Here is a 111,910-nt window from a genome sequence, read left to right as displayed (position 1 = left end):
GCAGCGCTCTAGGAAATGTCTCTTACTGTGGATTTGGAACCAGAAGTTCTTATGTTCTTATTTCCAGAACGGAACTGGTTTAGCAGTTAGGTGCTAATCTTAAGGTGGAGACGATGCCATGCTAACAGGAGTGGCATTTACTGTATAAATATAAGTCAATTTACAATAGTTAAAGAAAGTACTTTAGCACTTAAGTGTTATGGGTGGAAATGGTGCTGTAATCACAGGAGTTGCATTTACTGTAAAAACATTAGGCTAATCAACATCTGGAGCATGTTTGTTCACTGACAGTTTAAACAGGAAATAAAGCTTTCTTTGTGGATCAATGTTTACTCCTGCTATATCAGAAAGACATCCCTACAAGGAAAAGAAGGTGTTGGCTTAAAAGCAAGTATTAATACTCTGATTAAAGTCCTTATGCAAAGTGGATAATGTCTCCGAAACCAAGAAAAACAGTTAGAAATGCTCTCAGCCAATTTGAAGGTCTGATGGAATTAATACAAAGTCACTAAGAAATTTAAAAATTGCAGTTATTTATTTAGGCTTGACTTGAATGCTATACCACATATTGCCCTGCAAGTAACTGTTCAACAGATGGTCCCTGGCTGTATTCTGATCATGACAAACAGTGACAGAGCCAGGGCAAAACCTCCTATGCAATGCTCTCCCAGTTATGGAAAGAGAACCAGCACACTGCTGTGGAAGAGTGACTTGAGAGCTTCCACCTGCTGACTATTCAGTTATGTCTAGGGTGTGCTCAATTCGTGTGCTTTCACAACATGGTTTCACATGATTTAAGAGTAATTCTCAGTGTTATTTGTGGTCATGATCTTTTTAAAATTCTACTGTTATTTTATTCTGATTGTATTGATATAGGTTGGTACTGTTCATTCTGCACTCTGAGATACATTAGTGGGAAAACCATAGTTTGCAAGAGTTGTAAAATCCAAAAACAAAGGCAGCCCACTTAACTATGCATCAGTGATTTCTTCCAGGTCCATTTGGCTCCCCTATAATACTCACACATGGGCTGGGAGCAAAACACTAGATTTTTTAAAATAGTCTGCATAGGAGTTTAGCCTTGGTCAGCTCTTAGACAGCAAGAAGTCTCATCCCATCACAGGATCTTTTCTGCTACCTACCTTCTAAAGAAATGTTGCATTCTGATTTGAAGGTTGAGAAAACAAGGTGTTGAGCACTGGTGAAGTTTTAGGCAACGGTATTTACGGTTTGAAAAACCACAAGAGAAGAAAATGCAGTTGTGTTGATCAGCATGTATACACAATACTGCCCAAACAGACTGGAGGTGGAGAGCTGCATGATTCCTTCCAGAAACTGCTGAAGAAACCCTGATGAATAAACTATATACAAGTGAAATGTGAAGTATGTCTGCAAATGTGGACACTAGTGGTCAGACAGATACCATAATCTTAGAGGTAATAAAAAAATCCATTTCTGAATAGCAATTCCTAAAACAAATCACCTTTTATGATTACACTAACATTCTAAAATAATGTCTACTTACATATGCATATATAGTATAGTAAAATATTAAAGGCTCACACTTGGATGAGGTATATCACAAAACTGGTAAGTCTGGAAGGGAACACTGGTGGGCTCATCTGGTCCAACCTCCCTGCTCAAGCAGGGAGCACATGACACGTGAATGCATCTAGGTGGTTCTCGAGTATCTCCAGTGAAGGAGACCCCCCAGTCTCCCTGTTCAATCTGTTAAGGGTTCACCTGCACAATAAAGAAGTTCTTCTGTATAGAATCAGAATCACAAAATGGCTTGGGTTGGAAGGGACCTTAAAGATCATCTACTTCCAAGCCCCCTGCCATGGGCAGGGACACCTTTCAGGGACCAAGCTGCTCATATTCAAGTGGAACTTGTTGTGAATCAGTTTCTGCCTGTTGCCCTGTGTCCTATTGCTTGACACCACTGAGAAGAGCCTGGATCCATCATCTTGGCACCCTCCCTCCAGATTCTTACAGACACTGATGAGGACCTCTCTGAGTCTTCTCGAGACTGAACAAGCCCAGCTACTTCAGCCTTTCCCCCTCCTAAGAGTGATGCTTCAGACCTTTGACCAACTTAACAGCTCTCCACTGGACCTGCTCCAGGAGCTCCATGTCCCTCTTGTGCTGAGGAGCCCGGAATTGGACACAGCACTCCAAATGTGCCTCAGCAGGGCTGAATAGAGGGAGAGGATCACATCCCTTGACCTGCTGGCAATGCTCCTCCTAATGCAATATATCAGACAATAACCAACTTTTACATATTTCACAGAGGCTGTTGTCAAAAGCATAGGTCACATCAGCTCTTTGCAAAGCTGTTTCACTGGATGTAAGTCCATCCAGTGCTGCCCACACATTTTGCATCTTTAACTTCTTAACCTCCTCAAACTATTAAAGAGGGAGATGAAAGATTTTTCTTTAAACATAGGAAGGAAATATATATTCACTTGTACAAAGATCTGGGGAATGAAGTCTTTACCTATGAATTCTCTGTAAGGTAATGTGCAAGTTCTGCAGGGCTATTAAGGGGTAGGTTCCAATTCCACTTTCCTGAAATCTTTCAAGATTGGATTGATTTTGATATGCAAAATCATATGCAAAAGTTTCTGAACTTTAAAAGCACATTTCTGTGGGAGCCCTTAGTGAAATTCAGGTCAATATGAATTGCTGCTATTTCTTAATCTTCACCCAATCTGAATTCAAAAACTCTTCTCATGACAGTGCTCCTGCAACCTCTCTCTATGGAGTAACAGGGCTGGATATGGAGCTAAGGCTGTGCTATTGCTAAATTTTAAATTCAGCTCAGAGAATGAAGGCAGAATTGAGCTAAAAGTTCATGAGCTATATTTCCCCAAAAAGAAGACCTACTCAATCTCTGAAAGAACCACCAGGATTTAGTATCCTTGAGCTGATTTTGATGCTGAATACTTCTGTCAAAGAGCTACTCTATAAAATGACAATAATAAATTTGGATTTAATGTCTAGCAGGAGCAACAAACCCAAAATATCCACTGATTTTGGGCTTAGCTTCAAGGAGGAAAATTACATTAAAATTGAGTTATTTGTTAAAATAAAAATACTAGAATCTTTACAGCCAGCACAGGGACTAGTTAAAGAAACTGTTTCAGATTTTGATATGAAGGTTGGGAAAAAAATAGTCTTTGAGCACAGATGAAGTTTTAGGCAAAGGTACATGCACATAATACCGCTGAAGAAGGACTCTCAGCCAGAGCAAACTGTACACACAGACACGCTAACCAGACCAACTTAGGGAAATCCTTTCAATTCTACATAGGGCCACTTTTATAGAAAATAATTTTCTGCTGAGTTAGCTTTTGCAAAGCAAATTATCTAGTACCAATCAATCCCAAACATATAGGAAGAGTCCCAATGTGTATAATTTAAAATTACTGAGGAGGCACATGGTACCATACAGTTTCAATCTCCACTAAAATCTGAGCAACTGATCATATTAGGAACAAGACAAGATTTCTTCTTATGTTATATTCCAAAGAAATGTGCAAATTTTCAGCGGAAAAATCAGCATTTCAAAGAAAAAGTATTTAATTACAATACTAAAAAATTATTTTGCCTGATACTTTTTACTACATTGTTTCACCAAACAACAGAGATAAATCAAGCTGTTTCAACAGAGATAAATCAAGCTTTAGATGTTCAAAAATACTGGGTATTAGAAAAAATATTTTGAGTAGCTTCTAGACATCAATTCTAACATAAGAAGAATGTTTAATTCAGACTTGACTACAGATTAGAGACAAAGTATACTCTAATACTTTGGTTTAATGATTAAAGACTGACCATCTACTTGTACATGACTTGGTATACAAGCCCAGAAATGCCTTGGCTATAAATATCACCTTTAAGATGCATGTCCTCTTATTTCTAGGAAGAAAAAAAATATTAATGAAGCATTCTCTAGAATCCACCTACTGTTGTCACTTACAATAAAATGAATGAGAAATGAGGGAAGAAATTCCTTTTATACTGGAGTTGCTCCTTTGGTAAGCATTCTGATCAAATTGTGATGACATCTTATGCTCATCTACAGATCTGTTCTTTTGGTTTTTTTCCTTGCAAAATATCCAGAGCACTAAAATTCAGGCAGTCATACAAGCTGTTCACAGTTTTGCTCCTTTTTTCTTTTTTTTGAGAAAAAAACCCATCTTCAATGTAGATTATGCTGCCTCCGTAGAAAAGGCTCCTCACTGTTCTGCCAGCATAGTTTCCAAAGTCTATTTCTCACATAAACCATTCTTCTTTTGACACTATTCTAGTAAGCAAGAATCTCAGAATGCCTTTTAAACAAATTAAACATTTTGTTCAAGTTCCTCTCAAGTATCTCTCAATACTGGAAGTAGGGCTATGAAACAATCTCTAAAGGCTTTTAACCATAAATTCCTTATTCACTGATTTCCTGTTGGAGGTGCTACTTTTCCTCTGTTACCAGGTTTGTGAAGTGGAAAAGATAACTATCAAAAGCTGCCTGAGATTAACAAAATTATCATGTAGATACTTCACCTGTAATGCAGCTTGCATTGCAGATATGCTCATTTACATAAAAAATAAAATATAAGAAGTTCTGTATAACGTCCATAGCGGAGAAAGATAGGAATAGAGGTGATATTTCTCAGAACCTGTTTTCTGTCTTTTGCAAAAGCTTTTAATAAATTCTTTAATATCTAGACTGATACGCATGTCCAGCACGACAATCTGGCCCAACTGTTTAAAGAAGCCACAGAAACATCAGTGTAAATGCTGATAAAACCCCTGAGTGATGAGAATACCATTTGTTTTCTGACATATTGCTGAATGTTTAACTCAGACTTCTTTTCATGTCCCACAATACTGAGGATTAGAGCTCTCTTCCCAATTATATTGCAAGTATTAAATCTGCTGAGTTTGCTCTTCAGACAGAGAAGCTCACTCCGTGTGCCATCTGTGTTCAGAATGAAGTGGTCTGCTTTGGCCAGCAGTGAGAGGTGATGCTTGGTGGCCCTTTTCAGGTAATACAGTGATGTTGTGAGAAGCTGAACAGAGGTCATTGAGGTAACAGAATACACTCAAGGCTGTGTTGGACAACAGAAGGGTGTCTCTGACAAACTTCAAAGTAGCTGAGGGAGATTTCAAAGATTGAGGGAGGCACTGGCTAGTGAAGAGAAAACAGCAAGGGGCAGTGCAGGTGCTAGAACTCTGGCTTAAAACTCCTGCAGAGCTCCCAGGGCTCACTGTATAAAGTGAAATAAAATATAATTTTAACAGTGCCAGAGGTAGAGAAAAAATTCATAATGCACAGTTTTTAAAATAATTTATTCTCATGCTCTATATTTCACCAGAAAATGCTTATCATGTTCCAAGCTGGCATTTCATGCTGTAAAAGCCGTGATGAATGACCACTAGAGGTCATTCAATGAATAAGAAATAATTCAGGCTTTCTGTCGAGTGATGTTCTTACTTGGGGTTTATTTTATTTTGTTCTTTGTCACTAACAACATAAAGAATTAACTTTACAAGAGAGCTAAGTACTAAATTTCTGAAGATAAATTACACTCCCTGTGCTCTGTAGGTACACAAGGATTTTAGGTAGCCCTATGTCACTGCTTACACTTTCACAAGTGCTATTGAATTTGAGAACTAGACATACACTTAGAAACCTGAATACTTTGCTGTGTGTCCTCTGTGTATTTAGGTTATTAACACCCCAAAACTCCTAATTCCAGTGTTCAAAACTTCAAAAATATTTGTCTGTATGACAGATATCTTTTTTCCACGTGACTTGGTCTATTTTGAATTTAGGTGCCATGTAGTCACCCTGTCTTTGTCAGATACAAGAAAGGACATGTGTATTGTTTATTTAAGCAGGAGTAAAACTGATAAACTCTAGACAGAGGGACCTCTAGTGAAGCAGAACTAAAGACAGTATAACTTTGAAGGTGTTTTCTCTCCCTATTCCTATTAAAGCCTTTGTTCAACATTGGAAAAAAACTACTTCTTTTCCTTTCTTTTTCCACATCTCTGCACATGACATTAGGTGGGAGTAAAAAAGTCTTGTGGCAAATCTGTAAATAAGCTAAACCTGGTGGGATCTCTGAAGCTGGAGTGGAACAGAAGAAGGTTATCAGGCAGGAAGATCAGAAGTTGCTTAGGGAAGTCAACAAAGAGAGGAATGAGCAGTTAAAGCTCCTGTCAGATGAGCAAAAGATGAAGAAATTACATGTTGCAGTTCTTATCCTAAAGCCAAAGAAGGAACAGACTTTTTAGCTATTCTCCTTGTAGGAGACTCAAGCTGAGAATGAAAGTGAATGTGAGCTATCAGTTTGTTTTCTTAGGAATGAAATATACAGAAGACTTTCATGCCTGTCAACAATGTCAGGACACAATGTCCCCAGGGCTGTTTTTGCCAAATCACAAATGTTGAAAAGAAAGTTCCTTCCAAGAGTAGATGGTTTTCAATTTAAGTAAATGTATTGTATATAAATATTTGCAAAGTAATTTCTAATGTCTATTATTGAATTGCTTTCTCGCCAGCTAAAAGTTTCTACCACTTTGTTTGCTACTCACTTCATACATCATTTAACTAAAATACCATTTTTGTCATAAAAATTCAAACAAATTTTCTTTAATGAGGAAGACCCCTTTCTCAGAAGTATCTGTAGTACAATTTCAAATTTTTTTTATTTGTTACAAATGGGAAGTCTACTATTAGAGTTCTTTTCAATAATTTATTCTTCTCAACATGCAAATTCACCTTCTAAGAATAACATGTTTGGGACAAAAAATATATATCTCATCTTGAAAAGACCTTTGGACTGCTGACTAGAGGATTGTATCATGTGAACCTGTTGGAAAGAGCTGTAGGAGCCACACTATCTGATTGCCAATGCAACTGTGGCATATGTTGAGAATCCAACTGATATTTACCCAAGGAATTATTTATTCTAAAGAAATTTTCAGAAAGGTTGTTTTAGTTGGCTTTAGCAGTTTTGAAAAAAAATACATGTAATTTAAAATTCTACTTTTTTTCTACATGGAGTTAGTAAGTTCCGAGATAATTTTTAAGTAGAATGTTGCCCACAACAACTTCAAAAGATGGGAAAAACATTCTGCAGGAAAGTGTTAAAAGTGTTGTGCTGGTGGATACTGTAAGATAGATGGTGAGTTGCTGCAGAACCATTAACTTTGAAATGTAGCTTTGCATGAATCACCACTGAAAAAGTGAAATGTTGAAGGTGTCCAGAAAAGAATAGTCTGCTTGTTGGAAAAGAGGACTAGGAGCATGAAATGTGTACTGGAAGGGAGAAAAGTAATTTATACATTATACTTCCACTATTTGTTCTTCAGTATCAGACTTGTTGAAATAAGTTTTGGTGGACTACACAGAACTACTGAAGCCATGTAGATGCCAACATCCTTGAAAAATGAATGCTTTAATGAATATTAATATGATATGATATGATATGAAAAATGATATGAAAAATTACTACATGACTTATTTTTTAATAAGTTTTTTGGCTTGTCATTCTGTGTTTCAATTTGTCCTTCTGTAACATATGAATAATCATTCTTTTTACCATAGCTGCTTAATTTGAGTAAAATGCCTTGAAACCAAAGACTCATTATGCACCCAAAATATCATTATGTCATATACATTCAATAAAGTTATTCTACCATGGTGGCATTTACTAGTACAGAATTATAAAATGTATTTTGGTGGAGAACACCCAAAGGCCAAAGTTACCAGAGACTCTAAACACATTTCTAATTCAGTTAAAAAGGTGCTTCAATACAACAACTCAAGAGCAGGGAAAACCCTTTTCTAATCTAAAATATTTAATTAAACTACAGACATTTTCCTAAAAGCTAAAAATATTGAATTATTTGTCAGATGTGCAACTCTGAAACAACTTTAACTGAAATACTTTCTTTGAGTCATCTCTAAGGAACTCAGAATTCATGTTTTCCCAGAATAACTGCTTCAATCCCCAGTGGGATACAAAACCAACCAGAGTTTAGAGCAGAGCTGCTGCATGTTGTCTTGGTGACACCTTGACCCTAGATCTGGTCACTTCCTGTCCCCTCTTCAGGTTGAAGGTGGCAGCAGCAGCAATCAGTTGGCTGGTTTGTTAACTAAGAGCTGACTTGGTTCCCAAGGAGCAGTTTCTCACCTTGGTGCCTTGGGCAGGTGCTGGTCTCAGCCTGACTTAACTGTGGCTTTGTGGTCAGAGTGACACAGGGAACAGCTTGTGAAGTGCTTGTACTTGGATCTCACACTGACTCAAGCTGAACAGATGATTAGTGCACTTAATCAAATCAAAAGGAGCTGAAGGTTTTAGCCCTTTCAAAGAGGCTTTCAGCCCAGTAGCTAACAGGAGATGACTCTCTAAATGCTACAGTAATAATTTATTTCCTTTTATTCCTTTTGATGTCCAAGAACAAAACTATATGCTATGCTGACCTGAAAAATTGAAATAGAAGAAAAACAACAAAAAAAGAGCTGACAGTTTAACTGTTCTTTCCATAGGCACAGTCAATTTTGGTTAGACCCATTTGTCTGGTGACCTTGACTCCTCTCTAACTCCTTAAAAATTCTCTCTTGTGACTATAGACAATGTAAAAAATGGAGAAATCGTTTATAAAGGTCTTGGAAACAGAGACTTTTCAAACTTTTTCAACTTTAAAAACTCATGGGAGTAATCTTTTGAGTCACATAGTTAGTATTCCCTAACTGTAGAGCTAAATGAGATGTCAAGGGACACCCATGGAACAAGATCAGGGATTATTCTGAAAAAGACTGAAAAATTTTGGGCAAACACTTCAACAAGTAGACCAGATGGGCTTGCATCCAGAATCTGACATTTCATTCATCAACACCAGCTAATGGTTCCAGGCTAGTACCTGGCTGTTCAGAAAAGCTTAAATTTTGAACTGAGGGAAGAAATGCTGAAAAAAAATATAATACCAAGAATGATGCCTTGGAGGCATTCAGGATATACTGGGGCAGGAGAAGAATAAAAAGAGGTCCTTTCATTATCATATGAAGAATGGAAAGAAAAGGAGGCAAAAAACTAGGAGAGAAGACATATACCTTCAGGAAAGTTACTCTGAAATTTCTATCTGTAAAATGTCTCAGTAAAAATGAATCATTACTTCATGAGCACTGTAATCATGTGTCCTTATCATGAATCTTTCTTTTTTGTAATATCTTTCTGTCCTAAATAGTTCTAATCATATCAAGCTTCCTCCCAATATAAAATGGTTCATTTGATATAGAATCCAATCAGATAAGCTGGATGACTGTTATAAATTGTTATAAATATACTGAATATTGTATGTCTATGTGGAAACATTTGTACTCATGTACCTGTTATAATGGATTAGAGTAACCTCATTATGATTTGTGTTATCTCAAACTTTAAACATTGATTGGAAGCCCATATGCCATTTTCATACCTGCATTTTGAAGCAGAATTCCAAGGCAAGCTGGTCTAGGATTGTAACATTTTGCGTATTATCTTTTATACAAGGAGATACTTTTTTTACAGAGCACCCTTTCTGGTCTGCAGCAGGAGAAAAGGATGGGTAAAGAAAAATTACCTGGTTGCCTAAGGTGATAACTAAGATAAAGAAGTCTTTTGGAAGAGGGGCTGAGAACTTAAAGAATATTAAGAGCTAACCTACATGGGCATTTTCACCCAAAGCAGGTAGAGAAAATGCAGGAAGAAGTCCTGTCACATTGGACAGATTTCTAATAATTTGAAATTTAAAAGTGAATTGCATTTAGATACTGATTTTTAACCAGTAAATCTGCTACCTTGTAAATAAAGAGAGTTCATATTTTAGTTCTTTTGCAGCTCACCAAGTCTTTTCCTTCATATCTATGTATGCCCCAAGAACTGAAACATAGCCCCAAATGTCAAATTCTTCTTGAAAGTGCACTTAAACAACAATAAAAAAAAGCCTGAAGAGTCAACAATAGGCATGGGAGTCAGACTGTTGAACTGTATGTTCAGTTTCAGAAGGGAGCACTAAAGTTTGTACCCCACAATAAAAACCCAAATGAAGCACCTGGACTCTCTTCAGACTCCAGAAGCTCAACACATACCAGGCCCAGTGGCAGTGGACAGGGAGCAAACAGATAATCTGGTAGGTGTCCAAGGGACAGACTGACCTGGTTTGTGGCAGCATGAACTCCTGTGTTACATTGTGTTTCATTTGGTCATGACAGGTGAGCCTGCAGTTGGTTCAACATTTCTAAATCTTTATAAAGATTATGTCTGTATATGGCCTTTGAAATCCATGGTTTAATATGTATTCCCTTGCAAGCTAATTCCCACAAAGGACTCTGGTAATGTTCAACAGAATGCCTAATAGTAATTAGAGAAATCTTATGAGAGTTATTTATTGTGGTGAATAATTTATCATATTAACATTATTGCCCAGAGTTGGCTTCAATGATAAAAAATACAGTCATGCAGGAAAAAGAACATTTCAGTAGTGTGCTTTTGTTCTCAGTTTAGAAAACTGTGCTGCAGAACAATTTTTCAAGATGTTATAGGAGAAGGAAAAATAAAGCTCACAGTAATTTGGAAAAAAAAGAGAACATTTGAATAGGAGGAATATTTGAATAGGAAGCAAAGTGGAAGAAGTTAAATAAGTAGAAAACAAAAAAAGTTTTGAATTTGTAAAGCAAGATGTACCTTTTGCAGAATCACATCTGTATTCCTATCCAAATTTTCCTTTATACAAAGCCTCCCATCTTGTTAGTCTCTAAATAAAAGCAGATGATCAATATTAAATTGATATCAATGTTACTTGAAATAAAAGCATTCATATACAGAATCATCTTTCAAGAAAATTGTTCTTCCTGAGCTAATTTTAGAGACAAACATCACTGCTCCACAAACATCATCTCAACACTTCCAGTATTTACACATTCACTGATGATTAAATACCACAGGTGTTTTGACTAGGAAAAATGGCTACACCGAGGTTTAGCTTGCCACATGTAAATATCACCTATATATCTCAATTGGCAGTTAATAGAGTGCTACCTAAATTCAATCTACTGTACAGAGTAAATAATAATCTACTGTACAGAGTGGCAGAAGCATGATTAGTTGGTTAGGTTCTAAGCCAAAGGCTTCTATGTAGAGTTTTAATTTCAATAACTTACCTGAATAATTACACCTTGAGATAAGGCAGCTTTAAAATCTTTCTCTGTAGGAACTGGCTAGCAGAGCATAGTGGAGAGCATGATCTTTCCTAGAACAAGGTAGAGTATTGCCACAGGATTGTTTAATGCATATTTCAACTAACTTTTTTTCTTTTTTTTTCTTTTTTTTTTTTTAGTTAGTGAGGGTGAAGATTTGAAGAATTTTTTCATAGAAAGGTAACCCGCAATGATCAGAGGAAAGGATTGTGACAGGAAATACACATTGCTTGTTTATGTTATTGTTTATGTTTTCAATCTCCTCCAACTAACCAAAAATAAAAAATATAGCTTGGACAGAGATAAAGGTCATTCTAACTGAATCATTCTAATTTTGCTTAAAAAGCTTTTCTTTATCCTCTAGAGCATCTTTACTGCTTTATTAAAATTCTTTTATTTAAGAATAGTATCTTCCCAGCAAACTCATTAGACTTAGTTTTAGCTCACATTGATTTGAGTTGCTTAGCTTGGTAAAGTTCTTACTTGACTTCATCCAGAACATGATTTCAAAGCCAGCTACCTACTGTGGGGCAGGCTCCATTTGATCCTTAGCCTTTATGCTTAGTCCCTTTGATCTGGTTAAACTGACCTGTCCCATAAAATTATTGATTTCTTGCTGCTACTCAACGTTCACCTTGCCTAATGTGCTGGTAACCATCTCATTTCCACTGCATTCTAAATATTTGTCTACACATATGGCTTTTCAATAGAGTTAGAGTGACCAGTCCCCATTGTGGGGAGACAGGATTTACCAGCAGAAGTTCTTGTTTCTCAGTCTGGTTTACATACCAGCTGTTCTGTCCTGAATTTTTTTTTCTTTTTTGAATTGGTAGAGCTAAAAATGAATGAGGGGGCCTTTGTGGAACCTGTCATTATGGCACTCAGTGAAAATTGCACCAGATGAAAGCCTAGAGCAACTATTACGAGAAACCACATAAGAACTACTGTGTATATTTACACAGCAGCCTATAAAATTTTATTCAGATCTGAAATCTGAGTATGACCTTCATAATCTTCCTGTATAATTTGAAAGCATAGAAGTACAGTTTAATGCATCTTTTTTAGCTCAGAAAACACATTCTTCTCAGAGAATTTTTTGGGTTTCTTGGGAAATTTCCCGAAGTTGTAACTAATGAGGTATGGGTTAACCTGTCAAAAACAGATGAGAAGAAAGGAAAAAGCAAAGATAAGCAACTTACACATCTGTCTTTAAACAATCCCTGTGTCTGTGTATATCAGGGAAGTGTAGAACCTGAACTTTGCATTAAACCAAACTATAAAGCCAGTCATTTCTTTTTACAGACACTGTGTCATGAGAGGGCTCAAACCACAAGGCTTGCTGACAAATCTTTCGTAAAGAAGAATAATCTGTTCGACATGTAGAACACAACTTCTCACAGACTTTCCCCTGCACTTTAAACAGTGCAAGCTTTTCAGGTTATTTACTCTGAAAAAATGTAGCTGAGCTCCAGCAGGTGGTTTTTATGGCCTCACACCACATAAGAATCATAGCACAAGGAACAAAAAGAGCAAGCATCTTGTACCAAGATGACACGGTGATGTATCTTCTGACTGAAGTAAAACATGAGATCGACAGTCTCCATACAATGTAACTCATGCCCTCCTCCACAATCCATGCTCCTCAGAGTCTATAGAGTTTGGCAGATTGGGATAATGTCCTCTACTCCCCACTCCAGCCTCACCCTTTCCATCTAAGACTATAATTTTCAGGCCACTGGCTTGAAGGGCTCTTTTGTAGACCTAACATTTATAGCAACTCGCGTGATATATCTGTAAAAGCCAGTCCTCTCTTCAGAATCTGTAATCTCTCACTTCAGAGCTCATATTTGAAGCCTTTGATTCACTGTGATTTAAAATGAGACTTTGAAGCAAACTGCATTCTTTGGCAATGAGGAAACCCACAGGCTTTGGGCCCTTTTGATCCATTTGTCTGGTGCCTAGCAAAGCAGAGGCCTTCTTCTATCTTAATAGCTATGTCCCTGAAATAGCAGACATGGTACACACTGACCTCCTATTTACATTTCAGGACATTAACCAAAGAAACCAGCCATCAGGAGACGTGGTGTTCAAAGATGTAAAATAAGCTACTGCATCTCCTTGAATACCACTGTTGAGAAAGGCAGGCATCAGACCAGGAGAGCTTCCTTTTCATATTCTCTGGCTTCAGGAGAGACAGCTCCAGATTTGTGGTTAAGGCTTTGTCTTACTGTTAACAGAGTAAGACAGACAAATATGTGAGAGAGTCAGAACCTAGTAGAAAATATTAAGGCCTTCCATATTACCAGATAGTGGTCAAAATTTAAATGCATGATTTTTAGAAATTCTAACTTGATATGCTTTCTTTACTAACCAAAAATCAGATTTCTCTGGAGTTATCACTGGGAATGCTAAGTGGCATCATTTACAGTAGGTATCTCAAAGAAAAATACAGTTATCTATGCAAGAAGCTCAGATTCCTTCTTGAAAATTTTGCAATTATCCTTTTTCATTCCTTTTTACAGCATAAGACAAACAATGAAATTATTGTTTTATCCTAGAATAACATGTTTATATAATTTTGAGATATATGTTGTAAGAATCTAAATGAAAAGTTTTACTGTTCACATTAAAAGATATAAGGATGGCAGTTTCAGATGTCTGGGCTCTGCAGCGGTCTGTCAACACAGATAAATTTAATTTTAAATATTTGCTATGGAATAAGATTTGTACCATATGTACTACAGCTGATGAAAATACCCTAAGCTTCATTTTCACTTGTGCTCCTTGGAAATTCCAAGGAGATTCTCCAGAATGCTGGCCAGTCAGAACACTGCACATCTTTCCCGTTTTGGTGTAGATACAGGAGAAAATATCACATGTTAATTACAAAATATATTTGAGAAGGTTAAGATAATATAAACAACTGAAAAAAGTATTACTTTTTAAGAACGTAGCATATGAAAGTGAAGAACGATTCAGACCAAACTGATTAGTCATTCTTATGGTAAATCACAGTGACTTCCAGTAACAAAGATTAGGAAAACCAGGCATTTCAACAATTAACTTAAGTGAGATACAGTTACAGGAGGCTCCTCCTTCTATTCCCCCGTTTAGATACAACCCCTGTGAATTTGCTGACCATCTGGCACACAGCCAAGTGAGTTCTGTATAGTTGTTGTTTCAGGAACACAATTCTGCTCCCAATAGCACATTACTCCTCACAAAGCTTATTTTTGTAATGACAAAATTTTGTAAAAATCTGTTCCTTTGCCTGAAATGGTGAACTGAACAGCAGAGGGTTAGCTAAGTGGATGAGGCAAGTATTGCATCATGTTACTGAAGATGAGCAAATGGAGTATGGAAGAGCAGAGGAAGTAACTAATTAAACTACGACCCTCTTAAGATGACTTTAATATTATGAAAGGTTTAAAAACACACAGCATGGGACAGAACAATTAACACATCCATGTAAATGGAAATTTGAAACAGTGAAGGATAAAAAATCCTTTTATGTCAAAGAGACTATGAGAGATCTACCTAGTGGCCTTCTACCAGATAAAAACAATTTTCCTTTTTTTTCAGTTTACCTTATTAAACCATTTATACATTAGCCCATCAAAAGTTAGCCCACAATAGGAGGAAGGCTTCACTGTGAGAGAAAATAATAATTTAGAGGAATGAAATTAACTGAAATCAGATCAAAATTACAAAGAAAACCACAAATTCCTTGGTGTTGGAGTGACCCTACTGCCTTCACAAATACAAACAGATTTCAATACAATCTATTGCATTGAAAGGGGAAGTGTATGTTTGGAGTAGTTACCAGCAGAATTTTCTAGGATTAGCTTGGAGACTAAAAATAGCAGATAGTATCATGGCTAATTTTGGTACAGCGTAAGCGTGTGCTTATGACATTTTCTGATGACAAAGTCTGGAGGCAGTGTCAAACTAGAAAAGGCTTGGAATATCATACAGGTCATTGAACTCCAGTTACTGAAAGGGGATGAGGTTAGAGTGTACAAAGGGCATGGCTGCAGCCTTGGAATTAATAACAGGAATTTTCTATTACCAGATGATAGTTCATAGTTTAGAAAAGATAATAAGGCAAAAAAACTAGTATATACATCTGTTGCAGCAAAACTACATACTATGAGGGAGATGAAGCTATGAAATCCTCCCCTAAAAAGGATTTTTCTTATTTAGTTTATTACCTTATTTCATTTAGCTTGTTACCTTCATTTCATTACATTATTGAGGCTAATTAATTAAAATCTGTTAAAATGTTCGTTTATTATTTCTCTTCAGTTATACCGGGGATAAAGAAGGACAAGAGAAACATGAAAAAGAAAGATACTTGAAGTAGAACTTTGTCACAACATGAAACCATCTGAGAAAATTGCCATGAAAATTCATCACAGAGATTCAAAAAGTTTCCAGTTGTTGGGGACATACAGTGCTGCAACAGCTTCCTAATGGGAGTATGGGGGCAAAAACCCCAAACCTGTTTTAAGATGAAAGCTTGGTAAATTTACAAATGGGGTTGTATGGCCTGTGTAACTGCTGCAGGGAAGGAGCTAGGCTCCATCATCCATGAAATATTTTCTGATCCTGTGTTCTGTTTAGAAATAAAGCAGATGAGAAGGCTTCAGCAATGGAGGAAGCACAATGCAAAATGGACATTTCAGTCCAAACATAAAGGAAAAAAATTTAAATGAAAAGTAGCTGTGATCTGATCACCTTGACCAAGGTTAGCTGGCAAAAAGGCAAACTCTCTTACTTGGAATTTTGGAAAATGTTCCTATCCTGTTTCCTTCACAGCATACTGTGCTGCTTTTCCAACTACAGCTCTGGGATGTTCCCAAAGCTGCTAAGGGAGATAAATTTTTGCCTTAGCAATTCTACTTTTGTTTCAGTTATAGTGTTTTCTTTACATGGATAGTCCAGAGCCAAAACCTCTCTCAGTAAGTCTCCTGTATACCTCAAACTCCCCCAGTTTGCTCCCCAGGCATATTCCCTCTGTAGCAACAGTTTTCAAGTCCTAGCCCAAGCGTGTTTGGCAACAGGGAGAGGAGATCCTGTAATTTATGTACCCATGACACCTTTCCACAGCTGCACAAGTCTGAAGGTTTTGTTTGCCCCAAAGCTCAGCTGTTTTTGCCAAGAAGTGCAGTTAGTCCAATAAAAAGCAATTCTCTTTATAAACGTTGCCTTGAGCATTGAGTAAACAACAGGGCAAAGTCGAGACCTAAAAGCAGTTCTCAAATACCTTTTTTTTAGCAACAGAAGCAATTCTCAGGTAACTCCTGGCCAAATTTTCACCCTCGGCCTTGGGCTCTGCATTTTGGTGCCCTTATCCTCTGAGTGCTCGTCGCTGGCTTGGCCAGCTGGCACAGTTGCGCTGCCAGTTGCACTGGATTCATCCCCTTGCAACAGCCATGCCCTCACAGGAGTGACTTCCCCTCGGACAGCCCTTCCTCCCGTCTCTCCAGTCCAGAATACGCCCAACTCCTTGGGGTCGGTGCCTGGCTCGGGCAGCGGCTCGGAGGGTGCAACTCTGGCCGAGCTCCGGGCTCGGCGGCGTCGCTTGGCCCCGCTGCCGGCCCGACCCCGCTGTTTCCGGCCGGCCTTGGGCGGCCCCGCGGCGGCTGCTGGGGCACGGCCGGGCACAGGGGCCGAGGCACGGCCGGGGCCGCAGCCCTGTCCAGCCCGGGCCGGGGCACCGCCGGGGCCGCAGCTCTGCCCTTCCCAGCCCTGCCCGGCCCGGCCCGGCCCAGGACACCGCCGGGGCCGCAGCCCTGCCCAGCCCTGCCCGGGGCACCGCCGGGGCCGCAGCCCTGCCCAGCCCTGCCCGGCCCGGCCCGGGGCACGGCCTGCGCCGCTGAGAGAGAGTGAGTGGCGATCGCAGCGCCTCAGGAATGAGAACCTCACCCCTTCCTTCTTATCGCTAGTTAAACCCTCCAACTCAAAGCCGAGTTATTCGTTCTCCCCTCAAAACATCGGCTGGTTTATCCACGACTGCTCTCTGTGTGTTCGTGCAACTTGTGCTTCTCCGCAGAACTATTTCTCTGCAAGGTCACGGCTTGTAAACTCTTCGGGTGGTCTCCTCAGGCAGCCAAATGTGCAGGCTGCACATTTATTTTAAGGAGAAATGGGAAAAGCATTTGATTACAAAGGATGCTCAAGCTGGCCTCTTTAATTTTGATTCCTTCCCACTTGAAGCTATAAATACAGCTGAAGATTACAAAGGGTTGTAAAGTAAATACCAAAAGACAACATTTACAATTTTCCACACAGCTACACCCTAAACCCATAATATAAGGGAATCTATCCAAAACTTTGAAGTGCTCTTATACTTTATTTTATGACAAAACACTGGGATTTCTATGTATTTATTTAGCCACCTGCCACTCCCTCACCAAGTTTTCAAATCCATTTGTTTGCTATATAGCTAAACAGTATTAAGGGGAATTGTATTTTCAAGTTATTTGGATTACAAAAGCAGTAACCAAAAGCAAATTCATGCTAATGAGTATTTCTGACTTGTACTTTGTGACTTGTACTTGGGTGATAAAATACATTTTTAATCTAATTTTTTTTGGTGGGGAGAAAGAAACCTTCAATCTGATACACCTATTTTCTCCTTTTTTCCTCACACTGGATATTATTCCTATGACTCCACCAAAAACTTTTAAATTTTAAAAGTAATTTTTACCTCAGTTCCCATTATTAAAAAAATCAAAACACAAAAAAGACAGACTAGTAGTACTTCTGCTCGTTTGGGAGCACATTGAAGGCAGCAGTTGCTACAGATGATCTAATTTTACCAAATGATATAATAAAGCAAAACTGAGAATTAGGAAGATTTCCTTTCCTTTCCCTGTTTAAATTTGCTATGATCCAGACTGTAGCATGTCATGTCTTCCAAAACCAGACTCTAATATTGCAGCAGATAGAATTATATTTGCAGACCAGATTTCTGTTGTTGCTGTGTTAAAAAATCATCAGGTTACCTACTTTGTGTTTTCTAGTTTTTACCACAGTGTATCTCATTTGCAGTTCTCTGTGATGTTCCCAACTTAAGCAAAGTTGCACACTTTGATAAACTTCCTACATTGTGATTTCACTTTAGAATATTATCAGCATATTTACCTCAATATGAGGTAAATCTCAGAGCTCTTCCAGTATACTTTGGTCTACTGAAGTTTATGGACACACTTTAATGGATCTGAATTATCTCAGCAGGGAGCTGGCTGAAGGATGCTATCTCCCATACAAATTTTTCCATTAGGAGAGGACTTGATATTTACTGTGTGACACAACTTTTCTTCTTTGCTACATTTATAAGAAGGCTTTTTGATTTATAATGGAAAGCTTGAGTAGAATCCACTGAAGTCATATGAAGCTTGGCTGCTAAGGATATGAGGAAAGCTAACAGAAAACGTTTGGCTTAAACACTGGATTGCAGTGGTGTGTTCTTGGAACAAGAACAAAAATATTTAGCTATTAAATGAAAATATTTTTAATTACAGAAGAAACCACGCTGAGTTTGTGATGCCTGTTTGAAGCCTTGTGTCTACAGAAATGCACTAACAGTAAATTTCAAATGTTTCCATCAGAAGGTTACTATGGGTTTAAAGGAATTCTTAGTGCAAATAATTCTACTGTATTATACGAATTCTTCCTAGTAGGAGCTGTGTGGCTGCATTTCAAGCAGTTCTGACAATTACTCTCTTGTCTCTGCAGGTAAAATTTGTACTATGAATCTAAAAATTACTTAAATCTTAGTGCAATGTGCATAGGTATGTGCCAGCATTGATAGACATGTTGTGCAGACATACCCCTATGTTATGGTATTTTTTAAAAAGGAGGTATTTATAGGCAAGCTAACCTGAAGTTTAATGTCTGCAATGGAAAGTTGCAGCTGGCAAAAAGCACACAAATTGTCTCTTCTGCAATTTTAGAAAAGAAGGGAGTAACACTAAACCAGTTTAAACTACGAAACCAACTGCAATTACTCAAATAATTTACTGAGATTATTCAGGAGCACAAGTGTGGGTGCTTGTGAATGTGCCCTAGGATTTATCATACCTCTCAGGAGTTCTAAGCTCTCAGTTGCCAAGGAAGAGAGTAGAATTTTTCAATAGTGTGGCTCTCCCTAAAGCATGTATATATTATGTATATATTATTAATATATAATTAAACTCAACACTGAATTAATGGAATTGTGGCATGCTACTAATACTGCATATCAGATCACCATCTAAGATTATTGAGAATATTTGAGCTTTAATAAATGTAGCTATGAAGATGGAACAAAGATGACCCTCTATGGAGCTCAAAGAAAGACTTCAGGAACAATACTTTCCTTATGTCTTTCAATGTTGCTTATTAGCTGCCTGAATAAGGTATTTTTTGGAATGTAATTCTCCTCCAAATATTGATCCTGCCTAAAAGCTTCTCAACTTGGTAATTGGTGCAGCCAAAACATTATTCATGTGCACACTGAACCACTTTAAAAACAATCAAGAGAAATGTTTTGTGTTGAAGAACACCAGTGACAGCAATCCAGATCGTAAGAGTCCCCTCTCAGTACCAAAAATTGAGTGGGTGCTACAGACTGTGAGGAAAAAATAAGGCTCAATTCAAAGTGAGAGACTGTTTGCTACTGTTCACTAATTTCAGTGCCAGATTATTTTAAATTAAAGCTGTACCTCATTGCCTCTTTCAGGACAAAGAAAATAAACTGCTTTTGACATGTTCTTCAGAAAACCCAGATCTGTCTGATAGGGTAAGTTTCATCTCATTTAACTTTGCTTGGGAACATATCAGAACTAAGCTAGTTGCTTGCTCTTCTGCTATAGTTACAAGGAAGAGAACAGAAAATATTTATCAAAGCTGGTTTTGAATGGCATGTGTTAATTTCAGTCTTTTTACATTGGGTAGAGAAAGCCTTACAGTAAATACCAACATTTTCAAAAGCCAGACCAGGCAAGGTGAATTTCATAGTCTGCAACTTGGCTGCATCTCTTTCATATGAAGAGTAACAATTTTGGAGCGCAGCTTTAATCCTTCAAGAGCTAGCTGCATGAATGTCTGTCTGTATATATATACAAATATTTAACAATAAATAAATTAAATTAAATAAATATTTAATATATACATGTTTAGGAGTTTATAGTGAAGAATATGTAGAACCAGGCAATACAAGGGAAGTTTACAATAGGGCATTTAAGTCAAATTATAAACCATAATAATTTGAACAAGGTTGATCTATTTTTATCTTGATAAATGTGATCTATCTAAAGGCAAGTTACATAAGAGTTTATGAAGTAACTGAAAAATGGGGGGCTTTGTATTGTAGTAATTAACATTAGTTTTGTTCATCTCTTCCCTCCTTGCAGGTCTTTCCAGACATGCTTCACTAAAATGGAGGGTGAGTAAAAACAGCTGGGTTTGGTACAGAGTAGTGAACAGATACTCTTTGTCCAGCATCTCATCCATTCAACAGTTCAACAGTGCAGCTTTAACTGTAGTAACATGAATTGTATAATGTTAAAGCAGTAGAGGGGGTTATGTTAGATCTGGAGCAATACATACCAGGAAAGTAAAAAAAACAACAAACCACCAACAAAAGGGAACAGTACAGACTATGCTTGCAGATTCTAAACACTAAAAGACTCTCTGTAGCACAAATTGAAATCCTGAGAAGTTAATGGTGTTAAGACATCTTGACAAACACCTTTAAATTCAGCTTGTTTTATAGCTTTACCATTGTCACAGAGTAATAACGTTTTGTATGTAAAATTTTGTGATATATTTAACGTAATCCTAATCCAGTGTTTTACATGCTGTAGAAAGTGAACAGAAAAAATTGCATATTGGTGAGTAAGGTCACAAACCTTGTAGAGATATGGAGAGATAGCTGCAGAGTTTTAAAGTGAAACTCAAACTAGCTTCAAAGGAACTAGCTCAGCTACTGGAAACAGCGTAGCCATGGCAGCAAGCAGTTCATGTCAGCTGTAAAAGCTGCCTGTAAAGGTAGGTAAATATTTGGACAACTTGCTGGCACAGAGCTCTTGTGCTACAACAGCTACATTACTTCAGCCACTCAGGATGACCTCAGCCTAAGGAGATGGCATAGTTATACCTGCTGGCAGCTCAATGCCTTGCACAATAGGCTTGGAAGCACTCATGAAAAGAAAAACAAATTTAAAACTCTACCAGTTCTTTATGAGTATCTGTGTAGAAATCTCTTGGTCAAGAGAAATTAATAGATGCTTATTCCTGGTCTCGAGTTGTCAGTGCCTTTTCCCTCCCCAGTACTCAAATATCTGCCATTACAGAGTAAGTGATAACAATTATCAGTGTATTCAAATAATATTACCACTTCTTGTATGTATATGTTTCCCATAAACAATTTATTTTACATATTCATCTCATCATTCAGATGAGCACTCCACAAACTTGGTTTTGTTTCTGCACTGTTAAACTGAGGAGCCCAAGAAGACTGTTGACTTTGGCCAGTACTGTTTCAGAGTGCCCACTGAAACAGTGGATCCCACGGATTCCATTTCTTTAAAAAATTGCAAACATGAATAATTTCTTCAAGTTGTTCAATAGTACAGCCCCTGTTCAGAGGAACAGATGTGATAAGATACCCTTCAATGTGTTGAAGGGTGTTAATCTCAAGGCTTTAGGACTGGTCATTTATTATCCACATTGGTTTTGTTTCCTCCCCTGAAAGAACATAACAGGCTAGTTCTTCTGAGATAAAGGGATAGACCATTAAGGTTCCTTCTGAGGCCTCTCATCTAAACTTACTTTGCACTACTGCCTTTATATTCAGTGGCTGAGGGTGGTTTTTACCCTCAGTATCTAATACTCTCAGTATCACTCTCAGTGACTGGGATACTACTAGCAACCGAATGATTGTTAGAAATCACTATAGCTAAGCCAGCTGACCTCACAATTCTACTGCCCTTAAAATAGATTTCACTAAAGGTATTTTTCTAGAGTTGAATTTGGTTTAGACATGAATAATTTAAAGAGGTCTTTTACAAGACACCACAAAAGATCAATTCAGATATAAACATACCCACTGCTGTATATGCCAGCTACTGCAAAATGCCCTAAGTGTTCCTTTTGCAGGACAAACTCCAAACATATGTACCAATTCAATACAGATTGTTTTCTTTAAATCATACAAGCTATCCATTAATTAAATAGTTAATAGTGATTTTTTTTTAAATTTTATTTTTCTTCTAGTTACAGAGTTAGATACAAGTAGAAAAGATTAAGCTGCTATTCAGTGCTCTGCTTAGGGGACAATAATGGCTATTCGTTTTTCAGGGTTTATTTCTATTTTAAGTTTCTATAAATATGCTAATAGTTAAAAACTGTATATTTGTAATGAGAGTAGCAAGATTTTTCATACATACTTTGTCATATTTATGCTTTTATGTAGTTATGCACAAGAGAAAACTGGACATGAGGAAATGCGGTTATTTAGACGGCCTACACTTATTTGGCTCAAATGGCTTACTTGGTTACAACCAGGCAGCAAAATGCATAGGAAGGCCTTTGTCTGTGAATATTCATGTTCTACAAAGTACATAGATTAGTCTTTATACTGTTATGATTAGACTTCTAAAATTAATATTGATATGAAAGATGATAGATGGCTCTGTCTAGAATTATTTGGATCTGAAGTTCTACCTATGAGATTTAAGTTTTATAACTGAAGCAACTCACCTAAACAGAATCCAGGAGAATCTAGAATACAGTGATGCCCTAGTATTTAACCTGAAAATTTAATTGACATTAATATCTAACTGGAATCTAACTTACTGATCTTTAAAAACGGGCAGAAACAAGTGTAAGTGGTTAGTTGCAGCTAACAGCAACATCTTAAGATAGAGTATATTTACCACACACATTCATGTTTTTTACTGTGAAACCTCATAACCAATTTCTAGAACACATATATGCAGTTTACCACCCATCACTACAAAATAATGTCATAGTAAAGATTTGCCTTGTTCTAAAAAGAGTGTGAAATATACATTTTTAACATGTTTTAAAGTTCAGATAAAATAAATATAAGACTAGCCCAGTTTTGACAATGGGTTGGATTGCATGACCTCCAGAGATGCCTTCTAACCTCTGCTATGATTTAAAGAGAACTCTGTGGCCTAAATTACCTTATGTTTCAGTCACAGGGAAAGATAGAAACACCTTAGACCAGAAAATTTATAAGAGAAAATGGATATTCCATACAAATTTATGTTTTTGTTTCCATGCATACTATTTTAAAACCTGGTTTCCAGACTGACTGATTTAAAATATATTCTCTGATGTGTCTGTAGCTGAGCTGCTCTGTATTAATTCTAAAAAAAGCATTTCTCATGGAAAGCTTGACCCAGAGTTAATTTTAGAGGTGCTAGCAAATGCTGCTGTTCTAAAGCCTCTTTTCCTGTTTATGGTAAGAATGATCTCCTCTTTTTCTCGTACTTATTATCTTGCCAAAAACAGAGGTCATTAGCAAGGTGAATCTCTGTTTTTTCAGTGCTGCTGTCAATGTAAGTTTAGGAAATATCCACAACTGCTGTACAAGTTTTCAGATGGAAAGCAATGTTATTTGAATCCACGTTTTTTTATTCCATTGCTGATATTGATGTTTGTACTTAGTATAAGGGATGTAAAGGTGTTTTTTAAATTTTTATTTATTTATTTATAAACCATACAGGAGATACTGTTTAAACATAGAGGTTCCTGCATTTCCCCTTATAACAGTGAATTTCTGTAAACTGAGAAGGGGTTTTTTAAAAGCTGTCATGATTGCAACTAATACAAGTGTCCATCCATTCAGGCTTAGGATGATATGGCCCATGTCTTAGCTGAGCTAACATTAGCAGTACTTACAATACATGCAATATACTTGCATATTAAAAAAACAACCAACCTCTTTAGTATATACTTATGAAATAGCCTGGGAAGTCAAAAAAATGTATAAACTTTATCCTCCTAGTCAGAAATACAAGTACAGACATACAGTCATTTTTTCCAGATCTTCCCTTTTAGGTGACATTTCAAAAGTATTTTAAAAAATGGACAGATCAATGGGAAGAAAAATTAGGGGATGGCTCCCCCCTCCCCCCCCAAAAATACGTATTAACTTATTTAACAGTTTCAAAATACAGTCACAAGCCATCTAAATCTTTGATAGAGGAGGCTGGTTGCAGTCCCTGGTAACTGGGCTGTCAAAAACCAGTGAAAATATATGTAAACTATAATTAGAAGCAACTTGCCAGACATTGCAAAGCAGACATAGAAATAGAATTCCAGTCTTATATTTGAAAATCCTAAGACAAATACTAGATTTGCACTGTTCCCTATCTTTTATGAAGTTTGGGATTTCAGTGTTTGGCAGGCTAAAAAAGTTTAGCATAACACTGTGGGCATCTGTGGCCTTCTTTTCTGCTGTAATATTCTTGGAATAATATTATAATATAGTCATGTTAAAAGGATTACTCCAGCACTTTGTGATTCTGAAGTTTCTTCTCGTACTGCAAATACCAGAGGCGTGATCTGTCTCACAGTGCAAGCACACACACAGACACTCCCCCTGTCTCAATATGTTTTAATTCTGAGCTTATTTCAAAATTTCAAGATTTATTATTCTAGATGCACTAGATTTTCCACTGATAAAAAATTGTGTCATGTTTGCTTGTGGTATATAGATAATTGAGCTGCAGTCAGAAAACCTCATCCTCTTTCTGATATGCAGTTGAATGTTGGAGAAGTCAATACTGTACAATCCCATTTTTATCTAGTAACTAGGAAAAACATACATACTTTCCTTTCTACAAAAGCCTGGATGCCTGAAGATAAAAAAACTGAATATTTTATTGCTAATAAGAAATTATTAGAAAAATCAACTGAATATTCATTACATATCAGTATTTGAAGAAAGATTGAAAACATTAAAACTATGTGAGACTTAGGTTAGCACTTAAAGAAGACACCCTTACAATATGTAAAAAAAAATAACCATATCTTAATTTTCTTACTGACTTAACTGTTTAAGTTATTCAACAAAATCTTAATTTTTTGTCACCCTGAGAGCTGTGTAAAGAAAAGAAGGCAGGTCATACAAACTTTGAATGTAAGCGAGAATATACACAGAGCACCTCAGCCATTCAAAAATCTGCAGAGCACAGGGAAGGAATAGCAGAGGAGGATGATGAAAATAATAATGAACAGGGAAAATTATAGTAAATTTAAGCGGAGGAGAAGCAGTCACAATGTATATCCTTCAAGGCTTTGAGCCTGTGCATTAATGACTGCCTTGGATTCTACCATCAGACTTAAAGTTTTTTGTAATTGAACAGTCAATGTGAAAATGAAGTATTTATAACTATTATTCTCATACTACAGCTTCTATTCTTGATTAAGAAAATTTTAGTAGTCATTTTAAATTCTGCAGAAGAGAAATTGTTGTTCTCAACCTTTTTCACATTATCCCAGAATACAGAAAGAGATATATGGGGCTTTCTTCCATTTTATTTTGGAAACTCCCCCTAGATCAACAAAGAGCTGGCGATTATGACCCACCACTTACTTGGTTGTTAAGGACTGAGATAAAATATGATTCTGTATTTCTCTTTAAAATGTTGGATTTCTCCTAAAAAATTTTAAGTACATAAACATATTTCTGAATATTTTATAATATATAAATTTTGTAAGATTTCGAGAATATTATCAGTAATCTGCAGAACTTTATGGAGTTGCACGGAATTTTTTATCCAGTACCTCCCTAAACAGTTTACTGATTTAGCAGATATTCAGTTAAAGTAGATAATGAGTTTGTCAGAAGAGAAGCCCTAGTGAAGGCCTAGAGCAGCCTTCCAATGCTCAGGAGAAAGTTACCAACCAAAAGTCTGATGCCAGGCTCTACAGAGGGACAAGAAAAGAGAATGAGAAACAGCAATCAGAAATCAAGAAAGGGAGTTCCACCTAGATACAAGGAAAATGTATTGGAGCAGGTTTCCCAGAGAGACTGAGGTCTCAGGGGTTTTCAAGACCCAACTGGACAAAGCTCTTCTGGGCAGTCTTGTCTCAACTGTGTTGACTCAATTTTGAGGAGGAAGTTGAAAGGGTAGAAAGCGAGATGTAGCTCTGTTAGTCTCAAGGAAAATTTAGCTAAGTAGAACAAATGTACTTCCTTCAAGCTTCATTGGGCAGTCACAGTCAGCAGTATTTGCATTCATCCCTTCTGTGCCCTAGCCTGCTTGGCATTTTTTAAAGGATAGTGGCATAAAACCTTCACCGTCTATGAAAATTATTGCCACAAATCCATTATAAGATGTAAAATGTAATTGTACAAATGACCAGTAAATAATGCAACTGTTTTAAGACAAATATACAGGAAACAAAAATTATCCCAGGAGCTGATGTCTGTATAAAGGACTGCATGACCATAAACCTGTAAGCATCAGGATGTGGACTGCTGTGATGTATAGGAAAAGAGTGGAATATAAGTGGTTGACACTGGCCACTGGTGGGCTCCAGTTTTTCTGTTCCCAGGATGACCACTGTAAGTTAGATCATGACCTCTTAGCCAAGAGCTCTCTGGTTCAAAGGCTGTTAATCCCCAGATGATTCCAGAGATATGAGGAATATAAGACACTTGTATTCCACCTTACATGCCAGATTTAATATTTTATGCTGCTGGAGATGTCCTGTGCCTAATTTAAAAATCTGTTTTCCCTCTCTTTCTGTCTATAACCGGAGTCAGAATCACAAATAAGAATACCCATATATATATATATAAGGGACTGTTTCTAGTTTGTCTTTCTACTTGTCTCCAAATGACAGCAAAATAATAATGCCTTAAGATGTAAACTAAGGCATTTCAAATAGGTTTTAAAAAGAGAATTTAAAAAAATCTCAGTACCTCTAAATACAATGTTTAATCAACTTGCATAATCACTGCAGCATGAAATTTTCAGGAATCATTACACAGACGCCACTTAAAACTCTTGGGTGATGTGAAAATACTTTTCCAGTGCTGAGGATTGTGCCATTCCCAGCTGACATGTTCCAGGCCCCGGCAGAAAGGTAAAGAAACAGGTCCTAACTAGCTGGGATCCCAGTGACCACAGTACTGTGTTTAGCCATGACTGCCTACTGTGGCATAGTTCTCTGTTGCAATATTTTTCTGGTATTCTCACTAGCCAACATTTTTGTGAAGAAATTAACAAAGTTATAAAATAATATTTAGAAAATACAAGTATCAAGCAGAGTTGAAATAAGATATATGAGTGAGAGGTGCATACTGGATATTTGCAGAGGGGTTTTTTTCTTGGTTTTGGTTTGTTGGTTTGCTGGGTTTTTTTGCCTTAGAAGAGACCACAGGTACTGCAGGTTTTCCTGATGGGCTAGAAAAATGCTTGCCTGGAGTTATTTCTATAAGGTGATCGACAAAGGCTGCTTTTGGTTCAGGCAAACATGTTTAAAAACTTCTTCTTTTCATTAAGTACATTTGGTCAGTAACTTTCTAGGGATGTTATTGTGAGGGCAGTGGCTGCCACCATTTTCTCATTGTTAATTAATCAGAAAGAAGTACTACTGTCCAGTCAGAGTGTAATTCATGCTTTGCTTTTCTTCATACTCTGAAAGGAAGCTAAGGATCCTCATATTTCTGGTTTCAGTATAGTTCCTTCTTCAAAGCCTATTACACTGTGGATTTTTAATGCTTTCATACTTTTTATGTCTATCCCTGAACTAGCACAATGCTAAATCAGCTTGGTGCATAATTAATCAGTATCAATTATATTCATACTAGGTACAAGATTCCCATCAACATCAGATTGCTGAATATACTTCCATTTCCATCATACTCTCTATTGCCTTTCCTAATGTGTACAAACTTGGAGACATCTATATTTACAACTCCTTGTGATTTATTTATAAGTGCAGAACAAGAATCTAGACTCTTAACAATGAAGACATCTCAGAGGTCTGCCCATGTATAAACTTGAGCACCTAAAAGTCAAGACAGTGCTATTGTGTCTTCCATTGAGATACTTCATGGAAAACAATCAGCCTCCTCACCTGTTCTGAGGTCTGCTCCTCTTCTCAAGCTAGACACTTGAGAAGATGCTTCATCCTTTGTCTTATCAGATAGGAAGAACCCCTCTCCCTGTATTATAACTCACTCCTTCTGCATCCTACTCCAAGTCAATTTAAAAACATGAATCAAAGGAAAAGACACTTGAGAACATGTTTTTACAACAGTAATGCACATTTGGCAGGATATAACAATACCTGGATCCCTTGGCTTCATGCCTTCAGAAGCCATCTAATCATACCTATCTGATGATACATAGAAACTGGCAGAAAGACTTAATGCTTTTCAGTCTAAAAAAATCATCCATTAAACAACATTTTCTTGACCTTGGCCTTTGTGCTAATCTCATGGCCACAACTTTACTAAGTGACACTAGGGCATTTTGCTTCCAAGTAAGAATAAGCACCAAATTACTTCTGAACACATTTCAAATACAGTGGAACAAAAGTCTACATATGCCTTTTTACCAAACTCATTTATCTTTTGGGTCCTGTGGAAAAGAAGACATGTTAATGTCTAATGTGCTAATACAGAGCATGTCAAAAAAGCATGTCATATTTAAAATTCAGAATTGATATATGAGTCAGTTCTGTCTTTTCCTTCTTTACCTTTGAGGTTCATGACTCACTTACTTGAAGGATATCTGTCAGAATGTCTTTAGGCATTATTTCAGAGTCAAACTTTATTCTACCATCTAGTGCAAAATAATAACAAAATTTCTTTTGACACTATTTTGTACACCTTCTGGTATTTTTCCTCAAACTTTTTAAACCCTTATACAAATAGGCATGGGATTGTATTAAGGTCTTACATAATTGAGGAGTATCACAACTTATCCACCAGAAAAATGCACCAAAAGCAGCAATCTTCTGGTGTTAAGTGCATACTTCAATAAAATTTACTTGTTGGTTGCTGGTCTTTTTATTTAAAAGTAGAAAATGCATTTCCTGTTATGCTAGGCAGAAAGTAAGCAAAAGGAAATGTCCTCAAGTTGCACCAGAGGACGTTTAGCTTAGATATTAGGAAAAGATTTTTCATGGAAAGGGTTGTAAACCATTGAAATAGACTTCCCAGGAACGTAGTGGAGGCACCATCCCTGGAAGTGTTCCAAAAATGCGTGGATGTGGTTCTTGAGGACATGGTTTAATGGTGAACATGGTGGTGGTGCTAGGTGGATGGTTGGACTTGATGATCTTAGAGGTCTTTTCCAACTTTAATGGTTCTATTCTCCTTTGGAAGGGTAAGTAGATAAGCACCTAGGACAGAAGGATGCTTTATGCCTTTCTGTCCTTTTCCGAGCTTTTACTGATTTTGCCCCTCTTGGAGCTTCTTGCATTGCCTGCTATCAGAGCCAGGACAGCAGATTAGACAGGAGGTTACCCTAGTACATTAGAGCTCTCCATGTGGTTCATACTGAATTTACATTCAGATGATAACAGCAGTCACTTTTTTTTAAAGTAGGCCACCTGTCCCTCATGCAATTGTGTTAGCTGCTTAGGTTTAAAAATAATTTTTGCGTAAAAAAATTCCTCACACTAATAGAATCCTCAAATGTAAGATAATGATACAAAAATTATATTGCTCCTAAGCTTCAGTGGGGAGGGGTAAGTCTTAGCAGTTTTGTATTGCTCATTCATGTTCCAGTCTTACTTCCTTTTCCCTCTATTTTTTTCTTCTTTTCCAGCTGAATCAGATAAAATTTTCTGTCATAGAAAAAGCACGCACAGAGAGACAAATAGAGATCATCTATTGATCTGCTCAGCTACTGTTCAGTTTATATTAAAATTAATGGGTTTCTGTTTTGCATTACTGGGGAAAAGCCCTATAACCTTTTGGTTGAAGAGGATGTTGTCTAGTAGTCAGAGGTTTAGCCCAACTATTCTGTTTCAGAATATGGGTCTGCTGCAAAAAAAAAATCCCAATGGTGAGAAATTAAAAGAAAGTTACATAGGAAGATGGGATCAGAGGAGTTAGAGAGGATGAAGAGAAGATACAGTAGATAGGCTGAGTAGCAAAGAAAATGGGCTAATTCACCTGTCAGTTGATTTTGTGACAATTGTTACAGTGCAGCAGTCTTATCTTTTTTTTCATGCATTTAATATCATATCCAGAAATCCTTATGATGTTACAGAAAAGCTTTAATAAGTCTTTTTAGCTGCCTAGCAGCATTCTTCTGATCTTCTACTTGTTGCCAAAAGTGTTACCTTTTTTCTGAAGGAGACTGAGAATGTTTTCCATACTTCTGTTTGATGCAGCTTCATGGAATCGTAGAATAGTTTGGCTTGTAAGGGGATCTTGAAGATCCCTATGGGCAGGAACACTTTCAATTAGACCAGGTTGCTCAGAGCCCCATCCACCCTGGTCTTGAACACCTCCAGGGATGGGGCATCCACAGCTTCCCTGGGCAGCCTGTTCCAGTGCTCTACCACCCTCACAGTAAAGATGTTTTTTCCTAATATCTAAACTAAATGTACTCTATTTCAATTTAAACCCATTCACCCTTGTCCTTTCATTACATAAATAATCTTGCCTCTTCTTTTCTGTGAGTTTCTTTCAAGTACTGGAAGGCAACAATTAGGCCACCCTGAAGCCTTCTCTTTTCCAGGCTGAAGAATCCCAGTTCTCTCAACCTTTCCCCACTGCAGATGTACTCCATTTCTCTGATGACTTGGGGGCCTTCTTGACTTGCTTCAACAGGTCCTTGTCCTTCCTGTGCTGGGCACCCCAGAGCTGATGCAGCCCTGCAGGTGGGGTCTCACCAGAGCAGAGCAGAGCAGAGGGGCAGAATCCCCTCTCTGCCCTGCTGCCCACGCTGCTCTGGATGCAGCCCAGGACAGGTTTGGCTCTCTGGGCTGTGAGTGCTCATGGCTGGGTCATTTCCACCAGTACCCCAAGCCCATCTCAGCAGGGCTGCTCTGATCTGTTCCTCCCCCAGCCTGTGCTGGTACTGGGGGTTGCCCCGACCCAGGTGCAGCGCCTTGCTCTTGGCCTTGTTACACCTCATGAGATTCCCATGGACCCACTTTCTGGAGCCTGTCTAGGTTCCTCTGGTTGGTATCCTGTCCTTCAGGTGTGTCAGCAGCATCACCAACTTGGTGTCATCTGCATCTAGTTTCCTAGAATCACCTTGCACACATATAGAGGTGATAAATTAGAATTTATTTTCATTGTTCCCCCTCTCCCATTTCCTCCCTACAGCCTCTGTCAAGTATTTCTGCCAAAGCCTTGCTTTATACAAGAAAAGCATTTATTGTATGCCACTGTTGTGTATAGAAAGCTCTCTGAAACTAGATACAGAGATTTTGGATGCACATATTTTTAGATAGAAGATCAATTTTTGGCTTCAGTTTTTAAGAAAACTGGTTGAAAGACACTGAACCAAGATCTCTTTATTTCACAGCTTCTAAGGCATGTCTGATTTCATATAGTTTGAATACTTAAAGAATGACCAAAATCAAACAAGAAAACACACACTCCCCTACCCTTTCCTATATATATTAGGAAAAAAATTCTTCCCTGTGAGGGCGGTAAAGCACTGGAACAGATTGCCCAGGGAAGTTGTGGGTGCCCCATCTCTGGATAGGGCTTTGAGCAACATGGTCTCGTGGAAGGTGTCCCTGCCCACAGCAGGGGTGTTGGACCTTAACCTTCAAGATCCCCTTCCAACCCAAAACCATTCTATGATTGTATGATTCTATGATCCCATAATATATCCAAAGGAAAAAAAATAGGATGAATTTGAGGTACAGCTTTTTCTGCTTCTGAAAGTGAAATAGTGACGGAAAAGTAAAAAGCTTGTTTTAACTTACTGCTTTGTTAAAAAAATCTTTAGTCTAAATCTGTTAGGTTTTTTTTCCCTCATGAGCTTTAGCAAGAAGTATAATTCCACAAAACTTCATTTTTTTTCCCTGAAACTATCCAAGGATGTTCTCAGTAACACATAAGCCCTTGAAAAAATAGTTTTTAAAACGTAATATCTTTGCCTAGCTGTTGGTTATGAAAACAAGCTAATACAGCAATTTTTGAAGAATGTAAACTGTAAAGCACCAAGGTTAGGCAAATAGGAGACAATAATCACGGATTTGTAGGTCTCGGGAAGTCGAAAGAAAGTGGCTGGAGGAAGCATCTGCTGTCTCCAGAGATGCCTCCAAGCTGGACCCCGGACCCGGAGGCGGCGGCGGCCGCTCCCTCCCGCGCCCGGCCGGCACCTGCGGGGCGGGCGGCTCCCGCTGCCATTGGCCTGGCGCCGCTTCCCGCCTCCTTTGAAAGCTGGGGAAGGGCGGGCGGCAGCCGTGCCTCGGCACTCGGGCAGCAGGGCCGGGCTGGGGCGGCACGGGCCAGCGCGGGAGGCCGCAGGTGAGGCCGGGCAGCCGGCGGGGAGCGCTGTCCCCGGGGGTCCCTCGTGGGGATGCGCGGGCTCCTCTGAGCTGAGCGAGCCACACGGGGGTTCCCTTGCTCATGGGTGCTTCGTGCAAGGTGGTAGCGCTGGAGCGACGTTTGTGTGCTTAGTGTGGCAGCACTTGGCTTGGCAGCTTACTGCTTCATAGTAACTAGTAGTCTTCTTTGGTGGCTGTTTTGGTTTTTTTCGTGGCTTTTTTTTTTAAGTTATTTTTGGGGGGTCGACCTGTTAAGGTAGGCTTGCTATCTAAGCAGCTGAACTTGTGCTTCATCCAGCTGTGGTGATTTATAAGTATGTTTCTTAAGGCCCCAGTCTCTCCAGTAGTAGGGCAGGACTGTGTACTTTGGAACTGGTGCTTATGAAGGAATGATGGAAAAACTTGTCTTGTGATTTCTATTGTGGTTTATCTTTTCATCCGCTTGTTCAGTTGCCAAAAAATGGTGACATTAATGGTGAATTTACAAGGTAAGCTTTCTTCTTGTTCTAAAGCCCTTGAAGATGAAGAAGAGTCAGTGAATGGATCAAAAATAATAATCTGGAGACCTAGAATTCATGTCATTGCTGAAATGCATCTAATTCAAAAACTCTGGAACTTATTTTTGTTAGGGCGCGTTTAAGGATTTAGGAAGTGTATACTGATGAAGAATCTCTTTGTGGTATAATCCACTTACATTGGGCTTTTGTGTGTTTTGCTCTTTCTTAATTGAGTGGGAATAATAAATCATTCTGGAGTTACTCCATCTGTTTTAAGGTAGAAGTATCAACTAGCACCTTCAAAGATATAATAGGGCTGTCATGAGAACCAGGGTACAGAATAAAATGTTAGACCTGACTAGAAGTAGTTGGCAGGATTACCCTGATTTATATGCTACTTGAAGAAAAGGCAAGGAAGAACTGTAAGTGACTATAATTATGGCAGTGTATGGCATACTTCAGTATTAAATATTTGTTTTCATCTGCCCTTAACACACCTGCAATAAAGGCTGCAAATGTACGTGAGCACCTAAGAACATATGTACTTATACAGTTAATTAGTTATGAAACTACTTAGGCTGAGCACAGGTACATAGTTTTTGCCTATCAGTTTCTGCACAGAATTCTGCTATGGCTTGGCTACACACACAAAGAAACAGCTTTTTTTTTTTTTTTTTTTTTTTTTGTAGTAGTAGTACTGTTTATTCTGTCTATAAACTGTAAAGTCAGCTTGAACTAGAAATTTCTGTATGGTTCTTGGTTCCCCCCACTACAAACCCAGTCTTGCAGCTTCAGTTCTCCCATGGTAGGACTAAGCAGGATTCTGGTGGTAGCTACTTCTGAAAACTGCCCAAGTGTCTCTTTGGAAATAGTCAGAATTTTAATGCACAAGCTGGCTGTGTTCGTTTATAGAATTACTGTTTCCAATAATATCCCTGCTGATCTCATGAAAGGGGGAAAAAGTAAACAGTAATGAAAAAGATGCTGGGTTTGTTCCAAGTGAACGGAACAGTAATTTTTTTCCCCTCAAAGCTCTGTTTCTGTATTCTCTCCTTCTCATCTGCCTCCCTGGGAGGTAAAGGGGAATGTGACTTGTATGTGAGTCTCCCTGTGGAATCCTGTCTGTGTGTGCAAAGTTTCTTTTTCCTCAAAATGAGTTATGATTTTGTAAGTCTTGTTATCTCTCACTTAACTCCTGTCTGAAAACAATCTTCTGAAGTCAATTTAAAGTAAAGATCAAGAGATGTGCTGCTATTTCCTCTGGCAAGTTTTGTGACTTCACAAATTTGCTGCTTGCTTTTGAAGGTTTCTTGTTATGCAGGAGTTGCAAACATTTTTTACCAGATTAGTTAAAGACCCTCTCCTGGAAGCTGCTCCTCACAGATCCACCCCTGAGCTCTACATTTCAACCTCTCATCTGCATGCTTGTGGGGTTCGGTGTGAAGTGTAGTCTTGAACAGAGTAAGAAAATGTACTGCTACTTTTTACTTACTCAAATGCTTCAGAAAATATTATTTTAGAGTAATGCTGGTGTTTCAGCTCACTGATCTATCTAAACAATTTGGAAAAATGCCAGTAAAATTTCCAGTCTTTGCTTTTAACCTTTCTTCAGTGGCTCTTTTTCAATTACAGAAGACTAGGGGAGGCCTCTTTGCTTTGCCTGTAGATAGATGTGGTTTTTTTCCACTTGCATTGCTGTTTCTACTCTTGATCTGTTACTCTGTCTGTTATTATCCTCTCTGTATAACAGCCTGAAGTAAGATATGATTCTGCAAAGGCACGTGTGTGATTGTGTCTGCAATAAGGCATACGTAGATATCTCTGTAATCAGTTAAAGACAAATGCCCTGGCCATGGTACCTTTTTTTTTTTTTTTCCCCTTTAGATTTAATTTTAAAGGAAGCACTATCTACTTAGGAGAATTGGGGGGGGGGGGGGGGGCGGGTCGGGTGTGGTGGGAGGGGAGATTACAATGGTAGTAAAGGAAGCTGTGAGGTTCCAGCAAACCTCTTTGGTTCAGCACTACAGGTGTATATGTGTATTCACCTAGCAACAGGAACAGCACTAGCCTTGCTGAATTGTTTATCTGGTATAAGAGACTGTTTGCATTAAGCCTCCAGGAGATAAAACTTGGAAATCCTGGCACTCTGTCTGTAGCAGTGCCCTGGCTGTCACTGTTGGACCAGGGCAGTTTCCCTGTCCCACAGAAATCTGAGAGTGCGGAAAATTTTTCCACTCTGTGCTGGAATAAAGCAGATTCTCTCTTCCCTTCCCCCAAGCTTTTGTGGAAAAAAACAAAGTGTGAGCAACCCAAGCAGAATAGCCAATAGCTGGGTGAAGGGGGCTTTCCAGGGGTGTGACGAACAGAGGGTCAGGTGCCTTCCTCGAACCCAGGCTTGTGTGCCGGGTGTGTGCTCTGCTCTGTCATGTGCCCGCTCGGCGCGCAGCCGGGTGACTGGGGCAGGACAGGTGTGTATCGGCCGGAGCGAGTTTCGGTGAGGATGAGTTGACACCTTCTTCCCTTCTTCCCCGCCCTTCCTCCCCCGCCAATCACGTGTTTCTTACGCTGGAAAACTCCCAACAAAATCTGGCTGCTACGTAGTGATGGGGGAACTCTTTTGAAAACAAGGAGGGGGGAATACCTCTCCACCCACCGCAACAATAACAACAAAAAAGCCAAACAAAACCCCAAGGAAAGCCGAGACCAGAGGCGGGGGTGAAACCCTTGACAAGCAGGGGGTTTCAGTGATATCAGTGATAGTCCTCTGTCACGTGAGCAGGACTGGGGAAATCAAATCCCCCGGCAAAACCGGGAAGCCGGTCGCTGCGGAGGGCGGCGGCGCTCGGCTCTGGCCTGGCTGCGGGGCGGCCCCGGCACCTGCCCCCGCGCTGGCTGCGGGGGCGGGCGGTGCCGTTCCCGTAGCCGGTGTGTCAGGGTGGGCAGGGCAGGTGTCGGCGCCCCCTTTTGCGGGCTGACGCGGCCGTTGCCCGGCGGCATCGGCTCCCGGGGGAGCCGTGCGGGGCGGAGGAGCGGAGCGGGGCTTCGGGCCGGGATGTGCCCGCCCGGGGCTGCCGCGGCCCCGGCGGAGGCGCGCGCCGGGGCGGTGCGGGCGCGCGGCCCCGCCGGGAGGGGGCGGCGCGCGCGCGCAGAGGCGCGCGTCGGGGGGGCCGCGGGCGGGCGGGGCCGGCACCTTGCGCGGCGGGCGGGGGCTCCGGGAGGGCCGGGCGGGCCGGCCCCGGACAGCGGCGGCGGCGGCAGCGCCGGGTGAGTCACTGCTTGGAAATGGAGTGGGCGGGCGTGCGCGTAGCAGAATGAATGATGTCAGGGAGCACCGCGGCGAGCATGAGGCTCGCGGCAAACGCGGCGGCGGCCGCAGCCCCGAACGAGCGCTGCCCCCGGCGCCCCCCGGCCCGGAGCCGCCCTCCAGCGGGAGAGCCCTTCCAGCTGCGGCACTGCTGAGGCAGGAAACCTCCGCGAGAAGTGTCGCCTCCGCCGCCGTCCTTAAAGCCGGTCCCTTTCGCCAGGAGGGAGAAGAGGCTGAGGCTGGGAGAGGAGCAAATTGCAGGGGAAGGTAGAGATTGTGGCAAACTTTCTAGCTGCTTCTGCGTGCTGCTGCCTCACTGGTGGGAGTGTCTGCCCGTAAGGAACTGCAGAGCCCAAACCCAGGAGCCCTGAGGCTCCAAAAACGACTTCAGCCGCCTTTGGAGGAGGAACTGCCAGCAGTGCAAGATTTTGCATATACGGCTGAGTAGGTAAGTTGGGAGCGGCGTAAGTGGATTGGAAGCGTGGCGTACCACAGGTGCCCACTTGGAGACCCTCTTTCACCGGAGACCTACAGCTGTCAGCTGGATAGAGACTGGGAAGAGCAGTCCCACGCTTGTGGTCTCTTCCGTTTCTAGCGGCCCCTCTAGCTAGGGAGGGCACCTGCTGTTTTGATTTCTCTTGCCAACGTGGAACTTACCTAGTTTGAGAGTAAAAATCTATCGTTTTGGTGCGGGCAATGTGTACATACCTCTTAGAGCAGTACCACATACCTAGCTGCTCAGGAGGGGACTTCAAAACGTGGGATTTCAGCTCAGGAAGATAAAGTATTATTATAAGGCGGTTGTAAAGGTCTTTTGTTGTAGGTGGTTTTTTTCCCTTATTGTGTGTCTGCTCTGTTCAAGCCACTCTTAAACTTCCCGAACTGCTGCTAAACTAAACTTATGCAACTTGCCACTAAGTCAATTCTTTTAATGTTGTGCGGTTTCTGGTGTAAATTTAGCTTGAAATCCTTGTGAAAAGTAGTTAATGCATAGTCTTCTGGCAAAGTAATAAAACTAGGATACAATGTAGAATATCTCTTGTTCAGTTTAGTCCATTTCTAAACATTTTATTTTGTTTCATTTGAACACGTAGGAAATCAAACATCTGTCCTCAAACCACTTGACAGCTTTTAATTTATGCACAGTTAATTATACAAGTGAATGGTTCCGTAGAAGTATTAGCATAAACTGAGCAGGTGCATGGTTCTTCATCTGAGACACCAGGCCTTACAGGAGTTTTGGCAGGCTTCACTTTAAGCCACATTTATTAAATGCTTTGTCCAAAATCAATTTGCTTTTTAAAATTATATTTAATGTAGTTACTTAGATGTATTATTATTTGACAAGGCAGGTTTTTTTGAGGCTCTATAGCCTAAATACTTTCTCACTGTGAAATTAATAACTTTTATTCCTTATTTTGCCCTCATTTAAATAATCTAGGGCTTAATTTACTAGAAAGATCAATGTGCTTGCTTCCACATTTCTTTCCTTTTAGATTGCTAGTTCAAAATCAGACAGAGATTATCACATTCTACTGAAAAACATATGCTTGTCTCTGTCCTTCACAAAAATATTCCAGTGTACCCTGGGTAGTATGTCAGTCTTAGAGAGCATTGGACAAATCAAGTGGTGATCAGGAGAAACTTAAGGTGAAAATCTAAGGGGACAACAATAGTAAGGTGATAAAGGCCCCTAATGAAGTAGATTTCTGTGCTGTCCTTGAAGTGAACTTACACAATAGAGAAATGACAACTTGAAGAGAGCAAAGACAGATTATTTCTTTAAGTCACCAGTTGGTAATCTCAATATAGAATGCTTTGACTCCTATATTTTAAATATTGAGCCATGGATGGCATGTTGATAAGCATCTCCTTTTCTGCATTGTAAAAGTGTGCTGTAGTTGTAATACTGTAAGACAGAAATTAATTCAGAACTGAATGTTTCAAGTAGACATCAGAAGTGTTATATCAGGGATACTGTATAGTGAAAAACTTAAGATTTCCTTATCAATGCAAAAAACTCAGCCCACACACGTACCTCCCTGTCTCTGGAAGAGCTGAATAAGAGACTTAATCTTAGGTATTTTTAATTCTAAAGCCTGGAGTTATTTATTTACAGTGTATGAGTATAGCATGTTAAAGGTATGAAGACAAAAGTAGTGTATTGATTTTTAAAGATTAACAAAATAAGTACTGAAACAAATGATGGATTTAAAAAATAAGTAGCCTTTTTAAAGGAGCAGAAAATGTAGATGAAGGTTTTTGAAGAAATGGCTCATTACTCTTAAATCTCCTGGAACAGAAATGGTCTTTGAAGATAGAGGTATTTATAATAAAATGGCATGCCTTTTCTGTTTGGATTTTTTTTCCTAATTTTGGTGGGCTGTTGGCCTATGCTAGTTTTTGATGCTGTTTGTGGGGAGTGGACAATACAGATGCTGTGACATATTATTTAGTATGGCTGTGGTATTGCACTAGTCTGCACAGATGCTGCGAAGATTAATGTAACACTAGGTCCACTGTCTTCAGAGATCTCTCCCTGCTGGGAGAATTGTTTGTACCATGGACACCACTGTCCCCAAAGATGCTGTGCACACTAAGAATGTCAGGCATCCAGGCACCACTGTCCCAGCTGATGCTGAAGACCTTAAGAGCTGCTAATGGGAAAGTTTTATGTAACACAGATAGCTCTGTGTTATGTTTCTAACAGAAAGTCTATTCTGGACATTTCTTAACTCTCCTGAAACCCAGCTGTTCTAGTGAGGCTCCAGGACGTTAATAACCACAAGCATCTCCTGTGTGAGGATGCTTGCTTAAGTTAACACTAACAGCTACCACTGTTTCTCTTCTCCAGAACAGATCTTGTGGGGATATGGGTGATAAAGAGAATTAAGTACTTCTTACCAATATAACTGGTTTTGGAAGTCTGTGGCTGTTGATAGGAATTTTAATAAGACCAAGTGACTCAGCTTAAGGGAAACATGGTACTTACCCTCTAGCTAACATACATGCAGTATCTCTAAAATAAGGGGACTACTGTGCTTTGAGGTCATGCTTGTGGTTGCTGAGTAGAACTTTCTGCTTACTGTCTGTCAGGTGGGTCCTGCTTGCAGTCTGATGGCATTTAAAAATGTTGGAGTTGAGTCTGTTGTACAGAAGAAACAGTTTGTCAGTGTCTGAGGCTGTTGAGGTGATCATTGCAAATAATGAATCTTTTCTTTCTTAATTCTTAATGAAATTTCATTAAGGTTCTTAATGAAACAGTGTTTGGGTTTAGATCATCAGAGAAAATAATGAGCATCATTAATCAGGAGAACTTCACTGCATTCATTCTGACAAGAGAATTTTATAGCAAAAAAGCATGTATTACTTATTTTTTTCAGAAAAAAATAGTTTCTCCAATATGTAACTCCAGAATGGCAGAATGTCCTGTTTATTTGAAGGTACCTGAACAAAAAAATCAGATGTCACTTACCCTTGCTGTCACTTACCCTCCCCAGTTGATAGAGGTTAACTTTCAACTGCCATGTATAAATTTTAAGAACATTTCACTTATTATTGATAAGATTTGTATACAAAAATGAAGTTGCTGATATTAGTAGATCTGTGAGGGTTCAGAAGTCAGATCTTGGCAGTCACACATTGCAATGTCTTCCTGTTCCTAGCTTTTCTCCTGGCTTTTAGAGTTCATCTCTTTCTTCTCTGTTCTGTAGGCCTTTGTTTCTTTTTCTTCATAGTGATTTCCTCAGGCTGAATCTTACTGCATGGCACAGGATCCTGATTCAGTAAGCTTTGCAGTAAACTCTGCAGTGTTGCTGTGTCTGTGGTTACTGATGCAAATTAGGATTAGGGTTGTACACCTGTTCTTCCTTGAGGAAATGCTGAGCCTCTTGGACACAGCACTGAATGTTTTCAAAAGTTGCATCAGCTTAATTTGGTTTATTTAAGCTGAACTGGTGCAGAGCATTTAGGAATATGTTTGCTTAAGAATAGCTAAATTTAAAATAAATTCCCTCTGAATTATTCTTGATTTAGAAGTAATCTGAAATCTTAAATGGAATTAAGAGATTTGGATTCAGTTTTTCAGATAAGATGTAAGCATATCATGGCTGAAACTGGGAAGAAAGTTTAAAGTACAAATAATGATTAACTGTATCTTCAGTTACAGTAAGGTTACTTTGATGGTGAGATTGCTCACTTCCGTTGATTTCTTTTGTGATATCAGTAAACCGCAGGAAGCTACTTATGTTTAAGGTATTTTTTTTGAACCCCCCATCTGAGAATTGCAAACTGCCTGCAGCAGTTTATGATCACTGGTTTTCAAGGGTTCCCAGGCAATTGATCATGTTCTTTGTGAAATGTTTCAGACAGGTTTACATGTTAGTTGTCATAAACCAGTTTGGCCCCTGTAAAGTTCTGTAACCTCCCTGCCTTTGGGAAGGGCCTTTTTGCCTAGACTGCCTGTTGCTGTCTTAGGCCTATGTCAGTCTTGTTGCTGCTGTAAGCTTAAATATTCAGAGTGAAGTTTTAAGTACTAATATGGACTAAATACATATAAATAAAAAAGCCCAATATTAGTACATTTGTCTAAATTAGTATGTTATTTCTGTCTTTATGCAAGTTCTGATAGCAAAGTGTCACTAAGAGCTATTGCAACTAATTAGAGTTTGTGTTTGTAGTGTCTAACTTAGAGAAGGAGGGGTTTTTTGTTTTGCTTGATCATACATCCATGATCATAGTTTATGCCTCTAATAATAGAACTTAAATTTGATTGGGTTTTTTTGGTTGGTTGGTTTTGATTGTGTGGTTTTGGTTTTTTTAAAAATCTAAGTTAACTATAAAATAAATGGGAGGTTTTAATCCTATCAGAGTGCAGAAGTCTGTCCAGCCTCTAAGAACAGGCCTCTTGGATCTCATAAGACCTAGCTTAAAGCCCTAAGCACAAGGTGATGTTTTTAATTTCTTGAAGTATTATTAGAAGTATTTTGGCATATGCTACCTCCTGAGGAAATCTTTAATGGAACTCCTGTGTCAGTAAAAGTCCTTTATTAAGAAATCACCTGGTCTCACTACTTGTTTTTTAATTTGGAAATATGTTTGCATTTTCTAATCTTTCTCTTTTTAGAGTGTGTATTCTGCTTAGCCTCCTAAGATATTAAACTGTTGTGTGATGAGTGCTGAATGACTTCTCACAGTTAGTTTCAGCCATGTGAAAGGTACATAACAGTGACAAAATGTTTACCTATGCACACACCCAAGTTCCTGCTTATGTTCACTCTAGTGCTGACCAGTTGGTTAATGGAGCAGAGCTAAATAAGGAGACAGGGTCTCCAGACTTTATCTAGTTTCAGCTGTGTTATGCTTATGTCCTATCCAGGAAACTGAATTCAACTCTATATGCTTCATTTAATATTCCAGACTACTGCTAAATCAGAAATAATGAGGCAGTCTCCTTATTTAGGTGACATAATTTGCTGAAGAGAAGCAGCAGTAGAGAAGGTCATGCCTCATAGTCATTAATTCTGTCTTTCATCTGGAGGGCATGATATAATCCTGTGGCTTGTTGATAGTTATAGTATGCTTCTAGAGTAATTACAGTTTATTTGATTATTTTTTAAATTTCTTTTTTTTACTTCCCCACATCAGCCTTGCAAATGGGAAACTGCACTTGCTGTCTGTAGATGCTTTATGCCAAATACTACTGCCCATGTCTTGGTTTGAGACTGAACACAGGCTGTATTGGAGCAAAGTGTTCCCATCACTGCAGTTGCTTAAAAAGGACATCTTGAAAGCTGTAATGCTGTCTTACTGTCTTAACAGTGCTAAAACAACACTTAATGTAGAATTCTGTTTCTGACAGTTATTCTGGTTCAAATTTATATACTGCAGTTTCAGTAAAAAAATCAAAAGCATTTAAGCTGAAATTCTGAAAGCCCTGTTTTGATTTGGTGGGATTTTTTTTTCTGTAATACTGAGAGATATTAATTCTTATGACTTTCATTTGGTTTAGTTCATTGGTGCTGTTTTTTTCTGGTAACTTAACTTTTTGTGCTACAACATATCCAGTTTCCATACACTCCTGAAAAAGTTAACTCGTATTACTTTAGTTCCTGTTTTTTAGCAACCTGACAGAAGTCCTACCAAAGCTTGTGGTTTTTCTTGTTTTCATAATACTGTACTAACCTGTGAGGATGCCAGGTATGAGTTCCTTACAATGCCAGTCTGAGAACCATGAGCTTGTCTTCATTTGATTTTACTCAGAATTTATTTGTTAGAGTGTCACTTGACAAGAGTTCATTCTTGTCTTCTGGCATACCATCTTGGTCTTTTAGAGGCCAAAACTTGGCTCTAATTTATAAGTAAAAATTAATACACTTGCTTAAGCTGTGTTACTGAAATGCAGATGCTATTTTTCACAGAACTGTTTGCAAGTTACTTTGAAAGCATGTGTATGCTTTGCATGCAGCTATAGGGAATGATCTTGAGATTTTTGGGAAAAAAATCAAGTCTACTTGATATGGAAAATGTGCCAAAAAGCTAAAGCTGGTCCTCCAAAGTGAATCTCTATTTATTTCCATTCTGTGAGAAAGCACGTTGGCTGAAGTTGTTTGAATCCTATTATTGACTATTAAAAGTGCTCATGCACTAACATAGGAAAACAGCACTCCAGTGTTTTTGTTTTCCGATAATTTTTTTAACTTTCATGGTGGACTTAAGTCTTGTGAGGAAGGGCTGTGGCATCCTGTTTGGCACTGAAGCAAGAATTATTAAAGGCATTGTTCCTTCCAAGGTGCCACAGTGAACTTAGAAGTTAAATTGGGAGTTAATATTAAGGCAACTTATTGAAGAGTTTAGTGTTATGAGTTTGAACTTCTGTCCACTGCAGTGATTGTATCCTGAGTTTTCAGATTATTCAAAGTTCATCTTTTTAGTGATAACTATGACTTGGAAACTGAATACTACACATGCTGCACAGCTGAATGGCTAGTGCTTTCCAATAAGAATGATTTTCTTGTTGGCCTTTGTTTTGTGTTCTGCAGTAACCATAGTCATTAGCTTCTTCCATGCAGGTCTTAAGAAATGGCTCAGCTATTTCCATATGTGCAAACAGGCATAAGTGTTAAGATAAGTAACATTTCTTCATTCTTCTGTTTGGAACAAATTATGTAATGTAGGGTGGAATAATGTGTCTTTCTCTGGTAAAGTCAGTAACTTGTACTGACTTTTAAAGGTTAAGGTGGATGAAATAAATATCAGCTGACCATCAACATCGCAAGACACAATACCTCAAATAGCAAAGCTTAAATTGTTAGGCTAAGTAAGTATACTTCTTGCTCTTAAAGTATTTTTCTTTGATATGAAGTGCTTGGGGTTTTTTAAAGTGTAATTTTACAGATTGCAGGCAGTTTATGCTTTGTGTGCATTACTCCTAGTCACTAGACAATCTGAAGTAGGTAAGGTGCATGGCTTAGTTTTACTATGCAGAATGTTCCCATAAAAAGTTTCTTGTTTGGTTTTTTTTTCCTTTAATTTGTAGTAAGAGGAAGTATATATTAAAGTCTTAAACATCATAGAGGTTGACTAAACTCTTTACCTCTTCTATATTTGAAGAGCTCAGAACTGAATGACAGAATTTAAAATGGGATACTATTCCCCTTCCAAGGCCTGGAGGGCAGAGGAGAGTGGTAGGAAAGCAGAAGCTCTCTGTTCTTTTATTCTGCAGCAAGGGCAAACACTAGAACCATGTTCTCCTACCTTACTGTAACTCTTTTGAGTGTGCACACATATGTGCTTTCTTCCTATTCTCCCTCTGCATCCTGTGGTAGTAGAATCGGGAACAAAGCTTTTAGCACTGCAAGCCTTTCTAGAACACGTGACAGAGGCAACGCAGTTTAGTCAAAATGTGACTGTGATATGTGTAACATGCAGATAAAGTTCATTCTTATCAAAGTCTCTATTGCAGTTACAAGGACAGCTACAGGAGGAATATTGTACTTTGGCTTCCATAATTTGCTTGAAGAACCATTATCTTGATTCATCTTCCATAACACTATTATGAAGATGCTTCTGATTTTAATGGTTTGTATTGCTCAGAAGGTTTTAGTCTGATGTACTGTTTAGATGGATAGCTTATAATTTGGTCATGCACTGTTGAGAATGTAGCATAAAAAATGTCCTGGTGTTTATGGTGATATTCTATAGTGTTTCCAATTAGAATCAGAGAAAAAGGCTTTCTCCTTTCATCAAAAGGCTTATAAACTGCAGGATGATGTTTTTAGTGTTGTGTATTTGTCATAGTGTATGGATGGAGAAAAAGACAATCTTAGTGGACAGAAAATGTATTGCTATTTAGGATGATGTTTTTGTCTTGTCACTATTATGACTGTTTTATAACACTGTTTGCACACCTCTCATCTCCTCTTTTCGTGAGTCCTGTCAGTCTAGGAGAGTTCAAAGGTCCGAGAGGAGCTTTGTGTCTGTTTACCTCTCAGCCAGGCAGCACCCACCCAGTGCAGTGATTGCCCATGAGATACGTTTGCAGATAACCAAGCTGTAAGTCAGATTTTCATGCTGGTACATGTCAAAGAACATGCAGCTTTTTACCTAACAGTTACAGCTCTAGGAGTCTGTGAAGTGTGTGAGCCCCTTGTCTTGTGATTTTCTGTCTCCTGTAAATGTTAAGAAAGTGGTTTGTGTAGTTAGACTGAATAGTACCTGTTCCAGTTGGTGTCTGTTGGAAGCTTTTGTTTGCTTGTTCTGTGTTTGTTTTTTTCAATTGCCTGCTGTGAAGTCTGCACATTAGCTCAAATGTTGAGGGTTAGTGGCAATTCAGCTTCTTCCTGGAAAGTGTCTCAGTATGTGTCTGTGAATATTCAGTGTTCTGGTGTCTGAATATGCTTAAGGAATTTTACTGCAAGTTTTTATCCTGGACACTTCAGGTGATTGCCCTGACTGCCTCCTTGTAGAATAAGAGATCAGTTTGTGCTCTTGCCCCCAGAAGCAGAACTGAACAAGTGTCAGTTCTGTCTAAATCTGTTTTATAAATATTACTGTCAGACATGAGGAAGCTTTGGGAAGCCATGAACTTTCTCTGAACAATCCTTTTTAGATTAGGGTAGTTACTCATGCTGTTGGATTTAAACTTCAACACTTAATTTGTTTGAGTGTATTCTGTAAAGCTCTCCCAGGAATATAGGAAAATGTAGGCTATGGCAGATGCCTTAATTCTAGAGATGTGGCACTTCTTTTCTGCATCAGACCCATACATCTGAGTATTCAATACTTAGGGCAGCTCAAAATGTGCATTATGTGAAAAGGCAATCAGATTTGTTCAGAGGTTGGACTTATTTTTTAGGCTGATTTGTTTACAGTCTTTGCTGGACTGTAACACTGCTGTGTTTAAAACCTGTTTCTTTTGTGTTCTTTGTCTTGCATGAGATATGGAGCTCATCTGGAAGGTTTCAGGGAGGAATAATATACCTACTGTAGGGCATAGATTCTCTTCTGAAGATCTTAAACTGAAATTCTGACTCAATTTTTGTCTTATGCTAGAACAGTATTTTGCATTCCTTGTGTTAAAAGACTCTTTTAAAACAGGGTTCTTTAAACTTTTTTCATGTTAAAGTACTAGGAAGGAGAGAAAATGGATCTACTCTGGGATTTCAGGTAGATTTCTTCTGTTCTTTATCAGCAAAACTTACCAATGCATGGGTAACCTGTGATCCACTGGTGTTGTTTATACAGGTGTACAATATGGATAACTGCACTTCATGTGGTTCAATAAAATTAACATTGACCTGTCATATAAGTTAAACATGCATGGCCTAGACTGTTTGCATGAGCTTAACTAATTAATTCTGCTGCTCTGGCAGTGGAACAGCTTTACATTGGCTGGAATATGCTAGTACCCCAGCCTGGCTTCTGCTTCCAAATAAATAAAATGTCTTCCTGGGTGGCAGCTTTTATGGCCAGTCCTGAACCATCCCCATCTTTGTATGTTGTCTTGATAAAGCAGTGTTAAGAAATTCCATGAGCTGGGATTGGTATGGAATTTTTCAGGCCATCTTGGTCTACCCCAGCTGTCATTAACATCTTAGCATGCATCTTGAGAGTTACGGTTGTAACCTAATATAATGTGGAATTTTGATTTCTTCCTAGTTGGGTTGCATGAGTCTAGAAGGCTGCTGCCTCTCCTCTGCAGACTGTAATTGCTCCTGTGGGGGTGTTTCTTGTTATACAATGTCTGTCATGCAGGGTGTGGCATTCACCTGTTTAATATTGCCATGTGCGAGTTTTGTGTGTCAATTGTGCACCTTTGAAATGGTCAAGTTACCCACCTTTTATAGTGGTGCTCAAGTGCAGCTGATGTGGGGATCTTCTAGGTTAAATCTGTGTGAGACTTCCCTTTGTTCCCTTTGCTGTATGTCTAGAATTGATGTGAATTTAGGATATTCTTGGTGCCACTGATAGCTGGATGTGCCCTCCTCCTCCTGGCAAGATGATACTCACCCAGAGGAGAGTAGCAAAGAGACAGCAAAGACACCTGCAGTGGCTCTAGCTGCAAAATGCAGGAGCAGTTCCTGCAACAGCTGATTTTAGCAGAGGTTGTGTTGTGCAAGCCCTTGTCCTGGCCAGCATCTAGCCAGGTAAGTACCTTAAAAATGGCCTGGCTTGCTGTAGTGCTGTGTTAATGAAAGCTCTTGAAATCCAAGCCACTATTGGGTCTCGAATTCAAGCTATGCTCTAGACAACAATTTTCTCAGATTATGCCCATTTGTCCTAAATTTAGAAGGCTACTTGTAAAGCCAGAATGTGATCTGTTCTTGCTTATAGATGCAGATCTTTTGACATATTTGGTATTTTTGAGGAAAACTTATGCAGGAACACAGCAGAAATAGCAGTATGTAATAAGATAGTGTCCTCCTTCATGGAAAAAGACAGTTGGTAGACCAGAATAATTATTTTTACTGTGCCCTAATTTTGCCAAGTTCTTCATTCTCTTCTTTTAAAACTGCTTGGCACTATTTCCAGTTGAACACTTAGTTCTGTCCTTAGACTTTTGTAACTGATCACGTGGTATTAGTTGATTCACCACTTATTTATTGTACACCATGGCTACTTAGCACACATTCACATCACTGGTCTCAGGGAGTCTAGAGATGAGACTGACTTTGTCCCAAACAGTTTTTTCAGCTGCAGTTCTGACTGAGGAACAGTTTACAGAATCTCTTTGGCCCTCCATGTTTCAGATAGTCTACATAGCACATCTTTGGCCTCCCTCCCTCTTCCCAAATCAATGTGTATCTAGATGCCTGCTGGACATTGGGATGAGAATGCCATAAAATGCTTTTTGGATAATTTCTATAGAATACTTTCTATTTTAAAGTAAGCTTTAGGGCCTCCCATGAAAATGTGACCAAGAATAAGGATGTATGTTTGGAAATCACTTTTTCCAAATATCCTTCCTGAAACATCTTTTTTGATCACTCATTCTTTACTTCTTCTGCCCTAAGATTTTTTGTGGACAATAAGACAAAGGTCAGAAGGGATCCTGGTTTCCAGCCTGTGGGTTTTTTTTTTCCTGTGTAAATAGTCTCTTGACTCAGAATTTTAAGTTAAGTCATGTTACTTAAATGAAGAAATGGAAGATAAATAATGTTCAGTGCAGCACATTGTGCTGCTGGTATGAATGCCATTTAGCAGGCAGTTTGATTGGCCAGCTTGTATTTCCACTTCACATTCAGCCTAGATTGATTTGAGTGATCATTTTCTTGCCTATGCTTCCAAAGATAACAGGTTCAGTGGTGACCAGAAGCCTTCCCTGAGTAAAACACAAGGTTTAAGGTGTGGAAGTTGCTACTTGAGGTACATGATGATACAGTGTAATATACATCATCCTGTGTAGATTGAGAGTCACTTCAGTACTTTCACACCAGGTTTTACCAACTGGTAGGATAAGATCAATGTAATTTCAGTCATTAATTTAATTTGTTCCTTTTTAGTTATGCTGTGTGTGCATGATGTGCAAGATGTAGGTGTTACAAAGCAGTTGTGTGATGTTACAATGAAAGACTCTAATGATAGCTTTTTAGGAGCAATGATGACTTTTCAGCTGAAGATGCTATTCAGCTGTTTTCTTGCAGAAATAATTTTAATCTTATATTTTTAGTAAGTGGGAATTTGAACATCACCAACTTATTTCAGTCCTTTCTAAGCTGGTTCTTTAAATCCTTTTTAAAAGCTCTTAAAAAGGCAAAAAGAATTCTCAAACTATTAGGCAAGAAGGGGAAGACAAATAAATAAAAGTACTGATGTGAATGATGAAAGCCTTTATGCTGAGTCTCATGAGTTGCTTGACATGAAGGAATTTCGTTATTGGCCTGGTGTTTAATGCTGGGTTGTTCTTACCGAAGGCTGCAGTTCAGCAGGGAATAATGAAGAGAGGTTGGAATTATTTTGGAGATGTTTAGTTAGGTTCTTAAATAGTAGCTCTGTGAGGGGCAGTAAAAACACATTAATAGGATTCTTGGCCTCTTTTTATGACCTGTAGGGTGTGGCTGAAATGGAGATAGCTAAATATATGGGAAAGGTATTACAGAAAGATTTTAGATTATAATTGTTATTATTTTTCATTGCTGCCCCACTGTTAACATCCTCTCAGAACATTTATTCAACAATTATATCCTGTGTTGTGGGGAGATAGGATAATCACTTCTTCTGCCTGGCAATCTAAGGAAACAAGTGTTCTGTTCATCAGTCTGTGGCAGAAACAAAAATGAAGAAGGAAGTGTTGAAGTGCATAGTACTTAAGTGTTTAGTATTTAAAGCTAAACACTGTCTTTTCTTAATTAAATAATATAAAAAGGAAATATTTTTTCCTGCCAGCATAATGTGGAAAGTATTTTCTTCTATTAATAGAAAGCTTTGAGCTAATGGAATACTTGTTGAAGTTTAAAGAAAAGAGGGGACTGCATTGGAAGCTTAGGTTAGGATGTCTTTTTTTAACTCTGTAGTGCTTCAAGTTGGTGCATAGAACTTCAGTGAGAAACCCAGTTACATATGGAAAGCTTAATATAATTTTGATTATTGCAAGCTGGAAGCTTGAAGAGTATATTATGAAAGGGTTCTTTGCTGCTTTTCTAATCCCCTAAGTAAACATGTCTGGATTGATTTTGGTAATTGCTGAAATTGCTCAGTATTCTTGACTTGGTGTTAGAATTAAATTTACCAGGTTTTATTTCTGAAAGTGTATCGACAGAAGCTGGGGGTGGGGGGGGGCAGGGAACTGTAGTGTATGAGCTAGATGTAGATTTGGATGTCTGAGCCTGTAAACAAACAGCTTGAATGAGTGATCTGTATATTCCCAGCTCTAGTTGACAGGGGTTGCTGATTGTGATGCACAAGCCTTAGGCTGCTTGGTGGTAGGTGTGGCAAGAAGGTAGAGAGGAAGACCAAAATAGGAACTACATCATGTTTCTTGGTGAGTTTTAGTCACTCTGTTTACTGTGAGCATCATCCCTCTTAACTAATACTCATAAAGTTTTCCAGGCAACTACATCAACAGAGTTGAGCAAGCTGAAAACTGTTCTTAGGGAGAAGAGAGGGGAAGCGAGTCATTGATTCTTTTCTGACCGGTTTTAACAGTGTGCAGTGTGCTAGTCCTCTGTTGTTGGCAGAGAGGCTAAAACCCTGGTCAGAATGCCACCCGACAAGGGTGTGTGTGGGTGTGTAGATATGGGTGTTTCTGCAAGGGGATGTTTCTGCTGCTTGAGTCTCTGAACACAGCAAGTGTTGCTGCTATGTACAGAGTCACAATTTGTAATGTGCCACATGAACTGAGGGATATGTGAAACCAGCTTGTAGTATGATACTAATTAGTTTTAAATATGCCCTGTCTTAAGAACTCATGTGGGGTGAGGATTACAGTCCTATACTTTTCTAGGACTATTGTCTGTTTCAGGCTTTTAAAAAGCAAGTTATGAGGGAGGAGCCTCTATGTACACCTCAGTGCTAAAAAGCCTTTTCTCTGGATTGTGCAACTTTTATGTGTTACTGCTGATATTGTAAAATGCTGTGCAGATTTAAGCTATAACTGTACTCTCACTTTAAACTTCTAAGGAGGAGGGTTCTTGTTGCTGCAGAAAGTACACTAGAGTGTTCTCAGAAATGTGACCTCTTACTTGCATGTGGGAAAGGCTGTGGATGTTGTCTGTTTGGACTTCAGCAGGGCCTTTGCACTGTCTCCCACAGCACACTCCTGGAAAAGCTGCAGCCCCTGGCTTGGACAGGAGCACTCTGTGCTGGTTCAGAACTGGCAGGATGGCCAGGCCCAGAGAGTGGTGGTGAACAGTGCTGCATCCAGCTGGTGGCCAGTCACCAGGGGTGTCCCTCAGGGGTCTGTGCTGGGGCCAGCTCTGTTCAATATTTTTATTGATGGCATGGATGTGGGGATTGAGTCTTTCATTAGTAAATTTGGTGCTGACACTAAGCTGGGAGTGTGTGTGGGTCTGTTGGAAAGTAGGAGGGCTCTGCAGAGAGACCTGGAAGGGTTGGATGGATGGGCAGAGTCCAGTGGGATGAAGTTTAATAAATCCAAGTGCTGAGTTCTGCATTTTGGCCACAATAACCCCCTGCAACGTTACAGGCTGGGGACGGTGTGGCTGGACAGTGCTCAGGAGGAAAGGGACCTGGGGGTGCTGGTTGGCAGCCAGCTGAACATGAGCCAGCAGTGTGCCCAGGTGGCCAAGGAGGCCAATGGCATCCTGGGCTGTGTCAGGGATGGTGTGGCCAGCAGGAGCAGGGAGGTCACTCTTCCCCTGTACTGGGCACTGGTGAGGCCACACCTTGAGTGCTGTGTCCAGTTCTGGCCCCTCAGTTTGGGAAGGACACTGGGATGCTGGAGTGTGTCCAGAGGAGGCAACGAGGCTGGGGAGGGGCTTGGAGCACAAACCCTGTGAGGAATGACTGAGGGAGCTGAGGGTGTTTAGCCTGGAGAAAAGGAGACTCAGGGGTGACCTTATCACTCTCAGCACTCCCTGAGAGGTGGCTGTAGTCAGGTGGGGGTTGGTCTCTTTCTCCAGGCAGCACTGAACAAGAGGACGCATCCTTAAGCTGCATCAATGGAAATATAGGTTGGATATTAGGAAAAAGTTTTTCACACAAAGGGTGATAAAGTACTGGAATGGTCTGCCTGAGGAAGTGGTAGAGTCACCATCCCTGGATGTGTTTAACAAGAGACTGGATGTGGCCCTCAGTGCCATGGTTTAGTTGAAGTTTTAGGGCATGGGATGATCTTGAAGGTGTGATTCTGTGATTTTGGTGTTGGCACAGCTGCTTTTTGGAAGTAACATAGGGGAAAAATTTGACAGGCAATATCTTCTTAATAATTACTCAAATATTTTTAGGGTATATCACAGATCAATTTACTGTTATGTAACTTCCTCTTCTAGCTGCCTGATGCCTGATAAGCTGCCACACAGTCACTTTAAAGCACACATTAGTCACTGTGACTTCTCACTGCCCTGTACTGAAAGTGGTGACTAATCTCTGGGTCTGACTTTCCATTATGAAGTGCAACCTTTACCCTCTGTAACTAGGTGGAGGACTTCACAAAATAGTCTAAAACATTCCTGCCTCCTGTGCTGGATCCCCCTTACCTCACAAACGGTGTCTGCAACTTTTGAGTCAGCTAGGAAAGACTTGAGGCATTTGTTGTGCTGCTAGGCTCTTAACAAATCTTTAGACTTTGCTGTTTCTTTGAGGAGAATCTTGCTTTGGATAGTGGTGCTTAAGCAGTGCCTCTGAAGCTCTAGCAGAATGAAGGAAGCCAGCCTGCACATAAAAGCCCAATCCAGAGGCTTATTTTGGCACTCATTTTTGGCATTTTGTCTGATGAAACTGAGGTAGAACAGTGACTTCCATACTTTGTACAGTGTTTATAATAGGCTTTTGTAATGAATAGGAGAAGGTTATGAGCCAAACAGTTTTTTTGCAATGTTACAAAATATGCAGTGGTAGAGAACCTTTTTGCCTTTATTCAAAAGCAGCTGATTCAGAGCTAAATATCACTTCAGGTTAGCAGACCTTTCTGTGCAGATCTGAAATACTGAAGCAGTCTCATTTTAGAGAGTATGGGTTAAGCAGGAAGAAGACTTAATCTTATTTTTCTGGTATAAAAAAGTTGTGAGGGAGTCTTTAGGCTTTAACATTGGAATAACATTAATACTTTCAGCTCTGTTGAAAAGGGATTTAGCAGTGTGCATTGTCAGTGAAGGCAGACAACATTGTCCTGAGCTGTATTTAATAGGAATATAGTCATTATTTATAGGGAAATGATTATTCCTCTCTGCTCAGTACTACTTGGCTGTCTAGAATAATGTATCTGGTTTTTGGTCCTTCACCCAGGCAAAACATGAGATGGCAACAAGGCCAGCAGAGGGACCATCAGGGTGGTCAGGAGGCTGGAGCACAGGCCTGGGAGGGGAGGCTGGAGGAGCCTGGGTTGCTTCAGCCTGAAGAGGAGCAGTCTCAGAGGTACCTGACTGCAGCCCCTTCATGCCTGCAAGGATGCCATCAGGAACATGGGGACCAGGCTCTTCACAGCACTGGGGAGATACAAAGGCTGTAACTTCTAATAAGAAGTAGATACAAAACCAGTAGATTTAACAGTTAAAAAACAAGCAAAACAGCAAAAATAAGTCCAGCTTTCACTGTGAGAACAGCCATGCAGTGAAACAAGCTGCTTGGGGAGGTTGTGCTTCTTTGTAGGCATGGAAAGTACAGCTGGATTGAAACCCTGAGTCACTGCTGATCCTGGCCAGAGGCCCAGGGACCTCGTGAGGTTTCTTCTAACCTGAATGATTGTTTGTTCTGCTGGTTCTACAGATGTATGACTGACCATTCTCAAAACACTTGTTTTAGGGAAGACTGTTAACCTGCAAATAAAGCCAACTTTGTCATGTACATATGGTTTATTTCTAGAATGAGTTACGGGAGCACTAAAAGATAACAAATATTTGACAGCTATTGTGATATTGTTTCTTGAAAGATAAGGGTAATACTAATCACAAGGAAAATCTAGCTATGTCATGGTGTCACCTTTAAAGGACATGAGACTCTTAGTTACCAAATACAGTCCTTCAGAGCCTGGGGACCAAACAGTTCAAGAGTTTGAAGATCCCTTCAAGCACTTAAGGCGAACCTACTCAGCAGTGTTCAAAATGATAAAAGAGCTTAAAGATACTTTTTTTCCTTGCTTGTTTAGTTTCTGAGGACAGGTTGGATGGGGCTCTAAGGACTTGCTCTAGTGGAAGGTGGCCCTGCTCATGGCAGGAGAGTTGGAACTAGATGACCTTTAAGGTAATTTTCAACCCAAATCATTCTGTAGTGCTACAAATGGGGGTTTTTTGGGTGCTTTTTGGGACATACTGTTTCAGAAACCTGGCACTGTCTGTAGAACACACTGGGACTGGGTAATGAATTTCTAGGAAAATGAAACCTAACATACTTTTTACTATTAAGAGGTATGAAGAAACAGAATTCCACAGGACTGGTAAAACTTGGTTTCTACAAATGGAAAACCTGTAACTTTGAAGCTTTTTCTACTCTATTTAGTGTAGGGATTTAGTCCTTAAAGATGTCTTCTAGTATTAAATCTAATACTACATATTAGTAATCCTAAATGAGGGACTTACAAAATCCCCCTCTCAGGGTAGACAGAGTAACTACTCTGTCTACTGCTGAAAATAACTGTATATGATGTAAATAGCTAATTTTTTTTATAAAAAAGCTAACATTTACTCCAAGTGATAATGTGATGATAATGAACAATACTTCTGTAATCCAGCTTTGTTTTACTTGCAATTCTTTAGCATCACAGCAGTTGTCTTCTGGAGGTTTTGGGTGGTGGTGGGCTTGTTTTTAATTCTTTCCAGCAGCCTGCATGCTGTGAGATGAACATATAGCCTGGAAGAAGGGATAGTGAGATCTGGAATGCTTTCAAAAATCAAAATTAAGGAGAAACCCCTAAAAGGAAGTTTTTATTCATTGCTGTCTAGATAACAGTGGTAATCTGGCTTTTTTAGTTCTAGTTCCATAGATAGTCCTAAAAATTTAACTGATCAAAATACAAGCTAGCAAAAAATTGTCTGCCAGTAACTGTGTGATAAGTTACTTCAAATTGTAATTTGTTTGCAGACCCTTTTTCTTCAGTTACCAAATACAGCTGTATCAAATGTTTGATTGATTACCAGCCTTAGCAAAAAGCTTTAAAATAGTACTATCAGAAGTATTTTCTATTTTGTATATGAAAGTATAGCTTCTCTTTATGTCAGAATAGATCAGTCTCACTGTTTTGGATATTCTTGTTCAAGTAGTATTTAAACAGTAGGTTAAGAACTGCTTATTTGAAAACCCTGTGGAAATTGTGACTATTCAGTCCTTCATAAATTATAGAAATTAAAATATTTTGAGAGATGTGCAAGTTCCAATACTGGATGAGAAATACCGTTTGGGAGCTAACTTTATGTGAAAATGACCTTTAGATGAAAATTGGATGACTAACAAGCTAAATAAAACTCTGTTATTCTTAAGTTCTAGCATAAAGAGCCAAATGCAGACATGCTTTCTGATGCTTGTCTCAAAGCTGTGCCCTCCCATCAACTATTTTCTTTCAAATGACAGCCTAATGGGGATGAAGAAAACTAAGGGATGCTATTTGCATGGGAGCAGGTCGGAGCTCATGATAAAATATTACGGCACTTCCTCTTTTAGCATCTTGTTAATTCTAAAGATTTTCTTTGAAATGTTGTTTCTTGAGGCAGTTATTATTTTTGCTGTAAAGCTGCTGCTTAAGAAACTCTGCTTCTTGATAAGGTAACATTCATTTTTAGAAGGTATAGAAGTGGTTCCAAAAGGAAAACTTTTTCCTAAAACTTGGAGGTATCCCTTATAGGAATTTTATTTATCCTTTTGGGTTACTTGGCCAGTTTTTTGTGAGTTTGAGACTTCCCCAGTAGTTGCTCCCTATTTTAGAGCAATTTAGTATGCTTTTCAGACCTAGGTGTTGGCAGGATGGCCAGATATAAGCATTGCTGCCTGGTTGCTGAAGGCCTTCTACTAGGCAGTTTGTGGGCATCTTCTGGTTTTGATATGGGGATGTTTTGGATTTGACAAAAAAATCAAATGGATATTTTATCAAAAGGATCATAAGGACAACATGAAGCTGAAAGGAACCACTTTGGGTGGTGAATTATATTTGAATTGAGGACAGGAACTTGGCAGAAGAACCTGTGCACTTCTAGGGAGTTCCTTTTACAGCCAGTTGCAGAGGATGATTAGGCTGGTGGTCCTCTGTATCTGTCACTTCTCTGGCCAGTCAGATTGGCAAGGGACTGAGGGACTTTTGTCTTTTTCATCAATAGAGTTGCTAATTTCTTTTAGAATATAGAAGAAAGAGATTGCAAAGGTACTATAAAGGAAAGCACTTACCTTCTTACACATCACTCATCAGATGATATATAGCACCTTTAATTATCAATATAAACAAACTTTTGGCTGCAGTATGCACTCTGCTTGAAATAATCTTGATGAGCCATCAGAAGTGGTAGATCAATATGCCTTACAATCCATTTAAAAGTACCAGGAAGGAACACAACTTTCTCCTGCAAGCTGTAGCTATAATTGTTTTGCTTAATAGGTTAATATGAGAACATGAGCACCACTTGACTTTTTAGGTTCTTATGTTATTGTTCATCTGTACTTCAGATACTCTTTGATCTTTAAAGCTTGGATGACATTAAATATCTGAAAGTAAAATCTTTCACTTATGTCACTAGGCACTAGGTTAGGTATTTGTGGGGAAGAGAAGGAAATAACTAAGGTAGTTTGCTCTCAGTTAATGCATAATTCTAATAATGTTTCAACTGCACAGGATGTAAAATTTACCAGGTTTTGCTGATTGCTGCCTCAGTGGCTGCTATATGTAACAGAATGGTGAGAAGTGGGGTCTTGACTTAGTAGATGAATGTTAGGTACATGCATTCCAAAACATAAGCAATTGGGTTCAGTTTTTTTTCTCTACTGTCACTAAAGTGTTCTGTCATATGCTTAACTTTAGTAGTAGACAGAAGGAATAGAAGAGTGTGTGTATGTTAAGAAAAAGACTTGTGAAAGCTGAAATACTATTCTGGTATAGTTTTGAGTAAGGCTGTTGCTTTTGTAGATACTCTGAAAGGGTATTTTTAGTTGTAGGAAGCATCAGAGAAGTTCTGGTCTGGCTGATGGGTTAAACATGCCCTTAGAGGTGCAGAGATCCTGATATGATTGGTAGGAGGGAGAAAAAGCATCAAAAATCACCACTTGTTTTCTTGGGTGTCTATTGTTTGCATGTGTTGTGTATGGATAGTTATCATACACTTGTTGATCAGGAATTTAGAGAATGTCAACTAATGGCAGTGGATTTCAGAAACACTGCTGAGCGATAAATTTAGAGATGCTTCTCAGCTATTTCAGTTTTATTTGTATGAATCTCATATTTGGGATCTGAACTTTTACTTGTCTTTTTCAGTGGTTGGAGCAGCACCCAGAAAATCAGTGAGATTTACGTGCTGACAATGTTAAATGTCTTCTCTGGGTGGGATGAGGCTGGAAGGATCAAAACATAATCACTTTACTTTCCAGGCTCTTTAGTTTAGATTGTCCTGTAAGCAGGTGGCATGTTCTTAAGCAAGTCCTGTGGTGTATGGTTAGGGAGACTGGCAGCTCCAGCTGCCATCATGGTGAATTAATTGCACACAAAGCATGGCAAACTGGCAACCTGCAGTTGGCATCCAGAGACTTGAGGGGGTAGCAGTGTTGAACTTCTCTTGCAGGAACCACTAAAATAGGAGAGAATCACAATTTACTGGTAGATGGGGAGCAATTTGTACATGGTAATACTATTTTTGTCATAGGAGCTGAACAGAGTAAGAAAAACAGGTACATCACAGCTATGGTGAGTAAGTGGTTTCACAGAACTTTAGAGATGGGGAAATGGCCTTTATTTTTACAGCAAGATGTCTTTGCTAGAGATGAACTTCATTCTTTGCTCCTTGTAGAAAAACTTGTTATAAAACATATCACCTGGTTTTAGCTTGCAAAACTTTTATGAATTAGCAAATGCAGCCTGAAATAAATCCTGAGTAATAATGACTCTTTCTATTTGTTCCTGTTTAAAAACCATCTATATAGATTTGTTTTTAAAGTAGCTAAAGGACAAACACAAGTTCATTTGTCATCTGTTCTGTGTGTAGTGTACCATAACTAAGAATCGAATCCAGGGATATATTTCTCAATTATCTGAAATTTCAGACATTTAGTGGGTATTACAATGGCTATATAAATGCATTTTTGACTTGATGGAATATTCATTTAGATCTAATGAAATTTAATGGAGCTATCTATTGAGTAGATTTTCTAGATGAATCTAAATTAATTTATGCCCTACAAAGTTGAATTCTGTAGTACCCTAGTACCCTTCTGGTTTTTTTTCCCCATCACCTGAACTGACAGGATTTGTCTGATGGGTTGTCATTATATGACAACCCATATTAATATCTATTAATATCTGTAGCAATCCTATGGTCAAAATCAGGATGTTTTGCATAGAAATCTCTAAGCAGTAAAATTCAATGTTGCTGCAAATATGGAGCAAATTTGGATGTTGCTCCAAATATGGATTAATTCTGATAACTGATAAAGCAAGGGATGTCATGATCATTAAAGGCTGTGGATCTTGTCCTTTATAAAAACCCCAAGTCTAAGTTGGTACTAGTTCTTAAACTGATATGAGATTTATCAAGTAGGAGTTGGCTTGAATTATTTCACAATAATTTGCCTTTTGACTGTGTTTGAGTAGACTTGGATGATGGAATTGAAATACTTAAAAATGCCTGTTCTGAGAATATTTTGTTCACTGTTGCATTACTAGTTATGAAGGCCCTCAGTATCTGTTTTGGGGTTTTTTTTTGCAGATGATTCAGCTCTAGAAGAAAGATTTGTCTTCACAAATTCCTTTGAAAGCACAATGGATGCATTTTAGAGTTCTACAGAAGTCATCTAGGAACAAGAACATTTGACTTTGAGGAATAACAGAGTTCAGAGAGCCCAGAAATTGGTCACTAATAAAGCCTCCTTGGCCATACAGCTTGGAAATGAATACCATTGAGACAGCAAAGCTTGAAGAGCACATGGAGGGTCAGCCAAATGAGACTTCTAATGGCTACTCACGACCTACTCTCTCTGTCAATGAAGAGAACCAAAATGGCACTAGCAAACCAAAGGGCTTGTCTAATGGCTTGCGAAAAACAGCCAAGAAGTATCCTGATTACATCCAGATTGCTATGCCTGCTGAATCTAGGAACAAATTCCCTCTGGAATGGTGGAAAACAGGCATTGCATTTGTCTACGCTCTCTTCAACTTGATCTTAACAACTGTCATGATCACTGTGGTCCATGAGAGAGTACCTCCAAAGGAGCTAAGCCCTCCCTTGCCTGACAAATTTTTTGATTACATTGATCGTGTGAAGTGGGCTTTTTCTGTATCAGAAATAAATGGAATGATACTACTTGGATTATGGATATTCCAGTGGTTGTTTCTTAGATACAAGTAAGTTAGCAATATTTTTTTTCTCTGCTGTATGTTTACCTTGCTCATTTTGGAAAGAAGTCATACAGTAAAATACTTTACAATATTGTAAAATAGGGCTGGCAGGAAAATAACAAAGGGATGGCTTGTTTACAAAATGTTCTAGTGTCTATGCCAAATATGGAAATACAGGTTTTCTGATTACTGAATAATGTTTTTGAATTTTGAATTTCTGACACCTATGTTGTACTAGTCAAGTTAATTCTGAGATTGGGCTTTTCAAAGTGTGTTTACTGAAGTGAGGATGTTTAAACTGGGGAAATCATGTTGGTTTCAGAAAACCTCATCCAAATTTGAGGAAGAACCCACTGTCCTCTACAGCTAAATAGAAGTTTTCTCCTGTGTCTTTCTTAAACTACATATATTTAAGTCAAGAATGGGGTTATAGTATGGGACTAAAAAGGAAAGGTCACTGAGTTGAGGAAAACTGCCTGGCCACACCTGTAAGTTAGACTGAGGCCATCTTAAATTGGTGAGAGCTTCACAGTATAAGGAGCTAACAAAACTAAAAGTGGACGAGGGATATTTTAATATTTGATTCAGAGAAGTGTGTGGTGAAGAGCTGGGGTGGAGCTGCTCTTTCATTCTAAGGATTCAGCTATCAAATGTAACTGTTGAATATCCTGCATGTAAACTTTGTACTCAATCTGTTTCCCCCTTTGCTTACTTTCAGATCAATAGTGGGACGCAGGTTCTTTTTTATAATAGGAACTTTGTATCTGTACCGCTGTATCACCATGTACGTTACCACCTTACCTGTGCCTGGAATGCATTTTCAGTGTGCACCTAAGGTAAGAGTCTTTGCCTCTTGCTTCTTGCCTTAGTCCCTGCATCAGTCCTGATGGCTCCTTAGATCAAATAGAAGATAATGTTTCAGGTATTACTAAATAACACAAATTACTTTCAGTTGATGTCTCCAGAAACACAGGTAGTGATAAACCCAAAATTGTGTGATAACAGAGCCTCAAATTGTTGATGGATTTAGCTGCTCCCTTTCAGAACATCTTAGGTTGAAATACTGCTGCTACTAAACAATCAGTTTGCTTCTGAGGCTCAAGCTAATCACTCTTAATACTGTAGCAATATCTTTTTCTTATGTGGTAGGATACTCAAGGTCAATACTGTAATTCATAGCCTGATATGCAAGCTTTTGTTGCTGTATCCCTGTAAAAACCCACACTGTTACGTGCTTTGCCTAGTTTCTCACACTATTTGGTCAAGAGCTATTACAATACCTGAAGTCAGCTGCCTGTCTTGGTTTCCAACCTGCAAAATGGATAGGAATGTGACTTAAACAAGTTCAGCTGTACATGAACTTGTTACAAGTACATGAACTGATACATACAGAAACATGGATGTACTAATAGTTTTACAAAAATATTTTAAAAATTTAATTACACTGGAATTAAATGGTGACATAAAGGAGTTGTTACTCCCACTTTAGGTTACTAATAAAAAGTTGTAGACTTAAAATTCCTTGGAACAAACTCTGTTGTGTTAGCTGTACTGAAAAAAAGTATTGCCAGTTTAGTGAGGGAATAAATTTGTCACCTCTTGGATAAGATCTCTAGTCTTGAGTTACAGCATCATGGCTGTTGTCTTATACATTGAGACAACTTGGGGATATAGTGGATGAAATAATTCTCTTGCAAATCAGTGTCGTTTTGAAAATGCTTTATTTAACTGCCACTATTGTAAAGATTTAATGGTTTTGTTCTAGCAGCTTGGGGAATGACTATGTAATAGACTGTATTGAGGAGTGAGAAGAGGTAATCAAAGGAAAATGCAAATGTGTCTGCTGAAAGTGCATTTTGCTAGCATGAAACCAGGATTAATTACTTAACTTTGGAAAAACAGTTGATGGTCATTCTTCTGGATTTTTTTAATATGTGAATAGTTTTCTGATTGTGGAAAACAGTTATCTGTTTTTCTTGGATTTTTTTTCTAGAATTAATTTAAAACTGCCTAGTATCTATAAGAAATCAAAAGCTGGTCCTGATACATGCTTTAAAAATGTACATCCTCCAAATAGGAGTTAAGTCCTGAATGAGTTTGTAATTAAATCTAAAATGGAGTGAGTTTGAGGGTTTTACTCAGTAGAAATACTGGTCAGCTCTGGACAGAATAACAGAATTTGTATGCAAGGTTGTTACTGGTTTTTAATGGATTTCATTGATTATGTCAACTGCTGTGATGAGAGATCTGACCTTACAAATTTTTAATGTTTACCATTTCAGTATATTCTGCATTTCATTCTCATACAATGCATATTCTAAAATAGCCTTGGAAAGTATAGATGGAATATAGACTGAATATAGATTGAAAGTATAGAAGGAATGCTAGTGCTACCAAACTGATCTTTATCACCTGTCAACTTGGAAATGCATGCTTATTTGTTTAAGAATATGTGAAAGAAACCTGAAGAAAATTAAGATAATTTGTCCTTTTATCCCTGTCTCCCTGACTCTACATGTGTTTGGGCAAGAAGTTTATTTGAGTCACTTATGATACTTCTTTCTGGTGTTCTAGTTGAACGGAGACTCTCAGGCAAAGGTTCAGAGAATCCTGCGATTGATTTCTGGTGGTGGTCTATCCATAACTGGATCCCACATCCTGTGTGGAGACTTCCTGTTTAGTGGACACACTGTAGTATTAACGCTGGTCTATCTGTTCATCAAAGAGTGTAAGTGATTGTACTTCAATGCACTTTTTTGTTCATATTCATTGTACCAGGAAAATGAATGACAAAAGTATGTGTAAAACTACTGCCCTGCAAAAGTTATGTGTGAGTTATACACAGACTGTATTTATATGGGTTTGAGACACAAATTGAGTGGAAATGGAACTGTGGCTCTGTAATAAAATCATAAAATGGTTAAGGTTGGAACAGACCGCTGTAGGTTATCTAGCCCAAACTTTCTGCTCAAGCAGATTTCCATCAAGCACATTGCACAGGATTGTGTCCAGACAGTTCTTGACTATTTCTGGTGAGGGAGACTTCACATTGATGAAGTTTCCTCTCACACTTCTCCAGTCTAAGCAGGCCTATTGTCCTCTGTTGTTACTCATAAGAGAGATGCTCCACTTTCCTAATCATCCTCATAGCTCTCCACTGGACTTGCTCCACATCTGTCTTGTACTAGGGAGCCTGGAACTCCAGATGTGCCTCACCGGGCTGAGTAGAGGGTGAGGACTACCCCCATCAACCTGCTGGCAGTGATCTTACTAATACAGCCCAGACTACTCTGCCCTTTTTAGCCATGAGGGTGTGGCTCATGGGCAGCTTGGCCACCAGGACCCCCAGGTACTTCTTAGCAGAGCTACTTTCCAGCACGTTGGCCCCACCCTGTAGTGGTGCACTTCTGTCCCAAGTGCAGGACCCTGAACCTGCCCTTGCTGAGTTTCAAAAGGTTCTGCCCATGCCCATCCCTCCAGTGTGTGAGATCTTCTGAAGGGTAGCACAGCACCACTCAACTGAGCTTTGTATTCTCAGCCAACTTGCTGAGGATGAACTCTATCCCTTCATCTAAGTTGCTGATGAGTAAGTTAAACAATACTGGGCCCAGTATGAAGCTTTGGGTTGAGGTAGACTGTGCCACTGATTAAAAACCCTCCAAGCCCTGCCATTCAGCCAGTTCAGTCCACCCTCACTAATTGTTCAGCCTTGAATGTGATAGACTCCAAATCACAGATTTGAGATATTCTTCTTTGAATAGTGATTTAAGATGCTGATTATAGTCTGATGATTCTTAGACTTAGGTCTAAGAATCATCGTTGTTGGCCTTGTTTTGTCTGCTACGTTGTATTTTAATCCTACTTACATACTCAGTTGTACCAGGAAAGATGAAGACAACCCAATATTTTCTGGGCTATTTTCTCCTGTACTTTATAATATAAAGGGGTTGGTGCAATTTTATCATACAAATTTTTGTAATAAGCTCTTTGACTGCTGCCTAATTGTTAGGCATATATTTCACTGAAATTGTGCTCTATAAGTGAGAAATGCATAGCTTTCCTTTTTTTACCTCCCATATAACAATCAAAATGTTATCTGAACCAGGGCATAAGCCCTATAATTGCTGTGAATTAGAGGCTGCTTGGGGTGGTCTTTTTTGCCCTTTCAGTAACATGTCTTTGGTATAAGATGCATTCTGAGGATTTTATGTCTGGCTTAGCGGCGTTTTTGCTCTGCTCATCTCTTCCTTCCATACTCTCCCATTTTTTCACTTATTCTCTGCACACCACATTTTTTCACCAGAATAGTTATTCATATTTTTAGCCTTGGTATGTCTGACTTTCTCAATGCTGTTTTCATCAACTTCTTGAGATTACTTGGCTTCTTATCTTAAAAAAAAAAAAAAAATCAGTAAGTGGAGATCTGTCTGCAGGGTTTTGGGGAGAGTTAAGAGAATATTTTTGACACTTGCACCAAAAAGTGGCACTACAGTTATTGTTTTACACAGGCCTCTGAGAGCCTACTGGGTAGGCTTGTTGAGATCAGTAACTTTTCTGCTGGTATTGTTTGAAAGTAAAGGCTGACCATTGCCCCACAAGGCAAGAGGTGCCAAAACCTCCCACTGTGAGTGAAATGAAGCCAGTTAGCCTGTCAGAAGTTATGAATGATCACTCAGGGCATTTTTCAATAGGGAAAGAAGTACAGGAGAACTTTTCCACTGAGGTGGCTGAAATGCATTTTGAATAGCTTCGCTTCCATTTGTTAAATCTTTCATTAAAAGGTGTAAGTTCACATACTGCCCTTTTCTGCACAGTGCATTTTGTTTCATAGAAGTGAGGCCTCATGCAAATTAATTAAAACCTAAGAATTAAAATGAATGTCTTTCTATTTAATTTGTGATCTCTGCTCAGGTTATATCAATTCTAGAGACTTGAGTTTACTCTAAAACAGATTGTGAAAAGAAAAGATTAAATACAACCAAGTTAAATAACCAAAGTGTATGTTTTACCTCAATTTTGTCTCTTCCTCTGCACCCTAAATTCTAGAAATTATTTAACTGGAAAACTAAATTTGACTAGAAAATAGGTGGCAGTATTGTCTAGTGCTCTTTAAAATGAGCATCTTGTGCTCACTTTAAAAAGTAAGAACACCGCAGTAAGTTTGTGTAATTCATTATGTAGATTCATACAAATCAAAACAGGGGATCTGTACCAGTGTGATATGAGTTATGTTTTCAAAGTTAGCAGTCTTAAATGAATTTTCCTATCTTTTCCCCTTGCTTTTGTGGATTGCTAGAATAACAGTTGACTTTTTGCTGTGTTTTTCCCCGTCACCTCCCTGTCTCACAGACTCACCACGTCATTTCTGGTGGTATCACTTAATCTGCTGGCTGATGAGTGCTGCTGGCATCATTTGTATCCTGGTTGCTCATGAGCACTATACTGTAGATGTCATCATTGCCTACTATATCACCACGCGGCTCTTCTGGTGGTACCACTCCATGGCTAATGAAAAGGTGAGTGGCCTTCACAATCCATGTGTAGCCTGCATTTGGTAAAATTGCCTGAAGGTTAAAGTAAGTTCTTCATCTCAGAATAAAAAGATGTTCCATATTGAAGTTTAATCAGAATTGGCAACGAATTTTGCTTCATTATTATTTAAGTAAATAATATTAATTTGTCTTTAAAATATTTTTGAGTTTTTGAGGTTTTAATGCTAATCTTTTTTGAGCTAATGAGGTTTTAATGTAGTTGATGTATAGAATACCCCTTCTTTGTCTCAGCTTATGAATAAACAGTAGTTGAGTAATAAAATTTCTGGATAACTGAAATTACCTAGACAGTCTCAAGCTGCATCAAGGGAAATATAGGTTGGATATTAGGAAAAAGTTTTTCACACAAAAGGTGATAAAGTACTGGAATGGTCTGCCTGGGTAGGTGGTGGAGTCACCATCCCTGATGTGTTTAAAAAAAGACTGGATGTGGCACCCAGTGCCATGGTTTAGTTGAGGTGCCAGGGAACAGGTTGGACCCGATCTTGAAGGTCTCTTCGAGCCTTGTGATTATGTGATTGCTACAATTCTAATGACAATTCTTGTGTAAATGTCGTTAAAGGTACACAGTTCAGAAGGTTGCTGCTGCTGTTGTTTCAACAACACTTTCAAGTAGAAGCATACCTCTTTAGCCCATTTAGTCTAATTCTCAACTATTACTTATCAGTGGAAAGATGACATGCCTGAAAGCACTCATACTGAAAAGTCCTGAGTGCTTTGTTGCCCCAAATTTTCCACTGCAACAAAGCATCTCTTTGTGGTAAAGATGCTCAGTTTGTAGTGTGTATTTGGACTCTAATGTCTGTCTCAATTCTGTGTTTTTAGGCTAAATACTCAGTCTTTGCAGAAATGCATGCACATGCATTGCATTTTTGCTGTTGTCTTGACTCAGTGTAATTGATTATAAGCCTTTAAACTGACAGTTGCCTTTTCCTCTTTGCATGCTTGTGCCAATACAGACTTTAAAGGTGTCTTCGCAGACGAATTTTCTCTCTCGAGCATGGTGGTATCCAATATTTTATTTCTTCGAGAAGAATGTGCAAGGCTCTGTTCCTTGCAGCTTTTCCTGGCCAATATCTTGGCCTCCCCGCTGCTTCAAATCTTCATGCAAAAAGTATTCAAGGGTTCAGAAGACAGGAGAGGACAATGAAAAATCTACCTGAAGAAAAGAAGGAAAGCATCTGCTCTGGTTTTTTTCATTTTTGATTTTTTTTTTACCAAAACATTAATGCTGTAACCAAAGTTCTTAAGAAGACTGTAACTGAAGAAGTGGACCAAGCTTCTGTGCAATTGATGGAAAGACAATTGTAGACACATTTATTGCATTTCAGATGTTTTCTTCTCATCCAGCTGTACAGACCTATTCTACTCTTCAGTGCTAATGAAATGCACCACTGATGGGATTTTTTTATTAAAGAAAAAAATGGAGCAGGATTGTGCTTTATTAATGAGGTAGAGGTGCCAAAGACCACAGTTAACACTTCCATTACTATCACTCATCCACAGAAGCACCCAAAAGTCTCCTCTTCAGAGCTCTGGAGTGCGTAAGGGCAAAAACATGCTAATATGTAAAGGCATGACATTGGCATACTGAGGTGTATAAAAAAATAACACAATTGTGGGAAGTGGTTTGTTGCATTATTCTTGCTAATGAAGGTAAGGCCTTTGTGTGACTGGTACAGCTGGAAGCAAGTCTGGCTTTTTTACACACTCTGGGTATGAATATCTTAGGACCCTAAAATACTACTTACCACCGTTAACTCCCATGTATTCTACTATATACCGATTTTTACATTTTTATTAGTAATTTTATATTTAAATAGTTGTTACCTGATGAATTTGAAAATTAGAAACAGCTGCTAGCATCTGAGCTCAAGGAGCCTAAAATTTTATTTTTAGTAAGAGACACAGTTTCAACATCTGAATCTTGAATTACAGCTGGCCTTGTGTATATAGCTCTACAGTGCCTGTCAGTGTATATAGATGCAGATATACACAAAAGCACATACCTTAAACAAAATTACTTACTGGGAAGAGTAATCCTAGAGTTCTTGATGCAGGCGGAAGTTGTACAGCTCTCACCTGCTTGAGGAATGCAAGGCCAGGTCCAAAATGGGGCTACATTTAAAATAAACATTTTAATTTTAGTAGCAATCTCTTGCTGAAGCTATGTAGCAGGTTTGCTTGGGAGCCATAGTTCTCCATTGAATTTCTTTGTCTTTTACCTCTTGACACGTTTCTGTGACTTACTTTAAAAAAGCAACCAAACAAAAAAGTGCTAAGATCAAATATCTACAACAGCAGCATTTCTTCAATTATAACATAAAATAATTTCATATTAAATGACACTGTGATAGACCTCAAAAATAGATTACCTTTTTTCCTAGGGCTGCAGTCCAGCTAAAATGGCTATCTAAACAAGTTGGCTGAGAATGGGGAAAACTACCATGGGGTGAACGTGTAACAAAACCACAGATTAACAGCTGCCTGTTTCTTGTTGGTTTATGTTATGTATTGTTGTGAAAGCAAAGTAGAAAATTAACACACCATGTTTGGCCATTTATATTCTGTATTAATTTCTGCAGTTAACTCAATATTATTTTCAGATACTCACTAAAACCTAATGAAAAGATAAAACTGCATTGTTTTGAGGTGATACTAATATAAACTAAATGCTGCATATTTTAAGAATGTCTTGAACTGTGACAAGTGTGAACACCATTTAAATAATGACAACTTGTTTTTAAAAAGTCCAGAGTTAAAGTTATAAAATGAAATAGAGTATTCAAATATAATAATTTTCAGTTAAGGGGATCTTTTCTCTGAGTTGTACATGAGAATATTTTTGTGCATTATCAAAATAATACAATAAAAAGTGTTCCTTTCAATACATTTTTGGAAAAACTTAGTTAAGAAAGAAATTCTGCTGCGGTTTGGTTGTATTATTTAAAAAGAGTTTAGCAGACTCTGATAATGTGGCCCTGAAGTTCTGTGTATGTGGGCATATCTGTGCTTTCATTTGCTTGCTTCTAGCAGACCTTGAACAGCTACAAAGCCAGTATCAAAAAACTTTTGAAAATCCTTTTTCTCTGTGATATAAATGAATCTGTTCAACACCAGTCAGTAGATCTCCGGAGATACTTGTTATATCAGTACTACTTCATAGATCATCATTTTTAAAGCTAAAATCTAAGCTTTGTGATATGTTAAATATGGTCATGTTAATCCACTTGTAGTAATACTATCTTTTAGGAGTTATGAATGGATTTCATTAGTAGTCACTGTGCCTTGAAAGTAGCATGATGAAAAGCATTATCTAAGGAACTTAAGCAGTGGTTTTCATCTGGTGGCTGAAAAATAAACACTTTGACAGTGGGATTTCTGTAATAGATCTGCAAAGCAGGCTTTCTTCATGCAGGATGAGGTGTTTGGGGTTTTCTACACTAATTCCTATTTCTGAAGGAAAAAAAATGTGAAAGTGATGAAATAGAGCCAAGTAAAGACTCTGCTTTCATTGGGCTGCTGAATTTGATAGAGACTTCTATTGTAATACAACAGGAAGGTTTAAGTAGCAGCTCTAGCTCAAAATACTTGATTCCTATTCTGGCTCAGTCCTCCCTTAAGTACTTAATATTTACCCATTGCAAGAAAGCTCTCAAAGGGGTATGTGTGTGTTTAATTAACAGAAAGCCCCAGTTTTCTATCCTCTCAATAGCTTTTAAGTGCTTTTACCAACTTGGATGGTATAGCTGTATTTAATGACTCTTTAGACCTATATGTAAGGTGATAAAATGGGGTAAGTAATGATATATTCTAGTTCTCACTGTTATAGTAATTTATCCAATATAAACCACAACTGCTATGTAAAAATTAATAACTGTAACATCTTGGTGATCATTGTATACAAATACCATGAAGCTTAAAGTATAGTTTCATCATAAGAAGCAAGAGATTGCAGTAAGGTAAAAAGGAGAAACTTGGACTTCCTTAGGCCTACCATCCAGTGGTCAGTATATCTGGTCTGTATATGCCCAATACTTTGCAGTGTGTCACTAATTATTTTTTCCTAGTTACAGTAATATTTCTCAGATGTCACATGAGCTGCCTCTTTCCTTTGACTATAACATGCTCCTCTCAACTGGAGAGCATTTACACGTTGAAGAACATGTACAGACACTTAATAAAAAAACCCCACTACATTTGTGCACCACCTATCAGTATGACTTAAATGCTGATGGGCTTTCTTAAAATGCCTAACATAAATTTAAATCTGGATTTTAAGTGTTAATTTGAGCATTTAAAGAAATGTGCTGCGAAGTGGTCATGCTACAGATGCTTACTCCTAATGCCAGAAATTGTTAACATCTACTTGAAAGCACTGTAAATGGAACCTTTTTCGGAACGTGCTTAGCACTCCCGTGTGGACATAAATGGTACTAACTGTTAGTTATCATTCACTGTTTTCTTGGAAAGATCACCACAGGTGGCGCAGTAGCAAAAATAGCTGTGCTAAACATTGCTATGAACCCTAGTACGGGATTTGCTGCCCTCCTTAAAAAAAGCTAGTTGGGAGAGAAGGAAACGAAAGAAAGTGTTTGTTAAAATGCACTACCTTCGTGTAATAGAGAAATAAAGCTCAGCAACAGAGACAGAACTGGGAAGTCTTAAAAGAGATGAGAGACCATTCTCTTAATTGGATTATTGCAAATCTGCTCACTAGGGTCTTAAATCAGAATCTGTTCAATCTCTGGCTTTCTCTTATCAGTAGTATCTGGCTAGACAGTTTATCCTAAATTTTTTGGTACTAACCCAAATTCTTTTTCTCATTTCATTAGATGGGATGTTCTAGACACATATCCACTAGCTTCAGTGCAAGGTGAAGTCTTTCTCATTAACTTTAAATGAACTTTCCCGTGGCTCTATGTTACTTTTTATGTTTGCTTGCAGGATTTTTTTTCTTTGTTAGTGGGGTTTTGGTTTTTTGTGGTTTTGGTTTTGTTGGGTTTTTGGGTTTTTTTTGGTTTTTTTTTTTTTTAATGCATAAACCTTGAATCTTAAAGATTCATGGGCTTGTTTTGAAAATGGGTCCAAGCTGCCATATGGACTGGAACCATTTTGCCTTACTGGCAGATGTAATAGTTGTAAAACTCCATTGTCATCTTGATATTTTCACAATATATATGTTTTGGACTTAGCTAGAACTCTTTACATAGGCACACAACATTAGAGTGATGCTATGAGATTGATTTTACAATGCCTGGAATAGAACACTTCAATACAGAAGTGTTCAATGTCTTAAATTCAGTTACTGAGAATAGGGGGTCTTAAAAGTAAATACTCCTATTAGGCATCATTCAAATGGGTATTGCTGCTTAAGTACACATGAGAAAAATATCCTAACATGCCATTCAAGTAACTCTGCTCACAAGTAAGCCTTCATGTGCCACTCTATGATGCTTCTTAGAATCCAGAGAGAAGTGCTGTGAAACAAAGGCATTTGTTGTAGTATTTATAAGGAAAAACAAAGAAGATGAAAACACTGAAGTAGATGGTGATCAGATATTGCTTTTTGTATGAAATTGAGCTTAAACTACACCTAACTTGTAAGAAGTGTAGATTTAAATTGTGTAATAGTTCTGGGAAAAAACCCTATAAGGAAGCAGCAATATTAAGCACATTATTCTGTGGTACAACTGTGTGTCTCTGCTGGCTCTCATCCGTAACTTATAACATAAAAACAAAACCCAACCCAGTGATAAATGCTTAAATATTATTAGCAGTCTTTTATAAGTTGTTCCTGCAAGCTGTCACTAATAGTTTCTAAAACAAGAACAAAGTGCTGCAATGCTTAAAACATACTGAAGCTTTTTTCTAGTTGGCTTCAGTTTCCATGGATTTAACCATAAGATTAAATCTTATTAATCTAGAAAGCAGCACATGAGGATGCCAGGCTAGATACAGGTAGTTAATGTATTTCAAGGAAACTTTCCAGTTTTGAACTCATCTTTCCTAACTAAACACTCAATGCCTGAATGATTTTTAAAGATGAAGTAACAATACTGTGCAGTCTCTAATGTGTATATGAAATACTGGTGTTGAGGATTCCTTCTTTCTACTGTAAGTCAGTGATTAAAAACCCACAAAGGTTTGAGTTGTTTTCAGTGAAAATTTTTTAATTGCAAAGGACTTGGAATTGAGCAAATAGCTAGCTGTTTTTTTTCTGCGGCGCTTGGCTGTGTACTAACCTTTAAGATGCAAACTAGGAAGGAGGAGAGGGCAGACCGCTTCTTATTGGGAGGAGCAGTGTGTTACTTTTTGAATTAAAATTATATTGGCTGCATGTTACATGCAGTCTTATCTGTACTACAGTTGAAAAAGATGCTGAATTATACTATTATAGTTAGTGTTTGCACTTTTTAAAATGATTCTGTAGTGATTGACCCAGTCCTTTTGCTGGATGAGGAATGAGTGTTTTTGTCTTTTACTTGCTGTCTGTATGGTGAAATGTAACTGGTTTTAGTTCTGGTAAATGTCAATGAAAAAATTGCAGATCCCTTGGATACAGTACCTAAGGTGTTTTAGGGTGTCTGTGCATGGATTTCTTCTAGGAGAAATATTCTTCTTTCAAGCTGTGCCTAAAAAATAATAATGTTAGCTCTTGCCTTTTCTCTCAGCATAATATGATCTTTAGGAGGTTAGCATTTGTGACACTGCAAAGAATTACTACAGAAGAATCTCCTTTGTGCCAAACGAGTTCAATTTTCACAAAGTATCTCTGAACTATGTTTGAAGATGACTTTTGGGTTGTTTGTTTTTTGGTTTTGTTTTTTTTTAATTAAGAGAAAAAGTGGTCAGAAATGAGTCTGAAATAAAAGCATCTCAAGCAGTTGGGGTCAGGCACCATGCAGGCACATGGGTGTGGAAGGGGTTTCTCTGGCATAAGCAATATTGGATTCAATACAGCAGCTTCCTAGGAAGGCAAACCAGGCTGTACTTGTACAGTACAGATGGCTGGGAGCCATCTCCACCTGTCCTTTTGAGCTTCTCTTGGACTGACAGTGCAGTACTAAAGGTGGCAATAGTTAAAAAGTGCTGTCACTTACAAATCAAAACTATAAATGAGGCAAAACCACTTATCAGGGAGCTGCATTCCAATTCAATGGAGCATACAACTGGGTGTTACTTCAGGTGTGTGAGTTGCATTTAAGATGAGTGGGACTGTTTGCTTTCTACTTTTTTTTTTTTTATTAAAGGTGGCAGGTGTGCTGAGAATGCCAAGAGGAAATTTATCTCCCTGCTTACTTTTACCTCTGTCATTGAAGTGTTTGTGCATGAACCTTAAACAATATTACTGAACTCCAATCGCTCTTTACATTTGGAGTAACTTAGCAGTGCTTAGTTACTTCTGTAAAAACTGGGTTTGCATTCCACTTGTTTCAGTTTGTTGCCACTCAAAATGCTGCTTATGCTGAAGCCTGTGCTGCTTTAGACTCCTAACTACATCTGCTTCTACTAATTGTATTTTCTAAATGGCTCAATACAGAAGAGTAGAATTTACATTTGAGAAGGCTTCATAATTAATCTTAAAGCCAAAGGCATTCTTGTCAGACACATCTTTGCGCAATTTATACTTGATAATAATTTCAAGCTTTGAAACCTAACATGCTAGGACATACTTCTTTTCCCTCAGGAATCAATTCTTCTTAAATGTTTAGCACATTTGTTTGCGTTTATTTTCATGATTCAGGAGAGCATATGTGAGATGTGAAAAAGGTTCTGCTAGTTTTTGAGGTCAGGGTTGTACTGAGGAACCTGAAAGTAAAAGCAGAAATAATGGTTTGATGGTTGTGGTTCTCATGCTTTGTGACTTTGAAAACTCTCAAGACTTCCCTAAAAACAGCACAGGACATCACTTTGGCTGCAACATGGTTTCATCCTTGTCAGCTGACAGCTTTTCTTGCACAACTTCTCCTAGGTTAGATCCTAGGTATCCATAGCTCTTTATGTCAATTGGAGCTGTATATCCAACCTTGGAAAAACTAGGCAAGAAAAGCCATTGGCTGCTGAGGAGCCCTCCAAGGTAGTATGAGAATGCTGTAATGCGTGCATGATAAGAAGCTGATAAGGTGGCATTGTTCTGTAGCCTCAGGGTCCAGTTCTGCAAACACCACGCAGCAGACTACTGCAATAACAAACTGAGAAACCTTTGGTGCTCTAGTTTCTACTGATCTTTGCAAATTGGGTGTCATTTTCATGGAAATTCTTCACAATTAGCAAGAGTTGGCTTTTATGTTGTAAAACTTTCAGGATGACACTTTATAACTGATACTTTGTCAGGTAACTGAGTGTTATGGTTTTCTGTATACGTGCAAGAGGTACTAGAACTAGAGTTGTGATTTGTGCTGCAATCAGTTCACTGTGTTAAAACAACCCAAACCAAAACCAACTATTGCACTAGCTGTACTTTAAAAAAAAGCAATAATGGGAGCATCTTGTAGGTTTCCCTCCAGAGGTGCTGTCTGTCATGGTCACTTCACTGTCTGTCACTTTACCAACTGTGAATTTGGTAAAACATGTTGAAGAAATTGTCCTATGTGTTTTACTTATTTACTTGGCACATACAAGTTGAAATTTTTTATTGTCAGCCTGTGTACTAATGAGTACAGGTGGACTCTCTACATAACCACCCACATATTTAAACATCAAAAACCTTATATCTATTTATGGTGCTAATAATCTCAAATATTATAAAGAGCTGTTATTCTCTTATTAAACATGAACACTAAGGAAAGCTGGTGTGACACCTTTCAATAAAATAAAATTTCTCTACATTTTAAGCCTGTTCCAAATGCTTTTTATATAAATACAACACTTTTCTATTTCTGTTTTATATAAAAATGGCAAAAATAGTATTTTAATGCAGGAAAATATTAGGAGTGTATATTGTTCTAAATTACATGTCAAATTCTAAGTTTTCATACATTTAGGATAGCTAATCTTCTGAAACTGTGTAAAATATAAGAATTTCACTAGGTAGGATTAAGGGACAGGCTGGTAGTTTAAATAAAATAATTCTCTGGCTTCATCATCTCTGTTGAAGCCTTGGGGACAGAGGGAGAGGACGTGAAATGGACAAAGCTTTCTTAGGAGGTCCCTGATTATATAGTGTAGATGTGTATTTTGCTAAAACTTTAAAAAACCCCAAACAACTAGTGATGGATATGACCATGTAGCTGTCTAAAGAACAGAAGTGAAACAACATAATTGCCAAGGCAGTTCACAGTAGGACATTATAAAAACATGTGAAAGAACCTTAAACTAGATTGTTTAGGTAGTGAAGCAACAGAGTAATTTTCTAGCTTTGTTTGAAAGCTTCACAAGCAACTTTTTCTTAAGATGAAAAACTATCTCGTGCCTTCTGTTGCAGAAGTTATTGTTGCCTTGCCCCCCGCCTTTAGTTGTGATTTTATTGTATATAATGGACAGTACACTTCCAGATCTTTCCAAGAGGCATTTTTGGGCAGCAGTACCTACACTTTCTATCCACAGAGAATACAGAGCCTTTAGTTCTTGTTCAAGGCCCTTACTTGTGAGCTTAGCAGTTGTGAAGTATCTGCCTGTGACAGGTGTGGCAGTCCTGCTGGAGTCAGCTCCTAGATGAGCATGATGCCCTTAATTCTTCTGGACACATGAACGTGCAGAGCAGGTGCTGTGCCCAGGTGCACTGGTGGCACTGCAGCACACCCCTCTGCTCTGAAAGGGCTGTACCCCACCCTGCTGTGCTTCATATACTAGAATAAATTCTCTTTTATCACTTCCATCTAGTACTTCCAGAAGTAAATGGGCTTCTCTAAGATCTATTTGATAGAACTTCTATATTAGTGCAAAGAATAGTCCATGTTTAGAGTAACTTAATTTAAAGCAGAAGCAAGCCCACCATGTAGGATAAAACCAGGGCTGGGTGGGGTTTTTGTTGTGTGAAGGTGGGTAGTCTGGTAACAATAGTCTGGATTGTCTTCCTACTTGTCTCCGTGCCTGCTTTTATAGTAGGACCCTTGGAAAAGCCAAAGATTGAACAAAGTCATCCATAATAGTCCTAAGCCACATTGAAATATCATTTTCCTGTCTTAATTACAAGATGCTTCAGAGAAAATGGATTGTATTTTTTTAATTTACAAAAAAAGTGCAATACTTAGAGAATATTAAGAGGCAAATGGCTGCATATTTCAATGCCCTGCAAAAACAAAACCTTTATGAGCATGTGACATGCACTTCACCAAAAGTGGGGTTTTTTTAGCATTAGCTGCTGTTTTACAGAAACATGTTTCAGTGCACTAGTGTAACTCAGAACTTTCAAATACTTTCAATGTGCTTCTGACAAGGAGAGTGTTTTTTATGAATAAAGTGCCTGTGGAAGTAAAAATCCAAAAGTTGCATGCAAGCTCAAATAAAGCATATAAAACCACAGCCCATACTTGAAGAGAATGGGTGCTAAATCAGCAGCTGCAGAGAACAGCTGGTCAACAGTCCTAAGCGTTGATAGGATTCAAAGTTTAAGTTTGAGCAAAGATTATGTTGCTTTTGAGAGTTTACTGTGTTAATTAAACTTCCAATGCTTCTGCTTGGGCCTTAACTCTGTAACTTGGTTATCTTTAAGGAAAAATTAGTTCCTTTAAACTATTCTATTTTTAATGCTTTTTTCATTATAGTCTTTACTCTGGTGGGGATGTTTGTTTGCTTGTTATATGGAGCTATTTTTTGACCTGTTAAAAGTGGAGTCACCAAATGCTTTGATTACTCAGTTAGGGGTAAAAGAGTTTGAAGAATGGTGTTTCCTTAAGTGCAGAATTAAAGGGGGTGTGTTTTTTATTACACTGATGCTAGGACTGAACAGGAAGGATTTCCATGGAAAGTACTGTAGTTTGTATATGTAGTTATTGGAGTATGCAGAATATTATTGAAGTACTTGGATATGTTTTGCTGTTAATTTCATGCTTTAAAAAGAGGCTATTTGGTTCTAATTTAAATTGCAGAAACTGATTTTAATGTTGCAACAGCTATTATTTTAACTTGATAAAGATTAACTTGATTAAAATATCCACTTATCTACTGGTATGTTAGAGGAAAAGTTATATTTTATCACTTAACATTTTTAAATTAATCACATTTTCTATCAAAATGAATGTGCAATTTAATCTTTGGACATCCTAGAATTGGCTATATGCCATTGAAACCAAACTTTCAGCTGCATACATAGGGAAGGAAGGCATTTTTAAAATCTAGTTCAGCTTCTTGACTAGACTGAGAAGGAAGTGGGGCTAGATTATTCTTGTACAAAGAAAACAGACAAAACCAGTAATATGTTTCAGCTGTGCTGAATACCTTAGCTTCTTATTTTCACACTACAGAATTTAAACTTTTCTGGAGACTCAGATATAAAATATCTTTAGTTCAGCTAAATTTTCATCTGTTTTTATATATTTTTTCTAATAGATGCATTTTATTTGTATACGTTGTAATTAGCTGCTGAATTTCTGCCAAATATGGACAAAATAAAAGCTGAATTCTATTCTGCCAGTCTAAATCTGTTCTTAGTTTTTATCTTTTGTTCAATCCATGGCTGGTAAAATGTCCACTTGCTGTTTAGATTAAAGAGACAGTTGCCTTAATTGCTCAGAGGAAAACTGACCTTGACTATTTAAAGCTTTATGTATTTCTGAAATTGCTGTAACTTCTGTATAATTGCAATAAAACCTTTTTAATGCAGTTCAGCCACTATTTTATGAGCAACTTGTCACTATCTTTACTGAATGTTCAACTGTTTAAAAAAATAGTTTGTTTAGCAATACCCTTTTTATTGGGAAAGCTCCCTTTATTCTGTCTATTGTTTTGTTTTTTGGGGATCACTTTATAGAAGGAGCACTGTGGGCAAAACATGAATACTTTTCTCTGTTAGTGAGGGTATATCGAGAGCACTTACTAAACCCACTGTAGTGGGTGCAGTAAATTATTGGGAAGATGCTGCAGTAAATTATTGGGAAGATCAGACAGTGGCAGTTTATGCTGTCTAATTACCTCTCTAGAGGTTAAATTTTATATTGCTGATCAGCTGGGAAGAGTGCACTAAGGTGTTTACTAGAGGGAGGGGCAATTTACCCTCAAAACCACTTCTGGGTAGGCTTGGGGGATTGGGGTGTTTGGGTGTGTTTTGGGTCTTTGTGTCTGTGTTTGAGTTTTTTATTACTATTTTATTTGAGGGAAAGGAGGAGAGCTACATGTCTTTTTCCTCTAAATTTTAAGCGCCTCTCTTTGAAGCCTCACTGTGCTGTTCTGCATTTGCCAAGCAGGGCACCTAAAGCTGGGACACGGTTCTAGGTTCGTCCTTGGCTCTGGAAACAGAAAGTTTCGGTGTTTTCCCTGGAACTGCCGGATTTTTGTGTTTGGGAACGGGAAAAAGGATCATCTGCATTTCCTTCCCTTCTAAACAGCTAAAAAAATAGACATTTGCGTAAGGAGCATTTGAAAGCAAGTGCTGCGAGGGGGGGTGGGGAGGAGCGCTCATTTTTGTTGTTATTGTTTTTTTTCCCCGAGCAGGACAGCAGGTTATGTTTAATCCTTTATAAACCGGGGCTCTGTGGCGCCTTGCCGTGCGCGGGGCGGTGTCGGGGCCGGGCCCCGCTCCCCGCTCCCCGCCCAGCGGCCCAGCGGGCCGGGGTCAGGGCGCCGCCGGCCTCGCCTCCCGCCCGCCCCCGCCATCTTAAACCGCTACGCGCCGGCGGCGAGCCGAGGCCGGCGGTGCAGCTGCCCGCGGAGATGGTGGGGACGAGCACGGAAGCTCGGACGTGGCTGCTGCGGCCGCCCACGGCCACCGAGCTGCTGCTGGTGGCCCTGTGCTGGCTCGGCTGCTACTGGCTGCTGCGGCGGCGGCCGCGGGTGCTGTCGGGGCTGCCGCCGGGCCCCGCGCCCTGGCCGCTCGTGGGCAACTTCGCCTTCGCCCTTCTGCCGCCTCCGCTGCTGCGCAGATGGGCGGTGGATGTGAAGGGAGACCGGCTCTCCCCCGCCTTCTCGCCCCACGTCTTCCTCACCGGCCTCACCAAGATGTACGGCAGCATCTTCCGGCTCTTCGTGGGCAACCGCCTATTCATCATCCTCAACACTTTCGGGGCGGTGCGGGAGGCGCTGGTGCAGAAGGCGGAGGTGTTCAGCGACCGGCCCTCCGTGCCCATCGTCCTCATGATCACCCACAACAAGGGTAAGCGCCCGGGGGCCCCCCGAGACCCGCCCGGGGGCACCCCGAGACCCGCCCGGGCAGCTGCCGCACGCCTGGAGGTGCCCGGAGTGATGCTTGGAAGCGATGCGGAGCGGGGGCTGCTCGGGATCGGGGCTGCTCTGCCGAAATTTATATCTAACTCCCACGAATTGTGGACTGAACTGTTTACTTGCTTTTTGCTCTTCGCCTGTGTCCCTCGCCCTGCTGCTGACAGAGAGAAACTCGCCCTGCCTTGAGGTGCAGCATCCCCGCGAAGTTGGCAGTGCGATGCCGTGCACCACGGAGCATCTCTGGGTGACTGAAGTGCCCGGTGCCTTTAGCTCCGTGTGCAGGATAGAGACTGAGGAGCTGCTGGGCTGGTTTAGGCTGGAGAAGGGGAGGCTCAAGGGGAGGCCTTATCTCTCTCTCCAACTGCCTGCAAAGGGCTTGCAGCCAGGGCGGGGTTGGTCTCCTGGGTACTGAGGGATAGGACAACAGGAAAGGGCCTCAAGTTGCACCAGGAGAAGTGTAAGTTGGGCATTAGGAGGAATTTGTTCACAGAAAGGGTGGTTTGACAGTGGGATGGACTGCACAGGGGGATGGTGGAATCACCGCCCCTGGAGGTGTTTATGGAAAGGCTGGATTGTGACACTCAGTGCCATGGTCCCGTTGACAAAGTGGTCTTCGGTCATGGGTTGGAGTCAATCTCGGTGGTCTTTTCCAACCTCATTGTTTCTGTAGCTGCCATTTGTGCAGGGGTTTAAGGCAGAGCTGGTCTGTCACCTGGGGGCTTTCTGATTTTGGCTGTGTGAGGGGAAGAAATTTTGAGTACTTGGGCAGTGGTATGAAATTGGGCACTCCCCCAGCTCTTACCAAGGTAGCAGTGGCAGAGATCAGGCTTCTGTGGAGTCCCATGGCTGCGCAGTCCGCGCTGCCTGTGTGCAAGCTACTGTTGCTGAGATATTTGCAAATATGTTATTTTGCTTGTCAAAACTTACTGAGCATGTTTGGGTTTGGTTGTCTTTTTTGTTTGTTTTTTTTTTTTTAGGAGTCCAAAGGAGAGTTACTAGCTTTTGCAGGAAAAAGGCATGGAGGGTTTAAAAACATGCTAGCAATACTGCAGGTAGAATTTCTTCATGTTTAGTTTTTCGGGCATTACTGATCTCTGTGTTTATGGAACTATACTTACCCTTTTTCAGTTTAGGAGGTGGACCCCAGAAGGCTTGTTAGTGTGCTAGCTTGTGATGAAACTTACCTTTTTTTTGTTTTTTTCCAAGGCTAGGAAAATCTGGTTTTTAAATACATGAATATTTATTTTTTCCCCCCCATACCAGAATTGCCCTAGTAAAGAGAGAAGAAAGTGAGGGAACTAGATCATGTTTATTAAAATGCTATGAGGTACCATTGCTGAAATCAGTTAAAAGAATAAAAAAAAAAAAGATTAATTGTGTTGGTTTAATGATATTGTTCCAAGGTAGATCTCACGGGCACGTTGTTATCACGCGTATTTTTAGGTGCAGTACTTCAGCAAGAACTGGAGGAGGAAAAGGGAAGAGAAGTTAGATAATTTTAGCAGTGCTGTAAAACCTCATGTTGAGGCTCATGGTAGATTTTTTTTTCCTTGAATGCTATGAATTTCATATGTATCTTGTTTTTTATCAGACTTTTTTGAATATGAAGAGTAGCCAGGGCGGTTGGCAGCTTCCACCAGTGGGTGCTCCAGGAGAGCTGGATGTACCAGGAACCTGCTGTCCACAGCCAGAGCATGCTGCAAGCAAGCCCAGGGATGGTGCCTGTCTGTGTTGCGCTGTGGCAGGGACATTGTGTTGCTCTGGGTTTGGTTTCATCTGTAAGGTCACCATAGGCATGAGGACTGCAGCATCAGGGCTGCCCAGGGGTCCATAAAACATCCCCAGCTGTTCTAAGGTGCTCATGTTAGCAGCATGCTGGATTGCCCCAGATGCAGGAATATTGTAGAGTGAACCACAGGGCTGGTGTGTTCTGAGTGCACAAAGGGTGAATGTGGGCAGTGGGGCCACTGCCCCCCACAAGCTGGTTCTCCAAATGCCAGTGGAAGCTGCAGGTGCTGTCCCTGTGCTGCCTTGGGTTTGGTGGTGGCATGAGGAGATGACTGAGCCTCTGCCATGCTGCGTTTGTGCTAGTGAGCATTGCTTTTTCCGTCTGTGGTTTATGGGGGAGGCAGACAGGTTACAGCACTCAAACTGGAGGCCTCTTAAGATCAGTTTGGGTGATAATTTCAGGGTTTTGTGGGTGAGATGTTTCTGCAGGTCAGGACAGCAGCAGTTGTTTGTACTAGGAAAGGAAACAGTAAGGGCAGGATGATGGGTAACTTCAGCTCTACCATTCACAATTTGGGTACTACAGCTCTGGGAGGTTTAGTGTCCATTTTGGGTTCCTGCATGTCCTTGGGTTCTTTAGGTTCCTTCATTCTGTAAGTGAGCTATTGTGGTGAGAACTTACAGAGGTATTTTCTTGTGAGCTACATTTGCTGGTATAATTTTGTCTTTACCTTGAGCTGCCCTCCCAGGTATGGGATGGAAGCTGCGTGGTTCTATTGCATATAAGATGAAAAGAAAATAATTGTGCCTGGGGGACAGCAGGTAGAAGTATCAGAAATGGCAAATACTACATTTCAGCAACATGATTAGCAAGTGAGGGAGGCCTTCTTGGCTGGATAGAAAATGCTATAAGAACTTAAGGGAGAAGGTAGTAGTCAATTCTTAATTCATCATCACATATGTTTGCAGAAACAGAAGTAGTAGACTGGGGAGAAACAAGACATTTCTGTGGTCTGATTTTAGTATTTTAGTTTTTTGTATTGTGTAGCTTCGAGAGGTAGCAAAGACTGAATCTGCAGAGTACATGGAGTCAGAGTGGTTGTCTGCCTTTATAGCCCTGTCCTGTGCATATCCACATGTGGACATCTGGCAACACAGAAGTTGGATGTTTTTAAATGTCGTGAGTGCTGTGTTTGTCAGTGTTCTCAGGATTGTAGCAGCACTAGAGCTAGCAGTAAAAAATGTGGGGGATGGAGGAGAGTAAGTAAGCCTTTGCTTCTTGTGAGGATTTTAATTTTTTTTTGTGTGAAAAGGGGGAATAAAATGAACTCTCTGGTTTTCTGAGTTTGTTGGTTGTATTGAAAGGGTTTCATTATCAGCTCATAGAAATTGGGCATCTGTAGTGAGCATGAAGTCCTGGTTATTGTTGCTTCAGAATTTATTATTGTGTGGGCTTCAGGGTTTTCTTGTTGTTTGTTTTGTTTTGCTTTAATTTCTTTACAGGGGAGGGTGTTTTTTGTTGTTTGTGGTTTTTTAAAGAGTAGAGATGTCTGTGCTGAGTAACTTGGCTTTTTAGGGCAGGCAGATTTTCTTTGAAATCAGCAAAGGACTATTGTAGCTTGCTAGGGATGCAGTTGAGAGTTTGCTTTCTTCTCTTTCCTCTGTTCTGTCTTTATGCTCTTCTTCTTCCTTAATCTGTCTTCTATGTAATTATTTCCCAATTTACAAATCAGTTGTTAGTATTCTGCAGCAGTTTGGGGTTTGGGGACATCAGAAAACACCGATGCTCTCTGCAGGACTGCTGGAGAGGCTCACCACGTGTGGGGACATTTGTTGTTGGTGTCAGCTTTTCTGTGGGCCTAGGCAAGTCTCTTTTACATTCAAGACAATAGATCTGTTTTGTTTTATTTAATGTATTTGGATCCTAAAACTAATTTTCCTAACCGAAAAAAAAGGGAAGAGACTGTGGGTGCATAGCTTGTTTTAGAGATAGTTGTTGTGGGATAGAAACAGTGATAACTTTGTTTTGTTCCAAGAAATCCATGTTTCTTTTGCAACCCAGCCACAAACCCTGGAGACCCAGGGTTCTTGGTTCTTGGCCAAATTCAATCCAGGTTGGTTCTTGGCCAAATCCAAGCCCCAAATACTCCTGTTTTTTCACTTAACCCACTTGAGGACACCAGTGCTAACAGGAAACAGTTGAGAAAGAAAATCTGGAAAGATTTTGGTTCTGTTTTTTGAAGGGCCAGGAAGTGGGCATTTGAATAGATTGCCTGAGGAATGTCTTCATGCAGAGAAAATGAAATTTAGCTGATTCTGAGCTTGTCCTGACTCTTCCTAATGTTCTTATTTAGGACGTTTGAAGCTAGGTCATGTGTTTGTATTCTTTGAGCATTAAGAAGTTGGAACATTAACTTGTAGTAGAAATGTAAGTAATGTTAAGTATTGAAACTTGATGCATCTTCTAGTACTTATGTACTACTTCTATTTTCTTATGGCCATTTCTCCATTTAAATTCAAGGTTAAGGTTTGCAGTTGACGGATGAAGAACTGATGTTGCTTTTACAAAGTACCTTTTTGTTTCCAGAAAAAATAATTTTAAAAAAGTGGTGTTGTTTTACTAGAACAAATCCAGAACTAGATCATGTTTGATGACTAAACTTTCTCAGGTTAACCTTGGAGTACATTAGAAATTGCAGGTTGTGTATTTGTTACCCTGTGGTGTCTTTGGTGTGGTCTTTTAATTCAACATAAGAGATGTTGCTGTTTGAAAGTGAGTAATTGGGAATTAAATGGTGTTTCTTAATGACACAATCATCTAGAACAAGTGCCTGCAGGCATCAAAACTGTTGAGATGTATATCAAGCAGGATTTTGCCAAGTGTCTCTGAACCTGCTTTCACCTTCCCAGTTTTCTTGCAGTGTGAGTATCCTGTATTTTTATTATAACTTAAAAATAAAGCTTGCTTGTACTAGACACACTGGCAAAAAGTTTGTATAACACGAAGGGGAAAAATGCAAATCAGTTTGTGTTTTAATGTCTTCTGTTATGTCTTGCTGAAAAAGTTCATGTCTCAGGATACTGGGGAGAAAAGGCTGTATCTAACATATATCCCAGACTAACTGTTCCCTCTTCTCCATCTATTTGTTTCTTGCAAAGTCTAATGAAACTAGTGATGTAACTTGGATATTTGTTTCAGTGACGAGGAAAAGGAGGGACAGGATTTCCAAAAGCTATGATAAAGAACCTTGTGTTTTTCCTCTAGCTCCTAGATAGGTGTTGGGAGAGATTTGCTGTGTGTAATTTCCTTCTTTTCTGGCTCTTGGGTTGCAGGCATGGCTAACTATTTCTAATTGAAAGTTGGGCATTTTGGTTTCAGTCTCTTCCTTTTTCTTTCAGGTGTTATTTTTGCACCTTATGGCCCTGTGTGGAAGCAACAGAGGAAATTCTCTCTGTCAACACTGCGTCATTTTGGAGTAGGGAGACACAGCTTAGAGCCTAAAATCATCGAGGAGCTGAACTTTGTAAAGGAGGAAATGCTGAAGCACGGGAAGGATTCATTTAATCCCTTCCCAATCATTCGCAATGCGGTGTCCAATGTTATCTGTTCCATGGCCTTTGGCAAGCGCTTTAACTACGAAGATGATGAGTTCAAGACGATGCTGAAGAACATGGCCCGTGCCCTGGAGCTGAGTGTGAACAGCTACATGATCCTGGTCAACATCTGCCCCTGGCTCTACTACCTTCCCTTTGGGCCCTTCCGCGAGCTTCGGCAAACCGAGTTGGACATTACTGCTTTTCTGAAGAGAATCATTGCCCAGCACAGGGATACACTGGATGCAGCAAACCCCAGGGACTTCATTGATATGTACTTCATCCATGCTGAGGAAGAGAAGGGCAACAAGGAGAGCAGTTTTAATGATGATTACCTGTTTTTTATCATCGGTGATCTCTTCATTGCCGGCACTGATACTACTTCCAACACGTTGCTGTGGTGCCTGCTCTACATGTCTCTCTACCCTGAAGTACAAGGTAAGATTACTTTTATTCTAGGTGATTTATTCCAGACTGTAAAGCTCCAGATGGATGCTCAGAAACAGAAGCAAGCAGCAACAGCAAGGAATCATTTGGAGAGCCAGCAGTTTGTGTTGTATATGTGATTTGAAAGGCTGGTATGTAATCAGGCATCTTCTATCCTGCTGTTCTATGATGATTTCTGGGTTAGTGCTATATATTAAGTGCTAAATAGCCCTTTAACCTGTGAATTTCTTCTAGTTTGGGACAACTTTATCTTTCCCAAGCAATTCCAGGGAACTTTAGCATGTTTGAAAAAGTTTGGCAGTTGTGACATTCCAGGCTTGTAGTAGTGATAGAAGATGTGTGAAGACCATAGCGCTAAGGTTTGCTTTTATGGCTCCCTGAGCAGGGAGGTTCTTGGACCTGGCAGCAGAGTCTGGGGAAGTAAAACAGCACCTGCTGTAGAGGAGGATCAAATCAGAGACAGCTTAAGCAAACTGGACTTGCAGAAATGCACAGCACCAGCTGCCAGTGTTGTTAGAGGGCCTCTCCCCATCAGTGCTCAGGGCAGTTGGATGGGTTGCTGATGATGAGGGATGGGGGGAACAAAAACAGAGGCAGAACAAATTGGTCTTGTTCAGTGTTAGGGAAGGATGACTGAGGGGGAACCTTATGCTATCTACAACTGTCTGATCAAAAGATTTTAAGAAGATGGAGGCAGTCTCCCCTGAAGTGTGCTGTGGAGGGAAGGGAAGGGAAGCAGTGGAAAGAACCTACTGCAAGAAAATTCTGCTCAGATACCAGGAAAAGAAATTGCCCTGTCCACATGGCAAAGGAGTGACACAGATTGACCTGAAAGTTAACAGAATCTCTGGTTTTGGAATTTTTCAAAACTAAGTGGGTCATGACCGGTAGTAGTCTCATCTACCCTGAGTTGGATCTGTTTGGAAAAATCTCTTCAAATAGGTCAAGATCGTAGTTTATTGCACAAAGTCAAACAAACTGCTGAACAGGGAGAGAGTTCACTGGGGACAAATCTGAAACAAACTTTTATTGCATAGGCTTATTCTTCTGTTTTAATGCTGTCTGTTATCACTGCTTGACTTGATATGCACTTACATGGATTATATGCATTCTAAATTACACAAATGGAATCCAGAAGAGTTTTCTGTTTGTTTTTTTAACCTTTTTTCCTTCTGCCTGGTGTTGTGTGTGTATGTGCTAGTCAATTTTCACTTTTCTGCTGATCTCTAACAATTTTGTTACCTCTCTGATTTCCCCTTATGCTGTGGCTCTTGTCAAGTAATCTAAATATGCTCAGTAGTTCAGACTGTATCACTTTTAATATCCCATTCCTTATATCCTGATTGCCTTGGAGCTGTGTATGGGCCCCTTTTTTTATTCCTGGTAATACATTTCTCTTAAATGTATTTCCTCCCTAGAGAAAATACCTGAATTGTGTATCCTTTAGAAGTAGCAAAAGTTGCTTGCAGTCATGGAAAGGAAACTAAGGGCTATCGGAGGAAAAAAAAGTATTTTTCTCTTTGGAAAACAATTTTGCTTTTTACATGGAAATAGAGAATGATGTGGATGGACAATATGGTGAAGCCATGAGGAGTATTTAGTTTGTTCTGTTCCCTGACTTTGTTTTGGTCCTTGACTTCTGAAGATCATTGAGATTTTTAAAAACATGAAAAGTTGTGGAGCAGTTCAAATAACATGCTGTTGCAGAGGCTGCTGGAGTTTACATTTTGCAGCTGGAAATGTGGGCAGCATTTTGGCTGCTCTCTGTATAGTTCCTCATATTTTTAGAAACAATGAACAAATGAGTTCAGGATAAAGCCCTGTTGTGACATTTGGTATGAGACAGTCTCTCTCTTTTTTTTTTTTTTTTTAATATTGAAAACTTTATTTATTTGTTTAGATTACTGTGAACATACATGCCTGAATATAGGGCTATGGCAGGTCCCTAACAGAAGGGAAAGAAAGAGCTTTGTTCCCCACAAAGAAAGTCACACCGTCATCACGTGTCTTGCTGTATTTTTTGTGGTGTTTAATATTCCTCATGCATGAGCTTTTCTTCTGGGGCAAACCCAGTAGGTGGCAGCAGCGCCTCCTCAGACGCAGTTCAGGCAGCAAGTGGGGATGCTGCTCGGGAAACTGGGACAGTTCTTTTGCATTGAGGTTTTATTTAATCTTGTATCACTGCTAAGGAGAAAAGAGCAAAAATTCAGAGTATCAGCACCCTGGTTGGAAAAGGCAAGCGGAACAACCACAAAGTATGCAGGATATAAAGGGTAAAAATAAAAACTGACTTTTATTATTATTGAATAAAGGTTAGTTTTGAGGTGTCCTTTTTCAAGATTGTCTTTTGTGGTGTAGCCAGATTGCAAGTTACCTGCAAGAAAAGGCACATCATCCTGTATATACATAGGTGAAGCAAATGCTGAATCTTGGAAACTTCTATGAAGAGAATTATTTGTTAGCTGTGCCTTCAGCATACAAGGAAATGAAAGGGGCAAGCAAATAATTTGATCTTTTTTGCTCCTCATGAATGAGAAAGTTGATAAGCTCATGAATTTTTTTGACTTTGCAGAAGGGCTGCAAAGGGAAAGGAGCATCTGCTGCTGCCTTTGGGGGAAATGGGAAATACCTGAGTTTAGGTTCTGTGAATAGAAAGTAGGAAATGGCCTTAACAAGTTAAATGGCTTCAGTGCTTGCAGTAACAGCACCAGAATTCCTGCTCCAGAATAAGAGATCTAAAGCAACTGCATGAAAAACTTTTCCATCTCTTTGTGCTCAGGCACACACTGCACACAGTTCTCTTACTGTTCAAGTTTTTAATTGCAGAGCAGAAGCTTGATCTTCCCATCATTCAAATTACTGTGTAATTAAACTCCTAAAGTAAGATTATGAATACATTTGGAGCAGCAACAGGACTTTTCCTGTACTTTTCCAATACTGCAGTGCTAGCAATGTCTGTCAGCTCAGTAGCTTTACTCTTGACTGTTGTCAAGATTGTGCTTGGTTGTTTTCTCTTTGGCTGAGTCTGTTCCTAAGGCTAATGTTGGCATAGCTGTTTCTGCTAGGAATAACATCTTGAAGTAATTTTGAGAACTCTAAGTAAACAGTGAAGCAAGCACAGTCAAATGAAATTGAGATTATGTCTTCTCACATATCATGTCTTTTGACTTCTTTATTTTTCTTGCTCTCTTTGAATAGAGAAAGTTCATGCAGAAATCGAAGCAGTTCTAGGACGTGACAAAGTTCCCTCTCTTGCTCACAAGGCTCAAATGCCCTTCACAGAGGCAACCATTATGGAAGTGCAGAGGATGACTGCAGTTGTTCCCCTTTCTATTCCTCGAATGGCCTCAGAAACTGCTGGTAAGCATTTCCAGAGACTTGTTACTACAGCATTTCCTTTGGGGCTGAAGATCTGATGGGATATCTAGTGATAATTTGCAAAGACCTCATTTATGTATTAGACCTGTAAAACAAATATGTAAAATGCCCTTTATAGGAAGCAGGAGGCCTTGACATAGTTCTCTATGTAGGCAGCATGTCTGACCTGACATCCAGCAGTTTTTCTAATCTCGATTGATTTCTTCTCTAGGGGTCAGCATGTATTGACTAATGTGCTAAGTTCATAGCTGGCAGCTGAGACTTCAGCTTTGTACCTGAAACAGCAGAGCTGTTCTTGGCATTCTGACACAGAGGTCTGAAAACATCAGTTTAGAATAATTGGTTTGCTAAAGGCTTATACCACTGACCTCCAGAGGTATAGAAAACATTAAGAAATATCATCTTCCAACTCAGCTATGTGTTTTCATAAACATAGCTGAGCACTGGCCAAAGTCAGTGTGAGAGAGCAATACTCAGCTTTTAAACCTATTACTGAATTGATCTGCTTTTCTAAATGTTTTGATTTGCAGGGGAGTGAGGTGCAGCAAGCTGAAATGAGACTAGTAATTTCAAAACCCTTGTGTCACAACAGTTCAAAGTCCATCCTTTGTCTGTGGTGGGGCACTGTGACAGCACAGGAGCAGGAGGAAAGTGGGTCACAATATTGGGGTGCTGCAGAGTACATTTCTGACAATTGCTGCTTCCTTCTCTCTGCAGAAGCTGTTGGTTTAATTTGGTGTCTTTCCAGCTGCTCAGGCTTGTATGATCCTGACTCAAGCAGGGTAGCAGATCGCCTTTGCCTTCAGCTTTTGCTACATTTGCAGCCCACAGCTAGGGATCAATATAATTTTTTGTGACATCCTCTTGTTGTCTTTTTACTGCTATTGTTCCCATGTTTCCTTCTAGCAACTTGTCACATCTCTGTCTCTGCTTTTGTTTAAAGTGCTCCAGGGATATACTATTCCTAAGGGTAGCGTGATTGTGCCCAACCTGTGGTCAGTACACAGAGATCCAAACATTTGGGAGAAGCCAGATGAATTTCGGCCATCAAGATTTCTGGATGAAAATGGCCAGCTAATGAAGAAAGAGTCATTCATTCCTTTTGGAATGGGTAAGATAATCCACATGGAGTCATTAGCTGGGTGGGTGGGTGGTGGTGGTTCAAGTGTAGGGCCTTGGGGGTGAGAGATGTAAAAGTTGCACGTAGGACCAATTATAGAAGTAGATTTATTATTACAGTTGGTGGCTTGCAAAATGGTTTGGGTTCCTAAATAGCCAGTCACCAGACAGAAATTATGAATTGTCCTTTGATACTACTTTTGCTTTGGATGTAAATACTGTTAATATGAACTAGAACAGCTGAGCAAGGCTTAGACTCAAATACAGGAGGCCAGAGCTTCACAGGTCATAGCTTAATAGTAGTTTGAGCCTTATTTGGACTGTAGTAGCACAGGGGAATTACATGTGTGTTAACAAATAGGTCAATTGTATAAAACTAGTAATACCTCTCTTCTGACTGTTCTTTAGGTAAACGTGTGTGCATGGGAGAGCAGTTGGCAAAAATGGAGCTGTTCTTGATTTTTTCAAGTCTTATGCAAAGTTTTACTTTTATGTACCCTGAAAATGCTGCAAAACCATCTCTGGAGGGAAGATTTGGTCTAACTTTAGCTCCATGTCCATTCAACATAATAGCTTTGAAGAAATGATACAGTGTCAAAAAAGATCAAGCAAAAAATACTGCACTTTTAAAAGACTTTTTTTTTTTTTTTTTTTTTTTTTTTTACTATTTCCAGCTTATTTTGTTACTTTCTTTCCAGAAAATAACCCAAACTGCTTAGACCTTCCTAGTCAGTGAGAATGATCCATTTAGCCTTCTGGAAAGATTTTTTTTGTCAGCTGTTGCATTCCACAAATGAACTGATAGCATAGTTTTTCATTTGATATTAAAACTTGGTGGGCTTAACCTCTGCCTATAATGGTCAGTTTGTCAAATGTTGATTATGGGAGAATGGTCCAAAACATTTGTTACTGTTCTGGCAAATAGTAATTGTAAAAAATTGTTAAAAAAAGCCGCACATAAACATTTAATTTACCAAAGGAGTGAAACACATCATATAATGTTAAAAATATTAATGAGTTGTTAGCATTTTCTGTGAAAAGAAAGATTATAACCGAGCTTCAATAATTACTTATTTTTTTGGAAATTACAAAATTACATTACTTTTAACCTTGGAGGATTGTTTTTTGCAACTAACTTACAGGTGTAGTAGCTTGGATCCAAATATCCTTGAGGTTCAGGGCTCTCTATAAAAAAGCAGGTACCAAGTTGGAAAGGCCAGGATTTGAGGCCAAATGAATCCTTGAATATGCCATATTCTCACCATGAAATGAGTGTACAGCATCTGGATGCAGATGTTTTATCTCAGAATACAAACGAGAGCGGAATTCTCTAACAAGAAACAGCAGAACTCCATTCTCTCTGGTGCCAAACGCATTCAAGACATCTGTGCTGCCTCTGGCATTCATTGTTTACCTCATGGCAGCAGTGGCTGCAGGCTGGATGGGACCAGCAGCTGCTCACTGGGGAAAACACAAGAGTCTGCAGTATGTAGTCCTGAAGTCAAGGCTGGTGCTCAGGTTTTTCATCCACAGGCAGTGTGGACGGTACTGCCACAGCCTCTGGCTTTGGGAACTGGAGTCTGCAAATATGGCATCACTACAGCAGTACAGGTGCTGCTTATACATTTACCATGGAACTGGAGGAAGCTGGCAAACTTGGGGTTTGGATATAATGGCTCTCTCTTTATTATTTTCCATATAGAGTAAAAGAATCTGTAGTTCATGCAGCATTAGTGTATCAGTACTTTTGTCACATGCAGAATCTTAGTGCTCTTAAGCACTGTCAAACCCGCTGCCGAGGAAACCTCATGTTGGTTGTTTCAGAGCAGGACACTCAGTCTTGCTTTGTATTTCAGACATGGAAAGTGATCTTTTAGGGGGCAATGTAACAACTAACCTTAAACAGTTGTTCTTAATCATTCTTTAATCTCTTTACACTCCTTTTGAATCTATCAGAATTTCCTATCACATTAATTAAGTTCTTATATACATTTCTAAAGATTTTTTTCCCCTCACTGGAGATCTAGAGAGCACCTGGAGCCCTCCTAATGTCAAGTTTACAAGACTAGAATGTGAATTTGAATGTAATTTAGAATTGGGTATTCCATAGCAGAAACAAAACTTAAATTGTAAAAGAAGAGACAACTTTTAGCTTTATATTAATGTTTGGTTTTTTCACTTTTAACCTTGAAGTTTTAAAAGCCAGGTAGTGCCTAACAAAGACTGTAAAATGGTTATTTTGCATTTAAATTAAGGTTTTCTGTTACTTGTTTTGAATAACAGAGTGCCTTAATTTTTGAATTACGTATTTGGTTGGTCAGATATCCCACTGTTTGTGTGAGAACTTTCAATTCTTTTCAATTTAGTTAGGTTAACTTTGGACTATATAGGCTTGTGGGTTTGGTTTTTTGGTATGAAGTTCTTGAAAACTTAGTACAATGAAAAAGTTGATTTTGGTACCAGTGCTAGTGAACTTGCTCTAAAACCTGAGAGTACTGGAGAATTAAGCACTTTATTTAATTTAATTTTGTATTTTCCAATGAATAAATAGATTCTGTAGGGTTGGGATTTTTGTCTGGAAATCTTAAAATTATGCTTAATTGAGAAGCTAAAATTAAGTGCTGATAATATTTATCTTTCTGTTGAAATGCCTCTTTAAACAACATAATGATGTTGGTGTGCAACTGATCACTTTTACAAAATACCTGTCCTTTTAATCAATGAGGACACATTTGAAAAGCACTTTAGTATTTTTTTACAGATTCCAAAGAAGATGCAATTCACATAATCCCCTGGTATGTGAAACTGTAGATATTTGTGCTTGTTTTGCCTGCTGAGTTTAGTTTAAAATGCCACCTTTGAGAATTAGCCTTCTACAAATACTACTTTGAGAATGTGGTTTTTGGTGATACCTGTGATCAAATGCTGCAATGTGCCACATGCTAAAACTACTGATTGGAAGTTCCAACCATGTCAAGGTGTGCTAGAATACAGGATGCTGTTGGAATAAATAAAGACAATAAACACCTTCAACATCTGTCTTTCATACCTTCCAGGTGCATTGAAATTTTCACAGGATACCATAAAAGTAGCTAAACACTAGCATAAAAGCAGCAAAATCTGTAGTTTTCAAAGTGTGTTGCCATCTTTGGCTGACTGTAAAGAGTGGTAGCAAAGTTGGTTTGTTTTTGTAAATGTGTCCTCCCCCTCTCCTTTTTTTAGCAGGGGAAGCATCTCAAATGCCTTGTTGAAAAATGTATGCTCAGATAAGTGGGTGACTGTTTGTGAATGCTGCAAACATCTTTATTTCTAAAATTACTTTGCTTCAATGTGTTTTTATTTTGAATAAAGTAATTCCCAAGTAAGTGTTTCACAGCTTTGCAAAGTCATTTCAATGAGTTCCACTTACTGACTAAACTTGTGGTGTTTGGCATCTTACATCTTGCAGAAAAAGCTTCTGAGTGAGAAAATGTTAAAAATGCTCTGGATGAGGAGTGAAGGAGGTGGGGAAACAAAGTGAAATTGGGAAAATAACATTGCCAGGCATGTTATGATCAAATGATAGAAAGAAGTTTTTAAAAAACACTGTTACCTAGAATAGAAGAAGAGGGAAGGGTAGGAGATGAGGAAGATAAAAAAGCAAATGAAGAGGAGGTGTGCGTTCTGCAGGAAAGAAAACCTGGGCAGAAGTTCAGGTGTAGTTTTTTTTGGACTCCTGGCATAGAGGGAAGCAGAGGGCAGAGAGGGAAAGGGGCGCCAAGGGGGAGCCTGGGGGAGAAGGCAAAGAGCCCCCAAGGGGTCTCAGGGGAAAGTGGGAGATCCTTCCCTACGGAAGAGCAAGGGGCTGAGCAGGAGCCAGCTGAACTCTTTGTGGGGAGGGGGTGGCTATCAGCACTGGTGCTCACAAGGAGCTGGGCACTCAGCAACAAGAGCTGTAGGTGGAAATCTTCTGTCTTATGCCCTGGAGTTAGGTTGCAGGTTACTTGGTATACTGCTATTTTTTTTGTTTGTTTGTTTGTTTGTTTGTTTTTAGAGGAAATTCATTAATTACCACTCCGCTGTCATTTGTATACACAAAGATCATTAAGGGTGAGTCTTTGGATAAAGCTGTTTCCACAACCACTTCCTGCTCCTGCCTAATCCAGGCGAATTCTTTTGCAGTACATTTGTGGTACAAAGTGCAGAGATATGAGAATACAACTCCTTATTTGAATAAAACAAGCTGCTTAATGTTTACCCTGATGCTGACTCAAGTAGTAATTGCTGTGTTGTCAGCTGCTGCTGAAGTGCAGGTCTTTCTGGTGATAAATTAATTAGATGGAAATCAGGGCAGTCTGCATCTGATATAATTCAGCTGTTAGTGTTAATAATGGAAGAATTTTTTTCTTGGTTTTTTTATTATATTTGTTTATTATTTATCTTGTCCTAGCCTGGAAATAACAACCCCTTCTAATCAGGAAACTTTTGTTGTGGGGAGAGAGCTTTTATTGATGTGAATAGGAAGAAGATTGAGGTGCTGGGGGATGTCCAGAGAAGGGCAAAGAGGCTGGGGAAGGGTCGGGGGCACAGGTCCTGTGAGGAGCGGCTGAGGGAGCTGGGGCTGTTTAGCCTGGAGGAAAGGGGGCTCGGGGGAGACCTTATTGCTCTCTACAGCCCCCTGACAGGAGGGTGTAGCCAGGTGGGGGCAGACCTCTTCTCCCACACAACCAGTGACAGGATAAGAGGACACAGCCTTAAGCTGTACTGGGAGAGGTTTAGATTGAACTCTGTGTTCACAGGGAGGGTGGTTTGACACTGGAATGGGCTGCCCAGGGAGGCAGTGGAGTTACCGTCCCTGGAGGTGTTTAGTGAAGGACTGGATGTGGCACTTGGTGCCGTGGTCCAGTTAACATGGTGGTGTTTGGTCATGGGTTGGACTCGATGGTCTCGGAGGTCTTTCCAGCCTCATTGACTCAGCGAGCATGAGCAGCGGCAGCAGGAAGGTGAGGCAAAGGGCGCTGAGGCAAAGGGCGGCCATCAGCGCAGCCTCAGCCGCCGGCCCAGCGCTAGCCAGGGGCTCGCGGGCGTTCCAGCAGTGCTGACCTTGCCCTTGCTGCTTGGCTCTTAAGGAATCAGAGGTAGCGAAGGTGAAAGACCCAATGCGCCTCCCCCGTCGGCGGGCAGCTGGGACTGGCAGCCGGAACCGGCCGCCTTCCCCCGGGGCGGAGTGCGGCCCTCGCCCCGCCCGGCCCGGCCCGGCCCCGCCTGTCGCGGCCCCGCCGCTCGCTCCGCGCCTTCGCCATGGCCTTCGCCACCCGCCAGTTCGTGCGCGCCGCCTCCTCCGACGCCGCTACGGCGGCCGCCAAGAAGCTGCTCATCAAGCATGTCACGATCATCGGCGGCGGCCTCATGGGCGCCGGCATCGCCCAGGTGAGCGCGGTGCGGCGGCCCGGCCGCGGGGCGGGAGGGAACGGAGGCGCCATGGCGGCCGGGGCCCGGGGCGAGCCCTGCGGCCAGCGCGGGCCCTTCCCGGGCTGCTGCTCCTGCGTCCCGGAGCTCCGCTGGGGCTCTTCGCCCGGAGCTGAGCCCTGCCGTGGCGCTGCACTCCGCGCTGTCCCCGGGCGGGAAGGGACGAGCTCTAGGGAGTGCGAGCGGTCAGCTGGCGGACCAGCGTTAATAAAGCCCACAACTAAACGTAACAACCCTCCTGGCGCATCTCGGAACGTGTTACAGGCCGTGGTCAAACTCCTTCGCGCTTGCCTTCCCAGGCTGTGTTTGTGTGGGAAGCAGTGGCTGCGCCGGCTCTCGGCCGGGCTGGGCGGGACGCGCCCCTGCGCTTGCCTTGCCCGAGTGCCGCGGGTTTGGGCTCCACTGCTGCCGGGGCATTGCTGCTCTGCTCCGCTCTGCTTGCTCAACTCTCACACTTCTCCTGATGATCCGCCCATCTTCGGGTCAGACGGCTTGGAGAGGAGAACCCAGGCTGACGGCTTAAATTGCTTAAGGTGGTTCTTAAGACAATGCGTGAACTAATTGTTAACAGACAGTGGGTTCTGGAAATACGTGGAAAATGTTGGTTGGAAAGAAGATTCTTCGAACTTGACAAGGGAGCAGATCTAGTGACATTTTAGACATTTTACATTCAAGTAGAATGCAGCAGCTAAAATGAGCATTTAGCTGTCATACATCTTCAGAATTATGAAGTGGTTAATATTTAAATAGGACTTATTTTCCCAGAGTTTAACCTCAGGCCTTTGGCTTTTAAGTTCACTTTTAGCTTGATAGCTTTAGGACATTAAATTGAAGAGTCCTTTCAGTGATTAAAAATTTCAGCACTTAGTTAATTCAGAGAAAGAACCTGTTGCCCAGGATACCAGGGTAGTTCACAAACTTCACAAAGAATAAGGGGGGGCAGGCAAACATCCGAGTGGAAACTGACAGTGAGGCTGGAGCTGGAGCTCATGAATAGCAGTTCTCCGTTTCAATGAATTAATAGGCTTGCTTCTCAGAACTAAAGATTTCTTACATTCCTGGCAAATCTCTAGCAGATGGAATACAGAGGCAATTTTTTTGGCTAAGAAAATAGTTGTTTATTCACTCTTCTGATAAAAATACTCCTCTGTATCGTGATACTAGAGCTTGAGGTTTCCACTGGAGAACCATCAAAGAACAACTTAGAAAAAAGTTGTTCTTGTGTTTGAGGAAGATGCAGACTATGCAAAGCTTATCATTTTCCAGGTAAGTGTGCTGATCTTGTTCTGCTGGACTGCATATTTTCAGAGAGCAGCTCATCAAGAGAAACATGTCTGGTATTTGACAGTAACAGGGGTTGCAGGCCTCTACCACTGTCAAGGACCCAGGATTATTTTGCTGACCATCTGCCTCCAATTTATCAATCCAAACTTATCTCAAAGCAGAGATCGTTATAACACTGAGTGGTGTCTCCCCTGTACCCTATTAATAAAGCTGCTTTTCATCCCTTTTTGAGCACTAAAGAAATTGTGTCTCCTCTTCTCTTGGTTTTTCACACTGTCAGGTGAAGCAAGCCTCTGCTAGTGTATGGCTGAAAGCCACAATTTTTGATTTTGCCCCGTGAAAAGCACTTGAAAAAAGCATTAATTGACTCCCCAGCACTTGTGTTTCTCATTACAAACACATTCTTAAGATCATTGGATAGTAGTGTTTAGGCAAGTGTGTGATTGAATTGCAAGGAAATGGTATGATCTTGTCTCATTTACTTCCTCTCTGTCCATGTAAATATGGTGGGAAGTGGGAGATGTTAATTTTTCTAGGATTTTTCACTAGCTGTCACTAGCTGTGACCATATCATAAATGGTTCCTCAGTGAAGCTGAGGGCAGCGCGGTGCCCTCAGCTCTTAAAAATGTGTTTGGTAATGATTTTTCATCTTCAGATCAAAAATCACTGTTATAAATGATCAGCAGCAGATGAAGTGTTAGGAGTAGAAGTACAAGTTTGGTTTAAGTGGTTTTTATGGAATGGCCATAGTGAAAATAAAAAACCAAGTTGGATAAAGAATTGTCTGTCTGCAGACTGACCCCTTGTTAAAGCTCTACTGCTGCTGTCCAGAGACGATCTGGCATTTCTTTATTTGCTGGGTTAGTGAGGCAAATTGGATGAGAATATCACCATGCTTTTCTTCATGAGATAGCTGCACTTTCCATTTCAGCTAGCTGTGTTGGACTAGGTCTTGTGGGTGCATGAGTCTTTAGTCATCACATATAAGGTTAAATGTAAGGTGAAAGATTGCAGAAGGGAAGCTCTGGAGTCACTTTAAAACCATCAGTGGAACTGTGTTTTAATATCTGTTTTACACAGTTACTAAATCACAGCTCTGTTAGTTCAAGGATTCTGGAAGTGAAGAGAGGCTGTTGCTAACTAACAAGAGGAACATAAATAAAGTAAAAGTGAAGTAACAGATAATGAGCAGCTGATCTTTAATGTGCTGATACAGTGTGAGACAGTGATGTTACTTGTTTGAAATTAATTTAAATACCAACCAAAAAGGCAATCCAGTAGTGCTGTAGTGCTGTGTGTAGCTGAGCCAGTGTTTGCACCAAGTGCAGCGTAAGGAGACTTTGCAGCCATTCTTGTCTGTGTGGAATCCTGGAGTGGCAAACATTCACCCCTGCTCCCAGCTTCACTGTCACCTTCCTGTTGTTGCAGGGACATGCTCATGGCCTGACAGCAGAGCTGTGTTCTGGGGACACAGGGTTGGCCATCCCCTGTGGCACCTGCTCACCCTGTTTATTCTGTAGCCATGGCCACAAAATTTAGATGCCTTCAGACACAAGGTTCTGCAGACAGTGTGAGGGAGAGATTTCTTTTTCCTTTTCCCTCAAATTGTTTGAGACCTTTATCCCTTCAGCATCACCCCAGCTGTATACAGGATTTTATGATTTTTCTAGTCAAGTGCATTTAATTCAATGTATTTTAGCTCTAAATTTTTGCCTAAAAGCCTGACATATTGTCTGTCAACACAAATCAATATGGTTGGTTGTTTTGTGACATTGATGTTGAATTTTTATTTTTTTTTTTAACTTCCAGGTTGCAGCAGCCAGTGGTCACACTGTGGTGTTAGTTGACCAGTCAGATGAAATCCTTAAAAAGTCTACAAAAGGAATTGAAGAGAGTTTGAAGAGAGTGATAAAGAAGAAGTTTGCAGATAAGCCTGAGGTTCACACCTTCTTCTTTATTCCTCTAGGAAAACTTGGAAGAATAAAAACTGCCATAATGAATTTATGATATTGCAGTTATGCATTATAGAGCATGTTATTATATTGCTTAAGAAGAAAACTTTTTCCCAGTGTGCTCAAGAACCCGGACTTTCAGTTAGTTTTTCATTTTTAATTTAGGGAGGTTGAAAGATGTGCTAGCTCATTTTCTTTCCTTAATAAACTTCAGCTTTAAGCTAAAGATTTAAACCGATTTAGCAATCTTTTAAAACAGATGCTAAGTGTGAAATGGAATAAAATTATTCATTGTAATTCAAAAGCAAGCAGTCTTTGAGTGTGCTTACCTGGGAATGCACCCATTTTGTCCAAAAGCAAATAGTAACAAAATTGTCTTAATACCTGAGTGAGGAGTCTTTTTTTTTCTCCTCCTAACACTTGGGCACAGGATTACTGCAAAGGAAATGAGAATGCAAGTGACATGTGTTAGATGTTTAACTTTGCACTTGCATTGCTGAGTCAGTCTTGCATACAGCCAGCCACTGTGCTGCAGTTGGTGAGTCTAGCTTTGCATCCTAAGTTACTTGTTGCTGTGCTTGCTTCTCCAAATTCCTCAGCAGATTAATTTCTTCTTTTGATACATATTAACATATACAATGAATACTGGTATTGATGCTTGCCAGAAAACGATGCGGCAGGGGAAGGAAATAAAAAGAGCTTGTTTGCAGGAGTATGGATGTGCCAGGATAAGTAGAGCATACATATATAATTATGGAGAGCCTTTTAATCAAAAAGAAAACTCTCTACATAATACTTGCACTTTTTGTATGACATTATATTCTACCATATAGTTTTTTTTGATTTGTACTGGGTCTCCATTTACCCTTGGCTAAAAGTCTTGCTTTTCTGTTTGATTTCTGCCCTCACAAGCTATATCAACAGATTTACTAGTGAGGAAACATTTTTCTCCACTTTTTCACTGAAACTTTAGCCACTGATTGACCAACCAGGTGATCACTCTTGTGCTGAAGGTTGGACTACAGCAAATGGTCTTCCTAAAAGAATGAGTTTAAAGGTCCCCTATTTGCTTCAAAACAGATTTGTTTGGCTAGGAAAATTTTGTCAGTGGAAAGCATTGTACCTCTACAGACTTAGAACTTTCTCATTGATTTGGGAATGTGGCAGACTGCATTTTGGGGAGGTCAAAACCACCAGAGAACATAAGGGGATTCTCATATAAAAGTAAATTAAATCACTGTAAATAGACATTACAGCTGCTTGAAAATGTTTCAGGCTGGTGCTGAGTTCATTAAGAAGACCTTGAAAAACCTCACAACAAGCACAGATGCAGCATCAGTGGTCCACAGCACAGATTTGGTGATAGAAGCCATTGTGGAGAACCTGGAAGTTAAAAATAAACTCTTCCAGACGCTGGATAAGTTTGCTCCAGAGTATGTATATTTTTCCTGTTACATTTTGAAACTTAGACTATTTTCTGTTTTTCCACTCACAGTTAGTTCTTTGTTTTCTTAGCTGCTTTATTTAAGAATGCGTTTTTCTGTCTCAGACTAGCTCCAGACTATTATGTTGGTGTGGAATAGTGGTTGTGCCAGGTGCATATGTTATAAACATTCTCAGGTGTGTTGCATTGCTTCATTTGCTTGTTGCATTGCTTCATTGTTGTTCCAGGTGTGTTTAGTCATTAGGATTGCCTATCTACTTGGCAATTTCAAATCCTAATGCAGCTACAAATGCAGAACAGTAGAATTGACTTGTTCCAGTGGACATGACTTACTGTTAATGTTCTGTTCCCATACTTAAATTGGGAATTGGAATTATAAAGTATTTGTTTCCAGCACATAAACAAGTTTTAAGAAGTCTCAGTCAGCTCAATAATGTCTTAAGTGAACTAACTTGACTTTGTATTACAGGAGTTAGGAAACGGCCATTGCTTGTTATTGTGTGTGATGTAAAAGGGTAAATAGTATTTTAGTAGGTACTCTTTCAGTTACATGAAGTCCCTGGAAATGTCCTTGAACTAGATTTGATAACTGTTGGAAGCTACTGTTGAATATTATCCAAAGCCAAAAATGCTGTTAAGGTGAGCATGCAGTCTCAGAAATTTGAGCCTTGTAATTGATGAGTCAGGATCACAAGACCTTGACTGCTCGTTGAGATTTTAACTAGTGTAGGTAGGTTTGGGGATATATTGGCTAAGAGGTATTCTAGACTGTCTGGCCTGTCAACTGGGCAAGCTATGCCTTGAATATCATATCAAGGGAAAAAAGATTTTATCATTAGTTGACTTCAGCCTGGGGAGATTTTCAAGCTTTCTCCTCCTGTCAGTAATTAAAATTACCTGGTAATTTTGAATACAGTCAATGATCACAAGCAGCCATGTACTGAGCACAGGGTAAACTTGCCATTACCCTGACACACAAAAGTAAATAGATGACTTCAACGTTTATGAGAGTACCTTGTTGTGGTTGTTTTGTGCCTATTTTGTGCAAACAGACCATTGGTTGGTGGAGTATTTAATGAGCAAATTGGAGTGTACTAAATGGTAAACTGTCTAAAACCAGTCAGCAAGGAAATGTGGGCATGGGGACTTGGAGCCTCACTTAAAAATATGTGTGTTTGGAACACCTGAGGCTGTTTTTTGGAAGACTGAGCTGTTTGTCAGCATAGCTGCTGTAAAACATCAAATTTTACATCACAGTGTTAAAAGATACTGGGGGTTGTTCAAATATGCTCCTGCCCATTGCAGAAGAGATGATTTTGCAGAGTTGGGAAAAATGGCTAAGACAAGAAGCCTTCCTTTTTAAGAGGATATTTGGAAGCTATTATAAACATGCAGCTATCATATGTGTAGGATAAAGTAGAAAAACTGGTTGAAACTTAGTAGTCAAGTGTTTAAAATATTAGCTTTGGATACAAAGGGTAATTTGTAACTGTGAGAACGTATAGAGTTGCAGATTGTGTGCTTAGTGTGGGGAAAGACACAAACCTGTAGTGAGTGTTTTTCCATGTGTTAGAAGGAAGCAGTAGGCTTTACTCATCCCACATGGCACTGTGCTGGAATAGAAATATCTCCCTGTCAGTGCAAGCATTCTACAGCCTTTTCTAAGGCTGAATAGTTCAAAATTTATAAACCTATTGTATGGACTGACTGTTGTGCCAGCTCACTAGGGGTGGTAGACTTCTGGTTAATTGGTAACAAAGACAGGATTAGTTTAAAGACAGTTTTGAATATCAGGAGGAGCTTTGCTTCTGAGGGCCTCTGAGCATTGGTGGCCCTCTGAAGTGTGGGTTACAGGGAGAGACCAGGAAAGACCAGGATGCTGTGGAGGAATGACTTGGCTTCATTCAAATCTCAGGACTTCCCAGAGGGGTGGATGATAGCAGGTGGAAATGTGAGGGGCTATGTATGACAGTTGTTCTGACAAGATGAATTCTGTGAAATGCAAGGTGTGTGAAACCCTGCATTTTTCTTCTTTTGTGATGTATTTAATGTTTCATGCATTTCCTCAGCTGCAACATGTACTTGTTTATCTCCCATTTTTGCACTATGGAGACATCTCTGAGGAAAATAAATAAGTCTGGGAACTGCATAAAACTAAAGTATTACAATAGCACAATTAACATAATTCCTTTTCTTATAAAGTAACTGTAATTCCTCTGAAAGTGGATCTAAACATGTAGGGGATGGGAAAGCTATTCTTTTACTGAGAGGAGTTGTATTTGTGAGTGGGGAGCAAATTTCTCATAAGTGTTCAAATCAAATATAATAAGCCAGGAGCATTTGGAAACCCCAGAAAACCTTGGAAACTCAGAGTCTTCCCCATCTGGGTAACTGTCCAGGTGAAACAGTGGATGCTGTTTCTTTGGTGCCATTAGTCTGAGAACATACTGGTTTATGTTCTCAGAGCAAAAATTTATGATCTTGGAGCTTTGCAAAACATGGAAGGCAGAATTGTATGTTCTATTCCTCTCAGTATTAATCTCAGCATATTTGGTATTTGTTACTGTGTTACATGGTCATCATCTTTGGAACAGAGTAAAGCATTGCTACCCATTCTTCAGTTCTGTTTTCCTTTTCTAGAATGGAGTTAGTCTTGCATTTCCATTTTGAAAAAGGTCAGGCTAGGATTTTTGTAGACACTGCAGCACTTTTCCAAACAGGGTTGTAATGAATATGACAAAAGAACTTTTGCATTTCCAGTTTAAGAACTTTTCTGTGCTTGATTTCTGTTTTTTTTCTGGGATTGTAGGAAATGCCCTCAATATTCCTTGGTCTAGGATTTGCCTTTAGATGTAGAAACTCAGCTTGGACCTGGCCAGTGTTTTTCAGCTGTTCACTGTGTTCGAATGAATGTGTTATAAAACTGTTAAAACATTAAGTATTACTCAGTGTTTGCTGTGTAAGGCAGCCGGACTGTAAGAGTTGGATTTATTGGAAATATTTATTAAGGTTTCTCCTGTGTTGGGCTCTGCTTTTGACGTCTTTCCATGAGCCACTAGATGGCACCAAGAGAAAGCACTGTGCTGCAGGAAAGCCATTTCTATGGCTTTACTAGTACTGGCTTCCCAAAGCCTCCCAACTCTGCTGTCATCTGAAGCGTGGATTGAATAATTCTAAGTCACAGAGGCATGAAAATTCTATTCTAAACTCAATGAAATCAATTGGTTAGTCAGAGAAGAAAGTGTAACTAAAATGCACTTAGTCACAGTAAATCAAATGCTTTTCTTTTTTCCAAGGCTTTCTATTGTGTGAGGCTACAGAAGAAGTACTGAGGTAAAATCTCTTAAGTGAACTCAGATATAAACCTAGCAATTATATTTCACAATTCAATGTGCTTCTTTTTTTATATGAGTATTTTAATTTTTACACACAGTGGCAGATTTTTGGTGAGAGTAAATGACTTTTGTATTCACTGACTTTACAAGGTCAAAACTATGAAATGTAGAATGCTCCTTTTAGTACCTCACCTCAGAGCAGTATAAGGCCACTTTACGGTGGAGAGATAATAAAAGAATATTTGTAAGAAGAATAAGCAGGAATTTTCAGGATTTTTTATTTCCTTCACTATAACAAAAAAGAAAACATAATGAAAAATTGAAAACAAAGTGGATGTTTTTGTCTTGAAATGTTTTCTTTAATGCCACTATAAGATGTCACCATGACTTGAACATAACTTTTCTGAAAGCTCTGTTGCAAAGCTCAGTTACATATTAGTACAATGTAAGCAAAATATCAACATAGATAAACATTTGCTGAGTCCAGTAGGATAACTTTTTGAAGGGATGGTAGGATGCAGTCCAAACTGAAAGGTAGTCTTTAATCTCTAATTTAGTTTCTGATTTTCTGATTTGAAGAAAAAGCCATTTCTCTAAGTTTTTGGTGTGGTATCAGGGCTGTTGAGGGTCTGAGATATTTCTGGGAGGACAAACCCAAACAAACAAAATACTCAAACCATTATGAATTGCAGTTAGTAAATTTGGTCTATGTCTGGAGAAGGACTTCATATATGTCTTAAAATTCTTGGCATTTTGTAGATCCTTTGCGATGTCCTATGCATGGCAGGTCTTACATTTTCTCTGTTTTTTTTTTTCCCTATTAAATCTTTGCTCTGGTGGTAGGTTTCCTCATCATGTCTATCACTTATAATTTCAAAATAAAATAGATTGCAAATTTTCTGTATGACTCCAAAGTGCATTTTTGACATGGCATATGATTGGGTTTCAATAAATGTGTAAATGTGTTTAACAACAAATTAAGATACCCTTAGGTTTCCAGGATTGCTGAAGGAATTACCTAGAATGGATTTGGGGAGTGAAATAAAATTTTCTAATTGCACAGTCCTTTTTTCTAGCCCCTAATAAAAGCATTCAATATAATTCCTCAGGAATCAGAAAGTCACAGAGTCTTTGCAGTGGTTATTTGATTAAATTGCTGTGCTTAGACCTCAGCAAAGGAACCTTGATAAACTGCAGGGATATTCCTGAGAATTCTTGCCTGGTTAGCCAATGGATGTCTATTTATGTTTAGTGCCTCAGTCTCCTACTGTCCTTTATGCAATCTATGTATTTCTTATTCCCAGGCATACGATATTTGCAAGCAACACTTCATCCTTGCAAATCACGAAGATGGCAAATGCAACCACCAGGCAGGACCGATTTGGTGGTCTTCATTTCTTCAATCCTGTGCCTATGATGAAGCTCGTGGAGGTGAGTGTCCTGTGAGCACGCCTTACAGGGGCTGCTATCATCATGTTCCATCAGCTACAGCTGCAGCCCAGCAGTGCAATTGGCAGCAGTGGGATTTCAGTTAGATTGACAGAGCAGATCTCAGTTTGTGGCTGCTCTGATATGGAATTTGCTACCTCTAATGATTAGAGGGTACTACAGTCTCTGTTGAGGGGCAGGTTTAACAGACAGAGGTAACTCCTTCAGTCTCAAGGCTCCTGAGTTCTCCACTGAACTGCCAGCAGAGGTGCTGTTTATAGCCATCATTTCAAGCAGGGAGGCTTATTCATAGGAATTGCTGATACTAGTGTAGAAATAAATAGAAAATGTCAGGAGATTAAATCTTATTGCCTTGTCACTTTTGAAACAAAGTCAGTTGTGTTTGTTTCAATATTTCCAGTGCTACAGGCTGGGGAAGAGGGGCTGGAAATCTGACCAGAGGAAAAGAATCTGGGAGTGCTGGCTGACAGCTGCTGAACATGAGCCAGTGTGTGCCCAGGTGGCCAAGAAGGCCAATGCTATCCTGCCTTGTGTCAAAAATAGTGTGGCCAGCAGGACCAGGGCTGTGACAGTCCCTCTGTACTTGGCACTGGTGAGGCCACACCTCGAATGCTGTGTCCAATTCTGGGCCTTTCACTACAAGACATTGAGGTGCTGGAGTATGTCCAGAGAAAGGAAACAGAGCTGGTGAAGAGTCCAGAGAGTAACTCACAGGAGGAGCAGCTGAGGGAGCTGGGATTGTTTAGCTTGAGAAAAAGAGGCCAAGGAGAAACCTTATCACTCCCTAAAATTACCTGAGAGAGGGTTATAGAGAGGTGGAGTAGCTGCTAGAACTTGTTCTATCAGGAGCTACGGCTGTTTAAATGGGTCTGTAGGGTGGTGTCTTTGTGTTTCCCAAGACAAGAGACTATGTAGCTTTTAGAAATATTTTGATACACTAAATCTTAAGTGTGCTTTCAAAGAATGGTTCCTTTCACCATCCTTCCCTAGTGGCTGAGTGGGAAAGTGTCTTAAAGAAACACAACATTGCAAAATGCTGTATCTACATGTAAAATAGTGTTCTGTGTCTGTTACATATTTATACATTCAAGGTGGTTTTCTGCAAAACATTTTGTGAGTTTCTGGAAGAGTGTTCTGGATTACATTGCTGCAGTGGGGAAATGGGAGAGATTCTGCTCATTAATATGCTTATGCTCTCTCTACCTTCCCTGTACCCAGGTCATCAAGACTCCAATGACCAGCCAAAAGACTTTTGAATCACTTGTGGATTTCAGTAAAGCAGTAGGAAAGAGTCCTGTCAGTTGTAAGGTGAGTACGTTTTGACAGTATACCGTTCAGGGGGTCTGTCCTTGTAAACTGTTAATTTTAAGGTGGTAGGTTTTAGTAGATGTATGACCACTTCAAAAATTTCTAGGCTGCATCTTGTCCAGTTTGTCTTCATAATTAAAAGTAATTTGATAAAGAAAATACCCACATTTACCACAAATTCTTCAAAGTCCAGTGACTCTGGACATGTTGTCTAGAGCAGCAAAACTCACAGGTATCAGACCTTACTGTTATGGAGTCTTTTCAAGTCCTGCAAAAGTATAGACTGGAGAGTTTAAGCAGGAGCTCATCTTTAGCCATGCTAGAGACAAAACTGCTTCCTCTTGTACTGTGAGACAGTTGGCTGAATCCTTCATGGTGTGTGCTCATTGCAAGGTTTTCTTAAGACTGCAGTAACTAGACACATATTCATCTTAATTTCTTCTCAGCTTTGGTTTATTTTCTCTAGAGAAACACCCTACTTTGAAAGCTCACTTTTTCTGAATCCATTAAGCTGTGGTCTGGATAGCTTGATGCAAGCTACTGCTTTGGGTTTCACAGCCCCCAGGAGACAGTTGATAATAAAAAGAAGGGCCTGCAATCCGGTAGTTACTGGATTAATTAATTCAGCTGCTGGATGCTGGACTCTAATTCTAGCTATGTTCTCTGAATTCTGGCTAAATTGTTCTGTGGCCTTAGTTGACTTTTTTCCTATTTCTGTCACAGTTTAGTACCATGCAGTGTGCAGAATATAGGAAGAATTGTTACAATTTAGCTTGGATAGAGAATAATGCAGTATTCGTGCCTGAACACTTTTTTTTAAGTTCTTGCTTATAGAAGAAACGTTGCTTGGGATTCTCTGGATTAAATGCTGAGATAAAGTGGAATGAATAATAAATATCTGAAACAGTAATAATATACAAAATAATATTATATGTGCAGAACTCTTTCTCTTGTGTTTGATTGATTGATTATGCTTTTGATTGATGCTTGTGCAAAAGAAGTTTTGTATTCATTTGTTACCTTCTGACAGCATGTGTCTTTTCATTGTCAGTGTTGATGTTTGCTGTTAAAGCTATCCTAACTTTCAAAAGTAGGATCACCAGTGAGCAGTGGAGGAGAAGCAGACTATTTAGTCAGGAGTGCTTCTGGTAGTGGACACACACAAAAAAAAACCTTCTCGGGAAGAACTGCTTTTCTCCTAACTTCAGGAAATTGTATCATTAGACTCTTGATAAAGAAAAGACTAGCCATATTAAATTGTTTTAAGATTGATTGCTTTGGCTTGTAGTACTCTTATTATTCTCAGTCATGATGACTGTTTATATGCCATTGAATTTCTCAATATTTTATGCTTTAATACTGAGCAGAAAAATGAGATGAAAAATACAGATCAGAAAGTATCTTAAGTAATGATACAGTAAGTGTCTTCATCCACTTGTTTTATTTGTCACATAGCATTGAGTGTAGTTCTGGTAAAGAGTGTTTACTTAGAATCCCTTTTTTATTTTTCACAGGACACTCCAGGGTTTATTGTAAACCGTCTCCTGGTGCCATATATGATGGAAGCTGTTCGTCTTTTTGAGAGAGGTACTTGGTGGGATATTCACTTCAAGGGATGTTGACATATAACACTACTAAATGTTACATTGCTTCAGAAAAGCCATGGGATTCCCTCAAAATTTTCAGACATTAGAGGCTGGAAATGAATAGAGAATGTTAAATATGAGCCAACATGTGTAGCTGGAAAGGCCTTGCCTTCACTTTGAAATGTCAGCTTATGCAGAGTTGGAAGGTACTTGTGTGTGAAACTCCTGGTGGTGGAAAATGTTTCTGGCTTGGAGGTGACAAGGTGAGTGTAGAACCATTGTAAAAACATCCATTGCCACCTGTTCAGGAGCTTTCCTCTCTGTGTCCCAGGAGACATTGATAAAAGTGATTGAAAGTCCCATAATGGGACCGTTAGTAAAGTTCTCCTGAGTTCACTCATATGGGGCTTGTGAAATAAACCACCAGTTTCGAGATAAGTGGTGAATAGTGTCACACTGTGGTACTGGCACTGAAGTGATTTCAGCTCAGCTACTGCCACATAAAACTTCCTGTTCCCCTTCTGTGTTGATTTTTAGACATAGGTTCTTCAGGAGCTCCTGTCTCACTGCTGGTCTCTTTTACATTAATATGTAGGTAAAAATAATTATGAATCCCCAAAGAACCACTGAATTTTTCAAAGCATTGAAGCTTGTTTTGAAAAGAAGCCAATAATGAATGTAGTGGATAAAGATGAAATTACAGACTATAATTGCTTTTATTTCAAGTGCTCTGCTCGTAGCTCTGTGCTACTAAGAATGTCATTTGAAACATTTTGTTTTTGAAATCACTGCCTTTTTACAGATGAAAGCACTCTGTTTTCAGGATTCCACCAAGTATGCTTTAAATATTAAAAATCTTTTTTAAAGCACATGGAAGGGATGGTTTGATTTCTAAAAAAAAAAAAAAATAAAACAACACTACTTGTTTATCCATCAACAGATGTACCTAATTACATCTCAAAGGGAGAAAAGAGCAAATTTAGTGACTTGAAAGGCAAAGGCATGAATGTGAGGGGGCATTATTCTTTTAGAAAAAGTCACAGTTTTGAATAAAGTGTATGGGTGTTTCAGTGTGTTTAAAAGAGGTGCCTTTGTTAAGTGACGTGTATCATTGTGCATATTTCAGGAGACAACAGAACTTTTAATTAAATGCAGAAGAAAACAGTTACTGAGTTTGTATGTTAAAACTGAGTGCTTTTGCCTAAGCAAAACAATATTTTGATTTAATCTTTATTCTTTTTGTATCTTCTCCCGCAGTATATTTACAAAATTGCTAAAGTTCATTTGTGACTTTTTAGCTTGAATGAAATTGATTAAAAAAGCTAGTTGATGTCTTGGGAAGCTTGATGGCTGTCTTAATTCATATGTTTGAGTGAATCAAATTAAATTTCTATCATATCCTTTGTGTTTATTCTCAGAGTAGGCACTTGAGCCAGATTGTCTTCTACATTAAATGAAATTGTGTCTCTTTCTTGGTAACCCCAAGCACTGAAATGCCGTTTTATTGGGCTAGTCCTTGTGTTTTTTATTTGTACAAAATCTCATTCTGTTAAATGTGCACTTTTCCATAAGCAATATATGTTTAATGTATTAACAATTACTTAAACGGGGCGTATTGTAAATATTAATGTATAGTGGTCTGTACTGCTCTGTCCTTAGTGGAGGATCTAAAAAAGCAGTCAGCTAAGTTTCTATGGAAGTCTGCTTTATACTATGAGAGACGAGAATGAACTAGGAATATAGCCCTTGTTTGCCCTTTTACTGCATTTTATTGTGCTGTAATTAGATTGTTGGGTGGCCAAGTCCCAAATTTGACAAAGTGGGACAAATCTGTTGAGAGAACAAGTCTGTATACCTGCATTAGCTGCAAATGAGCTGAGGGTTTAGCTGTGTTTGAATTTGGAGAACTGAAATTATGCTAGAACTAGGTAAGACTACTCTCTGCAGCTTCTCAGAAATTAAATGTGGCTTAAAAAAAACATTGTCAGCTTTAAAGAGTAAAAGGAGGTATGTATAAATCATTAATTCATACAGAATTGTCACTGACGTTGTTACCTTTACAAGAGATTTTGTAAATTTATTTCTAGGGTTCTCTGATCTTAGGCATATAAATTGCACAGGCTGTGTCTGCCAAGCTGCCGGACACCGTGCATGCCTGAGCACAGAGGTTACTTAACAAGGACCTCCGGGGTTTGTATAACTTCATCCTTTTTGTAGCATCTGCAGAGAAAGTGCACTGCCTTTCTCAAAATATGAGTTAGAGGTATGCAGTAGAGGTGCATCTGCTTTGATGACAGTCTAAAATATGTATTCCCAGCTAAAGAATGAGGTTAAAGTTACTGTGACAATATGGCAGAGCGGGATTTGTATTTTTATAGGCTCAGACTGAAGTAGAAGTAACAAATTTCTGATAATTTTGATTATTTCTTTTAAAGTAATTTTGGAATTCTTTAATTCATCTGCACCTGTGCAGTCATTCCAGGTTTCTGTTATCTGCCATCTCTGATTCCAACAGATCTCCTCTGGTGATAGGTGCTGTAGCTAAGCACGTTACTCAGATGCTCCTGCCCCCCGCTCCATGCCTGCCTTACCCATCAGCTGGATATCACTTGTGTTCTGGCAGCTGTAGTGTAAGGGTGGCTCTGTCCTGTGCTTCTTTCAAAAGCTGCTGCTGATCTCATGGAGCTGAAACTGAGTTGTTTCCTTACTTACCCTGTTCTGCTGCCTCTAAAAGAAGCTCTTGTTTCTTCACAGTGACCAGTTCTTCCTTTAGTCATTCTGATAGGGTCAGCATGGTAGCTGTGGCTCCATCAGCAGTGCAGTGCTCTGTATTGAAATGCAAGAGGAAACCAGGAAAATAGAAAGCAGGCCTGCAGGGCTTGTTTCTTTTTTTCTTTCATTTTTGTGAGAGATTCAGCTTTATGCTCCAGCATGTGTATGCTGACTCCAGTTTTTGTGGCTGTGAAACATGCAGAGATTTCTGTGAAGAGCTGCACCAGGGTGAAATAACACCCTGTTAATTATTTATAAGTGGTGCCAAGGAGATGCGGAATCTTCTCTGTTCCTCAAACTGTCAATCTTTTCTCTAGGAGATGCATCAAAGGAAGATATTGATGTTGCTATGAAGCTTGGGGCTGGCTATCCCATGGGTCCATTTGAACTGCTGGACTATGTTGGGTTGGATACCAGTAAATACATTATAGATGGTACTGCATGCTTCTTTTTTTCTGCTTTTCCACTTTCTAGCTAAATTGTAGATGTTTTAATGCAAATGTGACTCTTAATTATTTAAACTGAATGTTTATCGTATAGCCTTTGAACTGTTGAGGAGAAAGGATTCTTCTGTTAGGATTCAGCTCAGAATGCTGTGTGAGTACAGCATTTGTGCTGCATGCCTGTACCCTTTGTACATGGGGACAGAACAGTGGTGGCTTTGCTGACTTCATCAAGTGTTATTGGAAAATAGTAATGATATTAACATTAATGGTACTTTATATTACTAAAAACAATCAGTGGGAAGGGTGACGTACTGGAGGTGAGGAATTCTGTGAAAATCAACAAATGTTGAGATTCCCTATCCTTTTTCTACCAGCCATATTTTCATTCTTAATTAAAAGGAAATCCAGCAAATATCTCAAAAGATGTAAGTGAACCATCTCCCTGTCACTTCAGTTAATAAGTGGGCGAATGCCAATACAGTAACAAAAACTTACATAATGGTGATGGCTTGTTGATGGTTGTTGTGCTCTTTTGAAAGAGCAGCTTAAACATTCTTTGAGGCAGAATGTCACTTCGATGATGGCATTTTCAGTGGAACCTCTTTGCTCTTAGTACTGTGGAGTAGTGTTATTATTCTAAGTCACCACGTGTTTTGCAGGTAGAAATTCAACTTGGAATTTCTTTGCACTTGAATTTCTTTTCAGCAGAGCCTTTATTTTATTCATTGTACTTAACTATGTTTCAAAAGTTCTTAATTGTTTTAAAAAATCCTCAATTGTGGAGATTATAAGGTGTTTGGAGTACACTGAGCCTGAAGACTAATTCTTAGATTAGTGCATAATCATCAGTACTGATCTGGGCTTTATGGAGCTGTACTGCAGGGTCTCAGCTTACAATAAGATCCAGTCCTTCTTCAGTTTTCTGACCTTCGAATATTTTTCTAAGGAGATGCTGATCTCTATTATCTTTGCATATAAACAGAACTGTTACTAATTCATCCACTTCCCTTCCTTTCCAGGGTGGCATTCATTAGAGCCCAACAATCCTCTTTTTGCACCCAGCCCACTCCTGAATAAACTGGTAGAAGAAAAGAAGCTGGGTAAAAAGACTGGAGAAGGATTTTACAAATACAAATGAACTCCAGACCTGAAGAGGTGTTAAACAATCTGTATATGCTATTCAGCATTGCCATAATACAGGTGTTTAAACCTTCCCAAGGGTGGCACAAGCTGCATTTAGAACATAACTCACTTGTGAACTGAGTGATTGCACTAGTTAACTATGGTCAAAGCTTGATTTGGTAGATTGTTTTTTTCTTGTAATTCCAAAAAATCTTTCAATGTACAGTGCCTTCATGAAATGTTGATTTTTCTCAGGTGCAGTACAGAATGACAAGTGAATTTATGTATTTGAAACGTTATTATATTGATGGGGAAAATCCTAAAAATAACCTCATTTTCTTAAAAATAAAACTTTCAACAATTTTGTATTGAGTGTGAGGGCTTGCAGTTATGTCTCGGATGGAGCCCACAGGGTGGCAGCCTCTTCCCACACTGACAAATGCAGCCTGGAAAGGCAGTGGGTTGTTTTGTTAGGATTTTTCTTAAGTGCACTGCTAATCTGTAGATGTAAAATACAGTGCCTTGACCAATAATGTTTTGAAGGACATATTTACAAACAAATAAAAGAATCCCACAAAGGCAAGCTGCTCCCCAAACAAAAGGTTCCCAATAAAACAGTTAAAATCAGAGATCATGATTTGCATTGGGATTTTCTGTCATTTTCAATTAATGGTTGAGGGCCTGTTTTGCTAGGTGCTGTAGAAATATAATGAAGATTTCTAGGGGATTTCTGGTCTCGGGCATAAGCTAGGATGCTGGTGAAAGCTTCTGAATGTTTTCTAGAGTCCTGTAAATTGGCTGTATTTCAATTGTCATTTTTACACCATACACCAATACTGCAGTTGAGTACCTTCAGGATTGCAGTTGGGAGTTTGTGCTGTGTAAACAAATAAGTGTGTCTGGCTGTGTGAAGCACCTTCTGTTTTGCAACTTCATTTCCTTGGGGCTTAGCAGAGCTGAATTTGTCCATGATGGGAGTGCATCAAATCCTGTCTTTTCTCCAAGTATTGCAGAGCAGTTGGGCATGAGGATTGGTGTTCCAGTTCAACTCAATAGTAGCGTTCCTTTACTTTCTGAACTTAGTGCTTATATACATATTTTTAGTTACAGAAATTATGAATAAATATTTAATGCCAAGTTGCCTCTTCCTCTCTTCTCCATCATCTAATTCAGATTGCATCTATAGAAACTGAGTGCTGACAGAGGTTAGTTTCCTGGACATGATCACATAAGAAATCTCTGAGTAGAGCATAAAATTTTTGGTTTATTGGATCCTGGTCCTTAATTACATGTCATCTAATTTTGAGCCACTTGTCTTCAAAGAAAAGGGTTAAAGGAAAGAAACAGTACTATAAACAGCCTCTTTTCTTTACTAATACGTTGTTAAACTGACTTAGTTTTACTGGAATACAGTCCACTTCTTACATATGAAG

The 111,910-nt window shown here is 39.4% G+C and overlaps 3 protein-coding genes across 3 annotated transcripts; all 3 read left to right on the top strand.

The window, feature by feature from the left end:
* Positions 1–36,460: 36,460 nt before the first annotated feature.
* Positions 36,461–76,522, top strand: SGMS2 (sphingomyelin synthase 2). Its single transcript, XM_071431787.1, has 6 exons — positions 36,461–37,001; positions 58,564–59,198; positions 59,911–60,028; positions 61,767–61,920; positions 64,542–64,708; positions 65,704–76,522. Exons 2-6 carry the CDS (start codon positions 58,744–58,746, stop codon positions 65,905–65,907), a joined length of 1,098 nt encoding a protein of 365 aa, XP_071287888.1. The 5' UTR covers positions 36,461–37,001; positions 58,564–58,743; the 3' UTR covers positions 65,908–76,522.
* A 585-nt stretch (positions 76,523–77,107) lies between these two features.
* On the top strand, positions 77,108–91,695 carry CYP2U1 (cytochrome P450 family 2 subfamily U member 1). The gene is made up of 5 exons (XM_071431785.1): positions 77,108–77,996; positions 83,192–83,824; positions 87,032–87,193; positions 88,155–88,322; positions 88,739–91,695. The coding sequence occupies exons 1-5, from the start codon at positions 77,558–77,560 to the stop codon at positions 88,915–88,917; spliced, it is 1,581 nt and encodes a 526-aa protein (XP_071287886.1). The 5' UTR covers positions 77,108–77,557; the 3' UTR covers positions 88,918–91,695.
* Positions 91,696–93,548: 1,853 nt separating this feature from the next.
* HADH (hydroxyacyl-CoA dehydrogenase) lies at positions 93,549–111,614 on the top strand. The gene is made up of 8 exons (XM_071431786.1): positions 93,549–93,739; positions 96,873–97,001; positions 98,291–98,448; positions 103,099–103,225; positions 104,462–104,551; positions 106,066–106,138; positions 109,227–109,343; positions 110,375–111,614. The coding sequence occupies exons 1-8, from the start codon at positions 93,611–93,613 to the stop codon at positions 110,491–110,493; spliced, it is 942 nt and encodes a 313-aa protein (XP_071287887.1). The 5' UTR covers positions 93,549–93,610; the 3' UTR covers positions 110,494–111,614.
* Positions 111,615–111,910: the final 296 nt, after the last annotated feature.

Source organism: Agelaius tricolor, unplaced genomic scaffold (genome assembly GCF_023055355.1).
Source record: "Agelaius tricolor isolate 1412-34295 unplaced genomic scaffold, bAgeTri1.0.p SCAF_8, whole genome shotgun sequence".
Lineage (NCBI taxonomy): Eukaryota > Metazoa > Chordata > Aves > Passeriformes > Icteridae > Agelaius > Agelaius tricolor.
This window is presented reverse-complemented; position numbering and strand designations above follow the sequence as displayed.

Coding starts and splice junctions, on each gene's coding strand:
- SGMS2 (XM_071431787.1), top strand. CDS start 58,744: ATGAATACCATTGAGACAGCAAAGCTTGAAGAGCACATGGAGGGTCAG. Junction 59,199..59,910: donor TGGTTGTTTCTTAGATACAA/GTAAGTTAGCAA, acceptor GCTTACTTTCAG/ATCAATAGTGGGACGCAGGT. Junction 60,029..61,766: donor ATTTTCAGTGTGCACCTAAG/GTAAGAGTCTTT, acceptor CTGGTGTTCTAG/TTGAACGGAGACTCTCAGGC.
- CYP2U1 (XM_071431785.1), top strand. CDS start 77,558: ATGGTGGGGACGAGCACGGAAGCTCGGACGTGGCTGCTGCGGCCGCCC. Junction 83,825..87,031: donor TCTCTACCCTGAAGTACAAG/GTAAGATTACTT, acceptor CTCTTTGAATAG/AGAAAGTTCATGCAGAAATC. Junction 87,194..88,154: donor AATGGCCTCAGAAACTGCTG/GTAAGCATTTCC, acceptor TTTTGTTTAAAG/TGCTCCAGGGATATACTATT.
- HADH (XM_071431786.1), top strand. CDS start 93,611: ATGGCCTTCGCCACCCGCCAGTTCGTGCGCGCCGCCTCCTCCGACGCC. Junction 103,226..104,461: donor CTATGATGAAGCTCGTGGAG/GTGAGTGTCCTG, acceptor CCCTGTACCCAG/GTCATCAAGACTCCAATGAC. Junction 106,139..109,226: donor TGTTCGTCTTTTTGAGAGAG/GTACTTGGTGGG, acceptor TCTTTTCTCTAG/GAGATGCATCAAAGGAAGAT.